The sequence below is a fragment of the Callithrix jacchus genome, chromosome 3, assembly GCF_049354715.1.
Source record: "Callithrix jacchus isolate 240 chromosome 3, calJac240_pri, whole genome shotgun sequence".
NCBI lineage: Eukaryota > Metazoa > Chordata > Mammalia > Primates > Cebidae > Callithrix > Callithrix jacchus.
In genome coordinates, this window is record NC_133504.1 from 50,731,318 (window position 1) to 50,875,496 (window position 144,179).

Sequence of the window (144,179 nt, forward strand, 5' to 3'; positions counted from 1 at the left end):
AATCCATTTACAATATGTGCCTTCTAACATCTTTCAGACAATGCATTGTATTAAAGAGGCATTTTTTGATTAATGTTTTATAAACATTTTTCAGCATGACAGCTTAAAGTCCCTGTAAAATTGTAAATGCGTGCATAGTGTTCACTTCCATAAAGTCAAATGCCATCTCATAAAGTCTAGTTGAATTCTGTCAACCATGGTGACACAGAATCAGTACCTGGGAGCATTAAAATTAATTTGCTTCATTTATATTACTGCAGTGATAGCAAGATGAAAAGAGTCCTATATTTAAATTTTTCTTTAAAAGGAAAACTCTTTCTAGTAAGTTTGTTTGGGTTTTTAATTATTACTATTGTTTTTTTCTAATTAACAAATGTAATAAAAATGGAGTGATAGTCTGCACAATGACTTTAAGACAGAATCTGGAAAAACACAAGTTCATTCATTCAACACATTTCTTTTGACCACCTACCATATGCCCAGTGATGAAGAAGAAACCGTTGTGGTCCCTAAGAACATTACAACTTGGTAAGGGAAACACACAAGAAGCAGGCAATGATAATAAGGGTAGCCAAGGTGACGCTAGAATGCCCTGGCGTAGGTAAGCATGGAGTAGGAAGGATTTAAAGGCCACATTGGGACTTTGAGGATGGCTTCCCAGAGGAGGCAACCCAGAGCTGAGGGCTGAAGGATACAGAGGAGTTGGGTGGGTCATGAATGGGTGATGAGCATTCTAGGCAGAAGGAACTCAGGGGCAAAGGTCTAGAGGCAAGATAGAGAATGGCACATGGGCAAGGATGGGTGGGAGGACCCACAAGGTACCCATCATGGCTGGAGTGCCCAGGTCAAAGAGCAGAGGAGTGGTGAGATTTAGAGTGAAAAAGAGCAAAAGCAGCCTGGGACAGGTTACGAAGTCCTCTTACGCTCCTATGCCACACTTAGGGATCTCTCCTGTGTGATACACTTGTGCCTGACATGATCAGATTTGCACTTTAGAATGTTCACTCCGGTCACAGAGTAGAAAATGTCTTGAACAGGACAACTCTGAAGGCAGAGAGACTCTGAAGGTTTGAGACTGTGAAAGAGGTGCTCTTAAATGAAGGTGAGGGGAATGGAGGTGTGAATGGTCATCCACGTACCCAGGAAGTTATAGAAATGCAGTGCAGGGTTATGTCAAATCCTGCTTCCTAGTCCTTCTGCCGAGTACCTCATCAGTTACATACGTTTTAATTGAATGACTAAGTGAGCAAGTGAATTTGTAAGCAAGTGAGTGAAGGGAACAAAAGACTGGTGCATTACATAGGCTCCCAGAATAAGAGGTGCAGCTGATTTTCTCTGATTTGAAGTGAAGAGCAAATTTTGCCAAATCTTGGCCAGCTGACAGAAATCACGGTAAGTAAATGGCTTTTAGCAGGTTCCCAACCCTCTCAACAATTGAGACGACCCCCAAGATTCCAGTTGTTGTCCAGATAGTGCTGCTAACAGCAAAGATGCCTTAGAGAAGAGATATGGAACTCACCACTTCCAAATGATTGCCACCATACCATGGAAACTCAAACATGGAAAAGTGTCAACTCTCACTCTGCTTATCCCAACTTCTCTTTCTATTCTGACCTTGGAGAAACTGAAAATGTACCAAGTAGATATTTGGGATTGCAGGGAGGGGATGTCGGGAAGAGGTTGAAAGAAAGCAAGGAAAGAAAAGGTTGAGATAAATAGGAGATTAAGAAGAAACTCTAATAATTGGAAAGGAAAGTAGATACTTGAATGATTGAAAAGGAAGGAAAATTTTAAGTCCATAGAGCAATGGGGAAATGCTTTTGGTGGAAATTAGTCACAAAAAGAATCCATTTACAATATGTGCCTTCTAACATGTATTGTCTGAAATAAAATAAAGTTTCCTAAAACAACTAACATATGGCTCAAGTCGCTGGAGTGGACCCCCCACTGGCGAGTGACTGACTTGTGAATCCACTGTGTGAGAGTGGCATAGAGAGGGTACATGAAAGAGACTTGGACCATGACCTCTGGGAGCTAATTTTTTTCTCTGACATACTATTTTCAAACCTATTTTTAACATTATTCACTTGTGGGGGTAGAGATAGGAAATTTGATCAATAACTAGCAAGAAGATATTGCAAGCATATAAAGTGGTGGGGGAATTCCTGTTTAATTTGACGAGTTTCTGCCATAGCTCCAAGTGATTGTGGATCCCTTCTCTTTCTCAAGCAAAGGGAATGACTGTCATACAAGGCAGATTAAGAAAAGGGCAACTAGGGTCAGTCAGGAAAGCAGAAACCACCCCTTGAATACAGGGAATTGATTCAATAGTGTTGGAAAGCTGAAAAGGGAAATGGCGACAGTGAGGAAACAGGAGAAATAAGTGCAGAAAGTAGCTAGAGCTGGGGGACAACGGGAAGAAGTTAAAGTTCTCAGAACCTAGAAGCTTGGAGAATGAGGCAACAGAGTGTGTTCTCAGACCTCCGAGGAGGGGCACTGCCCTGCTGGTGCTGTGACCCTCAGGGGCACGATGAGTTATAGCTGGAGCCCAGTACCCCTGCACCAGTGAAGGGGCCTGGCAGGAAGCCCAGACTGGGAAGAAATTCTCGTTCTCTAGCCTTCCTGTGGGGTCCCTATTGGACGAACTTCGCAGGGAGCAGCTGACCAGAGGACAGATGTTTGCAGAGCCCCAGCCTCCTCACAAGAGCAGCAGACAGAAGGGTGTGTTTGAAGGAGAGATAAGAGCTGAAGAACAAGCAGTGACCAGAAGAGAGCTTCCTACAACTTGACATTGGGGTCCAAAGAAGGGAGAGAGCACTTGTCCACCATAAGCTTCTTGAGAGTCAAAGCTATGTCTTTGAATCCATGACTTCCTTGCTACCCCATTATTGGGGTAGCCCTAGCAGTTGTTTTGGCCCATTTGAAATCACAGGGACATCTTGGTGTGGGGAGCAAGGGAGTTTGACAGCATGCTTCCCCAGGAAGTGCTTCTGGGGGTTCTTCAAGGAGAATTGATTTCGAAAGGATGGCTGGACTTGAAGATGTTTTGCGTGCCAGGCCCTCTTCCTTTTCACAGCAGCTGCAGTGCCCGTGGCCTCTGGAACTGACCTTGCCTGATATGGGGAACTGGAAATTCAGGTTGCCTGAGTCACAGTTTGGAGTCTACCACTGATAAATTTTCCTGACCACTAGGTGCTTCAGTTTCCTCATCAGTAAAACTTTTTGTTTACTTATTGTAGCAGCAGCACCTGGGACTATCTCTATGGCTTCCCTTCTGAGCCCACTTAAGCTTGCTGAAGAATGAATGACACAGAGCCCAGATTGTTAGCCAAGAATGGACAACATAGCTGGTTTAGCCTAGCAGCCTCAGTCCTCGAATCTGGGGCCAGAACGTCCTGCTCTGGTCATTTTTAGGCATAAAATATATACTTCGATCACTTGCTCCCTTTAGCCTCATGTTTACTCCACTCCCATCCCGCAGTTTCTTATCATCACCCCTTTGGGCCAAGGAATGAATAATGTTTCTTGGTAATAGGAGGAGTTGTGTTCAGATTTTATTTTCTCATTGTAACAGCTTTTCAAAACTAGAGTATCAGATGCTGCTTTTCAGCAATAGATTTTTAAAGCTTATTTAGAAAAAAAAAAAAGCTCTTCATTTTTTATATTGGTATGAGGACAGAAACTGCAAAAAAGTAAGCTTGTACTTTAAAACCTCTCAGAGACTATGTTTGGCAAGAGTTAAGTGTTTCCGGTTTATGGCAATGGTATGTGAGGCTGTGAAAAAGAACGCAACCGTGAAATACATTTTTACATAAAGGTTTGAAATTTATTGGAAGGCACAAATAATTGAAAAAGCCAAGCCTTCCTTGTTGTGTTCTAATAAAAAATTATTTATGTGCCATCATTGTACATGTTTAGGAGCTTGGGTCCTTTTCAGAGGCTATTATCAGAGGAACAAGAAAGCTAGGCTATTAAAGCTATTCAGCTGGAAAAGCTGGTATACATACATAGCACTTCTGAAGACCGTGGCTGCATTAACACAATTAGTAATCATAGTTAGACAGCTAGTGTCTGAACTGTGTTAGTTATAGAAGCTCGAAAGTTATACTGTATAGGCAGCAGCTTACAAAATATACCCTGCCCTTGGTATAGAACACTGGAATAGTAGACTCACGAAGTAGTATTCATTTGAGTTCCATTATAACATTCACTGTGGAGTTTAAACATTCAACCCTAATTTTACAATTCATCTTCCATACACAAATCTGTATGAGCCTTACCTAATGATTGTAAAGCACTTTAAGATCCTTGGCTGAAAAGAAATATACAGGTCCTTTATTAAGGTTCGGTTGACCAAAATGCCCCCCTACTTATAGCAGTATATGCCATACTTTATCTTGTCACGTATTTTTTTGCTTTCAAAAGTAAGCTTTAGGATTTTGAACTGGTGCCAGACAGGCCTCCATGAAGACCAATAGGCTGTCCCACTGCGAAGCAAGAAGAGATCCATTTTAAACATCTCCCTCACCAATATTTTTCAGCCTTCTTAAAGCAACTCCATTACACACAATCTGCTCTCCTATCCTAGTTAGACAAGCTTCTAATCTGCAGTGAGAATTATTGGTACCCTCAAATGCTGACCACCTTTCCGCCTTATTCTAGTTAGAACTTTATGTAGTAAAAGGAAGATGGAGAGTTTTGGTGACTCAATTCAGACTTTCCCATTCAGTTCTGTGAATACACATGGGGAAATATGGTAATAACCTATTCTAAAGTTCTGACTTTAATGGAGTATGTCTTTAATTTGATGACAGACAGAATTTGCTTCTAGGTTTTCTGTCTTCTTTGTTCAACAGGAATTCCAATGCTGAAGATAGTGTTTGCAGGCCATGAGCATCTCTCTTTAATATCTGTACCCTTGCTCATCTACCACCCAGCTCAGATCCTTCTGGGAAGTGTGTTGGTGCCAACCATCAAGTCTTGGATGGTATCAAGACAGAAGGTGAGTCTCCAGAAATATCTTATTTGGATCCAAGTTAGATTGAAGTGCTGTTCCTGAATCTGAACTGTTCATATGCTTTAGATTTTGCTTACATATCTTTGTTTTCAAGTACATATTTTCTTACTCAAATACAGTAATAATAGTGTACTGATCCATTCCAATTTGAACAGGAGGGTTGTGGTTAAAGGTGTTAAATTGGGATAAAAGACAATTATACTCAACATGCAGTTTTTACAAGCTCTTTTTGATTGATTCATATTAAAGGGCATATTATATGGAGTAAAGCTTCAGTAAATCTACTCCAAGTAGATACCTGCTCTGGTGTGTACCATCTTTGCCTCATGCAGTCCTTCATCTGTCTCACTTCACATGGCTTTCCAGTAAGATGGAACCTGGTATTATCAAGATTGCCTACTTCATTTTTCATTTTCCAGACATATAATAGCCTGTTTGTACAGCAACACTGCATTTGGGCATTACAAAATAAATCCATCCATGCAATGTTAAGTTCACCACACTTAGAATCTTGTATATATTAGATATTTATGGATTTGGTTTCCTAAATTATAAAACCAAAATAAGCAAACCAAGTTTAGACGATGCATAAAACGTGGTAGCACTGGTAGAACTGGCTCCTTCCCAGTGACTTGGACCTACCAGGACTTATTTTTGTCTATACACGAAGTAGTGACTGTTACCAGGAGATTTGTGGGAAGAAGAGACATCCAGTGACAAGTTCCCTGTGTCATGTTCTTAATATCCTGAAAAGGAGATGGCCACAGTACCACCTATTGAGTACTGTGTGTGCTAAGCATGTCCTTTCCTCTACCTGGTTCTGGGGATGGATCTTGGGCCAGCCTGCCTGGGCTCAGAGCTCAGGCTGGGGCCTTCCCATCCTGTAACCTCGGGCATACTTTACTTCTCTGTAGCTCAGTTTCTGCTGACTAATGATAATATCTACACCCTAGGGTTGCAGAGGATTCCATGGTGAGTGTTTGATAAAGCTACCTGCCATAACTATTATCATCATTGTTCATCATTATCTGCAATGGTGTTCACAGCAGGCTTTGCTCTCTCCACTTTATGGCTTAGGAAATGGGCTTAGGGAGTCGAGCAGCTGGCCTGATACCATGGGGTAGTTCAGCCAGTGCTGGAGTTAGGACTTGAACACTGGGCTATTTGACCCCCAAAATCTTTTCCCAACACCATGATGACACTCCAGAAGGAAATGTAACATCACTTTTAGAAGGTTTGCCCTAGGCCCCCAAAATCCTACCTGAGAAGTTAAACCCATCCAGAATATTAGCTAATTCAGTTATTTAACAAAATGTTAAATTTTGTTAACATAGAAAAGATTCCTCTTCTATGCTGGGTACCACTCCAGGTTCTGAGCTTCCTACTCAGCATTGGTTGTGAAGAAGTTTAGTACCATTTTCTTGCTTTTACTATTATCTCTTTGAAATTTTTTATTTAATTTATGCTTATGTTCATCAATGTGTAGGCACATTGTCAGTCAGAATTGTACATATAAATTTTGACAAAGAATGAAGAATATTATCTGAAAAATCCTAATACTCATCAATAGTACACAGCCATAGTGAGCAGCAGATTAATCAGAGTGAATTTTTCTTCTGAACATTTAAAAGCTCTAGAATTTCTTCTGTAGAATAATGGAAGCATTTCCGAAAGGGAGACTAAACAGTACAATGTTGTTCATTTTTCCTTTATATAGAAACTGCTCCAAACCAGGGAGCCATTGGCTAACTTGAATAATCCAGAAGGCTTGGAATCTCTATCCATCAAATTTGGCCATTAGAATAAATACCAAGAGTCCATCCTCCAGGTATCCATGAGTGGCTCCTCTGCTTTGCACACTGTACTGATTGAGACCCCAGGCCACCATCTAGTGCACAAGGGAACCAGGCCAGGTGCAGGAGGGGGAAATGACAAAGTCTGCTGGCCAGAGAGGTGGGCAGGGAAATGTGTCTGTATCCAGAGGTTTGGATTATTGGTTATACAATGCCATCTGGGCGGGCCTCTTCTTCCTTCTAGTAGCATAAATTATCTGGTGTTAATTGATGCTTTCACTCTGCACATGGATACTGTCCAACTCTGAACATGTTCTCCTTCCTTGTAGGGAGTGAAGCTGACGAGGCCGACGGTATAACAAAGGAGGTGGACTTTCTGTAGCCGTGTATATATGTACAGGATTGTACATACTAGCAATTCTGAAGACTTGTACTAGTGAATGTTGCCTCAATGCATATTTTATTTTTTTACATAAATATATGATATACCTGTTTAAGTGCCTTAAAATGTATTTGACAAGAGCATTATTTCCAAAATATGCTTTGTTGATTACTGCCAGGGATGGTACAATATTTGGGGGTTAATTTTTTTTTCCTAATGCAAGAATCAGTCATGGTAAGTGACAAAAGGCAAACATGCTCTCCCTGCAGCCCCTTTTGTGCAACACAACCCTATAACAGTTACTGTAATGTTTGAAATGAGGTCACACCATCAGGAAAATGCCCTTCTGATGACAGTGAAAATTTCCAAAGTCTTATTCACGCATACTTTGATTTACTGTGTGATTCTTTTTTTCTATGACTGTGACATGCCTCTTCCTTATCAACTCAGCGGGGGTCATAGATCGAATAGATGCTGAAAAGAATAAGATATATGCATTCCTTGACATCATTTTTAAAGGCATTCCTTCAAATAGTTTCCACACAGAAATTCCTCACTCCCATTATGAGATTGTGGTGTTATATGTCTTAAATTTATTATAAGCTGCTTCAAAGAAAGGGCCTGAATATTTGAGTTATGAGTGAAATTATGTAAAATTTTGAGTTAAACTCTGTGATTTGATTTTTCAGGGTCTTTAAAATATATCTTAATATGTTCTTCCTCTTTATTTGATAATTTCTTTCTTACACTTACACACTCATAACAGCCAAATATGAGGCACAAAAATGTTACAATCAGTTTGAAAGCAGCAACAATTAATGGTGGATTCTATTCACATTCCACAACCCAGACCAGATCTTTTTCCTGTTACACAGATGTGCTGAGCGCCTTCCAGATTGCCCCCGTTAGCCAGAAGCAGCCTGTTACATCCTGGAATTAAGCACGCTTATGGCATTTGAGACAATTTATTAATGAAAATTTCCTGGGCAGATTTGACAAATGTTGGCAATTTTTTAAAAAAATTAAATCATATTGCTTTTATGAATAACTAAAAATATAAAGGTCATGGATGCAAACAAATGTTACATATACACCTTCTGTCTCGCCAGATGAAAAGAACATGCAAAACCATTTAATAACCAAAATAGCAAGTAAAATTAGCTCCCAGTCGGGCCTCAGCTTTCAAATGAGTATCCAATATTTGCTTCTGCTACAGCTGCAAGAACTGTAACTGGACCCAAATAGAGAATGAAGCCACGTATGGAACTACGGGAACACTTCTCTGTGTTTCCTGCGTGCTGTCCTGTCACATCCTCTTACATGTCCTCTCTTGATTTGACAGACGATATTGGCATCCTGGGTCTCACTGAGGCTGTGCTATGTCCTCGGCAGCTGTTTTTGTTGTTTTGTTGTTGTGCCCACAACAAAAAGTCATTCCTTAGAAACTTACCAAGTTTATCTGCAGTGTAAATTTGTATTATTGTTACTACCAGGTCTCATCTTTTGTCAATGTCATTGAATATATTTCACGAGAGTTATTCTCAGTGTGAATTGTAAGGCTAATGCCAGACCCTGCAAAAGTCTATGCTAACTAGGCTGTAGTATACACTGTTCTAAAGAATTTTACTTGTGTCTTAAACTACAGTAATTTTGTTTGATATCGTCTATGCTTACCTATGGAGCACAGAAAGGCTTTTATGTTTTGCTCCTACAAGCTTCTTTGAATTTTGGAGTAAATGGAAATGTGTCTGTCTGTCTGTCTGTCACCTATCTGCTCTGTCATAAAAATCTTTCTTCCTAACATTAGAATACTGATTCCCCCCCACAACTTATCTACCTCTATTGTCTAACACCTATAGTAGGTGTGATTATGGGATAAAAACTCAATGGAAAATTCTATGATAACATTTTGTCTTTTGCTTTAAAAAATGTGTTTTGTTTTCAAATAATCTTTACATAGTGAACTTCGGTGGCTTTGGTGATATGTTTCTGCCTCTTTCTTTTTTTACACAAATTCTTTAGCATATTTTTTCATAAGGAACAAAAAATAAAATCTAAGTTTATTTTTAATTTGTGCTTATTGGGATTAATTATTCAGAGCTTAAAATATTTTGTTATGTTTATACACTGTCAAGCTATCTGTTTTATGCGTTTGTTTTGTCTCAATGTATTTATGAAAGAAATACATCAGATTATATTTATGTTTACTCATTTTTCCACCTGGATTTTTGTAATGGTTGTTATGAAATTTGATTTTTTAATGAGTGATGATGTTGATATTTTCACCTATTTTTTCTTAGTTTTAAAATGTTTATGGGTTTTTAAAAATTCTTCCCTATTCTGTTAAAAATTAACACACCTCTAGCTAATGTTCAGTGTTTGTTTATGCTAAATACCAAATTTTTCAAATGGATTGGTTAAGTAATAAAGTGGATTATTTATGATGACTGGAAGATGAAAATAAATATATGATTAAACAAAGAAATGTTTCAGAGATCACAAGAGAAGTTGTGGCTTATTTTTAACCTGATTTCAGATGGCCTTGTAATGTCTTCCAACTGTCTTTAGATTTCTCTTGATTTGTTTCAGCTCTGTTATATCATTTGTGGTTACACTGACGTAAACTTCGTAGCCTCCCAGGTAGTTCTATGAGTATCTCTACCACTCCATGGTGTTCAAAGCTAGAGTTAGCCCTTGCTTTTTTATGAGAAAGATATTTTCTCTGCATCAGGGTTTAGGACCAAAAGGAAAACATCTGCAGCAGAAGGGACAAATGTAGGTGATCTGAATTTTAGCTTTGAGGATGGAATGATAAACCTTAGAATGCCATTCCCAACCTCAGTGTTTCTTTAATGAGCAAGTTGCCCTGTATAGAATTTCACAGCTTTATGTTCCTGTCTGCTGTCTTCTGGCTTAGAAAGCCTCTTCCCCTGGAAGCCTGAGAAAAATGTCACCTCCTCCGTGAAGCCTTCCAAAGCCATTGCCAGACTTGTTTCCTTTGACATGTCCTTACAACCTGTCCCTCAAGTCTTCTGAAACCTCTGCATAGTCTAATCATTAGTTTATATTGCTGTCTCCTCCAGTGCAGTAAACATTTCTGTTTTCCTACTGTGCCTCGCACAATGCCTGGCTCGAAGTAGTAGCCAAAAAATGTGTATTGACTTTTCCAATTGTGATCTTAATAGGCAGGACATGAACCATCACAATTAGAAGCACTCTTCTGTATATTGGATCATTATTAATTTACAAGGAAAACTGACTCTTTTACTACATCTCCTATTTTGAATAAAACTGAAGCATAGCTGTGTAAATATTAACTCTCCAAGGCAGGACTGCAGGTGTGATATGCAAGCAACTTTTATCTTGCATGCCTTGACAGAACAATAGACCCTCAGCAGTTTAAGCTAAATCAAATTAGATCTATCTGATTTGATGAAAGCTTTATATATATAAGAAATAAAAGATTTCCTTACAGAAATTCTGATGTACTTTAAAAACTAGATAAAAATTATCATCATCATCGATTTGTATATACAGACAATATCTGAAAGGTCTTACAAGATTTTCTTTAACAAATCTTAGTTGCACTTTAGGACAGTTTTTCTCAAATGTGAATAAGATGCAAACCCCATTTAAAGGGAAAAAATCTTTTGTAGGCTCTGGAGAACTTCTCTTCAAACCCAATTATGAGAAACTCTGTATTAAACACTGAATGCTGTCACTCTATTAGGGTGTAGTGTGGTTGTCGACACAAGTGCAAACAAACGCATTGTAATCACAGGGGCATGCTGAATCATAGGGTCCTCATCCAAATGGCCCGAAGTGGGCTCTCCCCGATCTCCACCCACTTCTGAACTCTCCGATATCTCAAACTCCATGGCTTTTCTCTGCTGTGCATGCCATCAACCCAGACATGGAATTCAGCTCCAGTTACTTGATCACTGCAGAAGTCTCAACACACTGAATGTCTGGGGGTGCACACACTTTTTTTTTTTTTTTTTGAGACAGACAGTCACTCTTGTTGCCCAAGCTGGAGTGCAGTGGCACGATCTCGGCTCACTGCAACCTCCGCCTCCCAGGTTCAAGCCATCTCCTGCCTCAGCCTCCTGAGTATCTGGGACTACAGGCACTTGCCACCACGCCTGGCTGATTTTTTGTATTTTTAGTAGAGATGGGGTTTTGTCATGTTGCACAGGCTGGTCTTGAACTCCTGAGCTCAGGCAATCTGCCTGCCTTGGGCTCCCAAAATGCTAGGATTACAGGCATGAGCCACTGCGCCCAGCCTGGGGATGTACAAAGTTAAATGACTACTGGACATCCTGTTTCTGCCCATCTCCCAGCCACTTGCCACCTGGAATTTCTCACTGATCAACCTCCCTCCCCAAAGGCTCCATCTGCCCTGTTACCTTCTCTCCCCACCCACCTCCCTTCTTTTCTCTTCTCTCCCCAACTCCCAAATTCACAGAAATGTAGCTAGCTCTGTTTATTCTCTAACTCCCCAAATGTGCCCTGAGACCTACTTGCAATGGCCATGGGAAGCTTTAGAAAGCCATCTTCCTCGAGATGCTTATATAACCTGACAGAAGCATCATCACTTCTTTCTTTTAATTTAGGTGAGCTCACATTTCTGAACTTTGAATTAGGCAATATGAGGATTCAGGTATGTCCTAGACAAGCTGTACCCTAAATGTTGCAGAGAGAGAGGGGAATATTTAACTTTTAGGTAGAGTAGAAAAGCAAATTATATAAATGGGTAATTCATAGAAGACAAAATAAAAATGGATAACAGACATCTTAGAATATTCAAACTTACCATGGATCAGAGAAATATACATTTAAATGAGATAATATTTTTCACCTATGAAAAGGATTAACAAAAAGTTTAAAGTTTCATAATCAAATACTGACAGTGTGAGAGAGGGCACTTCTGCCCTGTAGTGGGAGTGTAAATGAGGTGGAATTTGTGGTGGGCTATTTAACGCTACTATAAAATATATGTGCCCTTCAACCCAACTCTTGCATTCCTGGGAGTCTACCCTACAGAAATAAGTGCAGAAGGGTCCATTGACAAGAATGTGTTCAGAGTATTGGTAAGACCAAAAGACCACCCAAATTCCCCAAATCAGGGAAGTGTTTAAATAATCAATGGTGCATTCTTATTCTAGAACATTTGGGCTCTTTTAAAGGAATAAGGGTAAACTACCTTGGAATATCAGTATAGTGTTGAGGGGGAGGAAAAAGTAAATTTCAAGGAAAAAATGTGCATTTTTGAATCCTATTTTTACAGATCTGATATTTTCATCAAGTAAAACATTACATATGTGTAGGGACACTACATGCTTACAAAACATTTGGAAGGATAATTATGACTAACATGTATTACGCTCTTCCTTTCTCCCTGGCATTTTCCAAGCACTGAAGAGTATCTCATGTGACCCCCACCACCCCCATGATGTGGGGAGTGTTTTCCCTGTTTTACAGATGAGAAGACTGAATCAGAGACTAAGTGGCTTGCCCAAAGCCACAAAATTATTAAGTAGGAACATTTTAACCATTACTAGACTATACTTCACAGTGGTTACTTCAAGGAAGTAGGAATGCAGAGGAATTACAAAATTACCAAAAAAATGTGTAATTTTACATTTTGCTTTCATCACATTTTGGAGGGGTTATAAGCATGTAACACAAACTGGTGTGACCTCTCCTCCTTCTTGAGGGAACAGCACAAGTCATGTCTAGGCCATGGGATGTTTGTCAAGAAAAACATCTTTTTCATCATGAGAAGGAAAGAGGAGGCCTCAAGCACAGCCCAGGTGGGTGAAGGCAAGACAAGAATCAAGTTGTGCTACAAAGTGAGGTGAGGGGAATTTGACGGGATTAGATAGCATGGGACAAAGGGCTGAGGTGTCCAGGAATGGAGAGAAGAGAAGTAGAAGGCTCAGCAGTATAGCTAAAGACCGAGACAGAAAGACACAGAAATGTCTGATGGCAGGAATGGAAAGGGCCTACTGGAGACAGCGACTACATACGTCCATACACGCAGAGCATTTAGGAGCGGGCCTGGCATATACTTAGTGACCTATGTGAGTGGTGGTGGTGGTGGTGGAGGTTGCTATCAGCACCAGCACTCTTAGTTTAAGTTATTTGCACTTTTTGCAGTGCTAAAACACCTGTATTCTCTCCCTCCCCACTCAAAAAAAAAAAAAAAAAAAAAAAAAAACCTTTAGTAAAACTCTGCTTTACGTTAGAGCTTTTTGTTTATTTGGGAGAAAATGAAATAAAATGTTCAGCATCCACCAAGAGGGGATGTGGTGGAAGGAAGCAAGCATTCCAGTAATAAAGACATCAAATCATAGGCAGGAACTTGGTGCATGAGATGGTCAGAAGATGAAAGCTCCTGGAAATCTTGGAGAGAGAATACTTCCCACAGAACACAGAATTCATTCTCAAACCATTACATCCAAATATAAGTTAACACTTATTTAGATGGAATGGGAGACTGTGACGATAGTTGCAGCTATTCATACTAGTTGCTCCAATTTGCAGCACTTGCCAATTGCTGGAGTATAAACACTCCTGCCGGGGCTGGTTTCAAGCTACCAGTACATTGCTGCTGAAGGCAGAGTTAGGAAGAGATGTACACCATCGGCTTTCACAAGCTGGTACAGCCAACCCAGGATACCTCTACATGACAGGCCAGTTCTTTTTACTCAGATTTCTCATTTAATTCCTTCAACAACCCTAGTAGGATATGTACCATTATTATCTGCATTGAACAGGTAAGGAAACTGAGGCCAGAAAGTAAGCAGTGAATGCAAGCCTCACAAGTCTCAGTGGAGTTGGGATTCAAACTTATTTCCTAACTTCAAGAGCCCACATGTCTAACCACGAAGTAGACTCCATGACAGACCAAAACCTCAGTTCTTGGGAGATCTTGTTTTCTCATGGGCTAAACTTCTGGAAAGTCAAGATGATTCTGAACTCCTTGAGCTCTGCAATGAAAGTTTTAATACAGGATATTCTCTCTTCACGTGGAGTGAGTCAAAAGCCCTACAACTCAGAAACTCCAGACAGTTGGAAGGAAAGGGCCTAGGGTTTCTGACATATTTACCAGGTCTCAGAGTTCACAGGTAGTAAAAGACAACGTGTTAAGGAAATGGAGCCTGCCCTCCACCCTAGAAATGGATCATTTCCTTGTTATCTGCTATTCCAAACTTGAAATTTTTGCAACCATGTTGATTTGTGCTCATTGCTGGAAGTTCTGGACTCTGATTCTGTGTGCTCACAGAGAGCACTGCTGTCAGCGTGGTCTCCTGGGCTGGTTTTGCCAACGTGGCTAGAACATAGTTTCTTTTTCACAAATAAATGTTTTCCAAGACTTCCAACTCTGGGCCCTGTTGCTATTACTGTCTCATGTGTGGTGTATTCTGACAGTCCCCCTCTTAGCAGCTAATCTATCTCTACACCTAAGAATTCTTGTGCATGCTGAAGAAGAAGCAAACTGCCACTTGTAGAGTTCACTTCTCTGCTCATGAAGCCAATATGAGAATTGTGTGACATCATAGGATTGTTATTAGGGCCAAATGAGATAATCCCAGCAAACAGCTTGTTATTATGCCTGACCAGAACTCAGTAAGTGGCAGCTATGATTGCTACTCAACAATGGATGGGCAAACCATACTGGGTGTGTGGAGTGAGAATGTGTTGGCAGATGGCAGGCTCTATTCTGCATGACTTCTAATCTGTGCAAAAGATCTATTATGGTGTCCATTAAATATTATTCATCAGGTCAGGAAATGACCAGGGTGTGAGTGTCTACTTCATTAGTTAATAAAGATACTGCATTCTGAATTTTAAGATGGCTGCAGCAACAGGTCTCCCTGATTTCCAGCAGACCTCCTCAAGAGCACAGAGGGGGCAAGTGCATATTGAAAGGTCCTCCAGGCCCACTGTTGCTGCTTGAGTTTTGCCTTTTTCTACCTGCTCCAAAGAACCCCAAGTAGAGATTTTACCCAACTCCTCCAAATGCCCTGAATCCAGCTGAGAACCATCTTGTAATGCTGCTAACAGACAGAGCTCCCCTCATTGACTCCAACTGCCTAACACCTGTCAGAGAGGCGCTCCAACTCTGGGGCTGCTGCTTAGGGCAGTTGCTTGATGGTCATGGCCCAGAGGGCCGCACCTTCTGCTCTAATTGTGTCCAGGATGAAATGTCACCTTTCCATTACATCAGTTGCCACCATAACCCAGGAGTGACTGGTTGTACCCTTGAAGGCCCCCTTTTCTAGTGAACCCCTTTGGTGTTACCATTTCCAAAAAATCAGGTCTCAGATCTTTCTTCCCATACCCTGTGTTCTCCCAGTGGGAACGTCTGGGCCATTTGCATACATGAGCCACTTTCTGTAAACCAGCAAGATCTCCCAAATCTGTTGCCCTGAGCTCATATTTTTAATTGCATTCTGGACGTTCCCACTTCGGTGTCTTCAGGCACCTGTAACCCCACATGCCCTGAATGAAAATTCAGTAACCTCCTTCTTTCGCTATGTTCCATCCCCTCCACCAGCTTCCTCCGTAGGCATAGCAACCACATGGCTCTCCTCCCCCTCAACCTTCACATCCCACTTTTTATATCCAGTTAGTCACCAAAGTCTATTCATTCCATCTTCAAAACCCCTTTTTACCCCTATCTTCTTCTGCTTCCCACTACCACTGTCTCAAAAATACCTCTCTCAGCTATTCTTTTTTTCTGCACTATTGCCCCTGTCCAATTCATGAAGCCGTTTGCTGACAGTTATCAGTCACCTACTAGGTGCTAGGCACTCTGCTAAATGCTTTACCCATTTAATTCTTACAACAGTTTCTGACATTGGTATAATTATTCCCATTTTACAGATTAGAATGTGGAGGGCTAATGAGACTAGGTTGCAAGTCCCATAGCTGCTTAGCGGGAAAGCCTAGATTCCAGCTAGTGCAAAAGCCTAGATTCTAGCTGGGTCTCTGACGTGGCCGACACCTGTGCTTCCTTCACTTTCTCCCTCTACGCTTCCCACCATCATGAGACACAGGCTTTCGTTTTCAATCGGCTACTGACTTTCTTCACTTGCTGTTGATATCACTTATCAGGTTGTACCAGGTTTTCTTTGTCAACATGTCTCTTCTCCTCCAAATGATTAATTTCTTCAATGGGAACCTTATTTTGTTTATGTCTATAACCCCGATAGAACACTGGTCTGCTAGGAGGAACTTCAATGAATGTTTAATAATGAGTTAACCCTTACAGCCCTCCAGTTTGCTTTTCTGATTCTGGAGGACAGATATTTTCCACCTGTGAAGCACTATTTTTGGAGAGGGGTGTGTGACTTTTAATTATCATTCAGTGAACAGGGGTCATCATGTCACTCAATCTGTGGATGCTCCTGAAAGGGACTCTTTTTTCAAGAAAACAGTATGAATAATGATGAGAATTTCAACACCAGAATAGTTGAGACCCAGAGAATCTAGACTCAGTATTACTACAGACCCACACTCCTAGTGGCCTTTGCATGGGAGCAGTCTGGCTGGCCAACAGGCTGCACAGGTCCTGAAAGGGTCAGGCCCTGGCTTCTCAGGAGCACATGGCTTTTGGCCTCACGCTAATCACACCTCAGCCCCACCATCTCGTTCTTGTTCCACCTTTCATTTCCCATTCCCCAGGAGACTAATGTATCCCTGCTTGCCCAGGAATATCAATCACTTAGCCCCAGTGCTGAGTCACGATCCAACCAAACTTCAGCTGCATAAGGAGAAAGCAGGGACAGATGTAAGGGAGCATCCTGGCCCAGGCATAACGAGGCACAGGCAGCCAGTTATTGTACAGGGAGCCCTACATCAGGCCCTTTTACCTCTGGGTCACAGGTTCAAATCCAGCCAGACCTTGCGTGACAGAAAATCATTACCAACTCTGTGTCAGGCTGCTTGACAGATGGGAAATGAGTTTCTGTCTTCATCCAGCAGGCAAGTGTCCACATCACACTTGGCACTAAGCAGATCTCGACTCTGTGGAGACAGAGAAGTCGTGCAAAAGTCACGCGGTGTCAGGCAGCTCTCTGAGGTCGGGCCGAGCCTGCATTTTGGCATTTCTGTGTGTGGGTCTGACAGCTCCCTTGTCTCACCCCTTTCATGAGCACTTTATTAATCAGCCAGTGTTGGGGTTTCCCCTCCTGAAGACATTGTTTAACAAGCAGTTTGAGGTAATGGAACAACTGAGAAAATCTCATTCTGCAGCACTGAAATCAGGTCAGCCAAAATCACAACAAAAATATCGACAGAGAACATGTTTATCCTTGGCCCTAAATTGGGTTCAATCACTTAAGTGCCTCAAAAGTTTCAACACTGTAATAATAAAGGAAACTAATTCCCAGAGGAACCTTCAGGACAGAGTCCAGCTCACCTCTCCAGTCCTTCAACCCAGTACCCCACAGTAACTCAGTCCTTTCTAGAGATGCGCAGAGGTACAGAGTTGGACTTGCAGACTCCAGGGAATGAGGACTCCTCAATCTGATTCCTCAATCAACAACTTCCCTCCCAGAAGGGCCACAGTGCACGGCAAGGTAAGGACCACTTGGCTCTGGACAGCTGATCCCCTAGTGCTCTGCCTGAGAGCTCTTATGTGGGGAGGGCCAGCCTGTTCATGCCAACAGTCGCCTGCCTGGTCCTGGAGTGTCCTGCCATGAAGCTCATCTCAGACTCCACAGTGACGCCTTGACTGAGCTCACTCCTTTAAAGTCCAGAGAAACCTCGGCTGGCCAAGGCTGGGCTGGCCTGGGCTGTGTTGCTGGCTATGTCCACACAGAAGGCTCAGGCTACTGAACAGGGTAGGCAGGCAGAGTGACCCTCACCAAAAAACTCTCTGAATGAGATATCTTAGGGACCTCTCTCTTCTTCCCTCTTAGAACCATCTAAGCCACCAATCTGAAAGCACTGCAAGTTTAAAAAAGACCCTTCTTCCCTTCCTATGCATAGAGAGGCCTTCCTACATCCTCAGAAAAGTATCTTCCAGACACAGAGTACATTTTTTCTTACCCATACCCCCCCTAGTGGGGGGAACTCAGCCACCTCTGGGTTGTTCTAGCAAATGCAGAGCATGGTTTTATTCAGCTCCACACTTCCAAATTCCCTCCTCTTCCCTGGGGCCATGAAACCTGACAGCACTCTGCAATTTCATTCTTGGCCCTTGGAGGATTTCATTATCAGCGGTGTCCTGTGTAATTCCTCAGGGGAATTGCTGCAGAGTGCCCCATCCTGGATCATTCCAGTAACTCAGTCCTCCCGAGGATCTCTGGGTCTAGACAGGTAAGCCCCCTCATCAGTTTGGGTCCAGTCCCAGGGAGTTTGCAGTCCAGGGATTTTCTTGATCAGCACGGGACTGCCTGCATCTTCCCCTCTGCTGAGTGCAGTGGGCAGAATAGTGGACAGGGCCGAGGGTATAGTGGTCGTTCCCACAGCTCTTGTGGGAATCTGGTTTGTGGGAACCTGGCCAAGGTGTGTGGCGGAAACTTGTAAACAATCCTTAAGAGTGAGAAGCCAGAGAGCTCACTGTCATGTTTCTGTCTCAGGGACACCCATTTTCTCCTCTCTCTGGTTAGGATGGGAGTGAGTGGTCCCCTGACCTGAGCTCCATCTCACACCCTGTTTGGATGAATGGGGGAGAAGAAACCAGAGTGCCAGGGCCACACAGAAGCGCTCCAAGGAGCCCTGGCAGCAGGGCCAGGGCATCTGCTCCCACCTGTCTCCTCTCCCCAACTTTCTTACTGCCCTCCTCAGAATTTTCTAAGGCAATCTGGCAAAAGAAGCTCCCAAACTCCCCGGATGCGTCTTTTCTGTTCCCATCCTCTGGCCGACACACTGGTGTTATTAAAGAGAGATATCCCATATTGTATCTGCTGCTGTTTGCATCCACCAGACGTTTTGAGTACGGATTCCCAGCGCACTGGGTGTCACGGGCGAGGCTCCTCATGCTCATGCGCAGCTACTGGTCCAGCATATGGCGCTACTTCCGCCCCCTGGTTCGGCAGGAGCCGCGCCACGCTCATTGAGAAAAACCCAGAACGGAGTCAAGTGAGAGGGTCTGCAGGGCATACCTTGTGCCCCTCCCCCCCCACCCCCCCCCCGCTCCCCGCTGTTTGCCTGTCGCACGTTCTCTGCTACCTTAGCCTTGAGGCCACAGAGGAGCTCTTCAGGGCTCCCCCAGGCTCACCTGGCTCCCCGCAAAGAGCCTTCAGTCTACTTTCAGATGTAGCCTCCAGGCTCTCCCCAGACAGAGCAAAAGGGAACAAGCAGCCTGCGCACATTTCCTGAACACACAGAAGCCTTCCGAGAGTTGTTCTCTGCTCACACGTGGGCGTGCACAGAGGGGATGCCCTCCAAAAGTGGCAGGGCAGAGAGGTGGGTGAGGTCTGGGCGTCAGAGACCGCCCTGGCCTTCCGGAAGGCCCTGCTACTCCCGGGTAGGGCGCCTCCTGCTGGCCCAGCACAAGACAGAGCAGCCCCACCCTTCCCCCGACCCCGTGACCCCCACGCGGCCCAGAGGTGGCAGCTGCCTTCATGCTCTGTAGCTTCCTCCTCTAGCTGAGTTTGTAGAAGAACAAGTAGTTCCAAGGGAAGTCAAAGGGCCTGCCTTGACATTTCCAGAGCCTGTTTCCGGGGAAAGGCAAGGGGCAGCATCCTGTTCACACCGAGCCCGGAGCCCCGAGCCCCGAGCCCCGAGCCCCGTGCACAGCAGATGCTCAGTAAATCATGACGTGGGAGAGGTGAACTGACTCTAGCCCCAGCCCCACCGCCACTGCTGTGGCACCCTGTTGAAATCCCTCCTCCTCCCTGGGTGCGATGTCCTTCTCTCCAATGGGGCTGATGATGATGACACCTCCACAGGGCTGTTTCCAGGATGAAATGAGGTCACTCGCATGACTCAGTGATATCAACTCTAAAGGGTGACACAAATGTCAGAGATGGGAAAGTAGAGAGCTGTGTATCAAATATGCTCCAGAAATAAGGTTGTCGTGGCTACAAAGCAGTTCTAATTTCTCTGTTGACATTCTTCTATTAATCAAGTAAGAAAATCAAGTTGTAGAAATGATCTCTCCTTCCCACTACCACCAATGGAGCTCAGTAAAGCGATTTTCTTCTTGGGTGAAAAAAAAATTATATATTGACTGTGTGAAACGAAAGAGGGTGGGGGAGTGTTTACCACTGCCCCAGACAACCCTGGCTGCACAAAATGTGCAGTGTCCTTCCAGCGCTAAGACTTGGCCCATCTTATTTACACTTATTTACATATCGAGTGAGATCTCCATGGCTGCCTGCCTGGAAGGCCTATTTTTAATTGTGTACTCCCCAGCCACCCCTCTGACCCTTCCTGGCTCTTTTCTGAGGATTTCCGGCCACTGGTAGCTCGTAAGGGAAGGGCAGAAGATGGGACTCCACAGAGTGGATCTCAGCCAAGGCCGAATTTAAAACAGGGGCCCCCAAATCAGGACCTTGCAGCCCCTTCCAAGGTGCGGCCTCTCCTTGCCCACTAGGGCTGGCCCGCGGCGGGTGTGGGGAGGAGGGGATCTGGGCGCCGAGGCCAGCTTCACAGCTTGGGCAGCCAGCTGCATCCCATGTGGACAAAGGGATGGAGACGAGGGAAGCAGCTGCCTTCATGCTCCCTAGCTTCCTTCTGGAAGGATGAGGAATCGTTCCAAGTGGAGCCAGAGAGCTTGCCCTAAATTTTACATGGGCTTTTTTGTTTTCGTTTCTTTTAAAAACAGCCACATTTCCTAGACATAGCAATAAAATATAGATCTATAAACATTTTCCAAGACTGCCCTCTAGTGGAAATCTGGAGGCAGCAGCACATCTTAACAAACCAGTGCCTTAGATTCCAAACTTCTGAATAAACTAAGCACTTTCTAGTGAGACCTGCTTCACACGTGATCTGAAAGCATATCGAATTTCTTCCACAGGACCCTAAAATATCACATGCCTTGACTGGAAATGAAGGCTGCCATAAGTCTTTAAAAATAAATCATGCTTTCCATTTAGAACTCAAATCATAATGTTATGTGTACGATATTTTAAAACTTTAAGTGCAGGGAAGTGTGTCGAATAGAACAATGCAAGAGAGCTGTTGATTGTATCCTAGGCTGTGCATATGTTACTGGCCGAGTGCTTTTATTTTGGCTGAGGAAGGAGCCAAGGCTGCAATAACATCCAGCCCTAAAGGCCACACACACTGCTGGGTTTTTACCTTGGAGGATGTGGGACAATGAGTCATTTGTGCCTCTTCCTGGTTCTTCCTGGCCAAGGTCAGCTTTCCCACTGGAACCAAGCAGCTTGGCCCAGGGCCCGAGCCGTCTGGAGCCTTTCAGTGGTGCAGAGCCCAGGGAGAGGGTGTGGCCCCATCCCACTTTCCCCAGATGGCCCCAGTTCAGGCTCTGAGGCAGCCCTTGTCCATGTCATAAAACTCATTCACTCTGCTCAGTTTGGCATGAAGGGCCTCCTGGTGGAGGCCTGGTGAAATCGGCTCTTAATAAAGGTTCCCAGGAAGAATTCTGTGAGCAGGAAACTTGAAAGGATCATTGTCATCCTTTCTGATGAGCTTTGCAAAGATGACTAAGCTGTGTCTGTGTATATTCTGATACCTTGTAAACCACCGCCACTACTAGTAGTAATTAAGTACCTAGCATTCATTTATGTATCCATTCAACGAATTCATTTTGAGCACCTGCAGGCATTGCTCTAGACTCTGGCCACCCAGATAGACAAGGTCCCTAATCTCACGTAAATTACGGTCTAGTGAAAAAGTAGACAATATACAAGTAATATGTCATTTCAGGGACTATAAAGAAAAATAATATAATGAATAACAAGGGGATACCTATTTAGATGAAGTACTGGGGCAGACTTCTCTGAAAAGTTATATTTAAGCAGCTATTATGTGCCAGATATTTACTATATTAGAGGTTAAGTATACAAAGATAAAGAAAATACAGTCTGTCCTTTCAAAGACTTCACAGCCTAATACAGAAATAATAATTTCACAGGATTTCAAACGGCTAAGCTTCTAAGATCTACTGCTCACAAGAAATCTGCCACGCAAATAATGTCATCCACATTTTAAAGATGTGAAAAATGAGTGTAGGGGATATGAAAGTACTTGCCAAAAGTTGAGTTTGCTGGGTGCAGTGGCTCACGCCTGTAATCCCAGCAGTTTGGGAGGCTGAGGCTGATGGGTAGCTTTGGGCTCAGGAGTTCAAGACCACCGTAGGCAACATGGTGAAACCCCATCTCTACAAAAAATACACAAATTAGCTGGATGTTGATGGCTTGTGTCTGTAGTTTAGCCACTCAGAAGGCTGAGACTGGAGAACTGCTTGAGCCTGGGAGGTGGAAGTTGCAGCGAACCGAGATCACACCACTGCACTGCAGCCTGGGTGACAGAGCAAGACTCTGCATCAAAAACAAAAAAAAAGGAAAAAGAAAAAGTTGTTGAGTTCATCAAAAGCACTGTCAAGATTTGAATTAAGGCCTGTCTTACTCCCACATATTTTCTTTTCCTATGCCACGTTGCTTGCTGGAAACGGGGACACACTCAATGAAATCCCAACATCTCTCTTAGCTCAAGGTTTTATGCAGACACCACCGCACTGTCTTATGTGGGTTAATGGTGCACTGCTCCACCAGTCTCTCAGCATCTGGCCGAAGGGCTCTTGCTAGAGTACGGAGTAGGGACTGAGGTGGCAGACTGGCTACAGCTCCAACCAAATACCTTGTTTTACCAGCTCTCAACAGTGAGTGGTACAGAAGAAAGGCAGCTGATTTCAGACCCCTCGGCCTATGTCCTGATGAGATACTGAGGTCTCCATCAAAATAACTCAGACCCCAGTCCACACCCAGGTTTCCTCTTCAGCTTTCCTTCATGAGACATCTCTCATCCAGCATCTCAAGGGGCAGGGCTTCTGACTCTGAAAGAAGGACATCCTTCATTTTCACAAGGAGCAAGGAGGAAGAGAAGGCCACCAGAAGGGACTCTTGACTGTTCCTCAGCCACTGGTGGAGAAAGACAACAACCACTACTAGCTGGCTTCATGCGGATAGTAAAAACTGATGGCTTGAGCCTCCTTTCCTTGGAAAGCCATGTTGTCATACCACCTATCCCAGGAAGCCAGAGGAGGAAAATTAGATCAACTCCTTGGGTGATAGCATTGTTGATTTAGTGTCAACTAAACCACCCAAATCTAGAAAGAATAGGTCATTCAGAGCAAAGGCAGGCAGCCTGGGTTCTCAGCCTCCAAAGACTCAAGGAAAGCATTTTTTTGGGGGGGATAATGGAGGGACAGGTAAAGGACAGGTGAGAGAACAAGACTCTCCTCCAATACAGAGTAGCTGAGCTTTGGTCAAATTACATTTGGGCTTCCATTAAGAGCAGATTCTTTTTGGATAAAGGACTTCTGATGCTTGGAAGAGAGGAAAGAGATGGGTGGAGGTGGGGGCTGGACTAGCATTTAGCATAGTGTTAGCTCTAGGGCCAGCTGTGACACTGGATGATTTTGCAACCCTGCCACTGGCCCACTCCTTAGAGACAGGGTCCCAATCTTACTTCCCTTTGTCTCCTCAACCTCCAGAGCAAATCTGGTTTCATGGTGGGTGCTCAGTCAACGTTCACTTGAGTGATCCCAAGTCATTCAGGCCCCGATTGAGTCTCCAGCTTAGCATGTATTTCATTTGGTCCTTTCACCCTAAGCCCACCCTTTTGATGACTTTGTTTCTTGATGTTCAACCTCTCCAAGTTGGTGTTAACTGGTGTCAGAGAAGGATGGAGACAGGGCAAAGGATTTTCCTCTAGGACACTAAGGAGGCCCTCAGGAAGCCCTGCCCATGGAAAGGGAATCATTCTGCCTCTCTGAGGCCACTCTCTAGAGAGAATTGCTAGTTCCACAGATACAACTTCCCCTTTACACCCAGGAATAACTGGGAATGTGCTGTGTGGCTACTCCTCCCAGAACAATGAGGGACAAAAATGATAGGCAGCAGGCTCTGGGAGGTGACCTCCTCCACAGATGCCATGAATGGCCTAATTATGTACAGACTTTTATGTGTTATAGAAATGCCTTGTTTCTCCATTGCCCTTTCATTTAGTAAATCTATATTCCACTTCTACTATGAGCCAGACTCTGTGCTAGATGCTGGGGGATACAGCAGACAGTAAACATTCAAGAATTCTGGCCCTTGTAGAGTTTCTGTTCATCAGCATCCAGAGCCCAGCTCAGCCCCAGCAGTACTTTAGAATCTCCTGGAAAGCCTTAAAAACTAAGGCTGTAGATTCCGCTCATAAAAACCGATTTACCTGGACTGGGGTCCCGTTATCAGTGTTTATATGAAGAGGACTTGGGGCTAGATGAGAAGGACCCTGAGGGTCTCTGGAAGCTTCTAGTCTTTCCAGTTGGGCAAATGACCAATCTCCCTCCTGGGTAACTCATTAAAGCTGGACCTGATCCTTAGTTCCAGGCTGATGGAGGAAAAGGGGTTGTGTACCATGTGTACAACTTGCTTTTTGTTTCCTCTAGAATTTCACTACAGCTTAATGTTTCACTTTCATTTACTTAATTTCTTCTAACAGTCGGACGGACACTCAACTGAGGTTGAGCGATCTAAATGTCAAAGATGCTCAGTCTTTGCTTTCGTCCACCCTGGGCCATCTGTCTTTGACTTTTCCCCTTCTCGTTTACTTTCTTCTCTGTTGCCTGCTCAGCAGCTCCTCTGTTTCCTTTATGGCTCTGATAGAGAGCAATGACCCACGAGTGCGAGTAAGGGACCTTTCCTCTGCTAAGCCCACGCATCATCTCTCTTTTAAATCCTCCTTACCATTTCCACTCCCCGGTCCTTCCTTTCTCCTGCCCTATTCCATTCTTTATGCTTCCTCTAGATGCATCTGCCACTGGGACACAGAGCCCTGGAGGAGCGAGAAGGCACCCTGTCTCTAAGTCTCTGGGGTAGAGATTGCATTTCATGAAATCTCACTATCCTCACCCATGTTTGGCAGACAACCAGGCCTGCAAAATGTTTCACCAGTAAGCATTAAAGAGAGAAAGAAAAAAATGTTTGCTTGTTTAATATCAAGAGGAGTTCATGTCCAATCCCAGAGGGTCTGAGCCAGTTAGGGACTGAGCTTAATCAGAGGGCTTGGGCTTCCATATGCCCGCCAAATCATAACAATAACAATAATAACATAATAGTGCTGATGCTTATGCTACATTTGGAGCTTGAAATGATCAGCGACATTTCCCCTGATGAGGTTAAACAGCCTGGCTCAGGGACCGCGCATTTGCATAATAAAGATCAGAAGTCACTGCCTTCTACATCTCTCCCAGCACTGGCCGCCTGGTGTCCTTGATTCAGGGACACCACATCCTAATGTACTTCCATATGCGGCCCTGTGCAGTGATTCTAATCTTTGGCTTGCATGTGAAATGTCAGCTTTTCTTTTTTTCATCTGGGAGAACAACAAATTATGTTTTTAAATGAGAAGGTGCGGCCTGTAATGGATAATATAATCTGAAAATGCAGAGGCAATATCTGTGACCCATGGTGCTGACCTAGCAAGCTCTAGTCTATTTTTCCTGCCTATCAGTTGATAGAAAAATATCACTTTCAATATAATAATTAATCATTAGTCAAAATGGATATCCCCATTGGTTCCTTGCCTCTCAGACAACCCTGCATAGCTTGACAATAAATCAGGGAAATACAGTCTTTAATATCCAATGGAATGTATTTCCAGGCACCCTCTTTCCTATATAAAGCAGCAAAACACTTTGCAGAAACCATCTATCATCAGCTGAGGGGGAAGATGCTCCCAAGCTGCCATTTGAAGGAAGGAAAATGCAGAGCCCACAGAAAGGGAGGCAGTGAGTTCCAGACGGTGACTGTAAACCAATGAGAAACATCTTCTTGCCATGGCGGGCTCCTGCCTTGGAAAGAGACAGCCCGCCCTCCTTTGCTGTGTCTCCTCCCTTCTGCCCGCTCCTGGGGCCCTGTCATAGACTGGCAGGTCATGCCCAGGCCTCACTCACTATGACTGACCAGTCCCCCATGTCCTATCATCCTCCCCATTCCCATGGCAGCTGTAAAGTAATCATTCCAGGCCATTTTTCTGCTTGATTCCTGGCTCTCTCTGGATCCGTTGAAATATTTACAATACCTAACATGCTCCAAGAAAATAAATGAGCTGCCAAATATGGTGGAAGGAAAAGCAGACTTGGAAGTCAGGGTAGGTTACAGGAACCTGAGGACTCCGTTAGATTGACTTGTTGTTGGGCTGACCTCTCCGTGGCCTTGTTCTTCTCATCTGAAAAAGCAGGTGTTGTGCATGGTTTTCAATCTCTGTTTGTTGGAATCCTGAGTTTCTGAGGCAATGCAACACTGTGAGGCAAGAGAAAGGCTGGGAGAAGGAAAGAGGAGGGAAAGATATCCCCAAACTTCCCCTGGAGCATTCAGCTTTTATTGATTTACTGATTCGATTTTTAAAAGCCACTGAGTCAGAAGAACTTGAAAGGCACTCCAGTTCGTAAACCCTGAAGTTCTCTAGCTCAGTACTGCCCACTCCATCCCTGGGTGTGGACATCATGTGGGAAATGCCACTTCAGCTTGGGGCCTATCGTCACATGTCTTATTTCCTAGACCAATGGTTCCCCAACGGGGTGATTTTGCCCACAAGAGGACATGTGGCAATGTCTAGAGACATTTTTGGTTTGACAACTGGGGAGAAGCGAGCTACAGGCATTGAGTAGAGGCCAGGGATGCTGCTAAACATCCTTACAGTACACAGGACGGCCCCCCAAAATAAGCAATATCCATCCCCAGATGGTGATAGCATGGAGGCTGGGAAACCCTGCCCCAGGTGATGTAACCTGAAGAAAAGCTGCTCACAGGGGAGCTTCTGAGTTGGAAAGACTCCGCTCAGCTTTCCTTCTGCCCTAGCACAGATCTAGAGGGAAGTCTATTCTTGGTTCCTCCCTGCAGAGAACTCCCTGGAGCCTTGGATCTGAGAAACAAGAACATTTCCTGCACTGAGGACAGTCCTCCATAGAACTCTTTTTAATTCACTTCTAGAAGGGAAACTTACATTGCCTGATTCCAAAGTGCTCTGGAGCTGATCCAGGTGCCATATATTCAACTTTAATCTGCACTAAGAGCTGGTAATAGTAACACAGGTATTGAACTTTTCACTTACAAATGTAACACAGAACTACTGATTACTTACTACGTACTAGGAGTAGTGGACTCGAAGCTACGTACTAGGAATATAGCAGTGAACAAAACAAAGTCCTTGCCTTTATAACGCATCTGTGTCTGGGGAAGGCAGAAAATAAACACAGATAAATATACGACTCAAGTGGTTATAGGTGTTATCAACATTATTAAACAGAGTAGGAGCATAGGTTGATTAGAGCTTGCAATGATCAGGAGAAAGCTTTCTGCTGAGGCAGCACTGGAAGAAGTTCTGAAGGCTTGTGGGTGCCTGAGGAAATAAGGTTCTGGACAACAGGAGAGCCAGCGAGCTGCACAGAGCTGCCCGGAGTACTCAGGGCAGCACAATGAACACGTGGGTAGAGGGCGGTGTCAGAGGGCCAAGACGGCCCAATCAGATGTCCATATTTCATTCTGAGAAAGATGGAAAACCATTAAAGAATTCAGAGACAGTGACATGAACTGATTTATGTTTTGAAAGCAAAAAAACTCTGGATCACATCTGACAGAGTATAGTTATCCTGGTGGCCCCAACCATCATGGGTAGAATAGGCATCTCAAAATGCTCCCATTTTCTTTTCACATTTAAAGAACAGAATAAAACAAACAAAACACTAGTCTTACTTTTATCACAAAGGCGCTTCTTATATGCTAAACCAGGAGCCAGAGATGACCAGCCCCTGTTCTGCACCTCGCCAGGGCAGATAGAGCAGAGTGCTCAGAATACTGTGAGAAGTCTGGAGACATTCTCAAGTTTAATAAACCAAATTAATGCAAATTAATTTCACTTGAATAAAAGAAGTTTCTTGCCACTTTTAGAAGAGGGATAGGCTGCAGCAAAATGAAGTCAGAACACACAGTCTGTGTCCCAGAAAAGCTATGATAGTTCAATACTGGAAATCCGAGACAGGGAGAGGGGATGGTCATCGTCTGAAATTTATTTATAAATTGCCAGTGCACGGGCCAGGCACGGTGGCTCAAGCCTGTAATCCCAGCACTTTGGGAGGCCGAGGTGGGTGGATCACGAGGTTAAGAGATCGAGACCATCCTGGTCAAAATGGTGAAACCCCTTCTCTACTAAAAATACAAAAAATTAGCTGGGCATGGTGGCGCGTGCCTGTGATCCCAGCTACTCGGGAGGCTGAGGCAGGAGAATTGCCTGAACCCAGGAGGCAGAGGTTGTGGTGAGCCGAGATCGTGCCATTGCACTCCAGTCTGGGTAACAAGAGTGAAACTCCGTCTCAATTAAAAAAAAAAAAAATTGCCAGTGTTTCCTAGACAACTTTCAATAAAATGTGACACACTTCTAAATATTTACTAGCTTGCTGACCTGTTTTTCTTTTTCTTTTTTTTTTTTTTTTTTTTTTTTTTTTTGCTAATTAGATTTTTTTAAAAGGAAAACAGTGTAACAGCAAGTTAATGCAGATAGCCTCAAGCTGGGACAGCCAGTCAAGCTACAGTCAGATATTGTTGTGCTTTACTAAAATTGTATCTATGGGAGAAAATTAATTGGAAATATCAGAAATGGTCTCTGTAAAAAGATTAAGGCTACCCCACCCCATGGTATGTAGTTATTAAATTAGCACAATCGATATAAAAGTTTTGTTTAAAATATAAAGAGTTTTCAGGAATTACTTATCCATTGTTTTCCCTCAAATGTGAGTTTAGCTCCATACTTTCTTTCCTCCAAGAAGAGGTTGGCTGAGCAATTTTGTAGCTATTCCTTCAAGACAAAAAAGCTATTTTAACATGGTATATTTGAGTCCTTCCCTGCCCCCCAACCTTTTTTAAAAAAACTTTTTATAGCTCTGTGCTTTAGTAAGAGACTTCAGGTTAAGTTAACACTTCTAGTCATTCCCCTCCGGGGCTTCTATGAAGCTTAGAGGGCCTTCAAGATCACAGTAGTGGAGGATGCTTATGTAGTTTGAATATAGGCCTATGGACTCCAGCTGCCCTGGCCAAAGAAGAGTCTAGTCAGAACGCTGCAGCAAAAAAATACCTGATACATGGTAGGAACTGTAGCCAATGGCTCCGGTGACAATTTGTGTGGCCTTCAAGTGGCTGGGCCAGGGAAGTGAGGTGGGAAGGTTGCTTCAAGAGGAGAAGCTGTCATAGAAAGAAAGTGATGTTTTTTCATGATCACAGAATTTCTCTAAATGGGCTAGATGTAAAGACAGTGTTGCAGCTTCAGGATGACATTAATGACAATGGCATGTCAGTTTAGTTATGGAAAGCTAAATATTGTGTATGCATTCAATCTTTATATCAACCAAAAGACCTGAATAAGCTTGTGATGTACTTTTCTCTGATGAGAAAGATGATGCTTGGAGATTTGGCTAACCTTTCTGCATCACTTTACTATTTTGTATAAACTGGAAGTCCAGCTGGAGAAGAGAAAACACCTGATCCTGAAATCTGGAGGCTCCTCTCACCTCCCTAATCTCCCAGGGATGAATGGCATCTCTTCAGGTCTCACACAATCCCCCCAGGGCAGGTCAGCAGTCTAAGCAGAAGGGAAAGTGAATTAAAGATGACTGCAAATCCTCTGTCACTTCCCCCAACAAAAGTGAAATCTATTCCCCTTCCTTTTGAATAATGCAGGTTGGTCCTGTGACTCACTGTGACCACTTCCAAGGTTAGGTCTTAAGAGATATGCAGCTTCTGGTTTTGTGTGCTTGGCATACTTCTTGGAACTCAGGCACGATGGCATAAGAAGGCAAAAAGAACAGCACCAAATTGCTTCCCACATTTTTCAGCAGCCCCATTTGAGCCCTTAGACGGCAGCCAACACCAACTGCAGGCCATGTGAGGGAGTCAACTAGGCTGTCCCAGCCCATTCAATAACACCAAGAACAGAAGAACTGCCCAGCTGAGCCCAGGCAACCCCAGAATCATGAAAGATGATAAAAGGTGGTGGTGGTGGTGATTTTATTTTCAGCCACTAAGTTTGGAGGTAATTTGTTCACACCAATAGATAAACAAAACAGTCTGTTTACATAGGAAAATTCTTAGACAGAAAAGATCTCAAAAGTATTGTATACATGGTGCTGGCTCTGATGTGATGTGGCCAGATGAGAGCTCTCCAGTAATGGGGTCCCTTGTTTGCTTCTTGAGGAGGACATCTTTTAGAGGGCTAGGCATGCAGAAGGGATATCTGTGGCCTTATTAGAGTACAGCACATTTCTTTCTTTCTGTAGCATTCCTAGATCACTTCTATTCATGAAAATACAAATTGCCTAGGTCTCCATGCATCTAATGATTGAAGCCAGGGAACAGAGCTATCTAGCCCAGAATTTAGAGGAGAGAGTCTTGGAATTGATGACCAATGGGATAAAGAGGGGTGTGGAAAAAGCAGAAGCTGTCTCTTTCCTGAACACCCAATTTTTAAAAATTGTTGAATTGAGGTGTAAGGAAAGCCTCATTTTCCTTGGAAAGTTACTGAACTTATTTCTCACTAAATTTTTGTGAGAATTAAATGTGAAGATATGTGCAGACTTCTTAGCACAGTTCCTATATGAATTGAGTGTTTAATAAGCAAATATCCTTTCTGAATTTGTAGTGGTTTCTGTTTCTGCATTAAAACGAATGGTGACTTTATAATAAAATGAATGGTGCATTAAAATGAATGGTGACCCTATAATAGGTTTCATTCTGAAGAGGCAGCTAATTCTAATGTGTTATATTAGGGGAACATAATTAAGAGTTATATTCAGATCTGTTGTTTTGACCCCAGATAGTATCTGTGGAACCACTGTTAAATCAAAGCAATCTTCATAAGGTTATGAGATCAGATAGATGACCTTCGCCCATGAAGCTTTCTTCCTGACATTCCCTGAAAAGACAAGTAAAGACTGTTCTTCAAACTGTGCTGATATAATAATGTTTTTCAGCCTGGCCTTTGGCAAAAGGCAATATGTCTGCTAGCTGTTGGAATACACAAATCTTTCCATCAGGTGTAAATGGATGGGAGGTCTCAGATACATTTACACCTGATGAAGAGGCTTGCTTACCCCACTCTGGTGCTTATGGCCTGTGTAACATGCATATGTTTTCCTAAAGATGTGTTCAATCAAGCTCTCAAAAGCTTTCCTGACTTTGGATCCATTTCCGTGGTGGATTTGCCAGGCTGCTGAGTTGCCAAGAAGACCAAATACCCTTGCATTCTCCTAGTCATCCAAATTAGAACTCTGGCAAGTTTTTGAATTCTAGTTTTGAAAAGAAAACTTCTTTGGGGGGTGGTTTAGGGAGACAAAGTGAGAACTGCAGTTCTTTTTCTTACAGGAGACACAACCCGACATTACTTTTTTTCCAAAGGGTTAGAAGAGATGAGGCTGAGACACGAAGGAGGGACAGAATTTCTATTTCTATGGCTTCCTTAAGGCAACAGAGGAAGCTTAGCAGCCACAGGGGTCTAGTTAATGAGGAGGTTATACAATATTCATTGTGTTGAGTTTAACTCTTCAAACAGAACCTCTAATTGTAAAAAGAAAAAAAGAAGCTCAATTACAGATGTGAAGACAACAAAGCTTGGGAATAACTCCCTCTGTAGATAAAACTGTCCTCTCCCGGATTCCTCCACTAACTGCACATTGACGGGGGCAGAATGAGTCCCTGTCCTCATCAGGTATTCTCATTAGCTCTGCTCTGTCTGGGACACTCTCCAGGGCCCAAGGAGGGCCATTGACAGGTCTGGGATGACAGTCTTCTCAGAGGACTGTTTTCTTGCTACCCACAGAAGGAGTGATCCAATTGTACTCTGCTTGAACCAAAACAAAACTGTTCTCCCCAATCTTCCTGACATGCACAGTCTCACCACTGTCACTCCTGGCAACAGCATCTGAAGCCGGCTCACTGAAGGACACTTCTGTCCGCTGGTGGCAATATTGGGTATGCAGGTAGCGAAAGCCAGCAGCCAGGGCCATGCCCAGGGTGGCTGACAGGCAAAGCAGAATTCCCAGCTGGGGAGTTCTGAGCTGGAATCCCAGAGGGGCCTGGGCTCTCTCTAGCCTAGCGTCAGACCGTGAGTTGGTCTGCCAAGGGTATCCCACTCCACCCTCTCCATCTCCCTTCCCTGCTCTGGGGTCCTTGTGCTTTGACTGAGGTAAGAAGCTGGCAGACGGCCTGGATGCCTCTGACCGGTCACCAGAAGCAGGTAGCCCAGAAGTGTCAGAGGTCTGGAGGACAGGCGTTGGGTTGCTTGCCCCAGCCCCACTCCCTGTGAAAGTTTCAGAGGACGAGAGGCGCTGGGGATGGGTAAGCTGGATGGTGTACAGAGGAGGCCGTGTCATGGTCCTGTTAGAAGCCTTCACCTTGTCCTAGAAAAACAAAGGATAAAAAGAGTCAAAGGGACTGGTCTTCCTCCTAAGCCACCAATGAACTTTGTAACTAACTGGGATTCCTTAAAGACTCCCAGGTGGCCGCTGAAAACCTGATCTCTTGCTTGCTACCAAAAGAGCTCAGAGTAAAATACCCGACTAGATGCATATGCCCTTGTTATTAATGGGGATTGGGTGGCTAATGGAAACCCCCCAGGGAACAAGGAAGCCAGTTACAAGAACAAGATCAGGGTCCTTTAAGAGGCTTCCAAACCAAAATATCAACGTGTGATTGCATCATCTTCTATGGCTAAAAGCTTTGAACGTGCCTTTTATGATAGGATCCATGGAAGAAGGATCTTATCAATTTAACCCTACTGTAGGTTCTGATAAAAGAAAGTAAGAATATGACACCATGTTTTATTTTGTGTTACTTTGAAGACTTCACAGGAATAGTAAATCAGTGGGCATTTATATTTTATATTGCCCATTGATCTAAATTTGGGGACCATATGTGGCCTTTTGAGGTCAATGTTATGAAGGAGGGATTGAGGAGGAGAGACGAGAGTAATTATTAACTATGGCTAAGTGAAAAGACAAATCACTAAAACATCAACTTTTACAATTGCTGATAACTTCAGACACAGTGCATATAATGGAAAGGTATGGATTAGTAGAAAGACACTGTATATATATGATACTTTGCCTTCTTCTCTCTAACTTTGGCTGCTAGTCTAATAGCTCTGCTTTCTCAGCCTGAAACAGGCCAGTCTGGGATCAAAATACCAATCGCAAGCCCTGTTCACAGTTCAGGCTCTTACCTGTTCACCCCCATCTGAGGACAGGCAAGTTTCCAATGAATCAAAGCTGGGATCATCCTGAGTTCTAAAGGAAAGAATGGAAGGTCTGAAAACAAGTCATTAAGTTTTGGACCAAAAAGCCATGTTTTCTACGACTGTCATGTACATAGATGGCATCAGATTCACTTGAAAAACTTCTGAGTTTCGAGTTGGGAACCACAGGGAAGAGGAAGGGGAGAAATGAGTGAGAATGGTGGCAAAGAACTCACCAAATGCTATCGCTTATTATTTCATATAAAATATATGTTTCTATATTATGTGATTATAAATACATTTAAAATATAAAAAGTCACAGTTTAGGTTTTATTTTATTTATAACAGCATCTCAGAGATCTCAGCCCATCCAAGAGAATAATTTCCCTGGGTAATTATCATACCCAGTCCTTCTGACCACTAACCCTTCTACATTCTGGGTTTTTCACATACTTAAGAATAAATAAGAGATCTCTTTTGTCAGACTCCAAATGCAGCACTCCAGCATTCAGCCTCATCCCACCACCTGCCCGAATGGCCTACCCATCACCCTTACCTATGATGGGCGCTAAGGCTGGAAGCAAAGCCCTCTGAGGAGACTCTCCTGAGGGCCACAAGCCTCTCCAGCCTGTGGACCTCCAGAGATGGCTCTAGGGTCGGATTGCTGTCCCCGCTGAGTTGCTGGTCGATGCTGCCTTCAGTGGCTGTGTGTGAAGACGGTTGGGACAGAGTCTTTGTATCCCCAGGAAACTTTGTCACCCAAATACTGGCAGGAACAGGATCTAGGTTATCTTCCTCTGCAGCTCCAGGAAGGGCAACAGCAAAGACATGTGTGTGCTGCTGTGGAAGAGTGATGGGGGCCCTGGGAGCTAAGCAGAGGTCCAAAGACAGCACAGAGTGAGTGAGAGTGTTTTCCCCGTATCGATTGGTACAAATAGCTACAATCGGGGTAAACAGCAGTGACTCTAATGTGCCCCAAGGAGAGACCATTAAGTGTGAGGCACTTAAAAGTGTCAGCATAAAGATGACCTGCCTGATCATACAAGCCCCTGACCACGCAAGGGCTTATATCTTTTTAGAGAGTGAGTCCCTGCCCTTTCTGGGCTTGTACCTTCTCAACAGCCACCATTCAGGGAACACAGAAAGCACTGTGACCACCGTATTTATTTTATCTCTGCCAAAAACTGCTTCAGGCTGGGAGAATAAAAAGTGGAATCCCACAAATCAGATTTTTCAAAGCCCTAGATCTTTCTTGCCCTATTATTAACACCCAAGGTTTCTTTCCCTGGTGATAATGACTTGAACATCTGCTATGGGCAGAGATGAGATCACTGCCCTCCCCTGCCCTTCACCATCTCATTTCCCATTTGTGACTGGCTAACATGACAGCCCAGAGCATGAGAAAAGAGCTTCACACAGAGCAGCAAGCAAGCAAGTGCAGGATTTAGAGTCAGATTCTTGTCTGGGTTCAGTTCTCCACTCTGCTAATTCCTGGCTTTGGAGAAATCCTCCTAGAGCATTAACTTCTGCTTTTGCAAAATGAGGCCAGCATAGAATTACTGAGGGGGTGACATGAACTAATTGACGTGGAAGCATGAAGCAGGTCCCTGGGATACAGGCACACAGGCAACATTCACAGAGGGTTTAGTGCAATGATGATGAGGATGACATGATGGCATGGACAAAAACGGTGTTGGCAGAAGTTTCTCCGGCCAGGGCTCCACATTGGATTGAACCTTCTTTTACGGAGGTGGAGAAGGGACCCCTTTGCTCCGATGTTTTTAACCCTCAAAAATGTTGAGGTGAAGAACAAAGCAGCCTAGCTCAGACATGCAGAACATGGCAAACTGACAGTTTCCAATTCCTGCCTGAACTCTAAGGGCATTTGAATATTTCCTGCAGACCCACTGCATTGGGTATTGTTATAGTTGCTGGAGGGGCAAACATAATGTAGACTTGTAATTGATGTCCCTGAACCGAAACCTAAGAAGACAGACCCTTACATGTCAAACTACCTAAATTAATACCAGAGGCCAGGTGCTCACCCCTGTAATCCCAGCACTTTGGGAGGCCGAGGCAAGTAGATCACCTAAGGTCAGGAGTTTGAGACCAGTCTGGCCAACATGGGAAACCCTGTTTCCCTACTAAAAATACCAAAGTTAGCAGGGTGCAGTTGTGCGTGCCTGTGATTCCAGATACTCGGGAGGCTGAGGCAGGAGAATCGCAGAGATTGCAGAGAACCGAGATGGCGCCACTGCACTCCAGCCTGGATGACAGAGTGATGAGACTTGGTCTCAAAATAAATAAATAAGTAAATTAATTAATTAATACCAGAGCTAAGGAAGCAATTATACTTTCCACTATGGTCTTAATGTATCCCCCTTAAAATTCGTATGTTGAAATCAAACCCCCAATGCAATAGTGTAAAGAGGTGGGGCTTTTTAGCAGCTGCTTAAATCATGAGGATGGAGTCCTCATGAATGGGATTAGTAGCCCTATAAAAGAGGATTGAGAAAGCTTGTTCACCCCTTCCACCATGTGAAGACACAGCAAGAAGGTGCCATCGCTGAAGCACAGATCATCCCTCCCTCACCAGACACTGAAACTGCTGGCACCTTCATCTTGGACTCCCAACTTCCAGAATGTAGGCAATAAATTTTATAACAATAAATAGAAATTTATTGTTTATAAACTATTTAGTCTATTTTGTTATAGCAGCTGGAATAGACTAAGACACTTGCCTACCAAGTATGAAGAAAAGTTTCACAAAGGAGATATTTGAACTGTGCCTTAAAATTGTCATGTGGAACAGTCCAATTTGAGGAAATGTCAGAAGGGAAGGCACTGAAATAAAAAAGTAGACCATGTCTAATGGGGTGGATGAGGACCCAAAGTGTCTTGGTCTATTGAGAGATAAGTTTCAGATATCAATATACTACTTTCCCAATTAAAAAAATTTATAGTTTATACTTGCTTACTGAATTCTTTGTACAGTTAAGAACTCTATTTCACTTTATAGATGAAATAAGGTGAAATAGATTTTTTTTCTTTCTTTTTTTTTTTGAGACGGAGTTTTTCTTGTTACCCAGGCTGGAATGCAATGGCACAATCTCAGCTCACTGCAACCTCCGCCTCCTGGATTCAAGCAATTCTCCTGCCTCAGCCTCCCAAGCAGCTGGGACTACAGGTGTGTGCCACCATGCCCAGCTAATTTTTGTATTTTTAGTAGAGAAGGGGTTTCATCATGTTGACCAGGATGGTCTTGATCTCTTGACCTCGTGATCCACTCGCCTCAGCCTCCCAAAGTGCTGGGATTATAGGCGTGAGCCACCATACCCAGCCGTGAAACAGATTTCTTAACTGTACAAAGATAAACTTCCCAGAACACACACACACACACACACACACACACACACACACACACACACACATGCATACATGTTTCTTTTTCCTTTGGTAATCACTAGGGTTTGGGTAGTGGAATGAATGGGACAGACAAGCTGGGGCCAGAAGGAGAGGAATGTAGGCAGTGTAATGAGGAGGGTACCCTGTAAACTGCTCGGGCTGGAGGCTGTGAGCCCCAGCAAGCAAGGTTTCCAGCAGGGTCAGGCAGAGACAGGCCCAAGGCTCCACATGACACTTCTTCCTGAAGCTTCACTTTAATTCACATTCATGTTCAAACAAATATGGTTATACTTGGAATTAAAACATGACATTTGCATCATTCTTAAAATAAAATATGAGATTTCAAACATATGTCAGGGGTGCAGAGTCTCCCTAGGCCATGCTCTCAGGCTCTGAGGTCTTTACTCTGCTTTTAGGAGTGTCTTGGTGGGAAGGCTGGAGGAGTTGTGCTGGGCAGTGGGAGAGTCAAAGGTTTTGGGGCAAAGGCAGAGAACGGAGGGTGGTCCCCACTATCTCTGTACCTGGGTCTGCTAGACTGAGAAGAGACAGGGATTCTTACTGGATTCTGGCCTTAACATATTAGCAAAGAATAAAGCCAAGAAGAAAGGAGAACGAATGGATGAAGGCTAGGGTCTTGTGTGCGAGTGCCTGGATGCCTTTATGAGGGCTTGTGTTCATAGCACTTAACTGGAAATAACAATAAAGAGAAGTTGCATATCACGAGGGATTTTCAGGTAGGTCAAATAGCCTCTAGCTGGCTACAGGTTTTCCTTTGTTTTCTTTTCTTTTCTTTTTTCAGGAGTTTATGGACTAATGGTGTATAAAGCCAGGTAGTGAGCAAGGAGAAAATCGCTTCCCATGGAAATAGTGATTCCTGATTCTGTTCTCCAACCCAGGCTGCAAAGGGCCATCTACCTACCATGAAAAGTAACAATAAAAACTGGATGTGTTTTTATGAAAAAAGAAAAGCAAAGCTCATTTCTTTTTTGTGCTCCCTGTGTAGCTTCAGGGGAACTCAGGAAAACGGCTGAGATACTGTGATGACTAGTAAACGTGGGGAAGAGGTGTGTGCTGCTTTCCGTATTGCAGCACTGCTCTCACTGTCCACCCCGGGGCCTGACTTAATTTGCTAGGTTGAGCCAGACAAAGTGTGTTTGCTGCAACAAACAAAGCAACGGCGCGCGCTCCCTCCCTTCACTGCTGCGCTGTCACATCCCCGAGAACTGCTGCAGTTGGCCACGGCGGGTGTTTATTGCTTGTTTTGCAGGGACAGGAAACTGGCAGCAGTAACTTTTAAGTGAAAATAGATAACCGTACACATAATGATGACAACCAGGCTGACCAGTGCAATGACAAGCTATACCTGGGGCAGCTCCTTCAACATTACCCAGCCTCTGGTGAAGGGTTGGCATCGGTAATCTGGGCTCCACGAGGTCATCAGAACGGGCACTGCCAGGTGTCTGTTGAGACACAACAGATGATTCAATCCTCGCCCAGTAAACGAAATATGACTGGACTACTGATAAACTGCAGGAAGAGAAAGAGCAGAGCGGTCCACGGAGTTAGTTTCCTTTAATAATACCTCAGGCCAACCTCATAGGAAAGAGAACACACTAACAGATAAAAAGGAACAAAAGTCTAAATAAATAGAAGAACAAGAGAGATTATGTTATTATTCGCTGAGTGACATCATTCTTTTTAAAAACCAAACTCTGTAGCTGCAAATAATTAGGAAAGGATATGAACAAATCAATGACCCTCTTCAATAAATACACTCACAATCTCGTTTTCACTAAAAACTATCTCCTTAAACTGCTTAGACTCCAGTAAAAGGTTTTACTTCAATGTTATTGTTAGCCATTCCTGATATACTGTTATCACATCATGATTTCAAGATCTCATAATTCTGTTGTATCATTGTACACGTCTATTATAATTATAGATACTATTGGAAATTAGAGATAAATCCTTATTATTGTAAACAATTTTTTGAAAAATAATTCTTCAGTAAAAATTGTTTTCATAAACATTATGCCATTTATTCTTCCAAATATTTCAGTGAGAAGGGATTATTGGCAAGTATCACTTTTCCCACTTTAAGTATTCAGGAGGTTGTCACAACAATGTGATGAATTTGGCCGAGGTCACCCAGATGCTGGAGACTCAGTGAGAGTCATAGTCAGGCCTCCAACATGTGGTTTCCAGCCTCAGCGGACATTGTCGTGGGCAAGGGTTCCCGGAGGTGGGAGATCACAGGATGACTTGGGAGAAGCATCTCATCAAGTGACAGCTCCTCTTTTCTGCCAAATGGAGATCACAGCTTCTATACTACCTGCTCTGTGGCATGCGGCAGTTATGACAGGAAATCCAAAAATAGGAATGGAGGTGCTTTGTGTGCAGGTTTAAGGACTCCCAGCAGCAGATGCCCTCTGCACTGGGTAAGAACCAAAGTCAAGGGCAGACGCTGGGCATACCCACAGGTAACCCTGCCCTGGACCTTCCAAAGAGGCAAGATTGTAAGGCACAGTGTTTCCCTTCTTGCTGTCCTATCTGCTGCCTTGGACCACCAGGAACCGGGGAAAAGGGACACCACAGGTGAGGGCCACCAACCTCCTTTCCCACTGCTCCCCAGAGCAGAGGGGAGTCCTGGAGGGGAGCACGTGCCCTGGGCAGCTCTGCCTCCAGGCGTGGTTTCTTTCATATTCAGGAGGGTATGAAGGAAAGAAACAGAAGCACACACCCTTTCCTGAAAGGAAACAATTCTCCTCCTTGGTAAATGCAAGTGTCTGAAAACAATGACAAAACAAGCACTCATTTTGAGTAGCAATGATGCTTTTAAAGTGCTCACTGTTGCCAGGATCTGTTCTGAGTGCTCTGCGAACATTGGCTCTCATCCACCACATACCTGGGAGGTAGGTGCTGTGGTTATGCCCATTTATAGATAATAAGCCGGGGCACAGAGCCTTAAGAGGTTTTCTCTGGGCCCAGGGGTGTTTCCATTTGTCCATCTGCCTGTCTCTCTGTCTTGGCTCTCTCCTGCCTTCGCATCACCAGCCCTCGGAAATTCCTGGAGAGGTTGGCCAAGAGTTACCTGTGCCTGGGGAGGCAGGGAAATAATACACCCTAGACCCATGGATAGTGACAAAGGGACAAGTTTGGGGACAACATTGTTTTTAGTTTCCCTCTGCATAGGGTCTCCAGGTTAGGCAGCCCCCGTGACCCTGTCCTTGCTATAAGGGGGCCATATAAGGAGGGGGAAAGGAAGTATGAAGGCAGGACAAAGAGAAGCTCCCTCTCTTCAAAGTAGAAGACTCAGTTTCTAAGAAACAGCACTTCACTCTCTTACAGGAATTTAATGTCCCCCACAGGCTGGGCAGGGGCCTTCCACATGAACGACAGGTTTCTCTTCAGGGACTTGTCAGAGTGGGTGACTGCATCAGCCGCTTGAAAACAAGTCACCAGCTTGGAACGAGGAGGAATGAAAACAAAAGTGCCAGTGACTTGGTGATCAGACACTCTCCGAGCCTGAAGTAGAAATCCCATGAAATCACGACTGCTTCTCACCGTCACTGCAACGAAAAACACCCATTCACGATGAACATGTGTGACTTAGTTCCATTTATTGATTTTATACAGGCTTTTTCAAAACCGAAAGCTTAAGATTAGCCCCCAGAAAGTGAACAATTCATTAGGGCAGAACAAAGTTGAAGTCCTATTTCACAACAAAATAAATTCCATTTGGATCAAAGGTATGCAAAAATGAGATTTAAAATAACTAGAAACTTTTTTATTTTTACACATATTGGATTTAGAAGTACCTCTCTGAGCAAAACCCAGCTGCCATAAAGGAAAAGTTGAGTAAAGTATGCTGCATTTTTTCAAATATGATTTTAGGTTAATTCAGAAGGATAGATGATTAAAAAAAAATTCTTTCCAAAAGAAAAGTATTTGCAAGACATAAAACAGACAAATACTCATAGTCATGGTGAATCTATAAAAAGATGACCCCCCCCTCAAAATAATGAAAGGATATGAACAGAAAATAAAACAAGCTCAGTAATAATTTTTTTTTTTTTTTTTTGAGGAGTCTAGCTCTATCGCTAGGCTAGAGTGTATGGTGCGATCTTGGCTCACTGCAACCTCTGCCTCCCAGATTCAAGTGATTCTCCTGCCTCAGCCTCCTGAAACAGGGTTTCATCCCATTGGCCAGGATGGTCTGGATCTCTTAACCTCGTGATCCACCCAGCTCAGTCTCCTAAAGAGCTGGGATTACAGGCATCAGCTACCCTGCCCAGCAGCTCAGTAATAACTTTTAAAGCAATTATAAATGAGACATTATTTTATACTTTTATATTAGCAAATGTTATGTGTGGTTATAAACACAATCTTGATAAAACTAGGGCATTCATTCACTAGTGCTGGAACTATAAACCATCCAACTTTTTGTGGTGTAACCTGACAACATCTTCCACATTTAAAATGCACTTACCCCTCTGATACATGCTACATTATTGATTAACCCTGAAAACATAGTAAGTAAAATAAGCTGGACCCAAGATGACAAATATTGCATGATTCCACTTATGTGAGGTAACCAGAGGAGTCAAATTGACAGAGACAGAAAGATTTAAAGTTAGCTGGGGTTGGGGGTAGGGAAGGATGGCCAGTACAGAGTGCCCTCCTGGAATGATGGAAAAGTTCTGGTGGTGGATAGTGATGATGGTTGTACAACATTGTTAATGTACTTGATGCCACTGAGCTCTATATGGTTATCTTGGTAAATTTTAAGGTATATAGATAGATAGATAGATAGATAGATAGATAGATAGATAGATTTGCACAATAAAAGAAACACACCCTCCAAAAATCATTACTCTTGGATCTAGAAATTTTGCATCTAGGAAGTTTCCCCACTGACAAACTTGCACAAATAAATATGGCAAACACTAATGTCCAATACCCAATGGCAATTGTCCGCTTATTCCCTCCTAGCGGAACAGATGGTTCTGCTAACAGAACCCAGATGTTACATTCACATGGCAAGAGGAGACCACCTGTCTTCAGGGAAGCTAGGCCTCTCCCTTTCCCCAGGGGATGAACTGTGATTACACTAAAGCCAGTGTTGGTGATTCTGTTTCCTTTCACCAGATAGAATTCTCTGCAATGAGGCCAAATCTTCTGAGAGGGCAGCTAATGTCTAAGCATCAATCTTTTCATGTAAAACCTTTATTCCGCTGTCGTCCCAGTGTGAGGCCTAAAACCATGGCACTCATCCTAAAACTGCAATGTCAAAGGAATGAAAACTCAACTCACTGATGATGGCAGAGCAGGAAAATGGGAAAATCTTAGGATCTAGATGATGTCATTGAATGGTTTCCCCCAATACAGAAAATGTGCTTCCAGACTTAAGGGAGAAAATTAAATGCCTTTATTCGTTACATTTCAGTTAATTAGCTTTTCTGATACTTGGAGCTGAAACAATCCTGATGCATACAGTGAGCAAAGACATATGAATAAATATGTCCATCAAGGCTGGGTGCGGTGGCTCATGCCTATAATCCTAGCACGTTGGGAGGCCGAGGCAGGCAGATCACCTGAGGTTGGGAGTTTGAGACCAGCCTGACCAACATGGAGAAACCCCGTCTCTACTAAAATACAATAAATTAGCTGAACATGCAGGCACATGCATGTAATCCCAGCTACTTGGGAGGCTGAGGCAGGAGAATTGCTTGAACCCAAGTGGTGGTTGCAGTAAGCCGAGATGGTGCCATTGCACTCCAGACTGGGCAACAAGAGTGAAATCCATCTCAAAAAAAAAAAAAAAAATGATATCTATCGAAACTGTTTATGAAAAAAACTTTTAAAAGTAAATACCCATAAATAAGAAACTAGTTAAATCAATCATGTGATCGCTAGATACTGGACATTTAGATTGTGTCTACTTAAGGTTATATTAATTTGAGATCTCACGCACATGTTTATATGTTTGGAAAGTTTCTGAAAAGAGGAGCAAGAAACTTAACAAGGTTACCTTCGGAGAATCAAACTGAGTGTTCAGAGCAAGAAGAAGGAAAAGCACTTTTAATTTTCTACCTTTTGATACTATTCTAACATTTTTAAAGTATGTAATATATTTAAACTGTTTAAAAAATTTTTTTGATCCTCCACTTATGTTCAATGGAATGAGTGGCGAAAATCAGGATCAGACCTTCATAAGTTTGCTAAATGCAGCTTGGTGTCCAGGATTATTTTATTTTCCATGCATTTGAACTTTTATTAATAAACATTTGAACAAAGATTTACAACTACTGAACATCAGGCCCTATGCTAGGTTTTGAGTATATATCTATGAACAGGATAACATGGTCCTTACGTTCAAGGAACTCACAGATCCCAGCAAGAAAACAGTATACTTACAACCTAAGTAAGTAACAACTGACTCTCATTGAATCCATGAGGCACTGTATCAAGTCATTTATTACACATAGTGAAATAGTTACTATGGTCAAGCAAATTAAAATATCCATCATCTCATCAAAGTGTGTTGATGGATGAATTTTAGTTTTAAATAATGAGAAAAAAGTATATTTCACACACATATATGATACATGAATATTGTTCATAGGAACTATATTTGTGTCTGTAACAAGATACATTTATATCTTATGATAAGGACAAAAATACTTTTCTTAATAATGATATTTGTACCTTCTGACACAGATCACAATCAATACAGAGATTTGTTATCATGTGGCTTTTAAGGCACAAATATTTTATGCTTATTTTTAACCAGATAATTGCTTCTTAACATTAAACCAGGACAGGCAAAGTGGCTGGTAACTATAATCCCAGCACTTTGGGAGGCCGAGTCAGGGGGTTCACCCGAGCCCAGTAGTTCGAGACTAGACTGGGAAACATACCAAGACCCTGTCTCTAAAAAAAAAAAATACAAAAAATTAGCAGGGCACAGTGGCACTTGCCTGTAGTCCAGGATTCTTGGGAGGCTGTGGTGGGAGGGTCACTTGAGCCCAGGAGTTCCAGACCAGCCTGGGCAACATTGTGAGACTCCATCTCTACAAAAAAAAAAAAAAAAGGATTAAGCCAGACTTAGTCTAGGAAGCTTCTGATTGGGACAAACACAAACTGGATGATCCACGGGGTTCTGGGCTCCTCTGAGTCTCTCAAAGCCTCTCCGGTACATACCTGGAATCTTGTCACCTGGTACATAGGAAGACCTGCCAATGTGGATGCTGACGTGGTGAGTGTCCTGGGGCTGAGGCTGGGCTCGGATGTGCTTGGGCTGCATGTCCTCACAGGCCTTCATGCTGGCACCATGGGAAAAGGCAGACGAACAGGAAGCCAGGCAGACGGTGGTACAAGCCCAGCCCACAAGAGCAGCCTGCATCCTCATCCTGCCCTCTCCTGTATCATGACAAACAGTAGCTTCAGTCCAGATGCTATGTAGAAAAATGACATGAAGTCTTCTTGGGATGTGACTAACCTGAACCCCACACTGTCTCTGCACCTGAGATGCTTTTAATGCAGCATCCCAGGATTGCTGGTGCTCAAGGCCAAGATCAACAAGAAACGCCAGGCTATGGGAAGTGTTTCATTTCCAAACACCAAACACCTTTTAAAAACCTTCCATTCTTGTAATTTTCTCGTAAGGCTAGACTGTTTTTTTTTTTTTTTAAAAAAAAAGAGATTTTAATTAAAGAAATAAAATCAGAAAATGTTTGTATCCTAGTGTGAACTCCTTACGAGCTGACTGGTACCCAAGGGCAGTGTGAGCTCTGATACATCTTTGCTGCAGTAGACACTAAATACACCACTATGGTCAGGCGGCATGGCATGGGGGCGCTGGGCTGAATGTCTTATCTCTGCTACAACTGAAAATTACTGAGTTAAGTGCTACAAAAAATCTTCCAACTATCAATTATTTAGAGGTGACTGTTAAGTTGGCAATGCTTTGATATCTCTTTGCCCTTTTCTTGGCTGTTTTTAGCTATTTCACTACTTGTAGTAAAGAAGATGAGCAGAGAAAGAAATAATTTATTCTGTACCTTCTTAAACATACTGATAAAAATTTTGGCTCAGGAATAGAATACAATGATTGAATAAAATATTTTTGTTTGGCTGGGTGAAGTGGCTCATGCCTGTAATCCCAGCACTTTGGGAGGCTGAGGCAGGCAGATCACAAGGTCAAGAGATCGAGACCATCCTGGCCAACATAGTGAAACCCCATCTCTGCTAAAAACGCAAAAATTAGCTGGGTACGGTGGCTCATGCCTGTAATCCAGCTACTCAGGAGGCTGAGGAAGGAGAATTGCTTGAACTCAAGAGGCAGAGGTTGCAGTGAGCCAAGATCATGCCATTGTACTCCAGCCTGGTGACAGGGCAAGACTTCATCTCAAAAGAAAAAATTGTTTATTACCTCTAATTCCCAACAACAGGAAGAATTAAAATTTGGCAATGTAAAAGAAGTTGACAAAAATAAAATGAGAGACAGCAAAAAAAGCAGATGAAAATCTGCCTATATAAGTATTTAGGATTATCACAGGAATTTTTTTAACAGTTTTGTTTTTATTTTTTTTATAGTCCTACACACAGGCATTTTAGAAGTTTGGCTAATATTTTCACCTAAGGAAATATTACTAGCCCTCCCCTCTAGTAAAATGGTTTTCAAAGGTAAAAATAAAACCCTGAAAATGTAGTGAAACTAACTATAAAGACCATAGACTAAGGAAATAGTCCATAAACCAAATAGTTAAGTGCTCTCCACTGCCATTGTCTCTGCACACACCACCCCCTTTTACATTCACAGACTAAAAGAAAACAGGAATATGATCTACACTTGCAATTTCTTAGACTTAAGAGTTCTTCAGACAGTGCCTTTCTTTTCTAAGTTTGTTTTCTGTAAGGCACCAAAGTCACACATCTCCATACTTCAAGGAACAATTGCTACAGCTTCTCAGACACATTAAGAGATAATAAAGATGAACTGTAAAAGCAAATCCTCAGTCAAGGGGGCTCAGGGTTTTTCCCATTTTTTTTTCACAAGGGCCACATAGAAATGCCCCTTGAGGGATAGGGAGATTGGGGAGGGATGACATTAGGAGAAATGCCTAATGTAAGTGACGGGGAGATGGAGGCAGCAAACCACCACGGCACGTGTGTACCTATGTAACAATCCTGCAAGATCTGCACATGTACCCCAGAACTTAAAGTATAGTAAAAAAAAGAAAGAAAGAAAATGCCCCTCGAATGCCAGGCACAGTCATGTGCACCTATAGTTCCAGCTACTCAGGAGGCTGAGGCAGGAGGATCACTTGAATCCAGGAGGTCGAGGCTGCAGTGAGCTATGATCACATCACTACACTCCAACCTGGACAGCAGAGCAAGATCCTGTCTCTTAAAAGAAAAGAAAGAGGTTGGGCATGGTGGCTCACGCCTATAATCCCAAAACTTTGGGAGGCCAGGGTGGGTGGATCACCTGAGGTCAGGGGTTCAAGACCAGCCTGGCCAACATCCTGAAACCCTGTCTCTACCAAAAATAAAGAAAATTATCCAGGCATGGTGGTGTATGCCTGTAGTCCCAGCTACTCGGGATGCTGAGGCAGGGGAATGCCTTGAACCCGGGAGGTGGAAGTTGCAGTGAGCCAAGATCCCACCACTGCACTCCAGCCTGGGCGACAGAGAGAGACTCTACACAAAAAAAGAAGAAGAAGAAGAAATGAAAACGCTCCTCAAGCCCTTGCTGATGGCAAGTGGTCTTCTTTCCAAAGGCAGATCAGACACAGGTGCCTACAAGGCAAGGGGAATGATCACCTCGTCTCACAGATTGACCACAGCTCCACCTCACACCCTTCTGCCTTAGGTTCCACTGTGTCTTCTTTCCCACCAGCATCTTGTCCACCTGAACCCTGAAAAACATCCACTTAGAGCTGAGCACAGTGGCTCACACCTGTAATCCTAGCACTTCGGGAGGCCGAGGCAGCAGCATCACTTGAAGCCAGAAGTTCAAAACCAGCCTGCACATCATAGGGAGACCTGATCTCTACAAAAATTTAAAATAAATATATAAAAAGAAGACACCCACTTACCTAGGAAAATGCCTTCCTTCAGGCTTGATAGAATGGCTTCCCCACTCAGAGTTGCAAACACATCCCTTAAACAAAAGTATTTTCTTCTCTTTTCAGTTTTTCCTCTAATGGGGAGAATAACAGCTGTTACCACTAATCCTCAGCATCTCCAGGAACTGTCCCTCAGTGTCCAAATGCAGCCTAAATCGTATTAGTTTCTCCAAAACCACGCACACACACTCACACATGCTTTACAGTTGCATCATTGTTCAAGCCTGTGTGAAGAACTAGAAAGAACTGGAACTGGTTTTGCACAGGACTAGCATTGACATCCTTGGCAGAAGCTGGATGCCTCCATCTTGATCTCTCTGCCAAGGGGAGAATGTTTGAATGAAATGCATCTCAGCCTTCTTGGCTTCTTGAGTCAGTGTGGACTGAAGTTATTTTGGTGAAGCAGAATTGACACGTTAGCCCAAGAGCAACGTTTGATACAAAAAAATAATACATGGCATATGCACCTCCCATATCAACTGCACTAAAGCTGGAGTTCACATTTGCATGCATCTAAGACTCCACTGAGACACCTGTTAACACCACAGAGCCTATAGAACAGTGGTCCTCAAAGTGTGGTCCCCAGCATGCGGCACCAGCATCACCTAGAAGCTTGCAACAGTGACAGTGAAGATAAAGAAAGAGGAATAAACTCAGGAGATCAGGTGGAGGGAGACTTAGTAGGATTTGGTGGCTGATTGAATGCAGGGTATCCAAGAGAGAATCCTAAGATTGATAGTGCAGGGTGATGTGGAGCTGGGGGCTCCAGAGAGAGCAATGTTCTGACTGTTAGGCCTTGTCTCCACTCCAGAAAAACCTAAAGATATGAATGATTGAATAGGTGAGGCACGGGCTTAGAGACCAGGTTGCTAACCCTTCCCTTAAAAGTGTAAATGAGACTATCTATCCTATAAACACCAAGGGAAGTTGGCCTTCCTTGGCCTGGGACTCCAGTAGTCCTCACACGCAGAATAAAATCAAACAAATTCAATCTGGTTTTGCCAAGCCTCTATCCCACTAGGATAGAGGCAATCTCAACCTTCCACTAAGTCATGAGAAATTCTGGGAGGCCTAGAGAAATCAGAGTATGGGCCTTCCATGGCTGCTGTTATGATAGTTTTCTGAGCTCATGTACTCACTAGAAGGCTGTTACTTTGAAGGCTTCTAAGCAAAAAAGGGGATCAGGGCTTTGCAAGGCTCTGGTCTGGGTGCTGAGAGCTCAGCCTTCCAGGTGAACCCTGTGGCTTTTCTCTGCTGAGGTTCTCCCCGCCCCCTCCACTGGGTCCTGACACAGACCTCTGCTGCTAGCAGGAGAGTGGGTAACCTCTTCTCCACTCCCTTCCACTCCTGTCCCAGTCTTAGAGACAAAAGTGTCCCTCCTTTCCTTTTTTTTTTACCCTCACCTTGTTAATCTGGGCCACCTGACATAATCCACCTACCTAGAGGTCCCCCAATCCCCCTGCTTTTGCCCTGAAACACAAACTCCCTGGACACAGGGATTCTCAAAAGGCCCACCTACCAATTAGAATGAGGAGGGAGGTGCAAAGGTAGAGAGAGCATACCTACATGGCTCAATAAATGATCCTGCCATGTGCTCATGTAATGTATTTCTTGTAGGAAACCAAGAGGACACCTTATCCTAGACATGGCCTTATCCTGCCTGCCACACCTAGCGCCTCTGCTGAGCTGGCAACATATCTTACGCCACTCTCCCCACAAAGCTGATTGTACCAGGGCAGGCACTTATCACTGGGGAGGGACCTGCTGACACAGGGCTGAGCCAGAAACTCTCTCTGGGAATCTAACCAAGAACACACCGAAGGCTACTCTATACCAGTGCTGGCCAATAGAAATAGACTGCAAGCCAGACATGTAATTTAAAAATTTCTATGCGAGGTGCATGGCTCACTCCTATAATCCCAGCACTTTGGGACCCCAAGATGGGCAGATCACCTGAAGTCACAAGTTCAAGACCAGCTTGGCCAACATGGTGAAAACCCACCTCTACCAAAAAATACGAAACTTAGCCAGGCATCATGGCACATGCCTGTAGTTCCAGCTACTTGGGAGGCTAAGGCAGGAGAATTGCTTGAACCTGGAAGGTGGAGGTTGCGGTGAGCTGAGATCATGCTGCTGCATTCTAGCCTGGGTGACAGAGTGAGCTTGTTTCAAAAAAAAAAAAATTCTACTGTCTTATTTTTAAAGAACATGAAAAGGAACAAATGGTATTTGTTTTAATAATAAATTTAGTCAACTCAATATATTGAAAACATTATTTCACATGCAAACAGCATATAAAAAATTATTAGTGAGGTATTTTACATTCTTTTTTTTTTCCACAGTAAGTCTTTGCTATCCAGTGGTATTTTACACTTAACAGCATGTCTAAATTCAGACTAGCCACACCTCAAGTGCTCAGGAGCCACATGTGGTAAGCTGCTACCATATTTATCAGTGTAGGTCTATATGAAGGAAGGTGGTTGAGCCACAGGTTCAACCACAGGTTGGCCTGAGGGCCATATTTTACCACATGCAGGATGCGTAAGAGCCATTGAGGGGATACAATGGCAATTAAACATAGGAGCGTATTTACACATTGCTTGCATAGTACTACATACTATTCTAGTCAACTAGTTGGCAAATTACCTCATTGATACAGCAACATGATGAGGTCCGCACTATTATTATCTCATTTTATGGATAAGGAAACCAAGTCACAGTGTTTCTGTAACTTGTCAAATGTTCCCACAGCATTCAGGCAGTGATAGTAAGGTTTTTCCCTACAGTTTTGCCATGGAATAGCTTCGTAACACAATCTACAAAATAAGGATAACTCCACTTCCTGTATCTGCATCCTGAAGTGCTGGTGAAGCTTCAATGAGGTAATAAATAATAAGCAGTTAGCACTTAGTATGGGGTTTGAGACAAAGGAAGGCCTCAACGACTGTTTTATCTGGGGAAAGAGAAAGTTGGCTGAGCCAGAGAGGGTTGGTGCCTGCCACAGACAGAAGGCAGTGAGGAGTGTGGCTATGAGCTAAGCCCAAAGCCCGAGAGACAGCAGTGAGCTGGCCTCCAATCCCATGCCTACATGAAGGAGATCCAGCTGTGTGCACCCGGAAAGCAAGAAAATAATTGGGTTTTCTGGGTTCCATTTTTTGCCTTTTTTCTTTTTTCATGAATCTGCTTGAGGTCATTTCTCACTAGCAATTTGGCTGGATTTGATATATTAACGTGACTGAATCTGTTACATTAACATCCCCTGGCCCCGATTAGAACAGTTGTTTTAATGTCATACCCAGGGAAAGTCTTGGGGTGGGTTTTATGGTTATAAATCAGATACTCTGTGTCCTTTGGTAGGTCACTTAACTTATTTGGGTTGCCTCAGGTATACAATAAAAAGTTTGAATTAAATAATCTGTTAGATTTCTTCCAGCAAGAAAATGATACACATTTTTAAGGTTTTATTTTAGTCATAAAGGCATAAGCATGAGCTGCTCTTAAAACATCTTAAGATGGCATGCATTAAAGTCTGGCACATAATTATAACCTAGATCGACACCATCCCACACTCGCTCCTGGTTTAAGAGCCTGCCTTGGAAAAGTTTGCAAATGAAGGAGGAACCTGTTGAGCTCACTTTTCTAGTCCTGTTTCCCACTCCTTCACTCCAGCAGACAAGTGGACGTTTTCTTCATTTTCAAAGATCTTGGAGATGAAGATCTTGCTTTTGGAAACTCATGAACAACCTTTCCCATCCAAACAGTTTTCCCTACCTTGGTAATGATTTCCTGCTGAGATTGACTAGTGTTTTACTGCTATTCCAGTATCATCATTGTGATTAGCATTTTAATGTTTAGATAGATTTAAAAAGAACACCTACAGATTTCTGGAGTGCTGGGATAATCTGTGGAAGAAGAGAGAAAAATACAATTCTCTTTAAACTCTACATGAAAGTAAGGAATCAGTGGTCATTCATGTACATTTAGCAGGTCTGCTGACTTCTGTTTCATCCTCCACGCTACTGTGCACTTTCTGCCATTAAAAAAAGTTGAGTGCTTTTTTTCTCTCTCTCTCTTTTGAGACAAGGTCTCACTCTGTCATCCAGGCTGGAGTGCAGTAGTGCAATCACAGCTCACTGCAGACTCAACTCCCAGGCTCTGGTGATCCTCCAGCCTCAGCCTCCTGCGTAACTGGGACTACAGGCATGTGACACCACTCCTGGCTAATTTTTTTATGTTTTGTAGAGATGAGGTTTCACCATGTTGCCTAGGCTGGTGTCAAACTCCTGGCTGGGTTCAACCAATCCACCTGCTTCTGCCTCCCAAAGTCCTGTGATTACAAGTGTGAGCCACTGCCTCCAGTCCAGTGCTTTGATTCTACCCAATAATCCTCTCCTTTGTTCTCCCTTTTAAAGAACAATACAGTCAAACAGGATTTTTAAGCTAATTAATATTTGAATGCTTACTATTTGTAAAGCAACTTGCAAGAGAGTCTGCTGATAAAGTATTGGCAGGATCTTCTCCCTAGGAGCTAACCCTTTACTTGGGGTGAGGTAGCAAGATATAGAAGAAGGAGCTTTGAAGTCAGACAGCAAACTAGTTACATGACCTTGGAAAGTTAATGCTGATGAGACTCAGTTTTGCCATCTGCAAAACGGGGAGATTATTAGATTTCTTACAAGATGCTGTGAGAACTAGATGCTCTAGCAGTGATGCACAACAGTAAACAAAATCTATGATGAGAAGAGATGAAAGTCAGGTTACCGGAGTCTGGGACCAGAATATTTCAAGTAGAATCAGGAAAATACAGTTGATTTTAAAGGTTAGGTGGAGTTTAGATAGATGGAGATGGGTAACAGGGCATTCGAAGCAGGAGAGAGAGCTTGAACAGAGGTGGGTGTGAACACCGGCTGTGTTTGTTGTAATTATCTAGACATAAAATGAGGCCCATTTGCCAGGGGATAGTGGGGATTGAGATGTTGAGAGAATAAATGGAAGTCAGACTTGGAAACTGCTTGCATGGAGGCAAAGGAGGGGTCAAAAAAAATGGGCATTTAGGGAGTCTGGACAAACACTATAATCTATGTCCAAAAGAGGGAAGTTGGTGGCATTCAATTTTAGATATGCTGGAAATGTTCTCTGAGCATTCATTCATTCCTTCAGCCAACCTTTATTAAATGCCTACTAAGTGCAGGCCATGTGCTCTGGGCAGGGAGGAGTCTGCACTCCTCCAGGGCTGGTAATGGAGACTAGTGCATCAGCTTATAATTACAAAACAATGAGATAAATAATTAGAGAGATATGATCGTGTATGATTATAGCAGGACAGAAAAGGCATTACCTCTTTTTCCCTTTTCAAAGCTTAAACATTCATATCTTGTGACTGCATGCAAAAAACGAGCTTCAAAGATTGGTATTAAATAACCCTGGGGATGTCTATTATGCATATATGAATGTTTTATAGTATCTTTTTAGGATCCTACACCCTTTATCCTCATGTAGGCACTTGATCCCATACGCCGCCCTCAATTGCAAATGATCAGCTGTAAGTATGCCATCTTACCTACTGACCTAGTTCTAAATCCTTGGAGGATAGGAATCGTCTTAAAATTACCAAGCTCAGATGCATAGCACAGCACTATGCACATCATAAGTTATTTGTGAAATAATTTAGCATAGACCTACCGTAAAGAAGACAAAGGTACACGAATGGATCTCTCTGTTCAGAACTCTATGTGTTCCACTTATTTTAATGCATCCTTCTTCCAACCTTTTCAAGGATAACAGATCCCATGTATTGAACTCTTACCATGTGTCAGGCACACAGCTGATGTTCAACATGTATGAACTCACTTAATCCTCACAATGATCCTATAAAGTACGTTCTAATTCCATTCCCACTTTACAGATGAGAAAACTAAGGCACAGAAAGATTAAAGCAACTCGTTTGAAGTCATTGCCCATGAACGGAGGAGCTAAGTTTCAAACCCCTGCAGAGTAGCTCTGAAGCCTGTGACCCTAACCTCAAAGCTGTTACAATGGCCATTGTAGTCATGAACTTGGAAACACAGAGAAAGAGTGATGTGGGATGGTTCTGAGAAGAAGCTACTTAAGGATGGGAGACAAGACTTGGGTTCCCTGCTTCTCTGACGGGGACAGAATTTGGAGGGCCACTCTGAGTAAGTAAGAAATCTAGCCAGAAGTTTCTTTCTCTGCAGACTTCACATCCTAACCCTGCAAACATACCGGAAGCAGGCAAACTGATTTTGGGATCCACTTACTTCAAAGCAAGAAGGTAGAAGTCATTGCAGGGTAGCCGGACTTCAGGAGTCCTCGATACTGAGCAATGTCAAATATCTGTCCTTCCTTACAGCCATGGTGGGTTTTCCCAAATTAAAGAACATTTTTCAATTGTGAGAATATATTTTCTTTTTTTCCTTCTGTCTCTTTTTAAAAGTAAAGAATGCAGCATCATGGTTGAGTATCTAAATGTCATCCTTTATTTTCTCACCAACCACACTGCCCTTTGATCACCCATCACCGAAGCAGTCACAACAAATGGGCTTTACTGTCCTCTAAACAGGCAATCCAAACCTCTCATCCACTCTGCAGTAAGAAGCAGCTAATTGTCTGGTTAGCCCCCACTCTCCCTTGACAATGCGGAAATATTAAAATCTTTAAATGAGAAAGTCCTTCATCAAAATTTTTAATTTTTTATTTTAAAACATTTTTTCAAGGCACCTGTAAATATCAAACTCCAAAAGCGTTTCTCTGGTTCACATTCATGGACCACTTCTGCAGACCAATTCCTTCTTTTGCTTTAAGACTCAGCTCCAGAGACAGATCCACATTTCCCTCAAACCAGCTGCAAGACTGCCTACTAAACAGGCATCTAAAACTGACAGGCCTCCTTCACCACCTCCTGAGAAACAGCGATAGAGTCAACCTCTCAGGCAGCACCCCAAAGCCACAAAACGTTACACAGGGCACTTAACGCTAGGATCAGAGCCAGCTCTCCTCAGAGCAAACTGTCTGCTGACCCCAAATCCCAGGAGCCCTCTTAGCATACCGTCACTATATGAGGGTGGCCAGCCCCAGCTTCATGCGTTTGAGATCTCTCAGGAAATTTAATCATTCATTTCCAACAATCCAGCAAGCAGTCTAGAAAAGCTGGAAGTAGAAATATCAGATTTCCCAATTCTCCTTCAGTGCTTAACAATTTCTTCCCATATAAACCCTCCAACAATGTGAGCAAAATCCACATGGCAATAGATCCCTTAAGAATTTAAAAGAAGGTCTATCATAGGCCAAGCCAATAAGACTTCTTTAACACCAACTTTTCACTAAACCCCGTGCTGACTGGTTTCCTTATCTCACAAGATGAGAAAGCAGCAACAATTAGCATCAGTTTTACTCTTCCCACCAAAGCACCTGCCCTTTCCCCCACAAAGCCCAATTCACACATCTCTGATGGAAGAATCTATAGGTAAGCAGAAAATACTACTTGAAATAGGTTAAGTTTATACAAAATTCAGATATAATAGTCCTTAGTATATTTTGCTTTATTGTTTTTAATTTTTACTTTAGGTTTGGGGTACATGTACAGGTTTGTTACGTAGGTAAACTCGTGTTATGGGGGTTTGCTATAGATTCTTTCATCACCGAGGTATTAAGTCTAGTACCCAACAGTTATTTTTTTCTGCTCTGCTCCCTTCCCCTACACTCTACCCTCAATAGGCCTCAGCATCTGCAGTTGCTGTCTTTATGTCCACAAGGACTTGATGTCTAGCTCACACTAATACATGAGAACATGCAGTATTTTATTTTATTTTCTGTTCCTGTGTTCCTTTGCTAAGGATAATAGCCTCCAGCTCCTAATATCCAGCATCTATAAGGAACCTAAGCAAATTTACAAGAGAAAAACAACCCCATTAAAAAGTGGGCAAAGGACATGAACAGACACTTCAAAAAAAGACATACATGCAGCCAACAAGCATATATTTTGCTTTTCTATGGCATGTGTATAGAAATAGCACAAATTTGAAATATAAACAAGATACAGAATAGTCCCAAGTAGGATTTACTTTATACAGCCAAATTCCTTAACTTATATGTAGTATTTAAAGACATCATTTTTAAAAAGTGTTTACCACCCGTGATAGTTAATTTTACGTGTCAACGGAAACCAGAGAGCTGGCTAAACATTATCTCTACGTGTGTCTATGAGGGTGTTTTTGGAGGAGATCAGCATTTGAGTTGATGGGCTGAGTAGATCGCCCTCCCCTGTGTGAGTGGGCCTCATTCAGTCCACTGAGGACCTGCTTAGAACAAAAAGGCTGAGAACAGTTGAATTCACCCTCCGACCGTCAAGCTGAAGCATTGAGTTTCTCCTGCCCTCAGAGGTTCTGATTCTCAGGCCGTAGCACTCAAACTGAAATCTACACCGCTGACTCTTGGACTCTCAAGCCTTCAAATGACACCACTGGCTTTCCTGGGTCCCCTGAGCAGATCATGGGACTTCTCATCCTCCATGATCATGTGAGCCAATATGTTATAACTGATCTCTTTGTCTTATCTATACAGGCATACCTCAGAGATACAGCAAGTTTGGATGGGTCCTGATCACCACAATAAAGCAAACATCACAATAAAGTAACACAATAATTTTGGCTTTCCAGTACGTATGAAAGTTATATTTACACTATACTCAGTCTTTAAAGTGTACACGATGTCTAAGAAAACAATGTACGTACCTTAGTATAAAAATACTTCATTGCCAAATAATACGAATGATCATCTAAGCCTTCAGTGAGTTCTGATATTTTTGCTGGTGGAGGGTCTTGCCTCGATGCTGATGGCTGCTGACCAATCAGAGTAGTGGTTGCTGAAAGCTGAGGTGTTTGTGGCAATTTCTTAAAATAAGTCAACAATAAAATGTGCCACGTTGATTGACTCTTCCTTTCCCAAAGGATTTCTCTATAGCATGCAAGGCTGTTTGATAGCATTTTACCCACAGCAGAACTTTTCAAAATTGGAGTCAGTCCTCTCAAACTCTGCCTCGGCTTTATCAATTAACTTTTTGTAATATTCTAAAGCCATGGCTGTCATTTCAACAATGCTCACAGCAGATTCCATCTCATAAAACCATTTTCTTTGCTCATCCCTAAGAAGCAACTCTCATCCGTTAGTTTTATCATGAGATTGCAGCAATTCAGTTACATCTTCAGACTCCACTTCTAATTCTAGTTCTTTTGCTATTTCTATCACCTCTGCAATGACTTCCTCCAGTGAAGTCTTGAACCCCTCAAAATCATCCATGACAGTTAGAATCAAATTCTTCCAAACTCCTGTAATTGTTGATATTTTGACCTCCTCCCATGAATCATTAATGTTCTTAATAGTATCTAAAATAGTGAATTTTTTCTAGGTTTTCAATTTACTTTGCCCAGATTTATAAAAAAAATCACTATCTATGGCAGAAATAGTGTTATAAAATCTATTTCTTAAATAATAAGATTTGAAAGTAGAAATTATTCCTTGATCCACAGGCCACAGAATGAATGCTGTATTAGTAGGCGTGAAAACATTATCCTTGCATATCTTCATCAGAGCTCTTGGATGACTGAGTACATTGTCAACGAGCAGTAATATTTTGATAGAAATTTTTTCTGAGCAGTTGGTCTCAACAGTGAGCTAAAATATTCAGCAAGCCATACTGTAAACAGAAGTGCTGGCAACAAGGCTTTATGGTTCCATTATAGTGCACAGGCAGGGTAGATTTAGTACGAATCTTAAGGGCCCTAGGATTTTCAAATGATAAATGAGCACTGACTTTAACTTAAAGTCACAAGCCACATTAGCCCTAACAAGAGAGTTAGCCTGCCTTTTGAAGCTTTGAAGCCAGGTATTGACTTCTCCACTCTAGCTATGAAAGTCCCAGGTGGCATCTTCCTCCAGTAGAAGGCTGTTTTGTCTACATTGAAAATCTGTTGTTCAGTGGAGCCACCTTCATCAATTATCTTTTAGATCTCCTGGGTAACTTGTTGCAGCTTCTGTATCAGCACTTTCTGCTTCACCTTGTGCTTTTAGTTATAGAGATGGCTCTTCCTTCCTTAGCCTTCATGAACCAACCTCTGCTAGCTTCAAATTTTCCTTCCATAGCTTCCTCACCTCCTTCAGCCTTCATGGAATTGCAGAGTGTTAGGGAATTTCTCTGGATTAGGCTTTGGCTTAGGAGAGTACTGTGGTTTGATCTTCTACCCAGACCACTAAAACTTTCTCTATATAAGCAATAAGGCTGTTTTGATTTCGTATCATTCATGTGTCCACTGGAGTAGCACTTTTAATTTTCTTTAAGAACTTTTCCTTTGCATTCAAAACTTGGTTAACCATCTGGTGCATGCGGCCTAGCTTTTAGTCTATCTCAGTTTTCAACATGCCTGCCTCACTATGCTCAATCATTTCTAGATTTAAAGTAAGAGTCCTTTGATTCCTCCTTTCAGTTGATAACTTAAATACCATTATAGTGTTATTAGTTGGCCTTATCTCAATATTCTTGTGTCTCAGGGAATAGGGAGACCCAAGGACAGGGAGAGAGATGGGGGCATGGCTGGCTGATAGAGTAGTCAGAACAGATACATTTATTAAGTTTGCTACTCGACATGAGTGCAGTTCATGGCGCACCAAGAGAATTACAATAGTCACAACAAAGATCACTGATTAGAGATCATCATAACAGAAATGATAATAATGAAAAAATTTGAAATATTGTGAGAATTACCAAAATGTGACACAAAGATACAAAGTGAACACATGCTTTTGGAAAACTGTCACGCACAGACTTGCTCAACACACAGTTGCTACAAACCATCAATTTGTAAAATACACATTTGCAAAGCACAATAAAAGGAGGTCTCTCTCTCTCTCTCTCTCTCTCTCTCTCTCTCTCTCTCTCTCTCTCTACAGTAGTTCCTCCTTATTGGAGGGGGATATATTCCACGACCCTTAGTGGATACCTGAAACCACAGATTGTACTGAACCTGACTGTCATCAATCAGAACATGTTTCTGTTCACATCTTTTATCCACAAATTGAATATCTTTTTCATCTTAACTAAGCATTAGCATGTACTGTGGCCATAACTTTTATAGCCTGACATATGAAAGCAAAACGAACATGAATTTCTTTTTCCTTCTGCGCAATTTTACGGATAGATTTATTCTTATCTTAGATCTTAGAAACCTCAGTATACAATTTTTTTTTTTTTTTTTACTTTCCTTACTAAGTTGAAAATTTTCATCTTTTCACTTAAAGGAAGCACTTTACAGCTTCTCTTTGGCATGTTTGAATTGCCAGCATCACTACTCTTGGGCTTTGGGGTCATTATGAGATCAAATAGGGGTTCCTTGAACACAAGCCCTGCAATACTGCAACAATGGAGCTGATGATTGAGATGGCTACCAAGTGACTGATGGGCAGATAGTGCCTATGGTGTGAACACGCTGGACAAACGGATCACTCACCAGGTGGGATGGAGTGGGGGACAGCACGAGATTTCACCATGCTCAGAACAGGGCACAACTTAAAGCCTATGAAGTGTTTATCTCTGGAACTTCCCATGTATTATTTTCAGACCATGGCAGATACAGATAGCTAAAACCACAACGAAACCACAGATAAGAAGGGAGTACTGTATTTCTTGATATGGCTGTATCTATATCTATATCTATCTCCTGTTGGTTTTGTTTCCTGGAGAACCCTAATTATCATGTGTTGTTTTATTTTTACTAGATTTTAGAAGTGGCTTAGACCTATTAAAAATGGACCATTGGCCCATTCTCTGAGCTTCCTGGCAGATAAGTAAACAGGATAAATAATCAGCTGCCTATTTCTTACCTTTAGTGACCACATAAAGAAAAATTGGCTAAAATGACATACAAACAACTAGATGCATTCTAAACGGGCTGCAGAACATCCCCTACAGGATGCTGCCAGCTGCATCGCCAGGACAGGGGTTCGCTGTGGCTTCCCTCCAGCACTGTGTGAGAAAGGTGTGGCGGGCATGCAACTCTGGCCTGTGGGTGACCAGCCACTGGGAGGAGCAGGCAGATAACTGCGTGACAGAATCATGATGAAAAATGATCTTGACAGCCCAGAGCAATGAGCTGAATCTAACAAGATGAAATTAAACAAGGACAAATGTTAAGTGCTTTTCTTAGGTCAGAAAAAAACCAATGGCTTAAACCCAGGATGGAGGAGAGATAGGGCTCACAAGCAGGCACTTAAAAAAAACTTTAGGGTTTTAAGCTGAAAACATGCTTAAAAATATGCTAAAAACAGAACGAAAAAAGGTTTTGGGGGTAATTTTGTCTCCTGAACAAGGGATATAATTGTTCCATTATACTTTGAGATTACTAGTCTACATTTGAAATTAGATCCTGAATACCCTACTTTATTTCTATGGAAGATAGGGTATATGCCAACATTAAACATAATTTTTGAAAAAGCAAAGTAATCATCAATAAGCCTCTTCACCTAACACAGCTCCTCTCATTGTGTGCATGTCGTTTTTCATGTTGCATGCTGTACTTTAACATTAATATATAGTCGAAAATAGAATAAATGTACAAAATTGGACTGTATTCAGAAGACAGTGACCAGGGTGGTATATGGGCTCCAAAATTATGCATTTTTGAAGAGCAGCTGAGCCAACAGGGAGTTTCATCTTGAGGAGAGAAGATTCCTAATAGCTTCCTAAAATATCTGAAGGGTTGACAACAAAAGATTAGGTTTGTTTAAGGTAAACTTAAGGGTTATAAAGAAAAGCACTTGTAAAATCTATTCAGAGTTTTTAATATACTTTCTCTTTTAAAAAAAAATTGTATCCTCATAAAAGGCATGGACAATATTATTGATCTGTTATTAAAAAATAAGAACATTACAGATAAGAAACATTTTGGATTAAAGAGGTAAAATGATTTGAGCAAGATCTTATGACCAGTATGTGGCAGGGCTGAGACACAAACCGAGGTGCTCAAGCTACAGTGAGTCAAACTTAAATTCACTATTAAAAGAAATATCTTCCTATGAGCCAGATATGTACAAAGACAAAAAAAGATGCCCCCAGATCTCCCTGTAGACAGTATCTGTAAATGAGGCAATGAAAAAAGGGATTTGAGTATTGCCCATAGCAGTGGATTTCAAATTTTTCAACCTATAGTAGAAAATATGTTTTTTATCAGCCCCAAGTGCACCCACACCAAGAATAAAATGGAAACACATTTAAAACAATAATGCTAAATGCTATAAATGGTGTACATTGATTTTTTTCTTTTTTTTAATCATGACCTTTAACCACTAAATTGATTTCATTTCCTATGCCATATTATGCAGACTGAAAAACACTGAACCAGAAAACTACTTAGTAGGACTTCTTGGGTGGGCAAAAATTTCTTCCAACAATGAGATTCAATAATTCTGGGTCTCTCCAAACTGTGTTATATAGCTTTTTTAAAACAAACCCTAAATTGAAATGCCTTTTGTCTCCAGCTTACTGCTTTCATTCTCTTATTCAGCTTACTGAATTTTTTACTGTTGATTCTATTATTCCTAGTATTATCCATCCTTCCCTATACTACATAATGTGAAAAATCTTTGATTCCTTTACCTGACGAATTGATGAAAATATTAAACTCATACAACCAAGTACAGGAGGTTGTGACCCATTTTAAGTTTTGTTGCCCACATGGCTGTATTTATGTGCACGGCCTTTCCTTTTCCAAGCAGTTATAAAACCTCCAGTTGTACTAACAACTACTCTATTTTATTTCTGTCCACATAGTTGAGAAATTTTGTTCAGTGTGTTGCTAAGATTAAGTGAGGCTGTACTATGACATAGGGTGGTTGGTTCTGAGGATTAAATGAGACAATATATACTGAGTGTTGCAGACCTATAGCACCTGGAACAAAGAAGCTGCTCAGTAGTTGTTACCCAGGATGATGATGATAGTGGCATTGATGATGACGATGATGTTACAATATTCTTCTAGTTTAGTAATGTAGAAGGTATAGGTTCTACATATCTTAATCGGTATAGTTTCTAGACCTATTAAAATATTCTGTAGTCTTCACATGTCTTCTTCAAGTGAGCCTATAGGCTCTTAAAAGTCACAACTTTTTTACTACATCTTTTTCTACTTCTCTTGAGTATTCAAGGTTTTTGCATCAAGGTTACTTGTCTGTTGTTTCCCCACCTTTTCCTCCTTTTTAAAACCAGGGCATTTATTTGCTCACATCTTGTTTTCCTCAATGTTTCACAGGCTTCTAACAGTGTTTCCTGTGTCACCTGACAACATGACAAAAACCTGTCTCTACTAAAAATACAAAAAATTAGCTGGGTGTGGTGATGCGCACCTGTAGTCACAGCTACTCAAGAAACTGAGCCTGTAATCCCAGCACTTTGGGAGGCTGAGGTGGGCAGATCACGAAGTCAAGAGATCGAGACCATGGTGAAACCCTGTCTCTACTAAAAAATACAAAAATTAGCTGGGCGTGGTGGTGCGTGCCTGTGGTCCCAGCTACTTGGGAGGCTGAGGCAGGAGAATTGCTTGAACCCAGGAAGTAGAGGTTGCAGTGAGTCAAGATCATGCCACTGCACTCCAGCCTCGTGCCTGGCAGCAGAGCAAGACTCTGTCTCAAAAAAAAAAGAGGCTGAGGTAGGAGAATCACCTGATCCTGGGGAGTTGAGACTGCAGTGAGCAGTGATCACATCCCTGCACTCAAGCCTGGGTGATGAGAATGAGACCCTGTCTAAAAAAAAAAAAATCAGTAGCATTTCTTTACACTAACAATGAATTACCTCAAAAAGAAATTTAAAAACCAATTCCATTCACAATAGCATTAAAAAAAAAAACAAAACACTTGTGAGTACATTTCACCAGGGAGGTAAAAGATTTGTATACTGAAAACTATAAAAAAATTGATGATGGAAATAGATGACACAAATAAATGGACAGGGTATCCCATGTTCATGAATTGGAAGAATTAATATTGTTAAAATGTCCATACTATGCCAAACAATCTACAGATTCAATGCAATTCTTATCAAAATTGATATCACTTTTAAGGAAATAGAAAAAACAATCCCAAAATGTGTATGGAACCACAAAAGACCCCAAATAGCTAAGCAATACTGAACAAAAACAACAAACTGGAGGCATCACACTGCCTGACTTCAAAATCTATTACAAAGTCATAATAATCAAAGCAGTATGGTATTAGCATGAAAATACATATACTGACCAATGGAACAAGACAGAGACCCCAGAAATAAGCCCACACATGTAAGTTCAATTGACTTTTGGAAAAGCTACCAAAAACACGCAATGGAAAAAGGATGGTCTCTTCAATAAATGGTGCTGGGAAAACTGGATAGCCACATACAGAAGAATGAAAATGGACCATTATCTTGCAACATATACAACATTAACCCAAAATGGGTTTGGGCTTCTTGACATATTCAGCTGCAAGTGGTTTAAAGTCTCTGGAGCCAGACTGCTGGGTTTAAATCTCACCTCTACCAGTTACTAACTGGGTGATACTGAGCAAGTTTCTTCCTCTCTCTGTGCTTCAATTTCCTCATTTATAAATGGAATAATAATATCAATTTCATAGGGTTGTTCTGAAGATTAATTTAGTTTAAAGCATATAGCACAATGGCCAGCATAAAGTAAGACTTGAATAGGTATTAGCTCTCTGAAGGCTCTTTTTCTTTCTCTTTGGAGTTTGTATCCAAAAAGAGGCTTTTTACACATTTTCTTACATTTTAGAGTGTCTTCCCACAAGAAGATTTTTTTCTTCTGAACTGAACTTTTTGATATCTGCTTTCACAAAGGCTGGGATATGTGTCTGGCTACACTTAAGATTTATTTCACTCCCTGGTCTACATGCCAAAATGATAGCCACCTTTTCTCCCAAATTCCCATCAATTCCCCTTTCAGTGAGCATTCCCTCCGTATGAGTCCAGTATCAGCTGTTCTGTTGTTCCTTCTGATTTCTTAGCAATTAAACTGTCAACCCAGGAAACCAAAAGTGCATCAGATGGTCAGTTTGCAGCAGAATGAACTTCCAGCAGATGGTAGAAAATTAAGGACCTTATTACTGCACTGCAACTTGCCTCTTTGCCAGTGTTTTCAAACTTTTGAATAATAATAATGAGCCTGATGCTGAGGGTGAGAGCAGTTCTATCTGGAAGCCAAAATGCTTACCAAAGACCTAGGTAAATTATCTAAAGACATTGGAGTTGTGTTTCTATGTAATTATTTGTCAGCAGGAAAACAGCAAATGAACACCAGTACATCAGGCACCTTCAGGCACTGGAAATAAAAAGCCAAACAAAACACCAGCTCTCTCAGTCCTCAAGGAGCTTCCGATACACAATGGCACTGAAATTGATCTGGTCTTGCTGTTTTAAAAGCCGAAGAGGAAACACTTTTCTTCAGGTTTTGTCAAGTTCCTAAAACGCCTAGGTCAGTGGCATTCACACACCAACTGCCCACAAGGTCACTAACTACGTCAGGAGTACAGCTTCCACTGAGATACAACAGGGACTCCAGCATAGGCCCTTCCCCTCCACACAGAAAACTTGAGGAAGGGTCAGCTTGTTAAAATACTAAATGAATTACCATAAAACTCAGAATAATGGAAACCAGGAGAGAAATGATGCCTAGATAGTTTAGGCAGGGTAGGGAATTCAAACTACAGAGTTTAAAAGCTGGCTTCTCCCCTAAAACAGAAGTAGAAAGAGGGATAAAGAAGAGAATCTTAATTTGGGGTAAATTTTGCTTCATTAAAAGAAAATGAATGACATCAGCAAAAGTCATCATGTTAAAAGTCTGCACTGGTTTTTAATTTAAAAGAATGGCTTTTAAATTATCTGCCTAGCTGGGCATGGTGGTGTGCTCCTGCAGTCTCAGCTACTCAGGAGGCCAAAGTGAGAGGATCGCTTGAGGCCAGAAGATTGAGGCTGCAGTGAAACCAAACCATTGCACTCCAGTCTGGGTGACAGAGCAAAATCCTGTCCCCACCCCCATCCCCCTCCAAAAAATCTCTACCTGATGATCATTCAACCTGGTTTTCCTTTCAGTTAAATTCATTTCTCTGAAACAGGCTAATGGGTTCACTCAGGAAAACAGTTCTAATAATGGGAAGCAGGATTATCTATTTTCTCTCAACCTCTCACCAATCTATTTTAATTTTTTTTACAATAGAGCTTTCCCTTTTTTCTGGAAATGCAAACACAATACGACATTTTGATCAAGGTTTGCTATATCTCTTTCACATCCTGCATTTTTCCCTCATAGTACTTAAAGTGATCCGTTTCAATGAATAGTTTCAAAAAGTTTTAACATTTTATAATACACTGAAGGAGAATAGGAAAAGAGAAATTGCAAGTAAACTTGTCACAGAAAAATGAATTTAACACAAAATGCACAACGTGACCTGGTTGAATTTTAAATGATTGCATGGCGATTTTAAGCAATGTGTGCTCAAGGTTGGGGGCAGAGTGGTTTTGGGCTGTGCTCAAGGAATGGGGCCTGGAAAAGTCCTAAGTACACATAATGAGAATGAGGGATAAAGAGAAGGAGGCCAAGTGACACGGCAAATCTCACGTGAGAAAAGACATTACATTACTTCAGTCTTGGGGCCGGGTATGATGGCTCATGCCTGTAATCTCAGCACTTTCGGGGGCCCAGGGTGGGCAGATCACCTGAGGTCAGGGGTTTGAGAGCAGCCTGGCCAACATGGTGAAACTCTCTATTAAAAATACAAAAAGTAGGCCAGGCACGGTGGCTCACGCCTATAATCCCAGCACTTTGGGAGGCCGAGGCGGGTGGATCACGAGGTCAAGAGATCAAGACCATCCTGGTCAATAAGGTGAAACCCTGTCTCTACTAAAAATACAAAAATTAGCTGGGCATGGTGGTGCGTGCCTGTAGTCCCAGCTACTCGGGAGGCTGAGGCAGGAGAATTGCTTGAACCCAGAAGGCGGAGGTTGCGGTGAGCCGAGATTGCGCCATTGCACTCCAGTCTGGGTAACAACAGTGAAACTCCGTCTCAAAAAAAAAAAGTAACTCCAGCTACTGGGGAGGCTGAGGCAGGAGAATTGCTTCAACCCAGGAGGTAAAGGTTGCAGTGAGCTAAGATCGTGCCTCTGGACCTGAACCTAGGCAACAGAGTGAGACTCTGTCTCAAAAATTAAAAATAAAAATAAATTACTTCAGTCTTCAACATCTGGCTAATGAGTCGCTCACAAAAGAACCCTAGATTTAGTTAGCGTTGGCCAGGGAGGGACAGTCAATTCAGATGCACACATAGCCTGTCTCCACTTCTCTCCTACAGACCTACTGGGTCTGATGATGCACAGCTTCTAACATGAAGGCCCAGCAAAGGGCTGCTGGGAAACAGCCTGTTGAGTAGTAATTAGGATTAGAGAGACTCCAGGGAAGAAAAAACAAATTCTAACAGTCATCTCAAAAACTGCTAGTCTCTGCAAAAGTGCCTGCAGACGCAAACTAAGGGGCAGTTTTCTACCTTGGCCCTGTGTGTAAAGGGCTGTTGGCCAACTATTGATCTTTCCTGTCACACTCAAGCTGGGTGATAACAAATCACTGTCAGCAAAATCATCTTCAAATGTAGAGGACAGCAGTCTCTGTGCACATCTTGGGATCTTCTTCATTCAACTAGAGAATGAATCAGATAAGAGAATATTGATTTATTAAACGCATACTAGAAGAAGAAATTGACAGAGCCCACACCTGTGCACTGGATCAACTAGCAGAGGGAACTGTTACTGTCACTGCAGTGACTTCCCAAGTGATCCTGGGCAAGTCATTTAACCTCTTCACTTCAGGTTTCCTCATGTGGAAAAGAGGACTACCTTGTTTGGTGACCAAGAAGGGGAGCATGTGAGGATTAGCTCAGTTTGCTAATAAAACTAAGATGGAGGTGTGATCCTCATGAGGCTCCTCTACTGCACTCCCAGCGTGGGGAAATTGTCTCAGAAATCTTTCTGTCTATGCCAGTGTAAGGGGGACAAGGAACAGGGTGTGAAGCAGGCTCTGCCAAGATTATCAAAATTAGGAAAAGGACAAAAGCAAACTAGAGATCAGGCCCTGTTGATGGGACATCTTTAAACAAGACAGGAGCACACTCACTTTCTCAGGAGAAAGATACTTGTAAAGGGTTTTGAATATGCTAAAAGGGAGAGCCACAAAAACTCACTGTATCGAAAGTGATAAGGGAGTTTTAGCTGTAACATGCCTGTGCCTTTGAGACACATTTTACATGAGGCAAGTTCTGAGGTATACTAAAGACTCCCTGATCATCTCCTCACAGTATGTGGATGGAACACATTTGGTTGGCTTGAGAGAAAATTACCTGGTCTAGGGAAAGATTGTTCTTACGTTCTGCATTTTCTTTTAAATATAGAAATATAGTGTTTAGAAAATTTTAAGTTAACCTGCAGCAACAAAACCAAAAGAAAACAATGTATTCAAACTCAGCTTCTGAAACCGTGAAGAAACCAGTTACTATTCTCTTTGGAATCTAATGAAAAATAGATTAAGACACCAGAAGCACAGATCCCTCTACCCAAGTCTTAACAAAGAAAGAATTCTTTTTTCAATGCAGTAAAAATCACACCAAGGCTTTATACGTATGAATGCTTTATTAATGATTATTAAGAAAATGTATAATGCAAAGGATATGGTTAACATATCATTCAACTTGGCTAGGCCATGGTACCCAGATATTTGGTCCAACATTACTCTAGATGTTGCCATGAAGACTTTTTTTAAAAATGAGATTAACATTTCAACAAGTAGACCTATTTACCTTCCATAATGTGGGTGGGCCCCATCCAATCAGTTGAAGGCATTAATAGGAAAACACTGACAGCCTTGGAGGGAGAATTCTTCCAGTAGCCAGTCTTCAGACTTGAACGGCAACTCTTCCCTGGGTCTCCAGCCTGCCAGCCTACCCTGTAGTTTTTGAACTTGCCTCCACAATTGTGGGAGCCAAGTCCTTAAAATAAACCTCTCTATACATTCTATTGGTTATTTCTCTGGAGGAACCATGACTAGTACATATAATGTGGTAGGTTATTACTACTGCTCACCAGTATTTCTGGTTGTCTCTCCCCAGTCCATGAAAGGATTATACTTTCCTGAAAACTTAAAGTAAGCCCTGACTGTGTAACTTGCTTTGCCTAATAATGGGGTAGAAGTAACACTAACTTTAAACAACAGGTTTTAGGAGCCAGGGAGTGATTCTTTATGCTCCTCCCTTGCAGCAGCAGGTGCTGAGTCCTCCCTCAGCCTGGGCCCACAGGTGACTGCAATCAGCAGAGTCCCACCTATTTGCCCTGTGTACGTGGAGCATGAGCAAGATCATTAGTTGTTTCAAACCACTGAGATTTCGGGGTTGTGACCAACACACTACTGTGGGTGGAGTACAGGGAGCCCTGTATCCTAGCAACATCCACTCAACTGTACATTTTACATATTTTTAATTTTTTAATTTTTCCAAGTTCAAGAAAACATCTAGTTGACATAAACACTAGTGACTTGAAATACCACGTGCACATCATAGTAATAAAAATGCCTCTCTAAAATGTGAACATTTCATAAACCGACCTCTCCTTTAATCCAAATTATTGGTATAATATATTGCCAAGCCCATCAGCATCCATTCCATTATAAAACTTGGAATAAATGAAGCCCATGTGAGTTTGAACATTTGTGTAACCTAGGCATTGAAAACTAGTCTATCCCAACTGTTTCAGAGTTTTAGATTTCATGGAGTTCCTAGAATATCCCTCTGCCTTTCTATCTGCTGTAACTCCCAAATTACTATTGAAGAAAATCCTTCACTGCTGCAGATCAATCAAAACAGGTCTTCAAATAAAAAACATCCAACATGATAGTTCAGTTAAACCACACAAAAGCTGGCTTTTGCCAGGGAGAGGAAAAAGACAAAGCATAAAGATGGGAGGCTGAACTACAAGGGCCCGTGGGTAAATAGGGCATAGTTACGTTCAGATTGCAAAATTATCCAGTCCTGAGTTTATTTGGAATTTCAAGATACAAAAATACAGTTGAGATACTCAAATCTATCTAAAACGTCCAGATTTTTAAAAGAATTCTAACAATTTTGGCCCAATTAAAAAAAAAAAAAAGATGGAGAGGACCACTTTCCCCCATAAATACCCAAACCCACAATCTCAGTATGGAAGCTATGAACAATGTTGTATTTCCTTTTTTACCTAACCCCCCTCCCCATAAGGTCTAGCACAGTGCCTGTCTACAGCTGTCATTCAGCAAATGCTAAATAGATTTCTGCTGCCACATTCTCAAATCCCCACTCCCTGGCCACCTCCGACACCTTTTTTTTTTTGAGATGGAGGCGCTCGTTACCCAGGCTGGAGTGCAATGGCGCGATCTCAGCTCACTGTGACCTCTGCCTCCTGGGTTCAGGCAATTCTCCTCCCTCAGCCTCCTGAGTAGCTGGGATTACAGGCACACACCACCATGCCCAGCTAATTTTTTTTTTTTTGTATTTTTAGTAGAAATGGGGTTTCACCATGTTGACCAGGATGGTCTCGATCTCTTGAGCTCATGATCCACCCGCCTCGGCCTCCCAAAGTGCTAAGATTACAGGCTTGAGCCACCGCGCCAGCCCTCCTGCATCTTTTAAAAGAGAGACATAACAGGTATCAGAGAGGGCTGTCTCCACGGTCCTGTCACACATGGCACTTACTACTCTCCCCATCCACTCTTGCGTTCTCACCCCCACTCTGGCTAACTGGACTTTAACAGTGAGTCTAAGTTAGTCGGTCAACAACAGACAGCTATACTGCTGTGCACTGGTGGCACAAGAGACAGCAGCGACTGGAATTAAAGTAGTTGCTGGATATTCAGACCCCAGAGAGGTCAGAACTAATCCTGCCACTCCTAGGTGGTGTCTACCACAATGGTTGGAGGCAACCTTAGCAAAGACAGGCAGAGGCACACCACTGAGCACACAGCCTCCTGAAAGCAGGTCAGTGGGGAGAAAAACCTGCAGTTTGTCTTCGTTTCACCAACAATTTGTGGAGAAAAAAATAACAGTTAATGCAGTTGGGCCGTGGGGAACAGCAAGGCCACAGCCTGGGCTGGGATTTGCCTCCAAATACAAGAGCTAGTCAATACTCTGGAGGGTCATCTGCTCAGAGGACAAAGGTCAGTACAATCACGGGTGTGTCTGCCCACAGTAAGGGATCTTTGGCAATACTGAGGTCACCTGTGAGTCAGTGATTATCAAAGAGAATTTTCCCCCCTAGAGGTTGCTTCTATTGTTACAGATTATTACAGCCTCCAGGGTGATAAGCCTTACACACCATGTCTAATGCTGCTGCACTTTTAGACCTTAAGGAAACCCTGTAAGCATGTTACTATTATTAATTAAGCTTAATTAAGCACTCCTGGCATGCATTCCATATTGCCTTGAGCAGAAAGCTTCAGATGTAAACCATCTTTCAATAACATTCCCTTCCTGAAATGCTGAGATGAGAACATGAAAATCATACCACATGTCTGCCATCTGTATTTGTACTTGTCAACAGCTCTGTTTTGGGATAAACAGTTTTGAAATAAGAATCAATCCAACTTCTTGGAAGATTAGCCAAGGAATAGCTCAAAGACCAAAACAGAATGTGAAGTCAGATAGTCTGAAAATCAAGCACAATTTTGTTTCTCACTAAACACTGTTTTGTCACAGCCCAAGAGAAAGAGCGTGGCAGCCAGGGTTTGGGGGCACAGAGTCAGGGAAAATGTATGTACTCCAGTCAAAAAATTCTTCAACCTAGAACAAATGTCTTTGCTACAATGCAGCTAGAAATCATTCACTGACCCCTAAGAGACTACAGAAAAGAAGAAGGGAGTTTTAGCATTTACACTTTGTTTCACGGTTCTACTATGTGAAGGTATACATAAGGGACAACTTGCACGGGTCCAAGTGCATAATACAGTCCGTTATTACAATAAAAATGGCAGTATTTCCCAAAGTCGATCTTGATTAAAAGTAGTTCCATGGTTGAAAACAGTACTCCACTGTAGAGCTATTAAACTAGAGAGATGGCAAGGGGAAAATAAAGACATATACCAAAAGGGAGGTCAGGGAAGAAGTAAGAAAAAATAGGATGCTACAGACTGTTGGGAGACTACAGTGGAATTGCTTTTAGAGGTGGCTGATGTAAGTGAATGAAGGGACACGATAACCTGCAGCCCCACATAGTCTACAAAACAAATGAGAACATGTATCCTCCACTTGGAGGGCTATCCATTTTCTCCTTAAAGGAACTCATTTATAAAAGAGCAAATTGGTGATTTGTACTCATGGACTGGACCCTTTCCAAGCCCCTGTCAAGAAGTGATAAATTATTGAAGCATAGCATAAAGTGTTTTATTTTTGATGTGCACATGGTAAAACCCTGTGAAATGTTTCTGTTCACCTTTCCCAAGTTATTAATTAAAAAATAATTGTTTCCAATTACTCTCTGATCTTTAAAATAAACCAAGACAAAACACTACATACACCTCTCCAAAATCAGCACTACCCCTTCCCTCCCTCCTTGATCCTGCCCCTACATCCTGCAACCTAGCAGTTGATTCAAGTCATACCACCAGCTCCAGAAACAGGAATGCTATTTAGACTGGGGAGGGAGAGAAGAGGAAGACCAATACAACATTCATACAACTGTCTGGTGTTCATTCACCACAGTGCCCAGATATATTTGTTGTTCCTAGAGACAGCATAAAACTGTTTAGAGAATAAAGCAGGGTTGTGGAAAGCTCATTAATAAATTGTGAAAACCCTCTCAGCAGGAATCACATAATCGGAGGAGCTGACTTGTGCCAAGCAACATAAAGCCTGGTGTTCTGCTCCTGGACAACGTCACCTGCAACACAGCTGATTTTTGAGACAGGGTTCTCTAAAGCCACTTGCTAAGCAAGTTAGGAAAAATTATTTCCCAATCTCAGCTCCACAATTAGAACCTGAATTAGTTTATCAACTCCAGGCTTTGGTTTAATCTGACTGCAAGAGATGTACAGGAATGGTCTCTCCCAAACTGTGTTCATAAACTGAGAGAATAACATTGATGCCAATGCTCCTGAAAGGGAGCAGGTAAACCTAAAAAGTCTAATTGCATAGGAGTCGCAGGGGGACTGGTGACAGGAGTCTAACTGAAATCTTGCTAATCTTTAGGATTTCTTCAGCACCTCGATTCGAATTCCCACTCCTTACGTGCAAGTGCCACTCTTAGCTCTCCAATTCTGTTTCTATTTAAGGTGACTAAATCAGTGGCTGAACCTCTGACCTTGTGGCCCCTTTTTGTAGCTTCAGACGGAAACTGGATGCCTCTGTAGAACATATTCACCCAAGGAGTTTGTATGAACAGAAAAAGATGCAATAAAGGAGGATACCTCTAAAACGTTTTAATTACATGCCCACACAATATATAAAACGTATGCATCATTTTAGGGGGGTAACTAAAGCAAGTCAAATGAAATGACACTCCTCGAAACTTAAGTTACATAATCTTGTAGAAGAGATATATTTTGTTTTTTTTTTATTCTTTTAGCATTCTGTACACTGACAAGAGGTAAAAGAAAATGACTGAAACTTAAAACGTGAAAGAACATTTCACAATTCAATCCACAATTGTAAACATTTATCTTACTCACATGTCAGTGAAAAATCACCAATTATTATAAAAACAGGACAAATTACATCGCAAAAGAAGCAAAAATTAGAAAAAAAAATTCATAAAAAAATATATCCAACTATGAAAAGTGTTGCTCTCTTGGTGTCTTCACATCCTTCTCTTCTGTGTACTGATGTACAACACTGAAAAGAAAAATATACATAAATTGAGAAATATAAAAACCCTGCTTGTAAGTAAACACAGTAGCAAGTTTAAAAGCAAACAGATTGAGGGAGGACTCAAGATGGCGCAGTGGGAACAACCCAGAATTGAAGCTCTCGGTGAATGTGCGGAGAGGGTGAGTCAGGGCCGCATTTCCACACAGATCTTTCTTGCCCACAGAACGGGGAAATTCCCAGGTATAAAAGAGATGTGGGACGCCAGGCAGAGGTTTTGGCTGGTGCAGCCGGCAGCCGGTATGGCCAGCGGCCGGCGCTGTAGCACAGTGGCGCTACACAGCGCTCCACACAAAGCGCACTGGTCCAGGTGCCCTGTTGAACCGGCAATCTGAGACTTTAGAGGGCTGAACTTGAGACTGAAAGGGACTTGGACAGTGAGCCAGCCCAGGAGATTCCAGGAAAACAGCATTTGGGGTAGCGCAGAGGGACAAACAAAATGGAGATTCCAAACACTCCCGGTGGAGAGGTTCCCTTAGGGCACAGCTGAACCCAGTACGGTGCAGCTCCGTGGGGGAGGGTCGTCCGCCATTACCGAGGCAATCCGCCCCTACTGAGGTACACGCCCACTGCTGACACAGCCTGCCATTGCCGAGGCAACCCGCTACAACAGAGAGACTCTGCCGCAGGGCATAGCCCGTGGCAGCAGGGCGGAGACCGCAGCAGAACGGCAGAGCCTGCAGCAACAGGGCGAACCTCACACCAGCAGGGTGGAGCCTCGGCAGGCAAATAGTGACTAGACTGCCTCCTAGCTGGGCAGGACACCACAACGGACACTCACAAAGAAAGCCCCAACACCCCCGAGACAGAGCATCTAAGAAAAAAAGGTTTTTTTTTTATGAGTTCTGTTGCAGCAGAATTAAACGTAGCAGCCTAACAGCCCTGAATGAACAACAGAGCTCACAGCTCAGCACTTGAGCTCCTATAAAGTACAGACTGTCTCCTCAAGCAGCTCCCTGACCCCTCTATATCCAGAAGACTGACATTTGGCAGGCATCATTATGAGACAAAGATAGCAGAAAAAGAAACTGGTACCATCCCTCACTGTTCCGCTCCTACTATAGGTGCACCCCAGACAAGCAGGGCCTGGAGTGAACCTCAGCAGTCGTACAGTGGAGGGGCTAGACTGGTAGAAGAAAAACCAAGTAACAGAAATACTTCATCATCAACAATCTGGGCGTCCACTCAGAGACCCAATCAAAAAGTCAGCAACTACACAGACGACAGGTGGATAAATCCACAAAGATGGGAAGAAAGCAGCGCAAAAAGGAGGAAAACACCTGAAACCAGAACACCTCGCCTCCTACAAAGGACCAAAACTCCTCACCAGCAAGGGAACAAAGCTGGACAGAGAATGACTGTGACGAAGTGACGGAATTAGACTTCAGAAGGTGGATAATGAGAAACTTCTGTGAGCTAAAAGAACATGTTTTAAATCAATGCAAAGAAATTAAAAACCTTGAAAAAAGATTTGAAAAAAGATTCGAGGAAATCATAACAAGAATGGATACCTTAGAGAGGAATATGAATGAATTGAAGGAGCTGAAAAACACAATACGAGAACTTCGCGAAGCATGCACAAGTTTCAACAGCCGAATTGACCAAGCAGAAGAAAGAGTATCAGAAGGCGAAGATCAACTCAATGAAATAAAACGAGAAACCAAGATCAGAGAAAAAAGCGCAAAAAGGAATGAACAAAGTCTCCAAGAAATGTGGGACTATGTGAAGAGACCTAACCTACGTTTGATAGGTGTACCAGAATGTGACGAAGAGAATGAATCCAAGCTGGAAAATACTCCTCAGGATATTATCCAGGAAAATTTCCCCCACCTAGCAAGACAGGCCAACACTCAAATGCAGGAAATACAGAGAACACCACAAGGATATTCCACAAGAAGAGCAACCCCAAGGCACATAATCGTCAGATTCAACAAGGTTGAAATAAAGGAAAAAATACTAAGGGCAGCCAGAGAGAAAGGTCGGGTCACCCACAAAGGGAAGCCCATCAGACTCACAGCAGATCTCTCGGCAGAAACACTACAAGCCAGAAGAGAGTGGGGGCCAATATTCAACATCCTTAAAGAAAAGAACTTTCAACCCAGAATTTCATATCCAGCCAAACTGAGCTTCAGAAGTGAAGGAAAAATAAAATCCTTTGCGAACAAGCAAGTACTCAGAGAGTTTGTCACCACCAGGCCTCCTTTACAAGAGCTCCTGAAAGAGGCACTACACATAGAAAGGAACAACCAGTACCAGCCATTCCAAAATCACACTCAATGCTAAAGAGCATCAACATAATGAAGAATCTACATCAACTAATGTGCAAAACAGCCAGCTAGCATCCAAATGGCAGTATAAAATTCTCACATAACAATATTAACCCTAAACGTAAATGGACTAAATGCACCAATCAAAAGACACAGACTGGCAAATTGGATAAAAAGCCAAAACCCATCAGTGTGCTGTATCCAGGAAACCCATCTCACATGCAAGGACACACAAAGGCTCAAAATAAAGGGATGGAGGAAGATTTACCAAGCAAATGGAGAGCAAAAAAAAGCAGGAGTTGCAATTCTCATCTCTGATAAAATAGACTTTAAAGCAACAAAGATCAAAAGAGACAAAGAAGGCCATTACATAATGGTAAAAGGATTGATACAACAAGAAGAACTAACGATCCTAAACATATATGGACCCAATACAGGAGCACCCAGATACATAAGGCAAGTTCTTAATGACTTATAAAGAGACTTAGACTCCCACACAATAATAGTGGGAGACTTTAACACTCCACTGTCAATATTAGACAGATCAACCAGACAGAAAATCAACAAGGATATCCAGGGCTTGAACTCAGACCTGGAGCAAGCAAACCTGATAGACATTTACAGAACTCTCCACCCCAAATCCACAGAATATACATTCTTCTCAGCACCACATCACACCTACTCTAAAATTGACCACATAATTGGAAGTAAAGCACTCCTCAGCAAATGAAAAACAACTGAAATCATAACAGTCTCTCAGACCATAGTGCAATCAAGTTAGAACTCAGAATTCAGAAACCAACCCAGAACTGTACAGCTTCATAGAAACTGAACAACTGGCTCTTGAATGTTGATTGGATAAACAATGAAATGAAGGCAGAAATAAAGAAGTTCTTCAAAGCCAATGAGAATGAAGACACAACATGCCAGAATCTCTGGGACACATTTAAAGCAGTCTCTAGAGGAAAATATATAGCAATAAGTGCCCATATGAGGAGAATGGAGAGATCCAAAATTGACACCCTATTGCAAAAATTGAAAGAGCTAGAGGAGCAAGATCAAAAAAACTCAAAACCCAGCAGAAGACAAGAAATAACTAAGATCAGAGCTGAGCTGAAGGAGATTGAGACACGAAAAACCCTTCAAAAAATCAGTAAATCCAAGAGCTGGTTTTTTGAAAAGATCAACAAAATAGACAGACCACTAGCCAGATTGATTAAAAAGAAAAGAGAGAACAACCAAATAGATGCAATAAAAAATGATAAAGGGGAAATCACCACAGATTCCACAGAAATTCAAACCATCATCAGAGAATATTACAAACAACTCTATGCACATAAACTAGTAAACCTCAAAGAAATGGATAAATTCCTGGACTCCTGTGTCCTCCCAAGCCTAAACCAGGAGGAAGCTGAAACTATGAATAGACCAATAACAAGGTCAGAAGTCAAGGCAGCAATTAAGAGCCTACCACACGAAAAAAGCCCAGGTCCAGACGGGTTCACAGCCGAATTCTACCAGACACACAAACAGCAGCTGGTACCATTCCTTCTAAAACTACTCCAAATAATCCAAAAAGAGGGAATCCTTCCCAAATCATTTTATGAAACCAACATCATCCTGATACCAAAACCCGACAGAGACCCAACAAGAAAAGAAAACGTCAGGCCAATATCCATGATGAACATAGATGTAAAAATCTTCAATAAAATATTGGCAAGCCAATTGCAACAGCAAATCAAAAAACTTATCCATCATGATCAAGTAGGATTCATCCCGGGGATGCAAGGCTGGTTCAACATACGCAAGTCTATCAACGTAATTCACCACATAAACAGAACCAAAAACAAAAACCGCATGATTATCTCAATTGACGGAGAGAAGGCATTTGACAAAATTCAACAGCCCTTTATGCTAAAAACCCTCAATAAACTCGGTATCGATGGAACGTATCTCAAAGTAATAAAACCTATTTATGACAAACCAACAGCCAATATCATAATGAATGGGCAAAAACTGGAAGCATTCCCTTTGAAATCCGGCACTAGACAAGGATGCCCTCTTTCACCACTCCTATTCAATATAGTACTGGAAGTTCTAGCCAGAGCAATCAGGCAAGAAAAAGAAATAAAGGGTATTCAAATAGGAAAGGTGGAAGCCAAATTGCCTCTATTTGTAGACGACATGATAGTAAACCTAGAAGACCCCATCGCCTCAGCCCAAAAACTCCTGAAACTGATAAGCAACTTCAGCAAAGTCTCAGGATATAAAATTAATGTGCAAAAATCACAAGCATTCGTCTACACCAATAACAGACTTAAAGAAAGCCAAATCACGAACGAACTGCCATTCACAATTGCTACAAAAAGAATAAAATACCTAGGAATACAACTCACAAGGAACGTAAGGGACCTCTTCAAGGAGAACTACAAACCACTGCTCAACGAAATCAGAGAGGACACAAACAGATGAAGAAACATTCCATGTTCATGGTTAGAAAGAATTAATATCGTGAAAATGGCTATACTGCACAAAGTAATTTACCGAATCAACGCTATCCCCATCAAGCTACCATTGACTTTCTTCACAGAACTGGAAAAAACCACCATGAACTTCATATGGAACCAAAAGAGAGCCCGCATAGCCAAGTCAATTCTAAGCAAAAAGAACACAGCGGGGGGCATCACACTACTGGATTTCAAACTATACTACAAGGCTACAGTAATCAAAACAGCATGGTACTGGTACTAAAACAGAGATATAGACCAATGGAACATAACAGAGGCACCGGAGGCAACACAACATATCGACAACTATACAATCTTTGATAAACCTGACAAAAACAAGCAATGGGGAAAGGATTCCCTGTTTAACAAATGGTGCTGGGAAAACTGGCGAGCCATGTGCAGAAAGCAGAAACTGGACCCCTTCCTGACACCTTACACTAAAATTAACTCCAGATGGATTAAAGACTTAAACACAAGACTTGGCACGATAAAAAAACTAGAAGGAAATCTAGGCAAAACTATCCAGGACATAGGAGTAGGCAAGGACTTCATGAACAAAACACCAAAAGCATTGGCAACAAAAGCCAAAATAGACAAATGGGACCTAATCAAACTCCACAGCTTCTGCACGGCAAAAGAAACAGTCACTAGAGTGAATCGGCAACCAACAGAATGGGAAAAAAATTTTGCAGTTTACCCATCTGATGAAGGGCTGATATCCAGAATTTACAAAGAACTCAAACGGATTTACTGGAAAAAAACAAACAAGCCCATTCAAAAGTGGGCAAAGGATATGAACAGACACTTTACGAAAGAAGACATATATGAGGCCAACAATCATATGAAAAAATGCTCATCGTCACTGGTCATCAGAGAGATGCAAATCAAAACCACATTGAGATACCATCTCACGCCAGTTAGAATGGCGATCATTAAAAAATCTGGAGACAACAGATGCTGGAGAGGATGTGGAGAAAAAGGAACACTTTTACACTGTTGGTGGGAGTGTAGATTAGTTCAACCATTGTGGAAGACAGTGTGGCGATTCCTCAAGGCCTTAGAAATAGAAATTTCATTTGACCCAGCAATCCCATTACTGGGTATATATCCAAAGGACTATAAATCGTTCTACTATAAGGACACATGTACACGAATGTTCATTGCAGCACTGTTTACAATAGCAAAGACCTGAAATCAACCCAAATTCCCATTGATGATAGACTGGATTGGGAAAATCTGGCACATATACACCATGGAATATTATGCAGCAATAAGAAATGATGAGTTTGTGTCGTTTGTAGGGACATGGATGAATCTGGAGAACATCATTCTCAGCAAACTGACACAAGAATAGAAAATGAAATACCACATATTCTCACTCACAGGCGGGTGATGAAAAATGAGAACACATGGACACAGGGAGGGGAGTACTAAACACTGGGGTCTATTGGGGGGAAAAGGGGAGGGCCAGCGGGAGGGGGAGCTGGGGAGGGATAGCCTGGGGAGAAATGCCAAATGTGGGTGAAGGGGAGAAAGGAAGCAAAACACACTGCCATGTGTGTACCTATGCAACTGTCTTGCATGTTCTGGAAATGTACCCCAAAACCTAAAATGCAATAAAAAATTTAAAAAATAAATAAATAAATAAAAGCAGACACATTTTGGTCGGCTACATCTGACATTTAAAAGGAATTTTTGTATCATTCAATTAACTCTGGAAGTACTAGTTTTATCTATATCCGAGTTTGATGTCTTATAAAACTGTATCGTAATCTTATCCATGTGTCTGCGTGACTCTGCAAAGTGTGACCATGAAGACAAATAAAATATATGTGAAAGTCTCTGGCATCTAAGAATGCTTTACAGTTAGAAGTGCAAGAATTATGCTTTTCCAGGCTGAACATGGTGGTTCACGCCTGTAATCTCAGTACTTTGGGAGGCCAAAGCAGGTGGATCACTTGAGCTCAGAAGTTCAAGACCAGCATGGGCAACATGGTGAAATCCCGTCTCTACCAAAAATACAAAAAATTAGCCAGGCATGTTGGTATACGCGCCTGTAGTCCCAGCTACATGGGAGGCTGAGGTGAGAGGATCACTTAAGTCTGAGAGGTAGAGGCTGCAGTGAGCCAAGATTGCACCACTACCCTCCAGCCTGGGTGACATAGAAGACTTCATCTCAAAAAACAAACAAACAAACAAAAAACAAGATGTTTTCAGAAAGTAAACCGGTCAATCCACCTACCAGGCTAGATCTCAAATTAAGAATAAAGAGCATATTTCCATCTCTCTCTCCAACGCAAACTCTAAACTTGCTGATTATCTTCTTAATTGCAACAGGATAAACAAGAGCAGGATTTTTTGATTTTTTTTCTTTTTAATGATATCAAAGTCCTTTTTCTGAGTTCCTGTTAAGGTCTCATACTTTGGTGTTACCCAATATTCTGCTTAGCTGGTCCTCTCACGACTACCAACCTGAACTCTTAGGATGTATGGTCTGTAGGAATGAAACAAAATGGAATGTCTGGGTCACTTTGGCCAAGTTTCACTAGAGTTGGCTCTCCCTTCCACCCTCCATGCCTATTCGGCTTCTGAGAGGTCTGCTCAAAGTAGGATGTCTTCATCAAAGAACATAGCACAGCCCAATCAAATAAGTCAAGATCCTCTTTAAAAGCCAACGATGTGAACTTGGGAGTCTAAAGATGAATGTTACTGATTACATCACAGGAAATGTGACAGGAAGGGAAGCATCAGAATGCCCATACAACCACCCTCCACTCTGCCCCTCAAGTCCTAGGTGTAGTGTGCATGTTAAAGGATCCAACCCCTACTAACATGCACAGAAGCCAACCTGTCGGTGACTGCTGCCATTAGCTGTCTTGAGGTGAGAAAAGAATTCTATCATTTCTTAGGAAAAAGAAGAAGTCAAATAAGGATATGAAAAATAGGATAAATAATTCTATAAATAGGAAGGACTAGAAAACCAAGAGATCATATATATAAAAATATAATCTGAAGAAACATGGTACAGTAAGCACAGGGGACAGAATCTATTATAAAAGTCAGGAAGTTTAGTTCATAGCAAGGAGATTCAACTATTTAGGGAGTTGAAGACATCCAGAATTAAACAAATCAATAAAAAATCTGAACTCAAGAATCCCAGAGTTTCATTTGGGAGAATGAACCAAAAGTGGGGTAATTCTCATACTTCTGATGTCTTTCCTTCCCCACCAAAAATACAAATATGACTTAATTATAATTTTCATGTTGAAACTAGGTACTTAAAAATAACTACAAAAATCACAGCAATTAGTTGTTTAAAAAAACCGAGAAACTTTAAACTAGTTTTTCTACTTTGCCATTTTTGCCAAACCAAAAGGTACAAATCTCCATACATTTGAAAGTTTAATAAAGAAGGGACAAATAAGATGAAATGCCAAATTATGCAAATCAAAGACATCAAGGAAATGGTGCCCATTCTTATAGCTCCAACTTCCAGGCTACGAGAAGCAGGAATATGTGCTGGGGAGACACAGTAAATGATATTTGAGGGAGCAGGGTCCGGGTCAAGAGACCAATGTCCCCCATTTCCTCATCACTAAAGGAAGGGAAGGCGAAAATTTTAGTTTCAAAATTCTATGAGGCATTTAAAAAATAACTGGTCAAACTGAAGATCTGACATATAAGCATTTTAAAATAAGCCTAAAACTGTACTTTAAAATTATCTAGAAAACTCTTTGGTGATCTGGATTATAAACAAAAAGGCTTATTTTGGATCCTGTACTGCAGGGTGAAGAAATGTTACCATTGTTTCCTCGGATAAATGCGTCCCCATACTTATTCTTCAGTTGTCCATTTACATATTCCTCTGTCTGCTCCAGGGCTATATTCATGTAGCCATCCAGGCAAGCCAGGACCCCTGCAGACAGTCAAAAAGAAGATACACAAGAAAAGTAAGAGTTGAAAATTACAGGGTATACCTTAGAGCAGACTATCTCTTTGTTCATCAGCTCTCAGATGCTTAACATAAAAATTCACACAATAAATGAAACTCAGTAGCTTAAGCACAAAATAACTCTATGCCAATCTGAATGAAGGCTAGGAAGGCAGTCATGCACCCACTACTAACCGGTAAAACAACAAACCGTCACTTCCCTCATGGCATGTATGACCACACAGCAAAAGAATATTCCAACAAAAATACCGTTCTTTGAAAACTAAGCACAAGGTGGGCAATTATGCATGAACAAATGATCTCAGGTTCCAGAGGCATTTCCTACTTTAGCCACTAAGTGAAACATGGGTCTAGCAGATTTATTTCATTCTTTCACATCTACTGCAGCAGATGAATGTACTCCAGGGTTAAGAGAAGTCTCCACAATCTGTTAAAATAATAGAAGAGGAGACAGCAGGTGCTCCCGAAAGAACATCTTAAAGCTGTGACTCAGAGTGAAGAGCAGCTTGAGAATATAGGGCAACATATTGCATTATAACACATCTTGGTCTGTTTTGTTACAGCTGTAATATTTTTCAATCAAAACTAATAGAGAAAATGGCCAAAAAAATTTGAGGGAGCTTTCAAGGAAACAGGTTGAGTGAATCTTTAATTGTGTTAAGATGGTATAAATTTTATTAAATTTGACCTGATGATCTTTCTCAAAAGATGAAAATCTGTAAGCCTCTAATTCTGTCTCTAATGTAAAGTGGTATTTTCCAGAGAAAAAAAAATTAAGTAAAAACAAATACTAGACTCAATTGAATTAGACGAGTCTATAGTTTCTCATCTGATGTCTTCACTTGATTAATATGCTCCTCACTCTCTGTCTCTGCCCCTATTATCCTCTAAACAAAAAAAGTTTCCTTTCAAAATTGTGTCTATAATGACAGCTTAAGCTGTAAACTCTCAAAGAACCAGAATGGACTGTGAATAATAACAATTATTTCTTAGCAAAAGAAAGCTTAAGATACAACTTTAGCTCATTTCCTGCTGTATTATTTTACATATAAACCACAATTATAAATAAGCAAGAAACTTCTGAGGCAAGACAGGCAAGTTTGAAAACTAATGAAAAGATTTCAAAATGAAATGTCCAGGCTGGGCACGGTGGCTCATGCCTATAACCCAGTACTTTGGGAGGCAGAGGCAGGTGGATCACTTGAGGTCAGGAGTTCAAGAACAGCCTTGCTAAAATGGTGAAATCCTGTCTCTACTAAAAATACAAAAATTAGCCAGAAGTGGTGGCAGGTGCCAGTAATTCCAGCTACTCAGGAGGCTGAGGCAGGAGAATCTTTTGAACCTGAGAGGAGAATCGTTTGAACCTGGGAGGCAGAGGTTTTAGTGAGCCAAGACTGCGACACTGCATTCCAGCCTGGGCGACAGAGTGAGACACCATCTCAAAAAAAAAAAAGTTCACGTCTAATTAAAATGTCTATTCTATTCTCATAGCAAAGGCTAAAAAGAAAAAACAAAAAACAAAAATCCACACACTAACAAACTGCCCAAAAGGTTAGAAATACAACCCTTTCCTTCTTCATGAGATAAATCACTATACATAACCAAAAACAAGGCATTTTCTTAAAGAGAAATTGCTACAGAGAGTTGATGGAGGTTTTTTTTTTTTTGGTATGTTGTTATTGTTTTGTTTTGGGCTTTTATCAGTGTTTTGTAAACCATAAAATAAGCATGGTCCTTTAGTAAGGCTAATAGTAAAAAATATTTTGCTTTATTAGTACAAAGGCCATGAAGAGACATGAGGAAAGAAAATTAGGGTTACTATCCATGTGAAAGACTCCTGAATCTCACTAGTAAACAAAGAAAATATATGTAAAATGAGATATTACTTGTTGCCAAGTATTAGATTAGAAAAGATGAAAAAGCTAATACAAGAGTTGGTGAGAATATGTAGGATAAACCCAGGTTCACTGATGCAGGGCCATGGAATACTCTGATTGTAAATCCTAGCCCAGGGAATTGATTCTAAAGAGATGCTTGGTCAAGCGTTCACAATGTATGTCAAAGTAAAACAGTTGTTTACAGTAGTAAAAAACTGGTCAACACCTAAAATGTCCATTAATAGGAAATTTGTTAAAAATAAAAACAAAACTATTGTACAGCCACACAAACCTTTATACTGTCACAAAACTAAATGTATTGTTTCATGTTTAAAAAAAAAAAAAAAAATCAGGTTTCATGTACAGCTGATTCCATTTACATCAAATTATGCTTATATAGAGGTCAAAATTGGTAAACTCTTTGGATGGTAGCATTGGAGAGACTTTGCTTTCTTCTATATACTTGTTTCTTTTATTTTCTTTTAAATTTCTAAAATTAAAACTAAAACATGTATTGCCTTTATAAACAGAAAAATTTTTCTTAAAGAGTATAGAGAAAAAAGATCAGGCTGGTTCATCTCTTCAATAAAGTGGATACTGAGAAGATACTGAACACAATGTCCTCACTTTAATCAGTTGTCAAGCAGACTAAAATCCCTAGAAATCTATCACTTCCTATGGGCTCATCAAAAGTTCACAGGTAGAGGCAGTAAATTGAGACATTGTAGTATCTCAGTATTCAGTATAAATCCATTAGTTTTACTATAAAAATAAAATTAAACTGGAGATATGTTATTAGTGTCAAGAAGCTAAAGGAGTACATAATCACCAGAGTGCTTTCTTAACAAGGCTTATGAGCCAAGCCTGAACTCGAGTCCTAGCTCCTCCCTTACTAGGTGGGGATACTCAATAGAGATTTCAAAGGAAAAAGCTTGAGAGATTACTATCATTATTAATTATTCAGAAAAGAGACCAAGAAAAGGCAACAAAACCCTGTGCTATGGTTTGAATGTGTCCCTTCCAAAATTCAAGTGTTTGGCAATAAGACGGTATTAAGAGGTGGGGCCTTTAAGAGGTGAGTGGACCATGAACACTTTCCCATTCATGGGATGAAGGCCCACATAAAAAAAGGCTTCATACAGTATGCTGGCTTGCCCTCTGCCTTCTGCCACCTAAGGACTCAGCATTCCATCCTTTCCGGAGGATGCAGCCCGCCAGACAACTGAACCTGCTGGCATCCTGATCTTGGATTTCCTAGCCACCAGAACTGAGAGAAAATAAACTTCTGTTTTTGAAAATTACCCAGTATAGTGTACAGTGCTTGGATGATGGATGCACAAAACCACCGCTAAAGAATGTACACATGTAGCCAAAAACCACCTGTACTCTAAGGAAATAAATTTAAAAATGCAAAAAATAAAAATAGGAATTACCCAGTCTGTGGTATTCTGTTATAGCAACCCAAGAGACCAAGTCACTCTGCTAATGAATTAGTTAGCTACACCTGTGAAATATTTCAGGCACCTTAACATATCTTAGTTGCGAAAAATAAGGAATTTATTAACTTTAAAAAAATGGAATTTGACACCATTCTTCCTATAAAGTTAATTTCAAAAGCATCACAGCCTCTTAAAAATAATATTTTCTCCAAGAACAGAAAGGCATCTTTGGATACTTCACATATAAGTTACATGAGTGGGACACTCAGGTTGTAAAATGATACTCAATAGCTGCTTGCCAATTTTGAATACTCCTGCAAAAACAAATGCTGCTGTACCAAGGTGTTCTTCAGTTGAGTTGTTCATCCCTGAGTCAACTAGGAATATCTGGTTATTACCATGTAACTTAGGCAAACACGATCTCAAAGCAGAGACAGGAGACAGAAGTCACACAAATCACACAGAAAGGCAGAAACAGCACACGCTATACTGCCAGAGCTGTCCCTCTAGCAGGAATGATCTCAGAGGCAGAAAAAGAGATGTGCATAAGAACTGCTGAGGACCAGTACTTTTTTGGTCTATCAGGTATATTTAAGAGGTTAATAAAAATCAGTACGTCACATTTACTTATTCAGTTACATCATGAGGATGAAACATAAAAATATTACCTCGATAATCCACTCCAGAATTTAATTTTACCACAACCGGTCGTCCAATGATTTGCTTTAAGAAGTCACTAGGGGTTTGCTTCCGAAGACTCATTTTAACAATCCTAAATCAAAACATGGAAAGGGGTAATAAAGGTAAAGACAAAAGCTAATTAGTCAACAAAACCCTTAAAGCCCTCAGTATTTACAGAAAACGAAGTCTCAAATAACCATGCAAGAAGACTCATTATTACTCCACTACTACTACATGACAGCTAACATGTTTTCAGCACTTACTATGAGCCAGTTACTAAGCTAAACATTCTACATGATCTTATTCAGTTCCCACAACACCATGGCATAGCCTCATTAGAGAAAAGTCCTGTGTGTACAAAGCACCTGCTCTTAATCACTTATCACTATTGCCTAACACATAGTCAGTATACCCATTACAACCACTACCACAGCTCCATTAGTGAATGGTTGGTTATTCTATGCAGAGCATTCTACTAAGGTTTTTATAAACACGATCACATTTCATCTTTACAAGAACCCTGGGAAGAAGGTCTTAATACCCTCATTTTGCTGATGAAAGGCACAGAAAGATTAAATAATTTGTTCCAAAATGTGATGGAACATTCAAGTTCAAATCAGTCCTATTTTAAGTCTTTATTGTATAGGACAGACACATTTATAAACTGATGCCTAAATGGTATCTCTGAAAAGAATAATAAATATAAAGGTAATTTTGAGTGTACCATATGCCAGCACTTTTCCAAGAACTTTGCATGTATTAATCCATTTAAACTGCTCTACCCTAAAAGGCAGGTATTGTTTTTATCCTCATTTTACAGATGAAGAAAGACATAGAAAGATTAATCACTCTGCTCAAGGTCACACAGCCAGAAAGTGGACAGCCAGCCCATATTCTTAATCACAACCTTAAACAGCCTTCTGAAAGTCACTATCACAGCCAAAGATTTTTAATTAGTCTATTATGACTATAGCAGATATGGGCTCTAAATAATGAAGAAAAAACAGTCTAAAATGTAAGTATAAAAGGAGTCTAAAATAGAAAAAGAGACAGCATTACACACCCAAATCAACAGTATCAGACATGGAAAGCTGCACATCATTCCTTTCAAAATGCATCTTTTCTTGTACAATAGCTATCTCTTTCAAAATATGTTGGCAAATCAACAAAATTGTAGCTAAGCAAAAACTGAGTAAAAATATTTTAGAAATTAATGTTTCTATTTCAGTCAAATTCAGCATCACTTATTATTCAGCAGCTATATAGCACTGAAACTTAAAACTTAGTACAGATACAATATTTTAAGAATTCCCTTCAAGAACTCAAGCTGTTCTTTTGTTTTCAATGAAATTTTTTCATTAAACATTCTTCTATTAATAACACTGCTTAATTCACTCTAAGTCCATCCACTCAATACTCTGGATTTGTGTGTAGAAGGATTGTTTGGAGATATTCTCATAGTGAATTCCTACAGGATCAGCAGTTGGAGTAAGTGGGAACTCTAGGTTATCTGTTTTTCATTTGTTCAACAAATATGTACATGTACACACTGAGCAAGGAAATTCAAAAACATGTCATACACAAAGGCTCTGGCCTTAAACTTAAAATCTAGAAGAATCTAAACTCTTGTTTAAAGAGTGTGAGTAAACAAAAGCAATCATAATTTAAGTAAATTAATTTTCTTTAGCCAAGAAAAGTCAACATCCTAAATCAAATAAAATATACATTTCAGAAATTATTGTTGAATTTTAGGCTATCATTTGGACAATCTACACTGCCCCCAGTGCTTGAAAGATGTTTTCAAAATGCAATCAACTAATTATTTTGCTTGACAAATGTTAATTTAACTTTTTCATTGAATTTCCAGCTTATTTTTTTTAGCTCCACAATCTCAACAGATAACTACAATTACAATTACTATTCAGGACAACCACTTTTCATTCGGGACTCAGATAACACAGCAATTTTATTTATACTGTTCTGAGTACAAAGAGAAAAATTACAAAGTAAATACTGTAACATATTCAGTACCTTTAATGAGTTTAGTGAAAATCCACAAATATTCCCATTCATCTATAAACTGCCTTATTTGCATTTTGAACACGTGCTGTTTTGTGGCTGAACACAACTAGAGAGAATATTAACTCTGAAGGCCTCATACTCAACTGATGAGTCAGGTTCATTTCCTACAACGGATGTTAAATCCCATTATGCCACAGTTTTATCACGTATAAAACTGAGATGGAAGTAGCTATTCTTTGTTAAAGACCAGTAAGATGCATTGTAATGTGACTTTATTTCACAGAAATATTATTAACTACTTTAATTATTACTAATTTCACCTACACATAGAGTATTTACAGTTTGAGATTAAAAACATAAAGCAAAAGCTGGAAGGAGAGTTAGTAACTGTCAAAAAAAAAAAAAAAGAATGCAAATCTTGACTATCAGTTGCTTGACAGTATAGGTTATTTTAAAGGTATTTTTAATATTAACTTTCCACACCTTTTTAAAAACAGAGATAGGTTTTTCTAAGCTCACTAAAGATAACGCCTTGTCCAATAATGCCTTATCTGTATTCCAATTAACATCAATCGCTTCTGAAGGCAATCAACACTTCCAACTTTCACAGAGCACCTGTTAGGTGTCAGGCACATGGGGCCGCAGAATGTTAACACAAAGACAAGGCCTTAAGCCCTCAGAGTTCACATTCTAGAAAGGGCAAAAAAACATGTAAATGGAGAATTTTACAAAGGTGATGTGTATTCTGATAGAATTTTGCACAAATGAGGGCAGAGAACACTCTCTTATCCCAGGCTTGGCAGATCAAAGAATTTCTGCAGGTAATACCTGAGCTGAGTGAAGGAAAAGGCACCATCGCCCAGCTGAAAGAAGTCAGGAAAGGCAGGGAACATGTGTCTGGGTAGAAGGCAAAATCTACATAGGGAAGGAGGAAACACCTCTGCGGTAGGGAGCTGCACCACATTCATAGTGAGCACGGACTTGAGGCTCTAGGTCAACTTCCCAAACTTGAATCATTAGGATCAGCTGGAGATTCTACTCAGTTCTTGGGTAGAAGCCAGGAATCTGTTTGAACAAGCCTATGAAATAACTGGCAAGGGGAAATACTGTTGTCAATGATAGGAAAACAGGGGTTTTAAGCAGGAACTTGCTTGGGTTCCACTTTCTACTTTCCAAAGCAGAGTGGAGATGCCCATCTCACCTAGTTTTGGCATCACAGTTTGGTATTAGATTTTGCTTGCTATAAATCAAATTACTTGCTATATAACCTGTCACTATGCACTCTTTTGTATTCTTTTCCTGGGTCTTTTCTCCCTCAAAATACTGTAAGCCACATGACAAGAGGGGCTGACAAGCTTCTCATCTGTTCTCTAGAATATCTACATTCTACTAAATCTCTGGGGAAAAAAATACTTTTAAGGTTATTTGGAAAAGAGTATATGGGCTGCCTCAAACACATTTTATCCATCACTTTAGGAAAGCCATATCTTTTACATTAGTCTTCATTAGGCTTCCTCGGTACTCCCTGTTACTTAATGACTTGCCCATAAATCCATTTTGTATGAGTAAATTGGTCTTGACACCACAATTTTTCCCATCACTTGGCTCAAGTAATTTTAAGTTTTCATCTTTTAAATTGGATAAGGCAGAAGGAACAGTTCTGACAATTTCTGAAGCAAGAGATAAGACTCTTGAACCATAAACACATAAGAGGAAAAAGACCTTTCTTCAGGGTCACCTTGGTAAAACTTCTCCATTCAAAATTAAAGTCATTATCACTCTCTATACCGCCTCTCCCTCCCCTGACTCCTACTCAGGCTTGTTTTAAATGACCTATTTTCATAAATGGCTATTAAGTCAAAGGCAGTATATTTTCTGTCAGAAGCTACTGAGAGGTCTAGTATGAGAACCTTTACAAAGTGCCCTGCAGAGAATTTTTTTCTTTTTGGTAAAAGAGTGAAGAATGAACTTTTATTAATCCAACTATGTGCTACTAGTGTTAGATTCATAAGCAATTTATAGAGAAACCCCGTGAGGTGGAAAGCAAAGCCAAGGTTGACCTCAAAGCCCAAGCCCTTTCTGTACAGCTGCTTTTCTGAATACGTTAAGATTCCCTGGTTAAATCTTGGGGAATCACAATACAGGTGGTGAAAAACCTAATTGGAGAGTACTTTCGCTGGGAAAAAAAAATACCTAACATGACAAAGTACTAGAAATTAGCCTCAAAGAAATGTAATGGCCAAACACAAAGAAATGCATCTAATGTGATCTAAGTTATGCCGCCGAGTAGAAGAGATGAAAACCCTTATTTCTTGGCAATGTTTACCTGTAAGTTTTTACCTACTCTAGAGTACTTAACAGTTTAGCGTGGAAAAAATTGAAAAGCAAAAATTGCAAGGAAACAACATTAGAACCCAAGTAATTGCAGCGTGATACTAAGATAGCAGTGTCTGACGAGGCAATCAGACACCGAGGACAGCTCTCTAAATTCCTCCCTCTGACACAGTGGAGAGCCGGGCTGTCTTTTGAAGACAATCCCTCCTTCCCGAGCAGCTGGGGCCTCTTCTCTCCCTCTCTTCCAAAGGCGAAGTTAGTCCACTGAAAGCACCTCTTTCCACTCTCAGTCGTGGCCCTTATCAGGCCGTTTTGTAATGTTTCCATTTGCTGACTGATCTCCCACAGTGAATTTTAAGCTTCTTGGGGACAGGGAAAATATCTCACTCACTTGGTAACCCTGGTATCTAAGCATACTGTCCAAGTCTGTGGAAGTGACATTCAAAGCCAGTGTCAAGCAAAATTCCTGTCCAGCCCCCACCAGCCCAAACTATGGGTACAGTGACTAGTAATATCAAGTGTGTACTTCAACAAATACTAATCAAGTAATCTCTATAATGAGCACCAAAGACGGAGAAAACAACTGTTTCTGTCATTCAAGAACCAGCTGTATCCAAATCTAGAGATGCTTGTTAAAATGCAAATTCCTGAATCTACTGAGGCAAAGGCACTATACATTACATTATAAAGTTCTCCAGATAATTTCTATAAGCAAATGGTTCTCAACTAGGGGCAATCCCCCCTGTCCTCCCCCACCATGCTCAGGGACAGCTGGAAATATCTGGGGACACCATGAACTCTCATGACTGAGGAAGGTGGTGCTACTACTATACTAGTGAGTACAGACCAGGGATGCTGCTAAACATTTTACAATGCACAGGACGGCCCTCCACAACAAATGCGTCCAGGCCAAAAAGTCCATGGAAGTTGAGAATCTCTGCTATAAGCCCTAAAATAAAAAAAATTTAAAAACCAGCAACATTGTTCTTTGGCCTTAAAGTGAGGAGTTTTAAAGAAATCTCCCAAATATAGCAAATGAGAACCAACACCTACATCTAACCAAATGATGGAGTGTAGATTATAATTTATCAGGGATTTTTTTTTTATTCTAACATATAGAGAATCTGAAAACAACTGTCAAAGCCTTGAAGGGGTTGCCATTCTAAATAACGGATTTCTAGCCTTGGCCATGAAAATGATCACTTTACAATTTTTCAGTACTAAAGATCCCTCTGATGATTAAAATCTGTTAGTACACTTTTAAAAAAGAGAATAATCCAAGTGATGTAAACATATTTTTAAATTCTAATATCTACTATGCCACAGTTCAGTGAGAGGCTGCCTGATGCAGCACAGAGTACTCACTTGGGAGGCAGGAAACCTCAGTTCTAATCCCAGCTCTGCTACTTAATTGGCTGTGTGACTTGGATAACTCATCTCACCTCTCATGGCCCCAGGTTCCTCATCTGCAAAATAAGGGGGCTTTGCTAGATGACCACTTAGGTCTCTTCCTGCTCTAACATTCAGGCAGTCTACTGCAGTTAACTCCAGTGATACACACTACAGACATAAGCCTCTCAAGATTTCTGCACAATATTCAAGCAAGTAAAACTGCCAACCACCTCTAAAACTTTTTTGGAAAACACTGCAGCAATGTGCATGAAAGCCTAAAGACCTTATGGATGACAGCATCTATCTGATAATTTCACTTCTGAGAATCTAGTCCAAGGAAATAATCTACAGGATGGGGGGGAAATGTTTATCAAAATATGATCTGGGATGCTAAGATGATGCAAAAATTCAAAAACAACCAAATGTCCCACAGTCGGGAAATGACTGAATAATTTATGGGACCTACACTGGGATCCACAATGATGGGCCAGCCACTCAAAAGAAGATACAAAATTAGAATAATATTTAGGAAGAGTTTTTAAATGGAACTGGAAAACTACACTGTTAAGTAATTAAACATGAACAGTCCTAGTCCAAGTAGACGCTGGTACATACAGGAGAAAAAGATGGCAGGTGAAAGGGTTCAGCGAATATTATTTTCTTCACTAAAGTCTTCTATGTTTGCAATTTTTCTACAACAGTCACGTATTACTAAGAGCAGTAGGGTGGGGTAATTCCAATCATCCTAATCCTACACACCTTAAACAAAAATGCCCGCTATTCACGCGCCGGGGCACAAACGCGGACACATAGAAAACCTCTGGCGATAGGACTTAAGACCATACAAGGGGTTCCCCGACTAGACAACTCGGTAATTCAGGTTAGTCCAGTCCTTAATTCCTGTGGTTAGGCGCAGCCACTCCGATGTAGGGTAGGCTTCGCAATTCTCTGAAGCCTGGAAGAATCCAGGCAAAGCCTAGGCCTAGATTCGGGATCCGCTTTCCCGCCGAATCCTGGGATTAGCGCTGGGGTTCCCTTGGGGAATTTCGATAACCTCCGAACAACTTCGTGCAGTCTCGAACGCCAAATCGACGCCAGCCGGGACGGTGCCGCTCCTCTCGGCGCAGTGTAGACGCCTCGCTGACGGCGGTTCCAGGCGCCCACCAACAGATCACTCCCGGCCATTACGTGCACACAGAGCTTGGAAGCGGCATTTCGCGGGGACCCACCACCCAGCAGTCCCTCCCCGGAGCCCCAGCCCGCTCCCCGCAGGCCGTTTCCGAGGCTGCTCGGCTCGCGCAGCCACGCGGCTCACCTCGTCGGCGGGATCCAAAATCCTCACTACAGGTGCCCCAAGAGCCCGGGCTCCGCGGACTTCATCGAATCGAAACCGAAACCGGCGAGGCAGCGGTACTTTTCTGCCTCAGCCAATCAGTGTTCTTCTCTGCTACGGCAGCCCGCTGGGGCCGAAAAGGCCGGTCCGCGCCAAAGCGCTCAAATCCAAGAATCCTGGTTGGTTTGTCCAGTGGCGAAATTGGTGCAAAGGAATTCCTCTAACAGAAATCCGGATACAACACAAATACAATTCAATACAAAACAAAAACAAAAATCCAGAAAGCTAGAAGTGATCTTTTGGGCAGGATTTATTTGCAGTGTAAAAAATAACTTGAAGTCATAGAAAACTGGAATTTACAGTTTTAAGTAACTGCCGTGTGTACCCAGAAACGTCCTTGAATAGTTTAAAGCAAACAAATAAATAAAACAAACACCTCAAGTCTTTAAATCTGCCTCTGGATATTGATTAAATGTGTGAAGACTTAAGCCATTTTAGCAAGAGACTGTTTCCATGGCAATGTTAATTGATACGAAAATAATTAAAACCACTCAAGTAACTCCGAATTATAATGACGTTAATTGTGTTACATTATAAACTAGTTCCAATTGAAAATGGTGTGCAGACATTAGCTAAGTGCTACCTGTGGGAACTTGGTTTGGAATTTTGCATGAATTCTCAATACTCTTGCTATTAATAGGATTGGAGAGGAAAAAGAAGAGAACAGTCACACCAGGACTTGGTTCCTTTTTCCCTGTCACATACTTTCATCAGCTGAAAACTTATACTTTATTTTATTTATGATTTGTAACACTATACACAAAGTGATAAGATCTTCCAACACAGATCCTTAACTCCATTAAGTGTTATAAAATCTAAGATGCAGAATGTTTTTCTAAGATAAAGAGTTTCTCCCTTGTATCCCTCTTTTGGCTAAAGGCAGAAGAAATGAACCCTTGGTATCAGGGACAGAAAGCAACTGGATGTGATTTGGTAAAGAATAGAGACTTCCTTATATCCTTCTACAAAAGCTCAGTTTGGGTAAAGACAAAACCGTTACAGACTTATTAAGAGGGCTGTATTTGAAGTTCTTGCAATATAAAATATAATGTAAATAAAAATTTTAAGAAAAGTGCCATTAAAATTAAATAATTAGTTGCAAAGAACAAACATGATAGGATAAAAAGCCCTGTCCCTAAAAACATTCTTTGCAAAAGACATCAAATTGCACACTCCCTACTGGTTGTTTCAATTATTCAAAAAACAGTAAGTTTTTGATTCAAATTTCTTTCCCTTTCCTACAGACCCCTGATGGAGCGATTAACACTGGTGTGGTGGGTAGGGAGCCATGAGGAGTTTAAAGGCCTCGTTCATCTGAGGAGCAGCTGCAATCTTCTCCAAAGGGAGTAGCTGGGTATGGGGCCGGCTTGACATACGGGGTGGGCATCCTGAATTATTTAATGAGCTAACAAGCTTATAAAAAGTGTGCCTGTTCCAAAAAGCCCCTTAGCAGCTTATAACTGACTTTTACTAACTCACAAGGCAATTTTCCATATTTCCCAGGTTTTTGCTTTCAGCATCTTTTTTGATGCAAAGAAAACATTGCAAGACTTTTTGTGAAATACTAGTCTTCCAAACCCGGAATGTAAACATTAATTTATTAAGAGCCTTAAAGTCATAAAAATATTTAAGCAGAGGTTTAGTTTAATGTGTGTGGTTTAGTTTAACTTACCTAATTTAGTTTTGTTTAGTTGTTAGATCTGATAAACCTATGCTGACACATCATTATTACCCAAAGGCCAAGGTCTACATTAGGGTTCACACTTAGTGTTGCGCATTCTATAGGTTTCAACAAATGCACAATGAAATGTACCCACAATTACAGTATCATAGGAATAGTTTCACTGCCCTAAAAATTCTCTGTGCTTCACTTATTTATTCCTTCCTCCCCACTAACCACTGGCCACTACTGATCTTTTTTTCTGTCTCCATAGTTTTGCTTTTTCCAGAATGGCATACATTTGGAATCATACTATACAGTTGGTGGTGCATACCCTGCACTACCGCACCACGTAGCCTTCTCAGACTGGCTTCTTTCACTTAGAAATATGCATTTAAGACCACTCTATGCCTTTTCATGGCGTGACAGTTCATTTAAGTTCTGAATAATATTCCATTATTTGGATGTACCACAGTTTATCCATTTACCTACTAAAGGATAAGGATATCTTGGTTGCTTCCAAGTTTTGGTAATTATGAATAAAGCTGTGACAAATATTTGTGTGCAGGTTTTTGTGTAGAAATAAGTTTTCAGCTCATTTGGGCAAATATCAAGGAGTATGATTACTGGATCATATGGCAAGAGTATGTCTAGTTTTGTAAGAAACTGCCAAACTGTCTTACAATGTGGCTGTACCATTTTGCCTTCCCACTAGCAGTGAATGAGAGTTTTCATTGTTTCCCATCTTCACAGACATTTGGTGATTCCAGTCCTTTGGATTTTGACTAGTCTACTAGCTGCTTAGTTATATCTCATAGTTGTTTAAAGTTTTCATTCCCTAGTGACATATGATATGGAAGATCTTTCTATATGCTTATTTGACATATGTATATCTTCATTGGTTTTTCAGGTCTTTAGCCCAATTTTGAATCAGTTTGTTCTTTTTTTGTTGTTCAGTTTTAAGAGTTCTTTGTGTATTTTAGATAATAGTTCTTTATCAGATATTTCTTTTACAAATATTTTCTCCCAGTCTATGGCTTGCCTTTTCATTCTCTTAAAGCTATTATGCTTAAAATAGACAAATGTGGATATAAAAATGCTAAAGGGCACTCTTGCCACTTCATTGTTTGCCTCATACTTCTACAGTTCTGTAGTACATATGCCTTTAAATAACTATGCCATTTAGTGTTTAGTATTCATAAGAGAGGGTCTCATATGTAGCTTATTAAACACCCAACAGCCCTGTGAACATGCAGGTGAATGTTGCATTATGTTGTTGTGGTGGTGGTGGTTGTTGATGATGATAATGATAAATGCAAACATGTAATTGGATTGACCAACACTCTCCAAAGCAGATTTTCATACCTGACATGGATGTTAAGCTTCTAAGAATACTGGCTGGTATTGTTGGAGCAATGCATTAACTTCATACAGTGCTGGCATGGACTTGAACCTCTCCTGGACCTTCAAACTGTACAATGGGAGCTCATAAGCTGTGATGTCCTTTAGCTTTAGACACTTGGGCCACTATTGTTTCCCTTTAATTGTGGGATATGAAAATTATTTGTTAAATAAAATAAGGAGAGGCCAGGTGCAGTGGCTTACACCTGTAATCCCCAGCACTTTGAAAAGCCGAGGTGGGAGGATTACTTGAGGTCAGGAGTTCGAGATCAGCCTGGCCAACATGTTGAATCTCGTCTCTACTTCAAATTTAAAAATTAGCCAGGTGCGGTGACTCACGCCTGTAATCCCAGCACTTCGGGAGACTGAGGGGGGCAGATCACCTGAGGTTGGGAGTTTGAGATCAGCCTGACCAACATGTCAGCCGTACTAACATGGAAAAAACCCCTCTCTACTAGAAATACAAAATTAGCCAGGTGTGGTGGTTCATGCCTGTAATCCCAGCTACTTGGGAGGCTGAGGCAGGAGAATCGCTTGAATCCGGGAGGTGGAGGTTGTGATGAGTTGAGATTGCACCATTGCATTCCAGCCTGGGCAACAAGAGTGAAACTGCGTTGCAAAGAAAAAAAAAATTCAAAAACTAGCTGGGTGTAGTGGCACACATCTGTAATCCCAGCTACTTGGGAGGCTGAGGCATGAGAATCTCTTGAACCCAGGAAGCTACGGTTGCAATGAGACAAGATCTTGCCACTGCACTCCAGTCTGGATGACAGCGAGACTCTTGAGAGAAGGAAAGAGAGAAAGAGACAGAGAGAGACAGAAAAGAAAGAAAAAAAAAGGAGATGAAGAAAGAAAGAAAGAGAGGAAGGAAGGAAGGAAGGAAGGAGAGAGGGAGAAAAGCGGTGGAGGGAGGGAGGGAAGGAAGGAAGGAAGGAAGGAAGGAAGGAAGGAAGGAAGGAAGGAAGGAAGGAAGGAGAGACACTCTAGTTGTTGAATATCTTCTGAGAAGTAATATAAGCTTATTGACCGGTGGGCAAATTTCTCTGAAAAAGTAGTATGTCTTTTATGTTTACCCAAAGAAGGGATATATTCTACATTAGGGGCACTTTCAGATGTAACGTGAGATGTTTAAATAATGTTCAGACTTCATCAGCCATCGTTTTGGCATGACTTGAATTTTTAAAGAGATAGGATCAGAGTCTAAACTCCTGGAAGGAGAGTCTCCCGAATGCTGTGATGCTTTATGCTCCACGGTGAACTCCAGAAAACCTCTCTCAGCTGTAAAATTCAGTGAAATCGGTGTGAAGCTGCCCTTGTATTTTAATCAAGATGAACTTGAAAGGTGAACATTATAAGTGGGAGAAATTATTTATAATTTGGTAATAAAAGTTTATGTCTAACACTCCAAATTTCCTGCATCTGCTATGTGCTGGCCCTGAGATATAAAACAATTGAAGTTGCCTTTACATTTGGCCTTATATGAAAGGTCATAAATTAGAGTGATAGCGTTCGTCCTCTTTCCTAGCTCACAAAATTTCCATATTAACATCTTCACCTCAAACATAAATGGTTACCCAGCTACAAAGAAAAGAGTTGTATTGGCCTGTATAAATTACAGTTTATGTTGGAAATCTGTGCTGCCATTCAGCTTGTAGAAGAGTACATCTACTTCAATGAAGCTAATTCTACCACAGTGAAACTAGTTAAAATTGTATGGCCAATTTAAATAAATAAAGTACAGTATATAAAGCTTTAGGAATACTTTCAAAATTAGCAAATGGTTGCCAAGGTACGTGATTCTTTTAACTCTTAAAAATGCATCATAGATATTCAAGGGATTTTCTCTGCTAGAATACCACGTACCAAGTTTATTTTCAATAAACTCACTTTCAATTATTTAAATGTACCTTCTAATGTGGCTTTAACTGATAATGTGAAAAATGCAGATTTTTTTAACTAGAAAAAAACACACAGCTCATTTTATTATAATATATAATAATTAAATTTACTCCAAAATATTAATGAGTTGGACCAGTGCTTCATGTTTAGGCTTTCAAAATATGTTTATAGCAAAAAAACAGATGTCCTTAACTATTCATGGTGAGTTATCAAATCCATATGCTTTTCGTGTGCTTTGTTTCACTAGCCCAGTGGTACAGTTAAAATACAGCATAATATAAACTAGCAGGGTCAAGTTCAAGTTCAATTTCAGAATCTCAGGCCTTCATCCAGGGAGAATGCAACAATATAAGAGCAAATTTTAGTTATCAGTAACTTTTAACATTAGGATTTATTTCTCAGTTCTAGATAAGTGAATGTAATGTAGCTGAAAATTACCAACATGGTAGCATGTCTTAGTCTTTTCAGGCTGCTGTAACAAAATACCTTAGACTGAGTAATTTATATAACAACAGGAATTTACTGCTCACAATTCTGGAGTCTGGGAAGGCCAAGAAAGCTGCAGCAGATTCAGTGCCTGGCAGGGGCATGTTCTCTGCTTCATGGGTGGCGCATTCTAACTGCATCCTTACATGACAGAAAGGGGCAAGGGAGCTTGCTCAGGCTTCTTATATAAGGGCGCTAATCCAATTCATGACGGTGGAGCCCTTAAGACTTAATCACTTCCCAAAGGGCCCCACCTCTTACTACTATCACTTTGGGTGTTAGGTTCCAACATATGAATCCTGGCGGGGGGATGCCGGCATTCAGATCATAGCACAGCATAAGCTCTTTCATATCAATTCTGTTTTTCCTAAGTAGTTGACTTTCTTCTCTCTCCAATATCAGGAAAAATGAAAGCTTCTGCAGTTGCTGAATTCCTTACAGTAGAAAGCACCTCTTTTAGGCTGGGCGCTGTGGCACATGCCTGCAATCCCAACACTGGGAGGCTGAGGTGGGTAGATCACTTGAGCCCAGGAGTTCAAGACCAACCTAGGCAACATGGTGAAACCCTGCCTCTATAAAAGATACAAAAATTAGTCATCATGGTATTGTGCTGGCCCTGAATTCTTCTTCAGAGCCAGCTGAAGAAGACTGTGGTCCCAGCTACTTGGGAAGGTGAGGTGGGAGGATAGCTTGAGCCTTGTAGGTGAAGGTTGCAGTAAGCCCAGGTCATACCACTACACTCCAGCCTGAGTGACAGACTGCGATTCTTAAAAAAAAAAAAAAAAAAAAAAAAAAAAAAAAAAAACACATCTTTTGTCACCCAGAATTCTTGGGAACAATAAGTATAGTTGTTTCTGTTAAGATGAAACTTGCAGCAATATATGAGTATATTTCTAAAAGATCACTTATACATTGAGGGTGATCAGCTGTCTCACAAAAGAGTATTCTCTTTTTGTATCTGTCTCCCCCAAAATTAGGACACTACCAATCCCATTCATAAACTATAACTAGAGGAAAGATTAATAGCCTGTTAACATGGAGGGTCTTCTACACAAACTCAATTGAGAAGAATCCTAGCAGTCTTCTGTTAGAAGGAGAAACTAGGCCTTCTAGTTTATGCTAAAGAACTAAGACCAGTTGCGGAGGACGCAAAACATGGAGAGAAAAACACAGCTTCTAATTTATCATGAACAGTGATGGATTTTATAATTGCTGGATTTACTTCAATCACATTGGGTAGGTGAAGCACCAAATAATTGATGTAGGCACTTGCTAGATTAGGACCAACTTAACATTATTTCCAAATAGCAGCATGTTCTCTTTTTAACTTTTATATATCTTCCCAGTACTTGGCAAAGAAAAGATACTCTAAATATAAGTGGATGAATAAGTGACTAAACAAATGAATTCTGTCCCAGGATAAGATCCTTTGAGTAGCACAAATTTAATAAATATAAAATGAAATGTAAAAGCAAATGAAGTCCCTTGATGAGAGTGCTACAGGAGTCAAAATGTAAGCACTTCTTGAGCCATATCCCCCCAACCCACATCACACAATTAATTCATAAATTTTTCATCCTCACTCTTAAGTGTCTGAAACTGGTGATTATAGCCCAAAGCTAATTTTTGCATCCGTTCTTGTTTAGGAGTAGCAAAAATCTCAAGCCATGTATTGTAGCTTACTTTTTGCCTTTCTAATTAGACAAAGGACACACTAGTTCCACCTGCAGCTATAAGTTAACTCTTGATTACACATTTTGCAAATTACAGTCTTAAGGATACCACCCTACCCCCGAAATAACTCAGAGGCTTTTCTGCTCTAATTTATTGTGAGATTCAATAGTATGCTTCTAAAACATTCAAAACTCCAGAGAAAAAGAGATTCTGGAGAAACTCTAGCATAGAGCAAATAGACTGTCCTTTCAAAATAGAAAGGAAGATGATTTCTGTATTCTTGGGGTGGGCATAGGTGTTTTAAAGGGTAATATTTTACTAGTCTCCACTAGCTGGAGCAAAGGAAGGCTTGGCTAACCTCTGTTCATGGCTTCTTTCCATCTTTGAAGTTCTTTCCTAAACCACTGGCAACTTTCCCCTGGCCCAAGAGTGCTTGCCTAACTGTGGTATTATTGACAAAGTGTGAGGCCCAGAATTTTCACACAGACCTACACAAAGTGCCACATTAGAAAGAATGAAAATTTTGCCTGGACATAGCTGCTTGAACAAAACTAGGGCAGGAATTATCTTCATCCTTTGAGCATTTGCAAGACCAATGCCAGTACTAACTCAGCATATCTGCATCCAATGGGGATCTGCAAGCATTGGGCAGTCTGCAGTCATAGGTAGGCTGCCATAGCTCACTTGTCTCTCAGTCTGAAAGGCACATGACAAATCAGATTCAGCATAGAGCAAGAAGAATATCCACTAGAAGACACCCTAGAAGCAAAGTTTCTTTAGAGAAGGGGTGTGAGGAAAGAAAGCCTTGTCGATAGTGTCTTCCGCCTTCAATGCGGATGGTGGGTGCTGGCCAACAGGGGTGAGCCATTTGAAAAAAGTAGTTGTTTTTGATATCCTCCCAAAGTTTCCTTGCCAAGGTGCTTCTTCTTCCTGAGTCTGTTTGGTCATCCCTGACTATACAGGAATTCTCACCAGGGCATCACTCACAAGAATGTCCCTATCTAACCAAGCCTTGGCTCTTGGCTCTGGATTTCCACCTCCTAAATGTTCCTCCAAAATAATTTATGTGTTCTGTATTTCTTCCCTAGTTTTCCAGCTAAATGCCACCATGGCAAAAAACTAAAAAACTCATTTCTCATAAGGGAATAATAGTAAATTCAATATGGTCATTTTCCCCTTTGCATTTTAATAAGGTAGAGTTTCTCAACAGCATAAAGTCATAAATCTCTTCTTACAAAATCTGCAACAGTGATAGGTGTGAGAAGATGTGCAGGTGTTTATAGGTATGATGGCCTACTCAGACAAAGTACCACATTATTTTTTAAACCACTAGTCTTTGATTTGGGCAAGATAACCCCAGTCTAATGTAGCCTACTCTTAGATGTATAAAACAAGAAGGTGCATCTGTCTTCTTAAATATATGGAATAGCAGGAAATGTGCCCACTTGCCCAAAGGTGCAGAGCACCCTTGCTGACTAGCCGTCCTGTTGTATATATCTAAGAGTAGGCTACATCAGACTTGGTTTATCTCACTCACATCAAAGAATAACAGTTTAAAAAAATGTGAATTGTTATTCTAAAAAAGAGTAATGGTTTAAAACAGCAGCTGTCTTCAGAATAACTTTAATGAAAAATGGGCAAAGGACTTGAATAGACATTTCTCAAAAAAAAAAAAAAAAACACATACAAATGGCCAGCAGATATATGAAGAGATAACATCACCAATCATCAAGTAAGTGAAAATCAAAGCCACAATGAGACATTACCTCACACCTGTTAAGATGGCCCTTATGAAAAATAATCATGATAACAAGTGTTGGTGAAGGATGTGAAGAAATCAGAATCCATGTGCACTGATGCTGGGAATGTAAAATTGTACAGCTGCCATGGAAAATAGTTCAGATGTTTCTCAAGAAATTAAGAATAGACTTGCCATATGATCCAGAAATCTCAATTCTGGCTGTTTATTCAAAGAATTGAAATGAGCATCTCAAAGAGATATCTCTATTGACATGTTCATTGGATTATTCACAATAGCCAAGAGGTGGATGAATGGAAGAAAGTGTGGTATATACACATGTATTAGTCCATTCTCACACTGCTACGAAGAAATACCTGAAACTGGATCATTTATAAAGGAAAGAGGCTTAATTGACTCACAGTTCTGCATGACTGGGGAGGCCTCAGGAAACTGAACAATCATGGTAAAAATGGAAGCAAACACGTCCTTCTTCACATTCAGGAGAGAGAAGAATGAGAGACGAGTGGAGGGGGATGCCCCTTATAAAACCATCGGATTTCATGAGGACAAACTCCCTGTCATGAGTACAGTATGGGGTAAACTGTCTCCATGATCGAATTATCTCCACTTGGTCCTGCCCTTCACACATGAGGATTATTACAATTCAGGATGAGGTTTGGGTGAGAACACAGAGCCAAACCATATCAAGAAAATGGATATTACTCAGCCTTAAAAAGAGGGAAATTCAGCCAAGTGCAGTGGCTCACACCCATAATCCCAGAATTCCAGGAGGCCGAGGTGGGTGGATCGCAAGTTCGGGAGTCCAAGACCAGCCTGGCCAACATAGTGAAACCCCATCTCTACTAAAAATACGTATGCGCGCGCGTGTGTGCACGCGCATGCGCACACACACACACACACACACACACACACACACAATTAGCCAGGTGTGATAGCAGGTGCCTGTAATCCCAGCTTTTCTGGAGGCTGAGGCAGGAGAATCGCTTGAACCTGGAAGGTGGAGGGAAATTCTGGCATTTACAAACGAATTGGATGAACTTTGAGGACATTATGCTGAGTGAAACATGCCAGTTGCTGAAGAACAAAGACTGCATGATTCTACTTATATGAGACATCTAAAGTAGTCACACCCGTAGAAGCAGAAAGTAGAATGGTGATTGCCAGGAGCTGGGGGAAGGGAGAAATGAGGAATTCCTTTCCAGTGAGTGTAAAGTTTCAGTTAAACAAGATGAAAGGTTCTGGAGATCTACTGTACAACACTGTGCATAGATAACAATGCCATACTGTATACCTAAAAATGTTTTAAGCAGGTAGATTTCGTGTTATGTGTTTTTAAAAATAACAGTGAATTATTGTAAAAACAATAGCCCTTTTCAAAGAAAAATAGTAGAAAGAAAGGACATGGGGATGGCATTGTTGTATTTTATTCAACTTGAATGCTCAATGTATTTATAGGCCAAAATGTTTAAGCCACTCACTGCCATCTTTTAAAAATGAAAGTCCTTTATCCCTCATCCCCAGACAATCAGGATAGTGGCAGCTGTCATGAAGTCAAGGGCATCCAAGACTTTTGAGACCTACATACTAATGATTATTTCCAAGAAAATCAATCCAATTAAACCACAGAGATGACACATTATTTAATACTAATATTGTCGGCATTTTATATCACACTTTAGAATGTAGTGATGCTCCATCCATGGACTTGAACTTGGAAGGGCAAAGGGCCTTCCAGAAGGGATCTGTGTCTTCTTAGCTCATGTCCCATTCTGGCTACAAACTTGCATTTCACTACTATTCTAACACATCTAAATCTGAGCCAGAAGGTTATTCCAAGTCTGGAAAAACTGATGGTTTATTAAATATGCCTTTTTATTGAAGATGGATCAAGAACTGAGGGCAAATATGAACCCTGAGTAAGATGTGGTCATTCTTTTTATAAAATTAATTTATTTTTATTACACAAGTATGGCATATTTTTTATTTTATTTTATTTCAATAGTTTTTGGGGAACAGGTGGTTTTTGGTTGCATGGATAAGTTCTTTAGTGGTGATTTCTGAGACTTGGGTGCACCCATCACCTGAGCAGTGTACACTATACCCAATGTGTAGTCTTTTATCCCATGGCCTCTTTGCACCCTTCCCCACCAAGTCCCCGAAGTCCATTATATCATTCTTATGCCTTTGCAACCCCATGGCATAGCTCCCACTTATAAGTAAGAACATACGATATTTGGTTTTCCACTCCTGAGTTACTTCACTTAGAATAATGGTCTCCAACTCCATCCAAGTTGCTGCAAAGGCCATTATTTCATATTTTTTTATGGCTGAGTAGTATCCCATGGTGTATATACGCCACATTTTCTTTGGTCGATGGGCATTTATGTTGATACCATTTTTGTAACTGTAAAATGTGCTGCTATCAACATGCATGCGCATTTGTCTTTTTCATACAATGACTTCTTTTCCTCTGAGTAGATACCTAGTAGTGGGATTGCTGGGTTGAATGGTAATTATATTTTTAGTTTTTTAATGTTTTTGAGATGCAGTCTCACTCTGTCACCAAGCTGGAGTGCAATGGCATGATCTCAGCTCACTGCAACCTCTGCCTCCTGAGTTCAAGTGATTCTCATGCCTCAGCCTCCTGAGAAGCTGGGATTACAGACGTGAGCCACCACATCTGTCTAATTTTCGTATTTTTATTAAAGAGAGGACTTCATGATATTGGCCAGGCTGGTCTTGAACTCCTGACCTCAAGTGATTGGCCCACCTTGGCCTTCCAAAGTGCTGAGATTACAGGCATGAGACACTGCACCCAGCTACTTATAATTATTTAAGGAATCTCCACACTGTTTTCCATAGTGGTTGTACTAATTTACATTCCCACCAGCAGCATAAAAGTGTTCCCTTTTCATCACATCCAAGCCAAAAATTGCATCTGTAATTTTTTATTTTAAGTTATTGCTATTCTTGTAGGAGTAAGGTGGTATTTCATTGTGGTTTTAATTTGCATTTCCTGATAATTAGTAATGTTGAGCATTTTTTCAAATGTTTGTTTAGCCATTTGTAGATCTTCTTTTTGGAATTGTCTATTCATAGACTGTTCCCACTTTTTGATGGGATTATTTGTTTTTTCTTGCTGATTTGTTTGAGTTCCTTGTAGATTCTGGATATTAGTCCTTTGTCTGATGAAGAGTTTGTGAATATTTTCTCCCACTCTGTGAGTTCTCTGATTACTCTGCTGCTTATATCTTTTGCTGTACAGAAGTTTTTTAGTTTAATTAGGTCCCATTTATTTATTTTTGTTTTTGTTGCATTTGCTTTTGGGTTCTTGATCATAAAATTTTGCCTAAGCCAACATCTAAAAGAACTTTTCTGATGTTATCTTCTAGAATTTTTATGGTTTCAGATCTTAGATTTAAGTATGATCTATCTTGAGTTGATTTTGTATAAGGTGAGAGATGAGGATCCAGTTTCATTCCTCTGCAACTATTATATACTTGCCAATTATCCCAACACCATTTGTTGAATAGAGTGTCCTTTCCTCACTTTATATTTTTGTGTGCTTTGTTGAAGGTCAGTCGGCTATAAATATTTGAATTTATTTATGGGTTCTCTATTCTATTTCATTGGTCTACATGCCTATTTTTATACCAGTGCCATGCTCTTTTGATAACTATAGACTTGTAGTATAGTTATCAAAAGTATATTAGTATACTATTGGGTAATGTGATGCCTTCAGATTTGTTCTTTTTGCTTAGTCTTGCCTTGACTTTGACTATGCAGGCTCTTTTTTGGTTCCATCTGAATTTTATGATTTTTTTTCTAGTTCTGTGAAGAATGATAATGGTATTTTGATGGGAATTGCATTAAATCTGTAGTTTGCTTTTGGCAATATGGTCATTTTCACAATATTGATTCTACCCAAGCAAGTATAGCATGTTTTCTGTAAATGAACTGGAAGTTACTGGAATTTATAGATAAAGCTCAAAACTTGCTTCTTATTTCACCACTCAGAGGAAAACAATGTATGAATGCAGAGGTTGAAAGCCACTCCTGTGTCTATCTCTTACTCTTGCTCAGTATGATACACACTGTTGGATCATCTAATTTTCTCTTTCAATTATACTTTGTGAAGATCTTTAAATTTCTGTGAATATAAAATCAATTTCATAGTAGCATAACATTCAACAATTTAATCTCATTTTCAAACAACCATGTATTTTGAATTCTTTGCCATCAATAACAACATATATTTAAATATGTGTATGTGTATATATATCATATAATTTATATGTAATGCTTATCTGATTATTTCTATAGATAAATCCCCCAATGCAGAATCACTATTTTCAACTATTTTTAACAATTTGCATATTTTAAAGGATACTTTGCTATAGGTAGTGCCATATTCCCCAGGAAAGCCAGTTTACATGCCTTTTAGAATAAATGATAGTGCAACAAGATAGCTGTTTTCAAAAATTATCTGTCTAGTTTGTAAATAACTGCATATTCTCCACTCTTTGCATATGGAGTACAAGCTCCTGTAGGACAGGAAGAATGCCAAGTCATTATTATGTCCCTAGCACCTAATACATGCCTATTTCTGAATACTTAGTTTTGTAATTTTATACATTTGTGTTAAAAGGCACCAAACTGAATATGCTTCCGACCCTACAGAACCTGTAATTCTCTGTTAACACCTAGTAAGCACTTTTTATTTGCAAGTCTAAGTTCGTTTTGTGTTGCTATACTAGAATATCACAGACTGGATAATTTACAGAGAAAAGAAATTTATTTCTCACAGTTCTGGAGGTTGGGAAGTCCAAAAGCATGGCACTAACATCTGGCAAGGGCCTTCATGCTGCATCGTCTTATGACAGAAAGCAAAAGGATAAGTGAGCGCACAAGACAGAGAGGGATAGGGGCTGAACTTTGTCTTTTTATCAGCAGCCTACTCCTGTGACAATTAACCTACTCTCATGATAAAGGCATTAATCCATTCATGACATAAGAACTCTCATGACCAAATCACCTCTTACAGGTTCTACTTCTTAACACTATTACAATGGCAATTAAATTTCAACATAAGTTTGGAAGGGAACATTCAAACCTTAGAAGGCAGGTACTGTTCTGTGATTTTATAAGTATGAATTAATTTAATTCTCCCACAAACCCTATGAAGTTACTACAATTATTATCCTTAAACTGTAAGTGAAGATGTAAATTGATTGAAGCTCAGAAAGTTGATAACTACAGTTATCATCCTCAAACTGTAAGTGAGGACATAAGTTGACTGAGGCTTAGAAAAGTAATTTGCTCAAGATCACATGTCTAACACGTTGTGGACCCAGGTAGCTGATCTCCAGAATCCATGATCTTTAACCACTTTGATTTATTTTAAATTGCACAGATGCCAATCTGTGGATTGCAGCAGTCATGGGTCAAATAGCTAATTTCTTTGCACATATAAAAAATATCACACAACTTAGTGATTTTACCATTAGGTAAAATAATAATCATTTTACTATCTTTCAGTGTCTGCAAGTTAGAATTTGGAACAGGCAGATGGTAGCTAGAGCTAGCACTACAGCAGACTTATGTAGATGGGGGCCAGCTGAGCATCTCTATTTGTATGGACATGAGATCCCTCAATATGGTCTTTCTTTATGGGCTAATTGTGCTCCCTCACAACATGGTCACCTCAGCAGTCAGACCATTTACATGGTGGTTGAAGACTTTTTGAGTGAATAAACGAGGCAGAAATCTTTATAATCCAGCCTCAGAAGTCACATAGAGGTCACTTCTGCCATATTCTATTAATTAAAGCAGTCACAAAACACCTTTTGTGACTTTCAAGGAAGCCATTGACCCCCAACTCTAGATAGGAGAAACATCAAAAACATATTGTAATATAACATATGGATTGGAAGATCTTGTTGATGCCCTCTTTGAAAAATAAAATCCGCCACATAACTAAAATTTCTTCAGCCTATAAAACATGCTTTAAAAGCTGGACTTTGCACAGAGCTGATAATGTGTTCACTGATTCATTTATTATTTGTCAGCAACCCACTTGTATTAGTCAGGGTTCTCTTAGAGGAACAAAACTAATAGAATATCTATCTATCTATCTATCTATCTATCTATCTATCTATCTATCTATATTAAAGTCCCCTGTGTGTGTGTGTGTATGTGATTGTCTATATACATATGTGTATATATACATATATATGTGATTGTGATATATGTAACACTTTATATATATAAAGTATTAACTTACACAATCACATATATGTGTATATAAAGTATGTGTGTGTATATGTGTGTGTGTGTGTGTGTGTGTATATATGTATATAGTGTTAACTTACACAATCACAGGGTCCCACAATAGGCTGCCTGCAAGCTGAGGAGCAAGGGGAGTCAGTCCAAGTCCCAAACTGAAGAACTTGAAATCTGATATTCAAGGGCAGGAAGCATCCAGCATGGGAGAAAGATGTAGGCTGGGAGGCTAGGCCCATCTCTTTTTTTCACATTTTTCTACCTGCTTTATATGCACTAGAAGCTGATTATATTGTACCCACCAGATTAAGGGTGGATCTGCCTTCCCCAGCCCACTGACTCAAATGTTCATCAATTTTGGCAACACCCACACAGACACACCCAGGATTAATACTTTTTATCCCTCAATCCAATCAAGTTAACACTATTAACCATCACACCGCTCTTCTGATTGATAGAATATGCTTATACAATGACATATTGGCAGTGCGTGTTTACAGGATGGTGGTACAGTTTATGGCTCTGGAATAAAATTAACTGACTAGCCTGTATGTAAATTGAGCCTAGGACCCTGGCTCCAGTGTTGGAAATTTTCTAATTGTCTGCAGCATTTCAACACTTTTTCTACTTCTAAAAAATTATCCTTATTACAAAACCGTTTTTTATTGCATGAATTAGACTCAACATTGCTGACTGTGAATTCTCTGTGGGGTCACTGATATCCAGTCAAGTGTTTGCCTCTGGCAGCAGGCCAGCAATAAAGGGCTGGGAGCAGAAGGGCAAAGGCAAACTGACCTCCTCTCCATGCAGTCATGCCCACTGCAGTGGCCTGTCCCCTTTCAGCTGCAATTCCATGTTCTAAACAAGACCAATTTAGGAAGGCATTTGCAGGGCCAAATAGTGACTGCTGGAGGTTTCAATCCTACTTACTTCTTGGCTGTAGATAAAAAAAGGTAAAGCTCCCCAGAAAGGAAACCAGCTTGGAGTGATTAAGTCACTCCTTCATTGCTGTGAAGATATTGGGTTTCTTACTGTTTGTTTGCTTCATAAAGCTTGTCATTGATTTCAAACTAGTGAAGTCTGAAGATACTGCATTTCTAGGTAGGTTAGCAACTCTGGTTGACGAGTCACCACTACTTTTCTGTGCTAAATGGTCCCATGTAGCCTGGAGGAGTCAGCAACAACCCCAGCATCTAACTTACTATGTTCAGGGTCACGGAATGGCTCAAGCTCTGGCCCATTTTATGTGAAAGCGTGACTGTTCATTCAAAAGGAAACATCAACCAACAATAAGCTCTCCTGCTGTCAGTCCGGAATGCTCATAGCATGGCTAGAAAGAAAAGCTAGGTAGCTCCAGGCCAAATTCTGTGAAACCCCAAAAATACAAAGATTGTTCTCCCCTACCTCAAAAGAAGAATCATTAAGTCAGGGATTTCCTTAAATGCTGATTGGACTTAATGCTTAGTATGAAGATTTGGTTTCATTTTGAATTGTGGTTTCCCCAGGTCTAGACTCCACTCAGGTAATTTTCCAGGTGATAGAGTCTGAACTACCATTCTGTTCTTGAGAGCCCTTGCCATCAGCTTCTACACATTGTCATTAGTTTTAAGTTGTTAACTTTTGTAACATGGTCTAAAATTTCTAAGGGGAGAAGAGGGGAACTAAACAACCCCTTGAGAATTTTCTGTTGATAACTTGTAACATGGCATTGCCTCAGTAGATAGCTGATTATCCCAAAGTCCTGATGTGAAACATTGCCAAACAGGATTCTTTGCCATGAAAGACAACAGAACTTTGTTCCCTTTTAATTTTATTTCTAGGTAGAGCTGACCCTCCAACAATGCAGGGTTTAGTGATACCGCCACCCTGAGCAATTGAAAATCTGTATATAACTTTGACATCTAAAACTGAAATACTAGTAGCCCACTGTGGACCAGAAGCTTTACCAATAACATAAATAGTTAATTACCACATGTTTTTTATATTATATGAATTATATGCTGTATTCTTACAATAAAGCAAGCTAAAGAAAAGAAAATGTTATTTAATAGATCATAAGGAAGGGAAAATATATTTAGGGCCAATTTAGGATTTCAAGATAAGGATCTTGGGAAAATTCAAAAGCTTATTTATACCACTCCAAAAGAATTAACAGAAGTAAAGAGAAAAGAAAACGTTTAAAAAAAACATATTCACCAACAAAGAAAAAAGAAGAAATATATATATATATAATATATTCACCAAGTGGAAATGGATCACAGTAAAGATCTTCAACCTCATAGTCTTCAGGTTGAGTAGGCTGATGAGGAAAAGAAAGAGGAGTCATTGGTCTTGCTCAGGGTGGTAGAGGTGGAAGAGGTGGAGGACGTAGAAGTGGAGGCAAGAGAGGTAGGCAAGCTCAGTGTAACTTTATGGAATTACATAGTAATTTCTATATTTTTTTGCTTTTTTATTTCTCTACAAAACGTTTCTAAATGGTACCAGTTCTTCCACTGTTTGCTTTAGTTTCACTGCCTGTATCATAGAATGGTCCATGCCATAAAGGAGGTAAAAGGGACTCTTGAATAACCAGAACCCTTCTGCCGGATTGTCTAATGTCAATTTGTTTCCTGGAACAGTTTCTTCTCTATCTTCTTCCGTACTGTCTGGCACTGATTTAAAAGCACTCATCTCCATCAAGTTGTCCTGTTAATTCCTCTGCTGTGGTGTCTATTAGCTCTTGAATTTTCCCAAGATCTATTTCTTGAAATCCTGCATGCTTCACTTAAAAAAAAAAAATCTTTTTTGCCATATCCACAGTCTCTTTTACCATTTTCTTAATTGGTTTTGTTGTAAACCCTGTGAAGTCACACGCAACATCTGGACAGAGTTGTCTCCAGCAGGAATTTATTGTTTTGGGGTTGATGGCTTTCACAGCTTTTTCTATAACAACAATGGCAACTTAAATGGTGTGTACTCCTTCCAGACTTTCATGATGTTCTCTATGTTGGAATTCTCTTCCGTAGTGTTGACAATCCTTTCCATGGAGTAGCCTGTAATGCGTCTTAATGGCCCTTATGATCTCCTGATCTACAGGTTGGATTGGAGACATGGTGTTTGGGAACAAGTAGAGCACTTTGACACCTTTAGTGTTGAGCTCATGAAGTGCTGAGTGGCCCAGGGTATTGTCCAATATCAAAACAACTTTAAAAGGAAATCCCACTGGTGGTGGCTCACACTTGTAATCCTATAAATTTGGGAGGCTGAGGCAGGAAGATTGGTTAAGGCCAGGAGTTCAAGACCAGCCTAGGCAACATAACAAGACCCCTATCTCTAATTAATAAATAAATATATAAAATAAAAATAATTTTTTAAGAAAACAGTTTCTTACTGGCAAGGTACTTCCTGACTTCAAGGACAAAGCATCAGTGGAATCAACCCAGGAAGGGGGTTTTTGTTGGCCAAGCCTTCTTGTTGTACAACCAAAGGACTGGTAGCTGGTGTTTATCTTTTCCCTTCAAGCTGGGGTGTTAGCAGTTTTATAAATGAGGGCAATTTTTATCATAAACCTGAATGCATTTGCACAAAACAATAGAGTTAGACTATCCATTTTTTCATTAAATCCTAGTGCTTGCTTCTGTGCCTTACTAATAAATGTCCTTTTTGGTATTTATTTTTTCCCAAGGACAGGACACTTTTCTTTGCATTTAAAGCCTATTCAGGAAGATATCCTTTCTCCTCAAATAATTTTCTTAATGGTATCTAGGAACTCATCTGCTGCCTCTTGATTGGCAGAAACTGCTTCTCCTGTAATGTTGATGTTTTTTAAGTCAAACTCTCTAAAACTATCAAACCATCTTTTGCTGACATTAAATTCTTCAGCTTTAGATTCTTCACCTTCTCTTTGCTTTATCATCTAATGATTTCTCTTTTTCTCAAACAATAGTAGAGTCTGTGAGTCATCCTTTCCTATAGCAATCATGCACCCACATAAAAGCTACATTTTCAATACAAAATAAAAAGGTATTTTTACAAAAAGTGCAAGAGTTTTGCTTCTGCTTGTGTGGTTATAGTGATGGCTTCTTGAAATCCTATTTTTTTTTTTTTAAGTAATGGTCCTTACACTGGATTCATTTATCTTGGCATGGACTACCATAGCTTCAGACCTCAATCTGAATTATATCTTAAGCAATTCAACTTTCTCTTTTAATGTCATGATTTTCATATCATGACTTTTCTCTGCTTTTGGAAGCATGCTTAGCATCACTGGTAGTACTTGGTATGGGTCCCATGATATTATTCAAGGTTTATGGTGTTACACTAAACACGATAAAAAGTACACAGAGTTCGGGCGTGGTGGATCATGCCTGCAATCCCAGCACTTTGGGAGGCTGAGGTGGGTGAACCACGAGATCAGGAGTTCAAGACCAGCCTGACCAACATGGTGAAACCCCAGCTCTACCAAAAACACAAAAATTAGCCAGGCGTGGTGGCCTGTAACCCCAGCTACCTGGGAAGCTGAGGCAGGAAAATTGCTTGAACCCAGGAGGCAGAGGTTACAGTAAGTAGAGATCGTGCCATTGCACTCCAGGCTGGGCGACAGAGCAAGACTGTCTCAAAAAAAAAAAAAAAATACACAAGAACTATGAGAGATCACTTTTTATGACACCAGATTTATTGGAGGGATGAACTGCTCATGTAGAGATGATTAGTGTCACACAGCACTTTAAGCAGATACTGGCAACAGCAGAGTTCACTTAAATAGCAACAGGAAGTGGCTAGGAAATTACTACGGTAGTACAGTATGCACTACAGTTAATTTTATGCACTTATCATTTAAAACTGCATCTTTACATTTTTTAGATTTCTCTTTATTGCAAATGGCACCATGTATGGTGTTAGGTGTGTAAATTTTGATAAATTTGTACTTTTTGTGATAAACTTGTATGTATTTTGTCAGTGAATGATAAAATAGACTAGTATCTATGTACATATATTTTATGCACTCATGATGCATCTTTTCGTTAATTTTTTCAAAATTTCTAGGCCACATGATTTGTCCATGAGTTTTTTCAAATTGTTGCAAATCTCCAAAAAATTCTCCAATGTATTTATTGAAACAAAATGTGTATGTGTATGAGTGGACTTGCACACTTCAAACCCATGTTGTTCAAGGGTCAACTATACTTCCAGACGTTGACTAATCTCAGCTGGACTTCCTCCTCTACTGAGACAGCCAGAGGACAGGTTCCAGAAATTAAGGCTGGAGTCATTATATAGCACAGAGCACCCAGCGTTACAGAGAAATATCTGAGCTTCAGTTTCCTCCTAAGAGGTTTGTCTTTTTTTTTTTTGCTCATGGTAATTGGATACTTGCTCAAATGTCTAAGCCCTTCAGAGCTTGTGTGATTATGGCTATTCTCATTTGAATTAATCCATTAATCCATTGTGGCTTTCTAGCTACAAGTCATATGGAACTGGACTTGCTGAATTACAGATAAACACCATACATAAGATTATTGCACAGTTTACCCTGGAATGTTATCATGTACAGTCTACGCAGCATTGTGTTAAAGCAAGAGAGGAAGCAATGTGTCATTTGTGTTCATTTAGTGACACACACAGAGAAATATGCATATCTTAGCCTTTTTTAAAAAATGAAAAAAGTTAATTCCATTCTATGGAAAGTTCTTGATCTGTCAGCTTTGAGAAGCTGAATTATCTGAATCTTTATGAATCTATAGAGTACATTGACTGCTAAATACAGCTGTGCTACTTTTTTCTCTTAATGAGATGCCCTGAGTGACCCCACATTGATTTTGGTAGTCACTTCTGGCAAAGAGAAATAATAGTATATGAGTCTTAGTTCCCCTTCATAAACTGTGAAGTAAGATTAAACTTCTGGATGAGCCTGAAGACTGATTTGAAAATCACCGGTTTGCTTCACAGATGGATGTTCACTCATACTCCCTGAATCCAGTGGTGTTTCACAATTTAATTTAGATCTTTTATTGTAAGATCTGCCAGAAACTCTAAATGTCTCTATGCCTGTAAAGGGTTAATTTGAAAGCCTGAAAATGCACAAAGGCAATTGGATTTGGGGAAAATTATAGGCTCCTTAACAATTTTTCTGCGTTTTTATGTAGTCAGGTGGAATTGACCCCCATCTTCCACCGAATCTTCCATTGAATAATACTCATTATACTCATCTTAGGTTTACACATGTATGAGACCGGCAGGTCAAACAAGTTCTTCCAGCCGTTGATGATTTGGTGATAGTCTTAAACAATGTTAAGAAAAAGCTTAAATCCAAACACAAAAACTGCTTCATTTGTGAGTGAAAGGTGAATTGCAGGTTAAGTATCCCTTTGCCACTTCTCAGACTGGACAACTAAAAATGAAGGGCTAAAATCATTGAAAATGTCTAATGATTTACTATAAGAGCAAGTGTGAAATACATGCATTAATAAATCATACTCCAGCTATATTTCCTATCTGAGCTATGGCAGCCAGCTTTCTAAGCGTGAATTTTAAAAACTTAAAAAAAAAAGAGAGAGAGCTATCTTTTCCAAATTTGCTTATATAACACTCGGTTAAGAAAATGTATATTTATTTCCTAAAGTAATGTCATTACTAGAAGTCTACCTCTTTCCCTTTGACAGTAAAACAGAGTGCTTATCTTCACATTTTCATAATGAAAGCTCCCCAAGCTCAGGCTACTCTGGCAGATTTACAACCTTTGAGCAGGAGAACTGACAGGCATTTTAATATGAAAGGAGATATGATGTCTTTAATGTACAGTGATGTCACTTCTAACAAGGTGGAAGCCGCTTTCTGCAGTGCAATCACCGTAACAAGTCAGACCTGCCTGCTGCAGAAGAGACCTTTTAACCTAGAGAAAGGTTACCAATAATACGGAAAAGAAGGGACTCTCCTGATTCAGGTGGAAGGGCACAGTGTGAGGTTGTGGTCACAAGCCTATTGTGGATATGCATTAGCTGCAGGAAGTTGAAGCTAGAAACTGTCTAGACAGAGCTGACCTTGAGAAGGGAAAAAGGTAAGGCATGACACCGAAAGGGTAATGGAAATCCTCCAGGGAGTGTTAAAATGAAAGCCGGAATGCCTGTTGACCATCTTCCTTCTCCCCTTTATCTACCCTGAATAGGTCTTATAACTTGAAAGTGATATTGACAGTCACACCGTCATTAGCAGGGTGCTTGATTATTGTGCCAGGAGAAATGACAGTAAGCAAATGCCAGAAACTTGCCGTCTTTTATTTGCAAATGAGGGCTTGAAGGTTTAGCATTTTGTGTAGAAAATATTGGTTCTGGTTTTGAAAAGAGCTTTACATTCTCAGAGGCTGGTATTCAAATGTCCTTGTCCTAAGCCCCTAATTAAAACTGCTACTCACTTCTGACCGAGCAGAAAAGGATTTTTATCAAGTAATCTGAGAACTGCTATGCAGCTAAATCCCGTGTACCTGGGAAAGGCTGGAAAGAGCCTTCTGAAGGCCATTTCCCATGAAGTCTCAGGAGTGCTTTCCACTACATCAGAGAATGCAGCTAGTGCATGGTTCTCAACGAAAACCCTCATACTAAAAAACTGGGTAGGTTCTCAGTATGCAAGTAAACTTTCACTTGTTAAGCAAAACTTCTGGAAGTATGAGGGTTAACTTAAGAACTTAGAAGGTTTTGCCAACTCAGGATAGCCAAGCACTTAAAATTTGCCAGCACAATTAAATGCACTTCTCTTTAATTAAATGTAGGCACATTCAACTTTCCACACATTCAAAATTAAGTCTCAGATTTATCGTGTAAGGGAGCCAAACAGCCAAGGCAAGGGTCAGAATTGACCAATATCACAAAGGACAATAATTTTTTAATACGTTATTATCCAATTAATTTTAATGCAGTGAGATAGTGGTTATGAGCTTGGGCAGACAGTTCTGGGCTATGGTCTATCCCTGCCACTTGCTAATTATATGACTTAGAATAGTTACCTAATTTTTTAGAATTCAGTTTCTTTATATATAAAATGGGAACAATCACTTTACCTACCTGACATAATTCCTTTTTTTTTTTTTTGAGACAGAATTTCGCTCTTGTTACCCAGGCTGGAGTTCAATGGCACGATCTCGGCTCACCACAACCTCTGCCTCCTGGGTTCAGGCAATTCTCCTGCCTCAGCCTCCTGAGTAGCTGGAATTACAGGCACACACCACCTGCCCAGCTAATTTTTTGTATTTTTAGTAGAGAAGGGGTTTCACCATGTTGACCAGGATGGTCTCGATCTCTTGACCTCGTGATCCACCCGCCTCGGCCTCCCAAACATAATTTCTGTAAGAATTAATTGAGCTAGTAAATAAAAACCACTTACCACCCAGTCTAAGCATGGTGAAGCACTCAATAAATGTTACATTACTCCTAGTGTTACTATTAAAAACAGATAATTACCTACATTAGTCATGTGTCTTACATTATAATTCCATTTGCAATACTTCAGTATATACAAAAGTACCTTATACATAATAGGTATAATGTTTGTAATAGAAAATATTTTTACTTCATGGTTGCTCAAAGGATCATATTTCAAGCTCTAACAAGCGCATGGCCCCAGCACCATGAGCTAGTAAGCCTTGCCTGATGCTTTTGACTTAAGAATGTATTCAAATCTTAATGATGACTGCTGCTCTTCATGTCTGCCCTCCCACCTTCCATGCTGCTTTCACTCAGTGTCTCTCAAATTTTGATGCACACAAGAAAATCAAGGGAGCTTATGATAACTTCAGAACTTCTGATTTGGTGAATTTAGATGGGCGCCCAGGCAGCTGTGATTTTAATAGATGTCTCAGTTGATTCTGATGCACATGGTACATATAGACCCTAGAACCCTAACCCCACTAGAACCCTAACAATGCCTGCCTTCCATTTGTCAAGGATGACAGGATGTACTTTGGAAGGATATATAGTTTCCTTCTTCTTCCTTGGCAATACTTGGATTGCCTTCTGGTTAAGAGCTACTCTTAAATTTGGAATATTGATGTGGGCCAAGTTAGGACCAAGAGAAAAGAACAAGGCATATTTCTTAGGTAATCTGTTTCATGGGTTCTAAAGGAAAGAGATGGAGGATTTCCTAACATTTTGCTGGAGTAGGAAAGAACACAAGGGCTTGGCTAGAAACTTGAGAAAACATTCAGGAGGCACACATGGCTGTGTGGCTAGGGCATGTTTCATAGTTGCCTCTTGGGTTCAGTAAGAGTGACGATAGGTAGTCAGAGAGATTTCAGATTCAGTGGAGGAAAGGGAATAAAATAGTGCACTCGGGACATAGGTGGCTAGGTGGCAAGGTCACAATAATACACTGTAGTGGCTCTCAAATTTTGGCCATGGCCCACTTAGGCTAAGCAAAGACCTCATGGCCTACATTTCATACCAGTTTTTCTCTTACTGGGTTTTGTTTTTTTATCAATTGCGTATATTTATACATGTAGAGTAAGAATTGTACAATATTGTAGGGCATGGTAGGCAGCCTTATTAGTATAATACTAAATCAAAACCTTCCCTAAAATTTTAGTTTATAAATGGCAGGCAAAAGAAAACTCTCACCCTCTTGTTTCCCGTCTGACATGTAAGGAGCTTGTCCCATCTGTACAAGAAAAAAGCTGAACAAACTGAAAATCAACAGCTGTTTTTAGATCCATCTAATAATTGAGATCATAAGGCAAACTGCTGCCCTAAAAGCTGGAAATACAGGTGGATTCAGAGGAACCTAGAAAGGAGCAGAAACCTCCACAGGAACCAGTACCAGAGCCGGACAACCTAAACTGTAACTGATGAATTGCTAGAGGCCCCGTAAGGAAAGCTTGAGAGCTAAAAATGCCAGGGGGAACCCAGTCTTAGGGGGCCTCCACACTTCCAAGGGTTTTACCTCCAGGAGCCTTACTGAGTTCTCACAGTGAAGGTTACAAAAAAAGTCCCCTGTGCGTCCGTCAGTAGGATGGGACATGTACAGATGCTCCTTGATTTATAATAAACTCATCATAAGTTGAAAATTTCATAAATGCATTTAATACACCTAACCTACCAAACATCATAGCTTAGTCTAGCCTCCAGCCTACTGTAAACACGCTCAGAACACTTACATTAGCCTAGAGTTGGGAAAAATTACCTAACACAAAGCCTATTTTGTAAAAACATCTCATGTAACTTATTGAATACTGTACTGAAAGTAAAAAATAGAATGTTTGTATGGATACTTGAAGTATGATTTCTACTGAATGTGTATAGTTTTTGTACCACTCTAAAGTTGAAAAATTGTAAGTCAAACCTTTGTCAGTCTGACAAGTCTATAGTCATTTTGAAATATACCCAAGCTCTACTCCTAACAAGACCTACCTTCGAGGAAAACCAGTTTACAAGTGTCTAGCCAAAGTAGGGTCTACCAGAGCCTAACTTACCTGGGGAAAGAAAAATACCCAACTCTAGCCCTCTGTAGCCTTCCTGTCTCATCTAAGAGGGAGACAAAAATGGAAAAGCATGTGTGAAGGTCATGGTTCAGGGGCACAGGCTCACTGAAATACTGTGACCTAATTATGGGACCAAAGAATGCTTCTCCTTTCCCCACATCATGTCAACACATCAATAAGGCTCCTATACAATAACAAGAGATTACAACTGAAATAACTGCACTTCCCAGACTTTAAGAAGTCTCTAGGCCAGGTGTGGTGGCTCATGCCTATAATCCTAGCACTTTGGGAGGCTGAGGTGGGTGGATCACCTGAGGCCAGGAGTTCGAGACCAGCCTGACCAATATGGTGAAACCCCATATCTACTAAAAATACAAAAATTAGCTGGGCACTGTGGTGCTTGCCTCACCTACTAGTAATCTCAGCTACTCAGGAGGCTGAGACAGGAGAATTGCTTAAACCTGGAAGGCAGTGGTTGCAGTAAGCCGAGATCGCACCACTGCACTCTAGCCTGGGCGAGAGAGCAAGATTTTGCCTCAGAAAAAAAAGTCTCTAAAGAAACCCAAAGATAACAGGAGAGATTAAAACAAGGCCACCAGACAAAAATTAGCCTCTGATACCTGCAGCTACAGCAAACAGTAAACAAAGTCTAACCCGGGCCATATAAATGTAAAACATTGCACTAAAGATTTATTCTCTTCGTTTTATTTTACTCACTCCATCATATCCTGCTTTCAACAACAACAAAATTACAAAGCATACTAAAAGACAAAAAAAAACAATTTGAAGCAATAAAGCAGAATTAGAACCACACTTAAATGCGACAGAGATTGTAAAATTATCAGATCAGGTTTAATCATTAAACCAATTATGATTAACATTAAGGGCTATAATGGAAGAAGTGGACAACATGCAAGAACAAACGGAGAGATAGAAATGTAAGTAGAGAGAGAAATTCTAAGGAAGAATTAAAAGGAAATGCTGCAAATCAAAATCACTATAACAGTAGCGAAAAATGCCTTTGGAAGTCTTAGCAATAGACTGGACACAGCCAAGGAAAGACTCAATACACTTGAATATATGCTAAAAGAAGTTTCCAAATCTGAAATACAAAAAGAAAAAATAATTTTAACAATGAAGCAGAATATCCAAAAACTGTGGGACAATTACAAAAGGAATAAATGCCAAACACTGGTCACCATGAAAGAAGGAAAACTAATTTCATGAGGTCATGTATTCTTGGGGCTACAGGTAATGGAATAGCCCATGGGCTATCCTTGCCCCTCACTCACTTTTCCCAGTAGGAAGAGGAATAACTTGTTTGATTGGTGAGTTTGGAAGAAGGATTTAAGTATCTCGACAGTACCATGTTTTTCTGTTTTACTGTTCTCACCAGCTATGCAAAAAGTGCCCTGTCTCAGTTGGAAATACTGTGTTTTTCCACTTCTGCCTTTTACTGTGTGGGTACATTTTATTCTGTTAGAAATATGCAGAAACCCATTGTTGCTGCACATTGATTTAGCAAAAGTTAAGACGATAAACAGAACCTGAAGATGAAGCTTACATGCTAAACTTTATTGGGAAGGAGTGAAGCCTTAGGACAATGGAGAGAGGGAAAACATAAATGAGGTGGGAAATGAAGGAGAATAAATATAAAGTCATATATTGCAAGGCTGGCCACAGCTTTGCAAAAGATAAAACAAAGGAAGAGAAAACCACAGCAGGTTACCTTGTCACATGTGATATATCCACACAACTATGTGGAACCACTATCTCAGAAAAGTCCTTTGGTGTGTGGAGGGGAGACGAATTAGTTACTAGTTCACCTCCCCCTTATTTCTGTATACTGTCTCTCATGGGTCACAATTTACCCCATAGGACATTTACTCCCTTACACTTATGGGTTGCAAGACCTGCCTTTTCAGGCCACTGACAGGGAAAGTTAGATCCCACATCTGGGTGGGAAGAGATAGGTCTTCAGAGGATCGCATCAGTTTGGTCCTAGACACCAAAGCTGCTGTGGCTTTCACCATGGCACACATGATGGCAGTAGTGCCTGAACCTAGACCTGGGAAAACCCAACTCCTGGGGATGTTAAATAAAGGGTGCCTAAGGTTTGTCCCCAAGACAGGTAGCTATAGGCCCATTCCAGACAAACTCAAAGGACGCTTCCAGGGTGTAACTGAAAGAGCGGCTTCTCATAGTAATCAGAGTGGGTTTCATTAGCCCATACAGTTACCCTCCCTCCCTCTGCCTTTCTTTTTTTCTTTTCTTTGTATTTATTTATTTATTTATTATTTTTTGCCTGCTGCTCTACTGTATAAGAAGCTCAAAGGGTCCAGGAGGTAGCTGAAGCTTCTAAGTTAGTGGAAAGTTCACTGTTTTGTCTGAATCAAGACCTCCCTTTCCTGGAATCAGGAAAACCTAGGTTTGAAGAGTGTGAGGTGTGAGAAGCTGATCCTACTATTTTGATTGCTTTTTCTTCACCCTGTTGGAGAGAGAGGAATTCCCCCTACAAGTATAGGGAGTGGCCAAAACAACATCCAACACTGGACAGATGAAACTGTGAGCAGTTCATTAGTCACATATGCTATACTCACAGCCTGGGGAAGGACACCACACTCCATGCAGGGCCCCATGAGGTTACACTTGAAAACAGTGAACAAGACCATGAGGGCCCAACTCTGAACAAAGCCCAAATCCTTTCTTCTTCCATCAGCTGGTTGTAGTCCCCTCCCCATAAGCCATAAATGTGAATTAAGGGAGAGCCATTGATGCAAAAGAGGTAGGTGGAATGGATTTGAGTTACCCATATAAATGATTCGTGGTGTCTTCTGGATTAACTTGAGCCAAGTCCTGAATATACTGTTTCCATCAAATAATGTTTCTACCCAACTTTATGACTTATGAATCTCATCATATTGAGCTCACCATACAGAAATATTCTCAAGTGAAATATCAGCTGCCTCTAAAATCCAAAGAGGGCCAAAATGCACTGTACCTCTTTCTTGGTGATAAGAGATGCAAAGGACAACCATTTTTTCTTTATTTTATAAGTGGTTTTTCTGATGTGCTTTAGGCAACTTGACAGGTGACTTGACTCCTAAAAACTTCAATGAGTAGAAGACCCTGAACTGTGAAATTAATCTCCCACCTCTGGCATGCATGTAACTAGCCAGATACAGGGTTCTCGAAATCTCCTACTGATCGCATCCAATTAGCATGATCTTCTCATTACTGTGGACCCGCAATGAAATGCTATGGAATGTCAAAGTTGCCACGGTTCCTGTGAAGTATATTATGACAGAGACAAGAGCTGACACAGCACTGAGGCAAGATGGTGAAGGTGAGGCTGGGAAGTCCAAGACCAAGGTGCCACAGATTCAGTTCTTGGTGAGAGCCTTCTTCCCAGTTTGCAGATGGATGCCTTGCTGTATCCCCACACTGTGGACGGAGAGATTAGCTCTAGTGTCTCTTCTTTCAGTAGCATTAATCACATTCATGGGGGCTCCACCCCCATGACTTAATTACCTCCTAATGACCCCACTTCCAAATACCATCACATTGGGGATTTCAGCTTCAACACATGAATTTTGGGGGGAACACAAAGATTCAGTCCATAGCACCACTGCTAAAAGTGGGAACGTTCCATGAGCCCTGAGTGTCCCTGTGTATTGTGCTGGATGTGCCAAGAATGCAAGGCTCTGACCACTCTTTACCCAGGTCATTTCTGAGGATTGTGTTCACAGTGAGCAACCTTGAAAAATGAGTTGCATAATCTCCCAGGCAAAGAAAAGGTTAACAGCAAAAGCAGTAAATTCCCGAACTCAGCATTCCTCTGCCGTAATGCAGCACACTAGGTGAGTAGGCATCTTCTTGGCCCCCCTGAGTCATCACCCTCTCTCCCCTCTTTGGGATTTAGGGGATACAAGGAATAAATACAAATGAACATGAAGCTCTGGCTACTGCTTTTTCTGTGAGTGATAAAGCTCTTTGTGACTAACCCAGGATCTTATTATGTCTTCTGCAAACATTCATGGAATTGTAGGAGGGCTACTTGTTAGCTTGTAAATAGGGTGAAACCTCAGATCTTACCTAGTTCTTGACAGTGACATAAAGGCAAGCTGCTTCTTTTGCTAATAGCTATGGAGAAGAAAATCCTTGCCAAATCAATAGCTATACCTCCAGTGTTAGAGGCTTGGTAGCCATAGTAAAGAGATCTCATCTGGCACTGTAGTTTTGATTAGGTCTATTTTCTGGTTACATCATCTTCATCCTCCAGGGTCCATCTGATTTTTACAGAAGCCAGATAATTGAATCAAGAGAATATTAGGGAAATTAATCCCTTTATCTTTGGTGATGGTGTTAATCTCCATAATTCTTCAAGGATTGTGGTATTATTCCTGTAATTGACAAGAGATGAGGCTGTTTCAGGAGCTCACACATAGCCAGTGGTTTTTAATTGGGGGTGATTTTGCCCTCTTAGGGACATTTGGCAATGTCTAGAAACATTTTTGGTTATCATAACAAAAGTTGTTATTGGCATCTAGTGGGTAGCCAGGGATGCTATTGAACATCCTACAATGCCCAGAATAGACCCCACAGCAGATAATTGTCTGGTTCAAAATGTCAATAGTGCTGAGGTTGAGAGACCCTACACTTGGCCCTTCCTACCACAATGACCCTTACACCATAGGACAGGCAACTGAGTTGAGGGTCCAGCCAGAAGCTAAGTATATCTTCTCCATCATACTTTTGGGAACCAGAGAAATAATTGCAAGGTGGGTATCCAAAACCACTTAACCCTTCAGCAGACAGACTTGGTCTCCAAAAGCCTCTGTTCTAATCAAACCTATGTTCTAATGTGATGGTGTTTCATGTCTCCTTATATAAGTATCATCTCATACATTGTACCTAATAGTCCTTGAAAAGTCTTAGTTTTGCTCTTTCCCTAGTGTCCAGTTACCCTGGCAAATTGCTTTGATTCTCTCTGGGGAAGGATCAGAGGACTATTTACTGCATACACTTGCAGTGGCGTTATAGGGTCCTTCCTCTAGGGGGATCCAGAATCTCTTTCAATCAATGGGCTCTGAGTCTTAACTGACTTAGATCTGGAAACTCAATGATGGAGTGTAATTTTTTATTGTGGAAGGCAATGATATTCTTCTACTCAACAGCTCTTGATGTTAAGTTTTCCAAATCAAGCATCCCCCCAGTCAGTTTCCCACTCCAATGCACCCTTGACAGTAGGCACCCTCACTCAGCTAGGGCCTTGCTGTTTGTAAGGCTTATTAGATCTATCTTTTCCTTGATGGTTAAGGGCTGCCACTTGGTCTTTGATCATCCGTATTCCTTTTACTACCATGAATAAAAGGGGGCTCAATTCCAAAGAAGCATCTCCCACTGTGAACCTGGCCTGCAGAGGACAGCTACCACTGAGTTTCTCAAAGATGCGTCTGTCCCACCCCTTACTCTACCACCATTTCCCCATGGCATTCCTTATCGCCTCAGGAAGGCAGCCTTACAGGAAGCATAGTCAGCTGGTAGGTCTTACAAAGTGAATCTGTTCTTATATGCATACCTCCTTTAAACTTCTGGCCGTTTTCTCAAAACGATGTCAAGGAAATTCTAGTATCTCTACTTCATTCACTTTAGGCCGTCATGGTGATTGGGCTTGAAGGCACCATTGCAGCAGCATGTAAGGACCAGCTCCAGGTGTCATCAGAACACCAAATCCTCAGTCACACTGGAATGGCTCATGTCAATCCATTCCCACCTACCCAGCCTGTGTGCCTCCTACTGTCTAATGCCCTCAAGATCCACTCCCATGAATGTTCCCACAATTTCTGCTAGCAAATTTCATCAAGATCAGTATTTTCTTTGTCACAGAGGCCACGTATTCCCCAAAAGGAAGAAAATTTGCCTGGAGGTAGTGAGAGAAGGTTAGAGTGGGTTTTGAGGAAAACTTGAGACTCAGCATGATTTTGGGGGCACCTGCTTCATTAGCATGATCATTGCATGCTTTCCAGGCAAGGGGTGATGCTTTACCACTGACAAAGGGAAACAGTCTCTTTTATCGGTCAGAAAGATCCAGGCTTGTCTACAAATATCCCCATTCCAGGTCTCAGTTTTCCACTCTTCCCTATCAAGACCCTAACTTTAATATCAAGACCCTATTGAGATTGCACATTTAGTTTTTTTTATAGCTCTGCCACCCTTAGAATCACATCCTAAACCAATTTGAAGTGCAGCTTCAGGAGATGAGTGTCTCATTTAAACAATGCCTCTGGCTTTCAGAACATAACTTAAGTTGATAATAAGATGCCCTGAACCTATCATTTGCTTTTAGCAAGGCCTCAAAATACCTCAAAAGCAGCCTCACCTACACTACTGACCAAAAGTGGTAGCTCCATGATTTTCCAGGCTTGCTCTCCACCTGTACTTAATCCCAGTTAACCTCAGGTGAAAGAGTTAGCAACTGTGCAGCCACTTCTAGGAGCTATTGCTGTCCCAATTACCTGATTGTTTTCAGACAGATTGGCATCAAATTCAAAGTCCCACTCCAAGGTCCTCCTTTCTAGGACACTTCTCATACTAACTTTCTTAGTAAACAAGAAAGTTTACTAAGCTTGGTTGCTAATGCTTTATTTTTTGGTAGTATAATCCCAGGCTAGCCTGAGTCAAGGAAAAGGGGAAGTGAGGCAGGGAAGGAGATATAGCAAATACAGGGTGGTCCATTAGTGAGTAAGCCATCACTTCATAGGAAAACACAGCCAGTTGCTTGATCATATGAGAAGAATCTCTATAGATTGTTATGAAACACTAATAGTGCATTGAGGAGTTCCAGTTTTTTATTGCTATGTAACAAACTACCAGATAATGTAGTGGTTTAACATGACCATTTTCTCTTGGCCTTGATTTTATGAGTCAGGGATCCAGGAAGGGCTTGGCTGGGTGGTTCATCTCTCTGATCCATTTGCCATCAGTTATGGTGGTCAAGCTACAGGATCACTATCAAGATTGCTTCTTCACTCACCTGTAGCACCTGGTCTAGGAAGGCTGGTAGTTGATGCTGGCTTATGGCTGGAAACTCAACTTGGGCTATTTGACATGTGAATGTTCCATGTAGCTTGGTTTTCTCTTAGTATGGTGAGTCAGTACCAAGTGATAGTGTCTCAAAAAAAAAATAGTCCAGAGACAACAGGCAGAAGTTGCAAAGCTTCTTATGACTTAGCCTCTTAAATCCAAGAATATTACTTCCACTGCATTCTATAAGTCAAGCAAATCTCTAAGACCAATGCAGATTTAAGGAGAGAGGGGATTAGACTCCACTTCTCAGTGGAAGAAATAGCAAAGAATCTGCAGCCATCCTTAATCTAGTACCTACAGTCCACAGGCAGAGAAAGTGACAGTAAATTCAAGGTGGTGAATTATTGAACTGGCCAGAGTTTCAGAAGAAAACATAGCCATTGATTTAAACATTACAATCCCCAAATAGGATGTTTGGAAAAACCATCTCAGGAGATTCTATTTGGAGAAAGAGGAAAGAAGAATTTATCTGATACTTTTTCACCCCTATGCTATCTTTTGTCTTTCGCTGATCAAAGTTCACCATATGAGGTGGTAATTCCCCTACATTTCTGGGCTGTCACTTAGTTCCCTTTCCTCCCAGGAAGCTGTCAGGGAAGCCACATTCCATGATCCACTTCATTGCTCTTCCTCTGAGTCCAGAAGTAGGTGGGAGGATCCAGAGCCTCCACTACGCCTGGTAGCAAAGCTCCTGTAGCTCTTGCAGTGGTAGGCATGTTGAATTATGCTAGAGCTAGCCCTGACCCTGGGGGAGGTTAAGATGTGTAATGATGTTAATAATGGGTGTTGATTAACTTAGGTGACAGTAGCCTGGGGGAGACAGTGGTGCTCTCTACTGAGAGCAAGTGTGGACAAGTGAATCTGGAAAGATGCATAAGTTGGATCCTATACACACATCTGAATCTTGTCATTCATCCTATCATGAGTAATAAAAATAGATATTTTTAAAATTCATCTGAGGTCTTTCTTGGTTGATTTAGAATGATCTGTGTCTTTCTCGATTGGTTCCAAATTTGGGAGGGGTGATTAGATAAGTACTGTTGCCTCACAAGGTGTCACACTCATGTTTATCTACCCTGCCTGTGCTCTAGAAGGCTGCCTTAACAGACTGTACCTATAGGTTCCCCTGTTTTCTGGCTTCCAGTTGAGTTAGCCAATGGGATGCACTGAAAGGAGATCAGAGGATGGTTGTCAGAGTCAGCTGTGTCCCTTTAACAAAGACCACAGCTCCTATCAAGTAGTCTTCTACAGCAATTCTCTAATGGTTCCAGAAGCTGCCTCCTTGGCTTGTCCTATCAGTTCTAGTAGTGAGACGGCTCACCTGTGTTGCAAGCCCTGGGATACTGCACCGCTCCTTGCAGGTTTCCCTAACACAGCCTACACTTTGTGAAGAGTCATTTGAAAACTCTCCTGGATTACAAGTTTAAGGGTGTCTTCTGTTTCCTGTTGGGACCCTAATACAAGTGGGGACAAGAATAAAATTGTCACCCTTAGATCCCCCAAAGTAAGCCCTAATAATTGTTAGTAGATTACTAGTAAACTCTCTTTAGTCATGTAAAAGTAAAAGTTATATTGTTGCTAATTGTTCTCCTAAAAGTAGAAAGAAAAGGACTTCATTTTTTAATCAGTCTGAGACTCATAAGGAGAGCCCCCGGGGCTCAACTAGACAATTTCAGGGATATCGTGAAATGCCAACAATATTCTCAGGGGAAATAAATGGAGCTCTCATTTCCTACCATATGCCAGGGAAGAATTGAAAGTAAAGAGGTAATGAAAACAGCTAATTTACTCTTTTTGGGAAATTAGGCAAGTCCCAACATTGACTTTATTAAGGTAAAAGGAACATTACTAAGTGGCAAGTATCCATGAACACTTTTATATGAGTGTAATTCAATGATCTTAACTCTAGAACTGGGCTTTCCAATAGGGTAGCTACCAACGAAATGTAGCTATTTAAATTTGAATTAATTAAAATCAAATCAAATAAAAAATGCAGCTCCTGAGCTCCAGCCACATTATAAATGACCCATAGCCATATGTGGCTAGTGGCCACAGTACTGGGCAGCAAAGATGTAGAATGTTTTCATCACCACAGAACATTCTGTGAGACAGCACTGCTCCTGTGAAAGTTCACCCCCATTTCTCTAGGTTGCATTTTTTTCTAACTAGCGTGTTTATTGAAATTTTAGGATGCTAAGTTACCAGAGAGCTATATTAAGTGGAAATGCATTATATTACATGGACAAGTAAAAGAGTTCTGTGATTCTTTAGAAAAGACTTCATGACTGATTTCAAAACCGTTTAAAGTATTCATTTTAAAATTTGTTAAAGTTATTAAACAAAATAATAAAACAAGAAGATATTCAACCTAATTGAATTCGATATGTGTGCTTTTTTCTCAGACATTAGAATCAGTATTAGAGGAACTTAATTGATTTTGAAATTAATTTTTGAACTGAAGATAGAATTTTAAAAGCCATATAATATATTCAAAATTACTTTTGTCCTAACGTATTGAAAGGGAATGCCTTTTAAATAAAAGTATGAAAGCCAATAAGTAAACATACATCACCCAAGTGCAACAATTAAGATAAAGACAATGGTTAGGTACTTCAACTTGAAATCTATTTGAAAACAGTGGGAAAGTTAGTTATTAAGCATTCCAACCATAAAAAATCATTTATCTTAAAGAAAGAAAAAATTTATACCAAGTTGATAAAATATCTAGGGTATGTTAATGAGTCAGTATACAAACAAATAATAAGCTGAGCATAAATGCAAGGTTTTGATATTACTTTTGTATGTATCTCAGGATGCATCCTTTATATATTTTGAAACCAAACCAGTGTGCAATTTTTACTTTTAAACTCTGAACAGAGGAGCCAGGGTTTTCTTAGAAGGGCTGTCGTCAATACTACCTTCTCCTGGAAAATATGTTTAATGCCAGACCACATGGGTGGGCATTGAAAGTACACTATTGACTCTTTAAAATTGACATGCTGTTTTTCTGGCAGAAAAACAAAACTGAGGGCAATGGAAAAGAGGTAAATTGAGGTCATCTTGGACGAAGTAGACTAAGATTCGTTAGTCTAATAAGCTAAGATTTTTAAAAGATTTTTAAAACAATCACCCTTTTTTCCTTATTACAGAAATAATTCATACTCATTTTAGACATGTTAGCAAACACAATTAAGCAGGTAGAAGAATATGAAAATGATAATTCACCCTCCCTAGTGATAAGCCCCACTAGTAGTTTGGGATATATTCTTCCAGGATTTTTGTTTCCTTGTTCAGAAAAATATATTAGTTGTACCACTGGAGGGTGTAAAGGTGAAAGTGTTAAGTTGATGGACTATTTTAAATATGGTTCTGACAACTGTGTTTTTTCCCAGATCACAGTATCCTATATTACCAGAAATTTTAAAAATGTCTATTTTTTAAAGAGCTGTCAGAATTGTTCCCAATTTCCTGATATGTAGGGAAGTTCACTATAGTTATTGTGTTAAATATTTCATTTTCTTAATTTAATAAAGAGCCTGATTCAAACTATGTGTTCTAGTGAGACCCAAAACAGTCAGGTCTCATTATCTTTTGTGGTCAGAAATAAATGACCCCCAAAAATTTAAACATCAACAAATGCCCCCTACATTAACATTCCCCAAACCTCACTTGAATTGTTTCAATGCATTTTCAAATCCAAAAGGGACCCATTTGTATCTCCAAAGGAAGGTAGAGGACTTTTTCTTCAAATCACTCAGGAGGAACTAAGAAAACTTTAGCTCCTAATCATAAATTAAACATAGACTATCCTCCAAAATGAGAGTGGTGATTTTGTCTGTAAGAACTCACTGGTGTCAGGCACGAGAGTAATATCATTTAGTGTTTTGGGATCGTCCATCTGGAGGCAAGGAGGTCACTGGAGGCAATGCAAGCAGTGGGGAGGTTATGGTTGCAGATAAAGGACAAATGGCAGGGCAGGACTGAGGCAGGCAGCATGCCCAGGGACAGGGGGCGGATTAGACATATTCTGAAAAAGAAGATTAATTGAATATAGGCAAGTAAAGTGGTCATTGTGGAATCATGCATGAGGGGAGAGAAAGAGCCTATGTAAATTGAGGTCATCTTGGACAATGTCTACTACGTTGCCAAGATTTTTAAAGGATGTTTCTAAAATCACCCAGGTCTTTAACTTGGACAACTAAAGTACCAACTAGGGAAAGAGATAAGGATTGTAGGAGAAAAGGAACGTTTGAGGAGAAGCTTTGAGTCAGGCAAAATAATGTCAGTTTTGATCATGTTTAATTTTAATAGCCACGGGACAACTAAATGTAATATACAGTAAATAGCTGGAAACATCATTCTGAAACTTAAGAGAGGTGCTTGGGCTCAGAATATAGATTTAGGGCAATGTTTCCCAAAGATGTTCTGCAGACTACTGTTACGGCAAGACTTCACGTAATGGATGCTGTAAACCCCTAAGAATGAGGGGTGTATCACTGGCACTTCTCTGACTTATGTGGACATGGCACCTAGTGCTCTTTGGGACATCATTTTGCAGGCATTGGCGTGTTGGTGTCATCAGCGGCCTGACACCGATGAGATCCCTAAAGAAATCCTTTTGAGTGGGAAGAGAAAGTGCTGAGGATGAAACTTTGGGGAATCTAAATATGTCATGCCTAAAGAGTTTAAGGCCCAGACAGTGCCTTTGATTCCCACTTATCTGAATTTTCTATCCTGATGAAAATTTTTACTATTGTTATACTGCCCCAGAACAAATAAAATTATGTCTTCAGTTTCACAATTTACTTAGGTGTATTAGGTGATTTTGACAATTCCATCTCCATTTGTATATTTATAAAACTTCTTTTAACTCTGAAAAACTGTATCCCCAAACTCACATACATGCTGGTGAATACCAGCATTTAAGAGATAGGCAACAGACAAAGAGGCTGGAAAGGGACAAGAGGGAAGGATTGGCACAGCCAGGAAGGAGGCCCTGCTTAGAAGACGTGGTGGATAATTGCGTGTCAACTTGACCAGGTTCTGCTGCCTAAAACAACTAGTCTAGATGTTGCCATAAAGGTATTTTGTAGATGTGATTAAGTTACAATTAGTTGACTGCAAGTAAGAAACATTACCCTTGATAATGGGTGTGGGTTTCATGTTTTGAGTTGAAGGCCCTCAGAGCAAAGACCAAGATTTCCTGAAGTAGAAGGAATTCTGTCTCAAGACAGCACATAGAAACCCTGCCTGCGTTTCCAGCCTGCTGGCCTGTCTTACAGATTTCAGATTTGCCAGCCCCCACAATCCTGAGCCCATTCCTTAAAATAACTGCCTCCCCCTCTCTCTCTCTGCCTGACTGGATACAGAAGCTGAATGAGGAGAGTATCTCAAAGAGAAGACCATGATCAGCACTGTTCAATGCCTTAGAGGGTCAAGTAAGATGAAAAAAGAAACACCATCAAATAAAATGGAGTTTTAAAGTCTCCCTATACTACTAACTTTTTTGATTATTTTAATTTTTTTTTTTTTGAGATGGTTTCTCACATGTTGCCCAGGCTGGAGTACAGTGGCTATTTGCAGGCACGATCGTGGTGCACCTCAGCTTCCATGCCTTGACTCTCCCACCTCAGACTCCTGAGTATTTGGGACTGCAGGCATGTACCACCAAGCTTGGCTTCAATTTCTGAGAAGCATTTCAAACCAAGGTAACCACCTTCCTACTTGGATCACGGTCACCCCTTGTTTATAGGGTTGTAAGCTGAAACGTTAAACTCTCCTGGGTTACGAGTTCCTGCCAGAATTTATTCTCCTTTTGTAATCCTGACAGTTCCTAGTACTGAACCCAGTGGGATCAAAGAATGTTAACCTGAATTATCTTCTCTTTCATCACCTGTAATTAATGAGATACATAGTGTAATCATTTCCTCTTTTTTGCTTAAATCTGTCCTGTTTGTTGTCGTTGTTGAGACAAGGGTCCCTTGATCCCCTAGGTTCAAGCAATCCTCCTGCCTCAGCTTCCTGAGTAGCTGGGAGTACAGGTGTGCACCACCATGCCTGGCTAATTTTAATTTTTTAGATAGAGACAGGGTTCTCACTGGAGACAGGCTGGTCTCCAACTCCTGGGCTCAAGCAATCCTCCCACCTTGGCCTCCCAAAGTGTGGGGATTACAGGCGTGAGCACTGCACCCCTCCTGTCCTGTTTTGCTTTTTCCTTTTCTGTTCCTGTTGGTATCCCTGTAGCCCAGACCTTCTCTTTCTCTCTACTCTCAAGGGCTTTGAGGCTAAGCAGGACTACTGGATTGGTGGCGGCAGAACATGAACAAGAGGGATTGAGAAGCCTCCTGGGAAGAACTGGTTCTAAGAGAAGAAACAGACATGTGGTGTAGCTCCGCTCAGAGGGAGGGAGTTCCTAGTGCAGCGTTGGTGTCATTCGCCCATGCTGCAGCCCACTTCAGCTTCAGCTTATGCCTGAGTCCTCGGGAGAGACAGGAGGACAGAAAGGACCTTTCCCACAGTCTTCACAATCTTTCTGAGACGCTGGAAATTCAAGGCAGTATTCAGCCTTGGGAAAATGCAGCAGAGTAATATAGAAGGGGATGTGAAGGATTCTGTCCACTTTATTACAGAACATAAAAGCTTGGCTTTTGTGGATTTCAGACAGTGGTATGCTGGGAAATGTTTAACAACCAGCTCTCTGGAAAAAATAAATAGATAGAAGCCATAAGCTGTCCTCTCTTTCCAGCTCTGAGTTTAATCACATCACGTCAGCAGCTTGAAATTAACCATGGTGGGAAAGCTCACTTACAGAGAGGACAGTAGCACAGCTTTTTGTAATATTTTCACTATAAAAATACAATAGATGTAAATAACTTTAAGAATATAGATTATAGTAAAATAATTTAGAAGTGATGAATTTTGAAGATTTATTGCTTTTGTTTTTGTTAAAGTTTATTTCACTGCCAGTTTATATAATTTAATTTTTAATAATGCCCAAGTTTAATAATCACAGGCAAAATTTCTAAACATATAACAATTGCACAGGCTCCAGCACACCATTGATTCCGGGCTTCAGAGCATGGCACACTTGGGGCGTCAGGGGCCTGATGTTTCCACAGCACCTACAGCCGTGGCAGTGACAAGCCTCAATGCACAAATTTGCGGTGGCTAAGGCTTACTGAGTTTAACTGAAAACCAAACTGAGTTTAACTTAGCAAGGACAGCTGCAACAAGTCTGCAATGTTCATTCATTTCTGTGCATGAAAGCTTTATCATCTCTAGTTCATGACAGAATGCAACAACAAAGCAGGCTCTGGGGAGTCTTCTTGCATTTCATCAGTGATTCTTCCTCCTTGCCAATCTTTCCTTTTATTTTAATGCCTTTCCTTGCCAAAACATGCCCAATGAACTATGTTCAAGACTCCCAAATTCCTTTGGCTGTAATCGGCTTCATTTTTATAGCTTTCTATCTTATTTTTGTAAAATGAAGTTTTTGTATTTTTTTTCTCATTAAAAAAGCAATCATACCTTTGTTTCAGGAGGAAAAGTGGGAAAACATAGTTAAATTAAAATGATATAAAACGAACCTATCCATGTAAAGAAAAAACACTATGATTAATAACATTATTTTCCTTGTCTGCCTATGCCTGGCTCCATGGTGCTTACCTGAACTTGACTTACAATTGAAAAAGTTCATTCTACCTTGAGGGTAGTTTTTAAAAGGGTAGGCTTTTTTATGACTTTTTTTTTTTTGGTCAGGGCAAAGGTTCACAGCTCCTTTTCACTCATAAATTATTTAAACTCAGAGGAGATTTGCTTTCCCTATCACACTCCTATAATCTTCCTCTTCCTTTAGCCTCTTAACTGATGTGAGGCCTTTATCCATGAGCTAGAGGGGGAAGCTTCTTGGAAAAGGGCAGCTCTCTAGTAATTTTGCATTAGTGCTTCTTGCCTCTCTATAACCATCAGAGCCACTTTTTCCGTGTCCTCGGCAGTACACAAAGAGAAATGTGCTGTCTGTCTGCAATCACGCTTTTCTGGCTGCCAGGGCAGTGTATGGCTCTTGGGAAGAAAGACGCCCTATACTTCTTATTGTGCCTTTCTGCGCTTTGCAATGCCCCATTTGTATCTTTTGCTTGTACAAAAGAAATTTTCATTTTAAAAGAAGCATCCTGAATCCACAAAATCCTATAATACTAATTTCTTTTCTAACAGGAAAAAGAATAGAGTGAAAACAATACATGGTGATTAAAGATTTCCACGGCGACAGCTCCCTGGAGTGAAACACGAGGCCCTACTTTGGCAGCGCCATCCACCAGGAAGGCTCTTCGTGGACATGCTGTGTCACTTGCTTCAGTCCCTATCTAAGCCGGGATTGGATTGGCACATTGCCTTGTTGAAATTGGCTCCGCACCTTGTTTAAGTGGGCATCCTGCCATACTAATTGATGGGTACGAGTGCAGACATGCTAGAGAACCAGGATGCACATCAGATCTGGGTAGGAGAAGAGTTCCAGCCCAGAAATATCAAAATAGTCAATTGTGCTGAGTTTGTGTGCCAGGGCCTAGAAGAAGATGGTATCAATGCTCTGCTGCAGCTCAGAGCTGGATTTATTTTTAAAAGCCCCAAATAGCTGAAAAAACAAGGAAGGTATGGGCCTGAGAAGGAGAAGTAAGAGACAAGGTTATTGACTTTCAAAAGAAATAGCTAGTGTCTGCCAACTGGGGTACAAGAAGGTTTTTCATCCAAGCCATACTACGATTACAGTAACTTTCAAGCTGAGTGCTTTGGGCAGATACAGAAATCAGAGCCACCTCCTGATGGGACTTCCCAGGTAAGTCACAGTGGGGACTGCCAATGTTGGATGCAGACGGCTGCTCCCGACCTGGGGAACGTCTCTCCCTCCTTGTCCATGATGCCTCAGACACCCCGTGAGATCAACCACTCATCAAGTGCATCCAGCAGGCCAGCCCCTCCCCCAGAAGCACAGCCATCAACCCATGTCCTTTTGTCAGTTCCATCTTTTGAAATACAATTGTCCCTCCATTGGAAGAATAGCTGGGTAACAATCCAAGTTTGATGCCGAAGAGAGAAAATTTTTCCATATTAAAATGAGGAAGATGTCAGAGTTCTGAATGTATGTTAGCACAGACCACCCTATATTTCCCTCTATAGCTGGCAGTGACCTTCTTCCAACCACCAAATGATAAACAGCCCAGGAGAAAATGACATTGAAGGACTGTGGCACTTAATAACAGAGAAAACAACAGGGTCTTCAAGATACAGAACGAGGTAAATGACAACTACACTGATGCTGGTGGAGATGAAATCTGTACCTCAATATAGCCATACGTTACAGCAGAACATACAGGGCTCAGATACAAAAACCTTTGGCTGGACTTCAAGAAAGTGCCTGTTTGAAGACTTGAAAAACTCACTCTTTGAATTGTCCCATCATTATTTGAATCGATTGACAATATGCGGAATTTGGACTGGTCTCTTTAGCCTCCCTCAGCTTTTGAACCAGATCCATTTTATTATCAATTGAATTCTGCACAGAGTAGAATTAGAAGAAGCCATTGCTCTGACCCCAATTTTACGTAATTTCTCCCTTCCTGATTGTAAAAGTGCTTCATAGTTTTCTCGTATTTAAGTCATGAAGTCAAGATGAAGAACTATGTACACAGCAGCCAAAGTAAATGTGATCATGTTTAACTCACTTTTAGTTTCTCCCTACTTAAAAAAAAAATTTTTTTTTGGTGTGAAATTTTTAAAAAGTCAACTTAAAAGGAATAGAATCAAGGAGAGATAGTGGGAGTCAAACAAAAAGCTAAATTTAAAAAATTGGAAATAAGTGTGTTTTGCTTTTACCATAAAACCCCGATTATTCACTTGAAAACAATGGAAAGCATTGAATTTAAGAACAAAAGCCACAAGGAAAGCTTTTGTGTTATACCTGCAGATGATACTAAGAAAACAGGCGGAAGTGCGTTCATTGGATCTCACTCAGTCAAAGGTAAGCAAAATCATTTGGGTTTAATGGTTCTACTTCTAATGTCTTGGAATTTGGAATGTATTCTAAGCTTCTTACATAAAAACGTGTGTCCATAGTTCCCAGTTGTGCTCATTGGAATGACTCAGGCCTGTGGGCATTTTCTTATCTTGGATTCGAATCACATACATTTTGATGAATCAAATCCACTTTCTAAACTGACTGTCATTCTCCACACAAACAGCCCTATTCACAGGGAGTTTTGAGGAGTTCCAGGTTGGTGGGAGTCACATGGACATTTTTCAAGCACTTTCTCTCATGGATGATTAAAGGTCAGAGGATGGAAGCAGGTCCATTTCCTCCTCAGTTTTCCTCATGTCATTGGTTAACTTGCCCTGCCTCATAACCTTGAAACCTTGAATTCACGATCCCTTCTGACATCCCCCAAGCTGCTCAGAAACAGTGTACTGCCCAGCGTTTCCCTTTATGATTTCAGCTTCTGAAACCTGCATGCTGTGTGATGGGTGACTCTTTCCATTTTGAGTGTTTTCCTTCACGATTCTGACTTCTCACACACTCAACAACAAGTTCTTTGCAGGGTAAGAAATGATTTCTCTCAGCTGGGCGCGGTGGCTCATGCCTGTGATCCCAGCACTTTGGGAGGCCAAGGTGGGCAGATCATGAGGTCAGGAGTTCAAGAGCATCCTGGCTAACATGGTGAAATCCTGTCTCTACTAAAACTACACAAAATTAGCCAGGCATGGTGGCACGTGCCTGTAGTTCCAGCTACTCAGGAGGCTGAGGCAGGAGAATTGCTTGAACCCGGAAGCAGAGGCTGCAGTGAGCAGAGATCGCACCATTAAACTCCAGCCTGGGTGACAGAGCAAGACTCTGTCTCAAGAAAAAAAAAAAAAAAAGGAAGAAGAAATGATTTATCTCTCTCCAAAGACACCAGTCGACACTGGGCTGCACTCAGAGTTCTCAGTAGCCAGCCCAGTGTTTGTCAGACCCACCCCATGAAATTCCCCAGTGTTTGTTACTCACAGTTTCACTCAGGCACATCCTGACCCTGTCTTGACTCAGTGGAAGAGCAGCCCAGGCCAGCAGCAGGTGCAGTTTGTAGTTACTCTTGTGACCATATACCATCTAGAATACTTGAGGTGAGGCCTTGGGACCTGAGGGCCCCTGAGTGGTCCCCTCCCTGTATTCATTTCCCAGAGCTGCTGTAACAAAGGACCACAGTCACAAACTGGGTAGCCCAGAACAACAGACATTTATTGCTGCACAGTCCTGTGAGCCAGAAGTGCCGAGGTAAGGTGATGGCAAGACTCTGCTCCCTCTGGAAGCTTCACGGGAAGAATCCTTCTTTGCCTCTTCCAGCTCTGGTAGCCCAGGCATTGCTTGGCTTGTGGCCACATCACTCTAATCTTCCCGTGGACTGCTCCCTGTGTCTCCTCACGTGGTTCTTCCTCCCAGCATCTCTGTGTTTGTGTTCAAATTTTCCCTTTGTATCAGTACCTCAGTCTTACTGGGTTAGGGCTCACCCCAGTAACCTCATTTTAACTTTGCTACATCTGCAAACACCTTATTACCAAATAGGTCGCATTCTGAGATACGGGAGTTTAGAACTTCAACATTATCTTTTGAGGGAGGACACACAATTCATCCCATAGTACTCCCTCTCGACCCACCACTATCCTGGCCTAGTTCATCTGTCTTTATTCCACAAACATGTTTAGTTAAGCACCTACTATGTGCCACACACTGGTGAGATATAAGAGGTGGAGCAGTGAAGAAAAATATGGTCCTTGCTCTCACAAAGCATAGCCTGTCGTGGCAAAGGCAGACAATAGACAAATCAATACAGCGTGATGTGGGATAAAGTCTATGAAGAAAATAAACAGAGCTCTGATGGGGAAGGGTGGAGGCATGTGCAGAAGCTGCTTTAGAAGGGAGGTCAAGAGGGCTCATCAATGTGGTGATAAGATGCAAAGGGAGGGTGAAGCCACCATGGGATGAAGAGGCGGAACAGTGTTCCAGGCAGAGGAAATGGACAGTGAGAGCCCTGGGAGGTGGGAAAGAACGTGCTGTGTCCTGGATGCTGTGCAAAGGCAGCCATGGGGGCACGGCACAGATGTGGCTGGAGACAGAGCCAGTGGCGGACCCGGCAGGGCCCTCCAGGCTGTGGGAAGTTCTGAGGATGTGATTTTTGGTACAAGGAGATTAGGCAGACATGATCTGATTTACGTTTTTCATGACACCATTCCATCTGGTATGCAGAATGGATTGGAACAGGGCAGCAGTGAAGCCAGGGAGACTGTTACGGTGGTTTCAGTATTGCCCAGGTGAAGGCCAGTCCAGGTGGCTTAGATGAGGCTGGGGGCAGCAGTGAGAAGGCATAAGAGAAAACTGACTGGGTTTTTTGGAAGATAACTTACAGGGCCTACCAATGGGGTGGGAGCATGATCACAGGGAGACTGGGGGACGTTTTGTGTGTCTGGGAATTGCCTGGTTTCCCCATTCAGCCCTCTAGGCCTCTGCTGGATAGACCTGTGTGGAGCTCCTACCTGCTGGCCTGCCATTCTGCCCCCTGCTGGTCACTTACCGGACCCCACCATGAATTCCCTGGTCACCAGCCAGAACCCATACCGTGAGGGCCTTGGTTGGCGAGGCCCCAGCAGCTGCCATCTGCAAGTGTGAAGTCTGGACTTTGCCTGCACTGTGGGCCTGTCTCCCACCTTTAAGGGACACAGGACCCTTGAGAATTAGTTTTTATATTTAGGCTTAATTCCCCCCAGCCCTCACTAAATTTAGCCTCAGCTTTCTCTGCGTTCCTGCTTACTCTTTTAGCTAAAGCCTCCAACCATGTTTATGACTCCAAAGTTCTGATGAATTGTTCTTTGTGACAGCACCACCCAGGTTGACAGCCATATCCATTGCTAAAGATAATGAGATGGTGAGGTCTGACTTCTGTTGAACAAATTTGTGTGATGCTCAGCAGAGATCAGGTGTCACTCCCTTTGAGGAAATTGATTAGGACTTGTGCTATAAACCTAAGCAGAGCTTAGAGGGAGCTTCACGAACAGCCTGTTTGGCTGTATATGTGGGGCTTCCACTACATGGACTCGCTGCCTCTTAGAATCAGGCCTGCCCTATGTGTATGAGAAGATAGGCTGAGAAGGATGGAAGGATTTTATAATATGATATCTCTGGCATAACCTAGATCATAGAAGCCGTCCCAGGGAGTAAGGGTGGGGTTTCGTCCAACTGGATGTTCAGTACTAATTTGAGCCCAGTTTTTAAAGATCAATGAAGCTAAGAGGTTTGTTTCTTGAAGGAATCATCTCATAGATAAATGATAGCCATCTAACATGAAAGCAAATTCTATAGTGTTTTCCTCTTCATGACTAGGTTAGGGAAAAACAGTCCTCTTCACTGAAGCAGACTCCGTTTTTAAATGAAATGATGATTATGAAGAGCAGAGATCTCTGGCAGTAAGGTCTAGCATGTATTGAGCACCGACCTCGTGGAGAGGCTTTTACGTCTATCACCTGCGGTCCTCACTTCATCTTGCAGGGTGGACTGCTTTGTCTCCCAACAGCCTCTCCCCTTTCCTTAGGAAATGCTTTTTCCCCAACTTGAATGATGGGGTTCAAATGAGCCCAAGGGAGATGAAGAATTCTTTCCTAAGATTTTAGAATTTAAGAGGGAGCATGAAGCAGGCCCTGACAGGCAATTTGAGGTAAGAGGCAAGGAAAAGCTGGGCTGTAGGAAGGGTAAATAAAAGGCAGGATTCGCCCTTCCTTTTTTCAGGGTTTGGTTTTTCTTGCTTTCTATGCACAGAAGTTTCCCTTTGTTTTGTAACCTCATTTTTATCACAATTCAGAATTCCAGTTAACATGAGACTATTATTGACCCATTTCACAAGTAAGGAAACTGAGTCTTGGAGAAGTAATCATTTATTTGCATGAGGTCACATGGATGAGGTGGAGCCAAGATTTAGCTTTAAGTCTAGGAGACTTATAAAAAATCCCATTATACACCCTGAAGATTTACTGCTGTTAGATCCAGTGATGTGCTAGTTCCATGAAACATACTGAAAGCAAACTGTCACTGGTTCAGCATAAAAAGTAGGCAAAGGGCCGGGTGCAGTGGCTCACGCCTATAATCCCAGCACTTTGGGAGGCTGAGGCGGGTGGATCATGAGGTCAAGAGATTGAGACCATCCTGGTCAACATGGTGAAACCCCGTCTCTACTAAAAATACAAAAATTAGCTGGGCATGGTGGCGCGCGCCTGTAGTCCCAGCTACTCAGGAGGCTGAGGCAGGAGAATTGCCTGAACCCAGGAGGCGGATGTTGCGTCGCGCCATTGCACTCCAGCCTGGGTAACAGGAGCGAAACTCCGTCTCAAAAAAAAAAAAGGTAGGCAAAGATATATCAGCCAAAAGTAAACTAAACAACGTGCAAAGAAGTCTTAAATGTATATTTTAATGGAGAAATCATTAGATAGTGCAATAGGAGATCCTTCATGTTGATTTCAAAATACAACACATAAAGAAGATAGAACAGCCAAAACCATTTTATAACTAAACAACAGTGATCAAAACATATGTAAAAACCAAAAAGTCGGAAATGCAAGGAGAATTGTCAAAACCACAATCATAATGGGAGACTCATACTGCTCAAACCTCAGCAGGTCAAGTAACCAAAAATCTATAACATTATAATGAATTTGAATCACAAAGAATTAACAAGCTAGCCAAGACACATAGACTACATATGCTTTCCAAATCCCCATTGAACATTTATACATTTTATTATGTATCAGACCGTGAAAAAATTTCCCTAAACTCCATATATTATATATAGCCACATTCTCTGATCATTAAGCAAGAAAACTAGATGCTAAGAGCAAAATATATCAAAAATAAATCTAACTACATGGGAGAAAGATTATTTTAATAATTTTTTTTAAATAAAAGAACTATTCAGAATGAGGTACAACTACATGGGTGGCTATGACTGTATCTCCAAATTACATTAAATTAAAACCAGCAGGTGATAAAACAGTTTATAAAATAACCTAATTTTTTATATATTTAAAAGGATTTTCATACATAAAATTAAATACATAAATAGCTTTCCTGGAAGAATGCACAAGAAAACTGTTGACATTGGCTATCTTAAGAGAGAGGATAAGGGTCAGAGGTAGGGAGAGAAACACTATAGAGAACTTAAATCATAAGCAATTAACAAGCTACCCAATATACAAACTACACATTCTTTCCAAATCCCTCTTGGATATTTTTAAAGTTTATCATATACCAGGCCATGAAAAATGTTAATAAATTCTAAATACTATATACAGACCACACTCTTTTTATACTGTTTGAATTTTTCTTCTACCTAAAAAAATATAAGATGAAGGGCATTTTATAATCTATTGTTTATAAAAGCAACCTCTAGATTGAAAATACAAATCCTCCAAATTATTAGCAGAACCACACACAAAACAACAAAGAGTCCAAATAGTGAAGAAACATTTTTAAAGCCATAAAAATAGAAAACATACTATTAAAAAATGACAGAAATGTAAATAAGTTAAATCCACTTACTAAAGAAAAGGTTTGTAAAATTGTATCGCAAAGAAAATGAAACTCTGTGTTGTATATTTGAAGAATGCTTAAAAGGTAGACATTTAGCAAAGGTTAAAAATAAAAAGATGAGTAAAGTTATACCATAAAAATATAAACAGAAAGAAGTCAGGGGTCATGATTTTACTATTAGACCAGGAGAACTTGGATCATAAAGGATGAAACAAAACAAAGAAAAGCATCTTATAATGCTAAAGGGTGTAATTCATTACAAAGATAATATTCATAGGTAATTACATAAAAAACTATATTTTCTGAAACCAATTTCAGAAAAGATATCTGCCAAATTAATTTATTATTTTAAAAACAGACAAAGTTGTGAAAAATCTAACTCAAGACCCTTAAAAATGTTTCTAGACAGTTTCACATGGCAATTTATGTGAATTTCTACAGAAAGATGATTCCAATGCTCTTGAGACTGTTCACAAAGTAGAGAAGAAGAAGGAAAGCATCCATTTTCTTTAACTGAAATGAGTACAACACAGCAAAAGCTGACAAAAATTGCACCTAAAAGAAGACTACACACTGAGTTCCCTTATGACTATCCATATATATATATATCATAAATAGAATATTGGTAAACAGAATTCAACAGTATCTTGAAATAATAATATACCATGACTAGGGTTCATTTTAAGAATGTAAGAAAATTTCGATATTTAGAAATCATTCATGTGATTTTCCATATTACTACATATAAGGATAAAAACCATATGATTATCTTCACAGATGCTCAAAAGCATTTGGTAAAATTCAAAGATATTCTAGACCAAATTCTTAAGAAAACAAGGCTAGAGGGATATTTCTTCAACATGATTTTTCAATCTATATATAGTCATGCGTCACTTAACAACAGAGAAACATTCTGAGAAGTGCGTCATTAAGTAATTTCATCGTTGTGTGAACCTCATAGAGTGAACTTACACAAACCAAGAGGGTATAGCCTTCTACACACCCATATAATAGGATGTAGCCTATTGCTCCTAGGCTATAAGCCTGTACAGCATATAACTGTACTGAATACTATAGTCAGTTGTAACAGTGCTAAGGATTTGTGTATCTGGACATATCTAAACATAGTACAAATGCAGTATCATAATCTTATGAGGCCATTATTGTGCCCCATAAGATTTATTTACTATACATGTTTATTATAACATGTAGTCTGTTGTTGACAGATATATTATATAGCACATGGCTGTATTTATGTAAAGATAGACAGATAGATAGATAAATAGATAGATAGATAATCTTTTCTCTCAAAACAAGAACTAGACTCAATTTGAACCGGACTGTGAATGCTAAGATTTACCAATTGGCTAGGAACCACACTTGAAGCATTATCAACCTGTGGCTCCCAACTGATATGGATCCCACTTGGGGGACCTTGACAATTGTAAAAAAATTCTTTCTGTGGTACCAGGTGCACCCCCAGAACTGTACTTTTTGTTGGAAGCCAGGCATTAACTTTCATCCCTCCCCAAAATATGGTAATTTGCACCTAGGGATTGGAGGGATGGTCACAAGAGACTTTCAGGTGTTTAAGGAAACACCATCGGTAGATTATGTAGCCTTCATATGATGCAGAGGTTTCTCCAAAATGAGGCCACCCTTAGTTACTTGGGGTTACTTGGGGTTTCTTTTTGGAGAAATAAATAACTTGTTATTTATGCACATTCGAAATCAATTATCAGGAGTCTTCCAATTAGAAAAGTTAGTAAAAAATGTGTTCTTGACTTAAGCTGAAGTAATCAATGATACCATCTGGCATTCAGATCAGCCTCAACTCACTGGACAGAGTTGTTATGGGTGACAAAATTGCCCGAGGTTTCCTCCTTATGAGCCAAGGAGGAATCCATGCAATCAGTAAGGCGTCCTGCTGTACCTGGAGTAATGAAAAACTCTGGCCATCAATGTGGAAACTTAAGGAGAAAACTCCCTGGCTTCTAAGGTAGATGTGGATAGTTCATAAGATGTGTTTAGCTATTTGGTCTGTAACTCTGGGGAGCATGGCTGAGGTCAGTACCGGTTGTCCTCATCCTGTTAATAGTACCCTTAACTGTGATAGCCTCACAGTAACTTCGTAAATGCTGTATAAGATTATACAGAATGAATTTGCTCCCAGCCTCTGTCAGTCAGATTACTCAGATTAACCAATGAAGTGACATGCTGATGGGGAAAATTCTCCAGAAGCCAGTACAGTATAGAAGGGGTGGATATTTTTGGGGGACAACTCCCTATTGATCTGTTGCATTTCTGGCTGTCTTGAAAACAAATATTGACAGCCCCATTTTCAGAATATCTTTTCAAGGATATCTGTACAACAGTCTTGGAACTTAAAGTTATGTCTCCCTCCAGAGAAAAACATAGGTTTGCTTACAGCCTTGGATGATAAAGGCAATGTTGCCTTCTGGAGAAAAGCTCACACATGCTTATTGCTGAATATAAGATTCAACTTCCCTAAGTTGAGGGTTTCTTTCCTGTAATGCAACCTACTGCGTGCACAGGCATCTATCTGGGCCTATCTGAGTCTCTCTCATAGGAGTTGGGAACAAGGATAACTGACACAAATATGCTGATGTTCATGCTTCTTGCTTTCTACGAGTAATTAAGTCCTGTGTCTCTGATCTAGGAGTCTCATGTCTTCTGCCAGCAATTATGCTGTGATAAGACAATGTGTTACCTTACAAGTAGGGTAAACTCTCAAGCTTTTCATACTTCTGGATAATAACAGAAGACAAAAATAGATGGTCTAGCCCAGTTTACAGAGAAAACTACTTTTAAAATAGAAAGGCTTTAGTTTCTTTTCTAATAAGAACTTAAGTTGTCTTCGTATGCCTTGGGCCTGGTGGAATTATCAAAGCCTTCACAAAAGCTGTTCCCCAATACAACCTCCAGGCACACGTGCCAATCCAGCCTTTCCCATTCCACAGTTTACTAGATTTCTACAATTTTCCTAGGTTGTTTTTATTTTAATTTAATTTTTGAGACAAGATCTTGCTCTGTCACGTGGGCTGAAGTGCAGCTTACTCTAGCCTCAACCTCCCAGGCTCAAGTGTTCCTCCTACCTCAGTCTTTCAAGTAGCTGGGACCACAGGCATGCACCACCAAGCCTGGCTAATTTTTAAATTTTTTTTGTAGAGACTGAGTCTCCCTATGTTGCTCAGGGTGGACTTGAACTCCTGGGTTCAAGTGATCCTCTCACCTTGGCCTCCCAAAGTACAGGCATGAGGCCACCACACCCAGCCCTTCTTTATTTGATACACAAAATTCCTCTCCAGAGACATCAAGCCATCTTGCAAAACTAGTTACTTCATTTTTCTTCTGGAGATTTCAACAGCCCTGGCTCCCTGGAAATCAAATTCTTGCGTCATTCACTCATTCATTCTTTCATTCATTCACCAAATATCTCTAACACCTCATGTACTCAACACAAAGTAAATGTATAATAACCACTTACGGAATGATTAATAAATCGTTTAAATCAGCACCACTCATCAAAGCAACACTCAAATAATATATCACTGTAACCTGTGAAAAGTGCTATAAAGGAAAAGTACTAAAAAAAAAAAGGACAACATTAACAGCCATACAGGAAGTGACATTTTAAGTGGGAACTGAAGGGGGAGTAGGAGTTAACTAGGTAAAGGGATGGTGATACAGTCTAGGCAGAGAGAAGAGCATTGACTCACTTTTTTTGGTCCTGTGCCTTTTTCCAAGTCGTAGTCAACGGCCAGCTAGAAAGACTTTTTCTTCTTCCTCCTCTGTTCTAAGGTGGACTCTGTGCCTCCTCCCACCATCATCCCAATGGCCCCAGTGGTAGACATCACCTTTTCTGGAATTGTCTCTGCT

General features: G+C 41.0%; 3 protein-coding genes across 7 annotated transcripts in view; 1 reads left to right on the forward strand and 2 right to left on the reverse strand.

Annotated features, from left to right (window-relative positions):
• The window catches only part of SLC10A7 (solute carrier family 10 member 7), a 291,318-nt gene extending 281,627 nt beyond the window's left edge, over positions 1-9,691 (forward strand). For 3 of the 4 annotated variants that reach the window (XR_013532873.1, XM_035292871.3, XM_035292872.3), the window contains 2 exons: positions 4,857-5,002; positions 7,140-9,691. Coding sequence is in view for 3 of the 4 variants with exons in the window: in XM_035292871.3 (XP_035148762.1) it covers positions 4,857-5,002; positions 7,140-7,169 (176 nt within the window). In the remaining variant the exon portion in view is untranslated. Of the gene's footprint in view, positions 1-4,856; positions 5,003-6,734; positions 7,119-7,139 lie in introns of those variants that run through there. The other variant, XM_035292877.3, reaches the window with a different exon arrangement.
• Positions 9,692-30,373: 20,682 nt separating this feature from the next.
• REELD1 (reeler domain containing 1) lies at positions 30,374-44,530 on the reverse strand. Its single transcript, XM_035292879.3, has 6 exons — positions 44,216-44,530; positions 40,359-40,581; positions 38,376-38,539; positions 34,164-34,476; positions 33,596-33,659; positions 30,374-32,774 (listed from the first exon to the last, which is right to left on the reverse strand). Exons 1-6 carry the CDS (start codon positions 44,421-44,423, stop codon positions 32,166-32,168), a joined length of 1,581 nt encoding a protein of 526 aa, XP_035148770.3. The 5' UTR covers positions 44,424-44,530; the 3' UTR covers positions 30,374-32,165.
• A 27,130-nt stretch (positions 44,531-71,660) lies between these two features.
• On the reverse strand, positions 71,661-91,983 carry LSM6 (LSM6 homolog, U6 small nuclear RNA and mRNA degradation associated). Of its 2 annotated transcripts, none has more exons than XM_002745308.7 (4): positions 91,907-91,983; positions 84,831-84,934; positions 80,697-80,810; positions 71,661-72,087 (listed from the first exon to the last, which is right to left on the reverse strand). In XM_002745308.7, the coding sequence occupies exons 2-4, from the start codon at positions 84,922-84,924 to the stop codon at positions 72,053-72,055; spliced, it is 243 nt and encodes an 80-aa protein (XP_002745354.1). In that variant the 5' UTR covers positions 84,925-84,934; positions 91,907-91,983; the 3' UTR covers positions 71,661-72,052. The 2 variants fall into 2 exon arrangements, with proteins under 2 accessions (XP_002745354.1, XP_008990873.1); XM_008992625.3 differs by having other exon boundaries at positions 91,351-91,983.
• Between the last annotated feature and the right edge of the window lie 52,196 nt (positions 91,984-144,179).

Bases quoted from the DNA above. Each gene is read 5' to 3' on its own strand.
- LSM6 (XM_002745308.7), bottom strand. From the start codon at position 84,924: ATGAGTCTTCGGAAGCAAACCCCTAGTGACTTCTTAAAGCAAATCATT. The intron at 80,811-84,830 runs GTAATATTTTTA...GACTGTCTGCAG, and splicing joins TTCTGGAGTGGATTATCGAG to GGGTCCTGGCTTGCCTGGAT. The intron at 72,088-80,696 runs GTAACATTTCTT...TTTTCTTTTCAG, and splicing joins ATTTATCCGAGGAAACAATG to TGTTGTACATCAGTACACAG.
- REELD1 (XM_035292879.3), bottom strand. From the start codon at position 44,423: ATGAGGATGCAGGCTGCTCTTGTGGGCTGGGCTTGTACCACCGTCTGC. The intron at 34,477-38,375 runs GTATAGCTTGTC...ACCTCTGCTTAG, and splicing joins TGTTGAAGGAGCTGCCCCAG to CTCCCAGGGCCCCCATCACT. The intron at 33,660-34,163 runs GTAAGGGTGATG...TCTTTCCTTTAG, and splicing joins AGCCTTAGCGCCCATCATAG to AACTCAGGATGATCCCAGCT.